At 48.5% G+C, this 144,179-nt stretch overlaps 1 protein-coding gene across 1 annotated transcript; it reads left to right on the top strand.

The window, feature by feature from the left end:
* The first annotated feature begins 49,776 nt into the window (after window positions 1–49,776).
* On the top strand, window positions 49,777–110,691 carry NHERF4 (NHERF family PDZ scaffold protein 4). Its single transcript, XM_069614374.1, has 11 exons — window positions 49,777–49,879; window positions 69,209–69,236; window positions 92,054–92,118; window positions 93,704–93,915; window positions 95,558–95,765; window positions 97,830–97,966; window positions 105,155–105,359; window positions 106,270–106,466; window positions 106,601–106,816; window positions 107,836–108,084; window positions 109,301–110,691. The coding sequence occupies exons 1-11, from the start codon at window positions 49,864–49,866 to the stop codon at window positions 109,319–109,321; spliced, it is 1,554 nt and encodes a 517-aa protein (XP_069470475.1). The 5' UTR covers window positions 49,777–49,863; the 3' UTR covers window positions 109,322–110,691.
* The last annotated feature ends 33,488 nt before the right edge of the window (window positions 110,692–144,179 follow it).

Genomic DNA, 144,179 nt, shown 5'->3' with positions numbered 1-144,179 from the left:
GGCACATGCCTACATGTTTGCCTGCATGGCTCTATTATGCTGTGGTGGGTGTGGTCAAGGCCTAGACTGTTGGGTGCATGGTTGAAGGCCGTAGGCCATGCACCCAACAGCCTAGGCCTTCATCACATCCACCACAACATAATACAGCCATGCAGTTGTGACTCTGCATGCATTTGAAGTTGGTGAGTTTCACACAATGGTTGCAGAGGACATTGTGCACTTGGCAGAAGAGCAGAGGTGAGCTGCTATGCGTACATTAGCATATCGTGTACATCATTGCCCCTGTTGCACAATAGGGAGCCACGTGTCACCATTTGCGTTTGCTATGGTTAGGCCCTTATAAGACCCTTGCTTGAGGAAGTGTTTTAACACATTGTGCCATGAAAGGAAGTCTCAGCATCAGAAAGTTGCAGTGTGGACAATATACACAGCCACTCACATACCGTTCAGCACAAGCAACGCAACGTCATGGAGCCATGCATGTAAAGATGTGGCCAGGGTGAAAGTTGGCAGGCGCAATTGCAGATGGGGAGTGCATTACACATGACATGAGGAGTGAAACTAGGGGCAGTACTCGGGTGTGCTGTGTGTAGTGAGGCCCTATCGGTCAGTGATGGTAGAGCAATGGTCGAAGGGGAGTACAATGAAGACCACTTGAAATGTACGGTGTGTTGTGTATGCTAAGCTCGTAGCCCCTTTGATGAATGGGTGGGCACCTTGCACCGACAAGTATGTGCCCTGGGGTGAAGAAGTTTTCACATTGTTGCCTTCGGTGTATGGTTTGTGATCATTGCAAATGTTAGTTTCATGGTTGTGGGGATTGGTTGCACATCGAATAGTGTTTAGTCCTTGCCTGGACCTGATGGAGTGACGACTCCTCTAGTGTGTCCTGTGGGTGCAGTGGTGAAGTACTGGATGCTTAAAAGTGGCTAGGGGTGAACTGCATGCACTCTAAAACTTGAGGAGAATCATCTCCGGTTCCGGAAGCACCTTAACACTTTCCTCTTTGCTTCTGCCTTCTCTCTTCCTATCCCCTGCTGAATTCCTTGCTGGAACTGAAACTGCACTGGTCACCTGGCTACCCTCTGATCTTGGGCCCAAGTCCCCTCCCCGCTAGTTGCACACCTGCACTGCCTCCCTGGCAAACCTTGCACTTGGGTCTGTATCTGTAACCCTAAAGTCCCCCTACCTGGACTTTGGACAGATGCTGCCTGCACTTACCCTTGCACTTGCCACCAGCTGGCTGCACTTCTTATTGTTTGATCCCATGTTCTGCACTGCCCTTCCCCCTTCCCCTCGCACTTTCCCCACTCCTCTCCCCTGCACTTGCGCAATCTCAATGTCACCTGGCCTAGTAAGATCGTTGTCTGTCTTCCCTTTGTTCTCCCTCCCTTGCCTTGTCGCGCCTTGAAACACTTGTGTATAGGTGCGTTATAAATGCATATCATATCATAACAGCACTAGAGTACCCTCAAAATAGCATACACCAGCCTTTATTACGACTAGGCTACCCTCACACCAACACAAAGCCAGCCTTTCTCACTGAGCTGTGATGCCTTCAACCAGCACAGTGTCCGCTTTTATCACTAAGTTGTGATGCCCCCAACCAGCACAATGTCAGCCTTTATTATTAAGCTGGGATCCCACCCACCAGCACAGTGTCTGCCTTTATCACTAAGGTGTGATGCCCCCAACCACAACAGTGTCAGACTTTATCATTATGGTGTGATGCTCAGAACCAACATAGTATCAGCCTTTATCACTAAGGTTACAGTAACAGCCTATATGCACAAAGACTAGTTCAAACGAAGTTCAAATGTACTAAAGCAGGTGGAACTAGCTTCCCAATTATAGCAGCAAAGCAATGGAACTCCCTCCCACACAACTTAAGAACAGAGGTTTCCTACTGGGCCTTTCGCAAAGCCCTTAAGACATGGCTATTCAATTAGGCTGCTTAAGGGAGTCTGCCTATTTATCAATACTTGCTGATTCTAACTATGCTATGTATGATATCACTCTGTGCCTACGGGTGTAATGTAACTGGTTCTCTCTAGCGCCCTAATGCCTGAGGGTTTGCGCGTGCTATAAAAATGAAAAAATAATAATAATAATAAGGTGTGATGCCCCCAGCCTGCCCAATGCCAGCCATTATCATCTGCAGGTTATCCTTAAACCAGCCAAACACTTGACTTCATCACCAACGGGGGCACTCCAGCTAGCACAATACTAGGCTTGATTATCACCTACAGACACTAACTAATAGAGTAACAGATTTGATACCCAGAAGTACCTGAAAGTAGCACAGTTACACCCAGCCTTGATCAGCAAAATAGTGTCCACAAACCAGCACAGTGCCAGATTTAATTATCAGAGGGTCCTCAAAACAGCAGATTCTGATCCAGCCTTGAGTGCCCTCAAACAAGCACAGTGCCAGGGGATTCCCCAACAATCATGGGCCCTCAAAATCACATATCAGTCTTTATCAACACCAGTAGGCATTCTACCTAGCACAGTCCCAGCAGTCATTAGTACACCCCGGACCCCTCAGCCTAGTACCAGCTTTGATTATCAAATGACTGTAAACAGGCACCGTTTCAGCCTTGTTCATCAACTGATCCTCACACTTGCACAGTTCCAAACTTAATAACCACTAGGTTGCTATCAAACAAATGCAATACAGCCTTTACCTACAGTAGATCCTCAAGCCAGCAGAGTGCTAGCCTTGCTCATCGATCGATCCTCAAATCACCACTTTTTCAAACTTGATAACCACTAGGGGCTATCAAACAAGTGCAATACAACCTTGATGGTAAGTAGGTCCTCAAACCAGGACAGTTTCATGATTTCTCACCACCAGGTAACCCTCAAACCATAATAGTGCTAGCCTGCATTAGGGGTGCTCTAAGAGCCATAATACCAATGTTGCTCATCGCCAAGATAACCAGTGCACTCTAAAACCAGCACAGCGCCATCCTTGATCACCATCAAGGTATCATGAAAGCAGCATATTTCCAGCGTTTATTGCCACAGGGGATGTTCCGACAAGCATAGTACAAGTCTTGATCATCGCCATGAGACATTCTACCTAGCACACTGGCACAGTGACAACCTGGATCACTAGGTGACATGCACCCAACGCTCTACTTAATTGGTCATTCTTCAGCCTCCATTGCCTGCCATACTATCTAGAAATATGCAACTTTTCTGACAGACACAACAGAATAATGTGCAGACAATGATATCCAGTTGAACCAGGCTTTTATTTTTCAAGTTTAATGAAATGTCCTTGGCTGTCTCTGAATTGGAGTGTTAAGTCTTCATGACTTCTTGTGCTGGAGAAGTTTGTACTTTGGAGAACCAGTAAACACAAAATTCTCTCTGGATTCTTCTTCTTCTTGTTTGTGGAGTGTGATTGCTCTGTAGGGAGCATACAGTTGAATCAAAGGAGGCGGCATAGCATTCACCTGCAGAGCCGATCTCACCATCAAAGAAATAGATCATATGATTATGCCATCAGCGGAACTACTCTCATTAAAATTAGGAATCTCCGCCACACGCACTATCACTGTGCAACTAATCTATAGCTCTCCGAGCCCACTAGGAACTTTTGAAGAAGACATAACTGCCCTTCTGAATACTAATGCCAAACCTGGGACACAAATCATCCTATTCTGCGACTTCAACTTAGGCCTCAATGACCCTAAAGATACTAATGCCTCTATCCTAGCTAATATGATTATGGAAGCCGGCCTTACCATCAGGAACAACGGACCCACTCACTCCAAAGGCCGCACCCTGGACTGGGTGGCAGATATCAACTGCACCTCCTTCATAACTGCCACTGAACCGTGCATATGGACTGATCATTACCTGATCTCGCTTACCATTTCGGACTTGACTCAAACTAAGGCAACCAAACTATCAGCACCACCAGCCCTCAACCGCTGTAAAAAAATAACAGTCACAAATCTCCTTCCTCTGATTCTGCCCATCACCAATCATTCCGACCCGATCACCAACCCTAATGGCCTGGTTGACCTGTATAATAACACTCTCAACTCAGCCATAGATGCCATTGCACCTCTGAAACTGAGCAAATCTAAACCTCTTGCCCATTTTAACACGTGGTTTACCCCAAGCCTAAAAGCCCTGCACAAAGAAAAAAGACAAGCAGAAGCCTGCTGGAAAAAAATCCTTCTCCCCAAAATAAAAATCTCCTCACTTCCCTCACCAATAGATACAAGAAGCAAATTATACAGTCAAAAAAAGACCTTCAATGACAGAATTAAAAAAGCAAACTCAAACACTAGGGACATTTCCTCTATTCTCAGAGAATTAGTATCCCCTATCGCACGTGTAGACTCCTGCACCAAAGATAAAGCCTGGTGCACAAATATTCAAAATGCCTTATGCAATAAAATCACCATGCTACAAGACACAATATCAGCCAAAAGAACCTCCCTCCATAACATTGCGCTCTCCACTCAAGAAGCCATTTTACAAGACTTCGCCATCAACCAAATTAAACCATGCAACCAATTCAACTTCAGGTCTATTTCCATTGCAGAAGCCAAGTATATCATCACTTCACTTAAACCTTCTTGTTGCCTTGGCGATACATGCCCAGCCTCCATTATCAAAGAAGCTGCACAAGACCTAGCTCTGTTCGTCACCTCCTTCATCAACTCTTCCTTTAAATTCTGCTCTGTGCCTACCAACCTTAAAGATGCCTGGATACTACCTCTTTAAAAAAAAAAACAACATAGACCCTAGTGTCCCAACAAATTATAGACCCATAAAGATAGTTCCATTTCTCCTACAAATCTTAGACAAAGCTGCCTATCTACAGATTCAATCCTACTTGGAGATTAATAACTTACTAGGCACCAGACAATCTGGATTCAGACCAAGACACAGAACGGCTCTCCTCGATCTCAAAAACCAACTAGATGAGCGTAAAGATAGATAGAGGAGACACCTCCATTCTCTTACTCCTAGAACTGTCAGCCATTTTTAATTTGGTCGACCATAAAGTACTATGCAACCATCTCAAATCGGCTGCCAACTTCTCCACAAAGACCAATGCGTGGATAAACTCCTTCCTGGACAATAGAACTATGAGTCTTTTCGCCCACTTCAGCTGCTGACCCAGTACCCATCACCTGTGGCATTCCTCAGGGGTCCTGTCTCTCTCCTACTTTGTATAATATTTTTACAAAGCCACTCTTTGATATTCTGGACAAACTGGGTGTCTCATACACTAATTATGCAGACGACACCCAGATCCTCATCCCAATCCAGGGAGACTACGACAAAGACGCTAACCTCATAAACAAAATCTATCAAATCATACAAACTTGGATGGCCACTGTAGGGGAGGACTGGTCCAAGAAGACCCCCCTCGCCTGCGCTTTCTCCCCAGGTGAGGGCTATGGCTCTTTTGGGCGTCCCCTCATGCCACCCGGGCCCAGGTGGTGGAGGGTTCACCCACTGGAGACATTGCCCGCACGTATTAATTGCCCACATGTATTCTGTCTGATAAAGATGGTGTGAGCTCAGCGCACTGTAGCGCGGCCCCCACCCTTGGAGGGCTTCAGTCATCCTTGTTGCCGCAGCACCCTGGCAGATCCGCTGCGAGCACGTTCCCACGAATAAGACGGACATGAGCTAGTGTAATACACTAACATTGTAACAGTTCACCTCCCGCAGTGTATCATCGCTCCCAGCATGACCCGGCCAGCAGGCCTAGGCAATGAAAAGAACAGTAAAATAGTCATTGGATGACAGACAATCTTTATATATTAATGTTGAGACTACTTGCAAAGGATGCTTTCTTCCACAAAATCCTTTATAGTACAAAAGCCTGTAAAATGTAGAATTGCAAGAAATCAAGCTTCCATGATATACGCGATGGTGAGCCCACACCATTGCAGTTGGGTGCTAATAATAATGGAACGCACCAGGAATCTATTTGTTACGTGTATTATTGGGAAACTTACACCCCATGGGCTCGCGCCATAACTGAACTAATGCTGCTAGAGTACACGAGAAAACGAAGTGTAACCACACTGTGGAACTCATGTGAAGGATGCGCAAGAAATGCACTTGTCATGTGTGTATGTCTAAGCCCCTTATGTGCCACCACCGTCACGTACAGTGGCGAATCATTTCCTATGTACTCCACCAACCCGACTACTACCTCACTTACTGCAACTGTATATACATATAACTAAATACTGTAGTTGTTAAAACATAGTGTACGAATACGGTGTTCAGACTGGGTATAATCGAGACACATCCAGCAAAGTTGAAATGCATGTTTAAAATGATTTGAATAAGTATTATAGAATGTTCAAATGTTTGATGTTTTTACCTAAATCGGCAACACACGAGGGAGATACCTCTGTGAAATACGTGCAAGGCCATTCCCCCTCCCACCCTGCGAAGGCTGCCAAAGGCATGAGAGCAGAGACCGCGCCGCGCTGCTTTACCTCCCCCAACCAGACTGGAGCCGCTTCAAAGACTTGTAACCCCCTCTGAAGCACCCAAGGCCGCCACCCGCCACCTGCATTATTTACAGCACAGCAGTAAACCTCTGCCTGAACACACGCGCCCCCTTGTAAACCTCACAACCCACCGGACCATCTCAGACTTATGGCCCTGTGCAATCAGGACACCCAACACTTTGACAACACACAGCAGAACATCCATAACAACTTCTAACAAGGCAGAAAGACCTGTACCGCCCGTCCCAGGCCCTGAAGCTTAGCCCCTCGACCTATGGCCCCGGTCAACAGGACACGGGTAACTATGTCCTGACGTATTACCTCCAGACCCCTCACAAGGTGCATTCCTCCTGTGTTGCATTAACCTGTAGTATAACATATTGGAAGATTTACTAAAGAAGATAATATTGAAACGATTGAATGACTGCGGTGTGCATGGCCTAGGGCAAATAAGTCAGGAAAGGACATTCATCTCTGACATTGGCCGCGATGGCACGACAACACCGCCCGGATGAACTCCGCCACCCTGCCAGGCCCAGCCCAACCCACGAGGCTGACCAGTGACGTCTTCCAGCCAAAGCCAACCACATCACAGCAGCACCTATAGTTAGTCGTCGCCACCCAATCCCCTTGAACTTGTGCCCCCTATAGTGTGTAGGTTCTTATGACGTTTTTTGTAAATATATACGCCTGTCTTTGCTATTGTCAGACAGAGCGCTCTCGGAGTTTGCAGAGTTCTTTGCATGCCCTATTCTGATTGATAAACTCCCATTTACGCTCACCCGCACTCTGTCTTGGCCTTATTCCCATTTTGGGAGAGTCCTTCATTGTCTCTCATTGCGGGGAGGATCGTGCTTGTTGGGGACGCTTGCTTTCAGTGGTGACCCCGATAGCGTGATTTGAATCTCTTCCTAACTCATTATAACCGTCCCCTTTTGGCACGAGAATCTCCGGTCGAAAAGGGATACGCACGGTGAGCCGGCTCCGGGAGGCTGCCCGCCAACGGCGACCGGTACACTAAGAAGTGCGCACTCAATAGAGAGAGGGTACGGGATCCCGGTTGAAAAATCCCCTTTGAGTACCGCTCGCCGGAGCCGGGGCTGACTGTTGAGCTGACGGCGACACTGCCTGGACGGACCCAGTTTCGGAGACTATCGGTTCAAGACGGGCACGTGAGTACTGAGTGTGAGCGATTGTAAAGGGAGCGGGGAGAGAAGTGTAGGACAGGGAACGAAAAGGGGGTACGAAGATATACTAGAGATCATTCTAAAATTTCCTTTCTTTTTCTTTGCATATGGCCATTAGGATTACGAGGTGAATAAGAGATAAAAGTGACGGGAACCTAGCTCCGAAAGGGGGTGGAAGGCGGCGCCGCATAGTGCTATATTGACTAGTACTGGGAATATATGACGAAGTGAAATACAAGATAAAAGTGTTCAGCAAAAGGGGGCACTGAGAATATATTAGTGATCGCTATTACTTCTTTCTTTTCTTCTTCTTTAGGGGTAGGGGGAGAATAAAAATCGAGATTAGCACGAACTTGGGAAGAAAGTAAGAGAAAAAGGGTCCTACTAGAAGGGGGAGAGCAGGTTAAAACATATAAATATATGCATATGCGCATCCATCTATCTAAGTAAGACAGACAGGGACAGCCGGCTAGGGAGGAAAGGGAGGGCAGCTTGAATGGTGCATTGAGTGTTACCAAGAGGTGTGTGCACCTCGTATGTGTCAGGGGACGATTTGAGGTTGTGAATGTGCATAACGGTTATAATTGTATAATAGTTAAACGGTCATGGTAAGTGGGATGTGCATGTTTTGACTTCCGGATTGATATTGTCAAAATAAATGATGGGTTGCCCTTGTATGTGCCCCCCCAAGGGAACAGAGTAGACGCTGTGTATAGCTAGTTTTGTATCGCGCAATCAGGGGAAGGGGGGAGAGCCCAAACGAGCCCAACATTGAATGTGAAGTAGCATAAAAAAAATTAAAAAAAAAATAAAATATATATATATTGATACTGCATTTACCTTGTAGTTGCAGACATACAGAGAAACACAAGCACTAGGAGGGCACAGAGATGGGGGCTGAAACACCCTTATCAGATATTTGTAAGAATCTTCCAGGATACGCGGAGCGAATCAAGAAATATCACGACCAATGGGTAACTGAGTTGAAGGGAGAGGGGTTACCCCAGATATGGCCAGAGGGAGGGTCATTTGATAAAAGCGTTCTGGATATGGTGGTCACATGCATTTTCTTGAAGTACAAAGGGAAGCAGCTGCAAAATAGGAGGGAAATATTAGATCTTTGGCGGTTATTTGAAGAGATACCACCGCCTAAAGCACCAGCATCAAATCCTGATCTCCCATCCACTACAGACAATCCACTGATGATACAGAAAGATATCAAAGAAGTGTCAAGTGTAGCGCCACCAGTAGAGGTAATAAGGTTGTACCCGATATTAAAAAAAGCCTGTACCCGCAGAAGGATACAGCGATCCGACGTATGTGCCTCCCCCGACAACCCCTACACCCCACCGGCCCACTGCACCCCCCCATATGAAAGTACAAGGGAGCGAGGACAGGCGAGTACACAAAGGGTGGACATAGAGAAACTCACAGATGATTTACAGTCAAGACTCTCAATAGCAAAAGATGAGCTCTCGAGGATAAAAGACATGTGCGGACAAACAGCACTTAATGAGACTAGATCAGGGCGCACGTCTAGAGCGCCAGGCGAGACAAGAAGACCTGAAGAGGGGTGGAAGAAAGGTGAGATACTGTTCAGAATTGAAGAAGAACCAACACGAATAATTGAAATAGAGACACGTGAGGGAGATACTGACAATGATGAAAGGCCTATGGGGGACAGAGAGGAATTATTATGCGACATAAGGGACGAATTAGAAGAAAGTGACAGGTTGAGCATGGCTATAGGAGGGGGAAGCGAAGGGGGGGATGGCACATGTTCAGTGAGAACACTGGACGATGAGTGGTCGGGACGACTAAGGAACAGAGTGGGAAAAATGGCATCACTAGAAACATCAGCATCCAAATCGGGTCCGGATGCCATAACGAAAGGAAAGCTACAGCTCCCGTTGATACACAGAGGAGGAGGGAGACCTAACTATATCCCATGGGCACAGATGGATAAAGCCAATTTATTAAAGCTATTGCCCCCATTATCAGGAGGGGCAAGTAAGTGGATATACGCCTTTGAAAAACATACTGCTGGGGTACCCCTAGCTATAGGAGATGTGAAAAGTCTGCTCGTATCAGCGGTGGGCGATCAGGCTGAAAGAGTATGGGTTAAAGCCGGTTTCCCGGGAGTAACGTTAGATTGTGACCGCCATGATGGGGCCTCCTTTAACACAGTGCGGGCTAGGGTGTGGGACGCCTTACGCGAAACATTCCCAGATACACCGGACTTACAGTCAGTAATGCAATGTACAATGAATGACGGGGAGGAGGCTATGGATTACATTTTTCGGGTCCAAGAGATGTGGAGAGCGGAGACGGGCACGCCTTGGCATCAATCGACATCTTTATTTTACTTCATTATAAAAAGAGGGCTCCCAAAGGAAGTGCAGAAAGCGCTCGACAAGATAGCAGGTATTGAAGCAAAGGGATGGCCAGAAATTCAGAGCATAATAGTACACCATTGTAAACGAATAAAGGAAAGGGAGAAGGAGGTGGCTCAGAAAAGATTGGCAGACGAAGCGAAGTTAGTACAGACAAAATTGGTGAAGGTCGCAGCAGCAGTAGCTACGCTCCCACACAGCAGGGAGGGAGACGATGAGGAGGAGGGGCTGATAGCAATACAAGGAAGGATAGCAGCTAATTGGGCGGGAGCAGGACAGCGGCAGTGGAATGAGCAAGAGCAAGGTGGAGGTCCGCAGTGGCAAGAGTGGACCCCTCGAGGGGGACGAGGTGGGTACAGGGGCCGAAGAGAAGGCGGAACGGGGTATGGGGGAACGGGAGGAAATGGATGGCAGGGCCTTAGAGGTGCACAAGGAAGTTGCTGGAACTGCGGGCGATGGGGACACTATTCTAGAGAGTGCAGAAGCAGACCCAATAACGGGTTCCAAGAGGTAGAACAATATGGCCATCCCCACCCGGGAAGCCCATATGGCCTCCCAATGGGACAACAACAACTAAGAAACCCAAGCCAAGGTAATGCCGGCCAGCAACAGGGACCCCAGTATAGAACACAGAACCACCCACAAAACAACGACAGTATGCAATATACACCAGGTAACCCTTTCGCGACAGCAGCAAACGGGGCCCCCGCACCAGCACCTTACAACGGCATGTCAGTGGTCTCGGGCAACGTATTTAATGAGGGGGGGACGATGAGACACCCCGCATAGGACAGCCCACAGAGAACACTTGCGTGTCCAGTTCTATCTACCACCTACAGTGCAGCAGAGGAACCATTGGTAGGGGCGCAGATAGGAGACAAGCAGTTTATATTCATGGTTGATTCGGGAGCGGAGAAATCATGTGTCAGAGAGGGCCGGTTCCCGTTATCTAACAGGAAGTTAGAGACGCAGGGGTTCTCTGGGGCTGTAATTGAAGTTCCTTACACAGAAGCTTTGGATGTAACGGTGGGGGGCAAGACTGTGAGGGCACCCTTACTGTATTACGAACAGTCCCCAATAAATTTGTTGGGGAGGGATCTTATGAGTAAACTTAACATGACCATATCATTCACTGAAAGAGGAATAGTGTGTTCTACACCCGGGATATGCCCCTTGCGTGCGATGTTGGTAGTGCAAGCCTACACAACCACACAGGAAATACGAGGGCTGCCACAAAATGAGGAAATGTTTATTGAAGGGCTAAAGACTTTGGCCCTCGTAATTCCAGAGCTAAGAAGCATGGATTGGAGGATTCCAGCAGAGTTCCTCTTTCGCCCCATAGTGTGTCCAAACGCAGCACCAGGATCAGTGGTATCGTTGGATTTGCACGCTGTGCAGGTATCAACGAAAAGGATCGCTGTGATTGGAGTGGACAGGGAAGGATGTGAATGGCGCACAGTGCTGTGTACAAACGCAAACCTCGCCCTACGCGAGGTAACAGATGAGGATCTCTTTTCAGACACAGAAGAGGATGGTGAGATAGTAATGGAAATAGCGATGCCCTGTGACATTTTGATCCAAGCCAGGGAGATCCCCGTCCAATTGATGGCAGTGGTAGGAACACCACCGTCATTTTTTGATGACGACATGAGGCTCGTACCAAACAATTTATGGACAACAGGCCCCCATGATGTAGGGCTGTTGCACGGAGTACAACCTGTAATAATAAAACTAAAGCAAGGAGCAATCTTACCCCGAGTCAAACAGTATCCATTGTCTCGTGAAGCTGAAGAAGGGATAAAAGAAACAATACATGCACTACTAGCACAAGGGATAATAGTGCCTTCAAACTCCCCATGCAACACATGTATTTATCCAATCAAAAAAGCGAAAGGGGGATCTTGGAGGATGATACAGGACTTACGCCCCCTCAATGATGTAATTCAGAAAGAGTTCCCTCTAGTCCCGAACCCTGCATCAATACTATGCAGCATCCCAAAAGCAGCATCACATTTCACAGTAGTGGACTTGAAAAATGCATTTTTCTCAATACCCCTGGCTGAAGAGAGTAGATACCTTACAGCCTTCACGCTGGGGGGTAAGAGATATGAACACTGCAGACTACCACAGGGATACTGTGAGAGCCCGAGCAGATTCAACCGCATATTGCATGAAGAATTGGGAAACCTATCAGTTGAGAGTACGATTATTCAGTATGTAGACGATTTATTAGTGTGTGCACAAGATGAAGCAACATGTAGAAAAGATTCAACAACGCTCCTGACTTTACTGGCCAACAAAGGATACAAGGTAGACAAGGAGAAGCTACAGTACTGCCTGACTGAGGTCCTATATTTGGGACAGCTCATATCAAAAGATGGAAAAAGGATAATTCGCGACAGGGTAGAAGCAATAAGATCAGTAGGAGAACCTACAACAGTGAAAGATATGCAGAAATTCTTGGGAATGTGCAACTATTGCCGAGCATGGATACTAGACTATGCAGCATACACGAGGCCCCTCCTACAAGCACTCAAGGAAGCACAACAGGAGAATGAAAAAATAAAATGGTCAGAAGAAATGAGCATGTCATTTCAATCATTGAAAGAGCTAATTTCAAGCGCTCCAGTACTAGCAAACCCTGATTATGGACGCGAATTTTACCTATTCTCACACTGCAAGGGAACACTCATGACAGCAGTACTGACACAAAAAACATCCTTAGGACACAAGCCATTGGCTTACTATAGTGGTACTTTAGATGCCGTGATGCAGGGCCATTTCGCATGCGAACAATCACTCACTGCAGCCGCATTCGCAATTGAGAAAAGTGCCACAATAGTAATGGGTTGCCCTGTGACATTGTTTGTGGAACATTCATTATTTGCAATACTTGAGAGATCAAAGAGCACACTGACCACACAGCGGGCGACAGCCTACGAGATTATATTGTCCAGCGCCAACATCCATATAGTGAGATGCAAGACAGTGAACCCTGCCACATTCATTACAGAAGCGTGCACAGTACAGGATATGCAGAACCACGATTGCGCAACCTACACAGGAGAAGGAGGGGAGGACACAGTGGTGTGTGAGAACGCTCTAAGCGAGGGAGAAGTGTACTTTGTGGATGGGTCGGCATCAATTGATGTGGACACGGGAGAAAAACACGTTGGCATGGCAGTAGTAAGGTTAGAAGAAGGTGAGTATGAAACACTAGTACAGTACCGCCTCCCATCACATTACTCTGCACAGGCAGCAGAACTGATTGCGCTCATAGAAGCACTACATGCAGCAAAGGGTTGTGCAGTGACAATATACACAGACTCAGCTTACATGACTACGACAGTACATGGAGGTCTAGCAAGATGGGGGCGGAGGGGATTTAGGAGGGCAGACGGAACACCAGTACAGCATGCAGAATTGTTGAAAGAATTAATTGAGGCCCTACAAAACCCTACTGCAGTAGCAATAGTAAAGTGCCAAGCCCATACATCCAACACAGACTTTGTGTCCTTGGGGAACGCGGCAGCGGACGCTGCCGCCAAGGAGGCTTCCTATTTTCAGAAATATGACACAGGTGAGTACATGCTGAAGAACACGAGAACCGAAGAGCCCCCAGAAGGGTACAACATGATGTCCATATCACAAATACTAGAATTACAGGAAGGAGCTAGTGCAGAGGAGAAATTGACATGGACAAAACGGGGGTGCAGCCAGTCGGGAACAGACCTACTGTGGCGACAAAATAACTCAGGGAAAGTGGTAATGCCGCTACAGTTACTAGAAGTTGCATTTCAACAGCTACACTTCCCTGCACATAATACCAAACAGCACATCGCAGCGGAAATACAGGAAGAATGGTTCGTGCCCTGTCTCCAGGAGCATGTGTCTCGATTGGCAATGGAATGCACAACATGCCAAATATACAATTCAGGAATGACATTGCGCACACTCCGGGGAACAATTCCTAAACCCATTGGCCCATTCAAAGAACTGCATATAGATTACGCAGACATGGGGGAAAGGTGTAATGGCGCGCGGTACATGATCGTGGTTGTGTGCCCATTTTCAAGGTGGGTGGAAGCAGGACCCTGTGCGCGACCTGACGCCAAAAGCGCCGCCAAGTTCCTAGTAAGGGAAGTGTTCCCGCGCTGGGGAATTTGTGACGTGATTCGCTCAGACAACGGCACTCATTTTGTGAATGAACTTTTCAGGGAAGTTACTACCTTATTGGGAATAAAACATAAATTGTGTTCGATTTATCATCCCCAAAGTAATGGCGTAGTGGAAAAGATGAACGGACTGTTAAAGGGCAGGCTATCAAAACTATGCTTTTCATTGAAAAAGAATTGGATTTACTGCCTACCCCTTGCGCTATTTGAATTGAGAAATCAGCCAAGCAAAGACCACCATTTATCCCCGCACGAGATCGTGACCGGGAGACGAATGAGTACAGCACACTCTCCACTGCGCGAACACTCAGATGCTCACAGAAGCGCCGCAATATTGGGAGATGAGTTTACAGAATATTTAAGGAAATTGACAAGGGCAGCGCGCGTCATATCAAAACAACTGTCCCCACCTTTCACTAGAGAAGAGGGAAATGTAACAGGATCTGTCATGGAGCCAGAGCAACAGCTACAGCTGATGCCAGGCGACTCAATTTATGTTAGAAGCTTTGTGCGTCGGTGGAATGCACCACGATTCCATGGCCCATACGAGGTAATATTTTGCACGCCCACGGCAGTAAAGTAAAGGGCTTGAGGTACTGGGTGCACTTGACCGACGTACGGAAGGCATACACCAATGTACAAGAGGAGATAGATGAGGAGGCACAGACAACAGCAAACGATGAAACTGAGTAAAGTGTCTAAATATGAACTTGTGTGTGTATGTCAGCACTGGACTAGAGTGGGAGAATAACTGATAAGGATATTTGAAAAAAAAAAAAAAAAGGCAATGTGTGTTTTGTTTTTTATTTTGTTGAATGGTATGAAATTAATGAAATAACAAAATTATGGCCTGTATACACCCTTGTCTGTGAATATCCCCACCCGCTTCCATTCCCTGTCAAATTTATATTGGCACCGATGGTGCCAGCAAAACGTTTACATGCATGTACTTAATGCACTTTTATATCTCAAACAGGAGCTTCCATGGCATCTAACGGGCAGCCTGCTACGGATAGAATTAGTAGAATGAGAGAATTAGTACATGAGAGATGTATAATATTTTTACAAAGCCACTCTTTGATATTCTGGACAAACTGGGTGTCTCATACACTAATTATGCAGACGACACCCAGATCCTCATCCCAATCCAGGGAGACTACGACAAAGACGCTAACCTCATAAACAAAATCTATCAAATCATACAAACTTGGATGGCCACCCACAGTCTATGGGCCTCATTACACGGATGGCAGTGGACCAAGGTGCTATTAGCACCTCGGTCCATGCCGGTAAAATACCGGCACCGCCTTTGTAAAAGGGGAATTACCGCCCTATTCCAAGGTTGGCGGGGCGGTAATTCCCCTTTCCCCCATTGCCCTTCCCCATTCCCATTTTTGCCCCATAGGGCTCTATGGGAATGGGGAAGGCGCTAATTACGCTGCCGCAAATTGCGGTACCATAATTAGCTCCCTGGTCCCTTTGCGGGTTGGTTTTTAACGCCTGCAAAAAGCAGGCGTTAAATTCACCAACCCGCAAAGGGACCTCGTAGTAAGGCGGTAAGGGTTTACCGGTACCGGCTACCGTGTAATGAGGCACTATGTTTGAACGACGAAAAAAAACGAGCTTTTTGGTATTAAAATCAATGTAGCCAAGGAACTTAAAACCTTAGACTTCTATTTAGACTCAGCCCTTAACAAGGAAGTAAATGCCACAGCATCAGCTACAAGTTACACTTGCAAACTAATCTATGCATGTAAACCATTTTTGACCACCGATAGCTGTACCACTATTGCACAGGCTTTAATCCTATCGAAACTAGACTACTGCAACGCACTTTACCTAGGCACTAGCAAACATAACACTAATACACTCCAAACCCTGCAAAACAACACCCTTAGAACAGCCTTAGGCACTCCCAAAGGACAGCACATATCTGGCCAAAGTAGATCTGCCAAATGGTTGGCCATCAATGACGGAATCAAACTTAAAACACTAAACATTACACACAACTGTTTCAATAACAAAGCACCTGCATACCGCACAGAGGAATTCACTAAGCATACATCTGAACGTCCCACCAGAAAGGCTCAAGCCAACAGTATCAGAATTCCCAACTTCAATCTGAAAAGAACTGGAGGCTCAAGTTTCCCAGTACTGGCAGCTCAACTATGGAACTCAATCCCGGATTCCTTAAGAGCCACACCTTCCTTCCACTCCTTCAAAACCAATGTTAAACTCTGGCTACACACCAACGACTGCTGACGCATAACAGTTTGACTGATCTCTACGCACCAATAGACAGGTATTGCACCAACATGCCTATGTTAATTCTCTTCTCTATATACTTCTGCTATTCCTATATGTTGCCTATAACTGCAAATGTAAACCCTATATATATAACCGTGACCTTACTTGTGTTACACATGTACATAGTAATGCTAACCTTCTACTCTGCACACTATTGTTACTCCTATATGTTGCTTTAAGATGTTAATGTAAATATTAACCAAGATGTAACTGTAACCTCAGATGTAAATGTAACCTAAGTTGTAACTGTGACCTAAGACTTCATAAGCAACCGGTTGCCTAACGGCCCTGTGCGCTCTACAAATAAATAAACAATACAACTATAAGTGTCTCTTTACCAGAGGATGAAGACGTTAGGACTCTTATATCCAGTTTGCAACATATGTTAGCAGTATTGGGCAATTTCTAAGACATCCCATGCAGAGTCTCCGTATGCAATATTTCTTATCAGTCATGTCTGTTATTCTATTTGTTAGGAACTTGAACTCTAAATAGTCCTGCCTTACTCGTGTTGTCCTCCTCCTCGTCTCAGTACACAACAGAGGTCTGTATGTGTATGCATTAGAAAAATGAGGATGTGGTTCTCTAGTTGGCTTCAGGTTCCTCATGATGGACTTCAGTGTCTCTCCAGTGGATTCTTGGATTGGGATCTTGCATGCTCTGTTTCAACTCCCTCTGCATTGCACCATTGTCTCAACCCGATTTAGGTTACACGCCAGGAGAAACCTACAGCCTATCTCAGTTTGTACCATCCTTTACTTTTGTTTGGCCGTAGTGGTTCATATCTTTCAACTCATTCCCTATTTTCTGGCCTTTTGGTCACTTCTGGATTCGGTAGGGGTTCTTTCCTCGTCCTGATTGCTCACCGGCTCTGTGGTGGGCAACCAGTTGTCCCTCTGATCTCAATCATTACTTGCATCTTCCATCAATGCTCCTGGCAGCAGAACACTGCACTTCAGATTCCCCCTCCTTTCCTCAATTATGATCCTGCTGCAGCTTCCATTCAGTGCATAGCCTCCCCACCAAAATCGGATTCCGTTCTTCTTCCTCCCTGCATTTTTACAGCCAGTCATGATGCCATGGACTAGATCACCTGACTGTTGTCAGAAAAAAGAGACTTCACAAATCAAATCCTCTGTCCCCCTGAAATGGGAGCAAGGATTTATAATGTTCTTGCCTCATCTTATGCAATCCAATTTGTCAACTTCCCTTGTTGGAATAACATATGGCTATCATTAAAGTATAGAAAGCAGGTCAAGAACTATTTCTGTAAATGCATACCTTTTTTGTTTAGGTGGACTTTTTTGTATGCACTTTAGATGATCCTACTTGGTCCTTGTTCAGTCTGTAAGGTGACAGAAATTCAAGGTTCTCCAGCATTAGATCTTTCATAGATTCACGTTCTGTGAATATTCACAGTCGTCAAGCTGTGAATCCTTGGTAACATAGAGCAGTTTATTTTTAAACTGAAAACTTCATTTACTTTAGTGCTCTATTACAGTAATTTTGGGTCATACTGCCCTTAACCAATGGGAAAAGCTCCCTTAGCTTGATCCCTGGTAGCCATCTTCAGATTGTTTACCACACGTTTCGTGTTGGGGGTCCTCATAAAAATCTCTCTTTGCTATTCGATATTTTTTCATGTTAGACACTGAAAATGTTCCAGTTCGACGACACTTCAAGGAGCCTGTGCTCCTGCGACATCAGAGGTTTTCTTCTCTGGTTGAACACGGTCATCTCGTGAGCGGATTCTCTTCTCTGACTCTTTTACGGCATTGAGGCCTACATCATGGCTGAATGCAACCAGAAGAGTCTCTTCAAGGCCGGTGTCCGCTGTGGGCTTAAGAATGTCTTCATGGAGGATCTCCACGACAACTGCCTTTATGGCTTGCACCCGATACATGTCATACAGGAGTGTGATATCTGCGAAATGTTCTCGAACATGACCTTCCAAAACCACCACCGAAAGTTGGTAGTGTGGCTTGATCATGCTGGGGGGCCTCTGACTTGGCCTCTATCCTTAGTCACGCCTCACTCAGGCAGAGCAGAATGACTTGGCATACCGCCTCTAGTAAGAGGTCCAGCTTGCATGAGGTCACATCTTGAAGTAGCAAGAAAAAGGTCCATACGACATCTCATTCTGGGTCTTCCTTGCAGAAAATAGCATCTTCTTCGTTAATGCCTTTCCAGAGATCATCTTCGAAAAGTAAAAACCCATCGATGTCTCACACCAAGTCGACCATGCCGTCAACGGCTACGACTACAACAACGTCATCGGCCTCAAGATCATAATCAACGACTACAACAATGTTCATGACACTGTCGACGACTGCAAAATTGATCTTGTCAACGATCATTCATAGGCAACCAATAGCTTTGCCCTCAACGACCTTGTTGACGGCTCCGTTGATGAGCTTAATTAAATCTAGCCGTACCGCAACATCATGCCAGCCATCCGCTTTAGCCACAGCGACACAACCAGCTCGCCTTCGTCCACTGGCTCTCCGGGTCACCCCAGAGAAAGTATGGTTGTCTACAGCCCCTCCTCAAAATTTTTTCCAATACAGTGTGGAGCTAGAAGATCCAACGGTAGCCTTTTCGGATGAGGACGATGACGCAGATGTGGAGGAGATCCACTCCAGCCCCAAACTGGACATGCCTCCACCTAAGGGGGTTCCTGCTCAGACTCCTCTACGCAAGGCAGCTCCTATTCAGTCTCCTATGCCTATGGCCATATCACCAGGGTTAAATCCCCCTCCAATCCTGGCATCACCTTGGGAGAACTCCTTGGATATTTTGGTCACTCTGAAATCACTAGTATCAGAACTGCAGTACAGGTTGCCTGACCCTGCTATACCTCAACCTGGTGGAAGAAGCTACCATGCAACACCCCAACCTGATGTAAGTGGTTTACCTGCCCCACTACATCCTACGTGGGAGTACCACCCACTGGTGCCGGCACAATTCACTAACACAGAGTCAGATGACGATGATGTCCCTGACGACCAAGCCTCCATACACACCACGGATATGAGAACAGATGAATTTAATGACATTCATGCAGAGAGTGAACCAGACGAGGTTCCCTTTGAGATTCTCCCCCAGACAAAATAGGCTCTTTCCATGCCTTTACCTCTAGGGCGACAAATATGTTTGGCCTAGTCCCTGATGAACAGAAAAAGGACGGCCTACTGTAAAAGAGTCAGGAACTACATCGGAAGTTGGTTGTGGCCATACACCTACTGAATGGCATCTGGGAAGATGGCTTGCTAACACTGACAAACCTCTCCTCTGCTCCTTCCAAGATGCGATAAAAAGTATAAGGTACCAGATTCGACCCCTACATGCCTCAGGTCACAAATAACCCAGGACTCTGTGGTGCCTGCAGCAGCTTGTAAATGTTCTGCCAACCTCTCTTCTTGTTCAGGGCCTCTGGTCAAAGAAGGGACACGTCTTGATGCGTTTGGGAGGATGGTGATTACTATAGCTGCCACAACCATCAAGGCAGACAATCCCATAGCTATTCTTTCGAGGTACGACTGCTAGCTGTGGTTGAAGATGGCCCCCATTCTGGAGTTCTTCCCAGATGCCTTCACCCTTCTTAGGGAAGGTGAAGCAGCATCTGATCATGTGATCTGTTTCTGTGGACATTGCAGACACTGGTTTCTGGCAGCTAAGGGATGGGACAATACTTAACAGACAAGTTTAGCTCAAGGCTACCAACTTCGGGTCTGAGGTGCAGGCAAAAGTGGTTGAGATGTCTTTCAATGGCAATGATCTCTTCGGCAAAAAGGTGGATGAGACATTGCTATCCATTACGACGGACACAGACACTGCACACTGTAAGAAATGCATGGTGGCAATAGTAAAACAGACACAGGTGGCCACAGTTCAAGGGGGTTTATTGAACTTTTGTAAGGATGTGATAAACGCCTACCTAAATCTACAGACGGGAGCAAGCTGTGACTATGAAATAATAATAATGCAGTCCTAGTGGAGTCTTGTGAAATTAAAAGGGCCTATACTAAAAAAAATGTTTGCCAATCCTTACCACTAAGTTACAAAATAATGTGGGGTAATGTTCATGAAAAAGAAAGTAGTGTTCACAAAATAAAATGTCAGGGTGCTCAGGCCTTTGGCCTTCCTTCCCCATGTTTTCAGCACGGGGCAAGGCGGGTCACTCAAGCAAAGCACACACTCTGGCTTCTGCGCCACAAGGATACAGTTCCATTTTCCCAGTTCAGGACCTCTGTGCCCAAGTCTCTTTCCTTCTCGCAAGTTTCTTGATGCAGAGGGCTTGCTGTACCAGAAACAACACATAAATGTTCTCTTCAATATTCAACTTGGGTGTTCACCCTGGATCACCCTCCGCTGGGCTCAGATCCTTTTCATAAACAAAAAAATGTAATGTTGGATCCCACTAAGCTGGGCTCAGATTTCTTTCAAACAAGGTTCAATTAGTCTCCCTCAGGAGACTTTCGAATGTGCACTGGGCTTAGCTTGACCCATTTCATGACCACTTCAATCTCAATATTTCTCTCACACTCGGCATCAGTTGGATACCTATCAAAGGCTTTCGAATGAACACCCACGTGGGGCTGGACCACTCTGTGTATGGTATCTTTTCTTGGTTTCACAAAGTTCAGTTACAAAGTTCAACTATTTCTTTTGGCTTTCAATTGTATTTGCGTCACTTCCCAAACGCTTCACACACTGTCCTCTTTATACAATGATGCTGCTTGCAACCGTGGTTCAAAATCCAAGCTGGTTTGGTATCAGTCTCTCCGACTCACCAGCTGTGCTTTCTTTTCGGACACTGCTTTGTTGTAGGAGCCAAGGGCAGTACCACAGCAGCAATCGCTGCTCCCTGCCTTAGTTATCAACACGGGTGAGCCCCGGGTACCTCCAACACACTGTTCAGGTTTGATCAGCCTTAGTTCCTGGTCTTCAATTTCTTACTTTCCAAGGTTCTTTATAGGTCAAGGATGCTTCCTTCCTTGCAAATCTCTCTGGTCTTGCTGTCTTTCTCCTTGCATTAAACTGCCATCTTGCAACTGCTGTTTCCTTGAATGTTTTACCTCACTCAGAGTGTGCTTTCGTGCTCCGCTTTTTATCCTTGTGAGGAAGTATGATGGAAGTCAGGTTTGTGTAATGATCCTTAATTGCCCCTGACCTTGCCTGACCATGGTGCAGGGACATGTTGGGTATACAGCTCTGGTGTTAGTCTGTTTTCGCTCACAGGGCAACTGTCAGTCAGACAGTGTTTATGTCGGGAAAGGGGGGGGTTGAGTTCCTACATATCCTACCTGGCAGGATGGGGAAAAGGTGTTACAAGAAAGGGCATACAGTGTCTCACCCTCCGGTTTCTCACTTCCACTCCCCGAAGATCCCTCATAAGGTGATCCTCCCGCAATGATCCACCCCTAGGAACTGGATCCAAAAGCGGTGGCTGTGTCCTGGCCACCTGGATGACAGATCCCCGGGTACTAGCGGGTGAGACACTTTCAGGTTTCTCACAACACTGCCTGGGAAAGTTGCAGCAGAGGTGCCCAACCAGCCCCTGTCTTCATCCTACAAGTCCTTTTCCTATGCTACATCAGATGCCTCTAGGAACAAAATCTCTGTTTACAGAGGTAATCAAAGCAGATGAGGCGCTGCACACACCAAGAGCCAACCGACAAAGCAAACCTGGACTGCCTCGAGTCCAGCTTCCCCACATTTGCACCCCAGTGGAGGGAAGGCTGTCTCAGTTTGTCGACGAGTGCAGAACATCACCGCCGACAAGTAGGAGCTATCTATTCTCCAGCAGGGTCACACAGTGGAGGTTGTCAGATGGTTACCCACCATTCCTCCACGGCCAAAGGCGGAGAAGCAAATGCACCTACGACAGCAAGTGATCCAAGCACTACTATCCAAAGGAGCCATCGAGAAGGTTATACGAAGCCAGCAAGGCCGAGGAGTCTATTTGAGGAATTTCCTGGTAAGGGAAAAGTCAGAGTGTGGAGACCCATACTGGACCTCTGAGTGCTAAAGAAGTTCTTAAAAGCTCAAACTTTCAAGATGGTAACACTGCAGCAGGTGCTGTCTCAGTTACAAGAAGGGGATTTTCTGGAGTCGCTAGATACAGAGGACGCTTCTTTCCACCACATCCCTATCCACTGGATGTACTGACACTACCCACGCTTTGTACTAGCAGGTCACCACTACCAATTTAAGGCCCCACCCTTCGAGCTACGTTCAGCCTGAGGGTTTTCACCAAGTACCTGACTTCTGTAGTGGCACATCTGCACTGAGCGGGTGCACACGTCTAGCCCTATCTAGATGACTGGCTAGTGCAAGCAGAATCATTCTACATTGTGACAAAACACACCACTCTCACCATTCAGTGCCTGAGTCTCTTGGATTCTCTGTAAATTATCGATAATCCTGTGTGACACCATCACAGCAGGCTCTCTGCCTGGGTGTGCGCCATGACACACAATCTTGCAGAGTAACCCCATCGGATGAGAAGGTCCAAGCCCGTCTCGCAAAGGTACAACAACCTTACAACCTTTCTGCTTACCAGCCATGTCTGTGCATCTCCTGAAGTCCCTTCTGGTGGTGTTGCCATCTTGCATCCCCATACTCCTGCACTGCAGGTTCTGCATGCTACCACTGCAAGAGTTCCTCAATGCATGCTGGTGGGAGGTGTCCGGTTCCTGGGAGGACAGGATCTCACTGACACAGCTCTTCAAGAATCCTAAGCAATGTGGTTAGTCTGTTCACACCTGGTTCAAGGCACTCCATTTCGTATACCCCCTCACTAAGTCACTGTCACTATGGATGCCTCATTAGAGGGTTGGGGAGCACATACAGGAAGCCTTCATGCCAGGGGGTTATGGAGGAAAGAGGAAAAAACACTTGCTATAAACATCTGGAGCTCCAAGGAGTTTTTTGGGCTGTCCAGTCATTCCTTCCTTGGCTCTCCGGGCAAGTAGTTCAGATATTTACAGACACCATCACTGCAATGTTTTATGTCCGCAAGCAGGGAGAAACCAAATCTCTCTATCAACGAAGGCTCAAGCCCTGTGGCACTGGGCTCTGAAACACACAATTTTCCTAATTTCCCTGCCCCTACCAGGTGTTCAGAACACCATGACAGATTCCCTCAGCAGGGAGCTCAGCTCCTGCCACGAGTGAGAGTTGCAGGAGTCTCAGTTTCTCTGGCTATTTCACCTCTGGGGTACTCCGGACATTGACATATTTCTCATGTTCCAGAATAAGAGGTGTGCATATTTTTCCGGCAGGTTCCCACATCCAGAGAGCCTGGGGGATGTATTATCACTCCCCTGGGGGGAGAATTTCTGTACACATTCCCGCCCATACCCTTGGTCGCATGAGTGCTAGCCATGGTCAGACAACATCAGTGTTCGCTGATCTTAGTGGTCCCTATGTGGCCAAGACCATTCTGGTACTCCGACCTCCTGTCCTAGCTTCTGCCCCTCCAATGAGACTTCCTCCTCTACCCGGATCTGCTATCCAGAAATGGGGGGCTGTCCTTTGCAACAACCCAGCTTCGCTCAACCCGATGACCTGCTCCTGTGCTCCTACAGTTTGGATCCACCTTATTGACTCAGGGCTGCAGAGACATTTTGGCACAAGTCTGAGCCCCTTCCATGCTCTCCCGCTACAAGGGGTGTACCCTTTTACTGCACAACCAAAGGACATCTTGCCCTACCTACTGTCTCTAGCACAGGCGAGGTTGGCACATTCATCTATCAAGGTGCAGCTTGCAGGGGTGTTTTGGTTTACCCGTGCCTCTTCCACATCTTCTCTTTGGTCCAGCCGGCTTGTCAAGGCGTTCTTCAAGTGTCTCTTTCATTAATTGCCTCCTACCAAGCACCCAACACCGGCGTTGGAACTGAATGTGGTTCTGTAAAGAATTATGCGTCTTCCCTTTGAGTCACCACATAAAGCTTCACTTAAGTTTCTCTCTTGGAAGGCCGCTTTTCTGGTCGTCAGCACAAATGGGTTTGCAAAATCCAATCTTTGTCTTGCAAGACGCCATGCCTTTCCTTCTACAAGTTCAAGGTGGTCCTACACACTAATCCATCCTTTGTGCCCAAGATCCCGTTAGCTTTCCACCGCTATGAACTGCTGATTGTACGTGCTTTAAAGTACTGCATCGCTCACACAAAGTAGTTCTGCAAGACATTTCTACTCTTTGTGGTGTTTGGTCCTTTAGGGGTAGAGAAGGCACTTTGCAAGCATTCCATTGCCAGGTAGATCTCATCCTGCAATTCTTTCTGTCATCAGCTAGCTGGCAGGCATCTCTCGGGCAGACACACGGCTCATTCCACCAGGGCAGTGGCTGCAACGACACCGTTTCTATCTGGGGTTCCTTTGCTAGACATCTGCAGGGCAGCTACTTGGAGGTCTGTCACACTTTTAAGTTTTAACTGCATCAACAGGGATTGTGCGGCTGAGTCCACAGTCAGCCAGGCGGTTCTATGTAACCTGTTGGTGTAAGGTCAGTGTTCCTGTAAGTGTCAGTGTTGCTACGAGGAGCTTGCCTCTGGATAGTTTTGGTTATATGGTTCTGCTTTGTGATCTATTCACAGCATATGAATCTATGAAAGATCCAATGCTGGAGAAGGAATATGTTACTTCCCTGTAACTCCTGTTCTCCAGCATTGGTATCTTTCATAGATTCACATGCTATCCTTCCGCCTAACCCTTAAGCTCTTCTTAGCTTTCTTGGATCATGCTGCCACTTAACGTATGCTTGACAAACCCTGAAGATGGGAGCACATGGTGTAGCTAAGGGAGCCTTTCCTATTGGTTAAGGACAGTATGACTCAAAATTAGTGCAATAGAACACTAAAACGACTGAGGTTTTCAGTTTAAAAATATACTGTTCTGTTACCGAGGGTTCCCCGGCCTGACGGCAGGGAATATTCACAGCATGTGAATCTATGAAAGACACCAATGCTGGAAAACAGGAGTTGCAGGTAAGTAACTTATTCCGTACTATGGCAGGTCAGAAGAAGAACACGGACTTAGGTTTTCTAGCTTACTGTTGTAATTTATTAAATAAAAGGTTAAAACTCCTAACATTCCTTAAACTATGGTTGTTCCCTACCTAACAAAGCTGACTACGGTGCTTGTCATCATCAGTGAGAGTCCCAAACCAAGTTCTAACTATTATCCAAATTAACCTATCCTGACCATACCACTATAAGAACGACTAAGGCACAGGTGAATGACTCCCTTCTCCTGTGAGCAGGTTTCTCACCAAGTTCAGTTCAATAAAGTATTCGTGGGTAGTTCTTAGCAGCTACTTTTATCAAATTATACAGTTCAGATACTGGGTTCTTCAAGGTCTTCACAGTCTCACTCTCTTGTTCTTCTGGTTTGATCCTATTTGGGATTATTCCTTTCCTCCCACAGGATAATTCTGTTCCTTTCTCTTTAATCAAACTTAAGATTTTCTCTTTACTCAGCGTCCACTCTTTATCTTGACTGGGGAGAGTTTGCAGATTCCCATAATGATTCTCTTGTCTTTTGTTCACTCTCAATAATACATCTTGACTGGGACGAGTATGATTGTTCCAGTAATAATTCTCATGCTCAACACTAATTCTTGCCATTTTATCTCGACTGGAACGAGTATGAGCGTTCTGGTAATGATTCTCACCCTCCTCAGGTACTCTTGCCAGTTTATTCCGACTGGAACGAGTATGTGCATTCCAGTAATGATTTTCACCTTTCTCGTAAATTCTTGACACTTCGTCTCAACTGGGTCAAGTATGTGCGTTCCAGTAGTTATCTTCAGTCCCCCTCCCGGGTCTCCCGTTCTTCCTGTTACGTGTATTGCTCAGGGATAACATCACCAGGTTTTCTGGTAGGCTGGGACCCTCTTCCTCGGATGTCAGGTTGGCTTCTCGCTCCTTTGTACTTCCTTCACTCGGCTAGCTACACAATGCCCTTCTGAAAATGGTATCAGTGTTGTTTATGGACTTCCAGGTCCACTGTGATATGGACACGCCACCACTACTCACTCGCTTTGTCTAATGACGCCTTGTATCCACCTCTGTCTCTTGCATCTCATTGCTTCTCGAGTGCCAGGCATTAGAAGCTGCACTCTGGCGTCTTTCCACCATCTTACACTCTGTGTCAAGTTTCTCCCAGCTTCTCTCTCCCAGCTGATTTGAAACTTGCAGATTCTCCTCTCGCCTAGGTCTCTGCCTCCAAGATTTATGACCCTGCTGTGGGACTTCCCCAGCGTAGTGTCAATGGGCCTCATTCCGAGTACGGCGCTAACCAATGGCGCTATTAACGCCTTGGTTGACGCCGTACCCGGACCGGCAGCGCCTTGGTGGATGGCGGAATTACCGCCCCATTCCAAGGTTGGTGGGGCGGTAATTCCCCAATCCCCATTTACCCTTCCCCATTCCCATTTTTGCCCCATAGGGCATAATGGGAGTGGGGAAGGCGTTAATTACGCCACCGTAAATTACGGTGGCGTAATTAACATCAAGGTCCCTTAGCGCCATGGATTTTAACACCTGCTAAAAGCAGGTGTTAAAACCTCCATGGCGCAAAGGGAACTCGGAGTATGGCGGTAAGGGATTACCGCCACCGGTCTCGTTACCGGTGGCCGCTATCCCTTACCGCCATACTCGGAATGAGGCCCAATGTCCTTCTTCTCTGTTTTATTTGCACTCTGTATTCTTCTAATGGTTTTCTTAATCTCAGCACACTATAAATGCCTCTTCATAGGTACAATCAGAGTGGTTGGTTGACAATAACACATTTTAGTTTGTTCTTCATGTTTTCTTCAACTGGCTGTTTTTGAGGACTGTTTAGGGATATGTTGTTTAGGGGGTTCCTCCTGAGAACTGGAGTCCTTGTCCCCAAAGGGGGAGTCTCTGTCGGTGAGGTCCCACTTGCCTCTACACCTACGGAGGGTGTTGCATAGTGGGCTCACCTCCTTAGCCTCACAGGGAAAGGCTTCCTCGTGGGGAGAAGTGACAGAATCCCACAATTTGTCACAGTACCCATGAAATACACATATCATGATTATACCCTTGTGAAGCACTCTTATAGCCAGTTGGATCTGTTGCGTTGTCTATAAAAGAGTTGTTTGCAGTCTATAAAATAAAAAATGTATTAATGATTAAGGGCCCTCCATGAGCACAATTCTTGCCTAAGACAAGGTTTTACGAGGATTTGTTTGGGCCAAATACTTCCCTCTATCCTGATCATACTATTAAGACAAAAGGTCCTTGGTATTTCTCTATGGACATGCTAGACTTAGAGATTTTGATTTAAAAAAAAAGGCTAACCCGTCTACTGCTCCTGGCCCTGACAGGCTTACTAATTCTATGAGCAAGAAGGAGATGGAGGCATGGCTTCCCTTTATATATAAGCTGTTCTCTGAGGTAATGGGAGCAGAGGAGATTCCAGAATCCTGGAGATCAGCCATTATTGTTCCTATTTTTACGAAGTGCTGTTGGACGGATCCATCCAACTACCGTCCGATTGCCCCTGGATGTTTTGGGGAAGCTTTTTGCAGCTGTACTTTTCAAATCTATGAGTAAATGGACGGAAGAGTCTGATAGGATTGACCCACGCCAATTCGGTTTTGTCCAGGGTATTGGAACAGAATTGAATTTGTTCATGTTGAATATTTTGAAAGAGGAGGCTCTTAAAAATCATTAAAAAAATCTACCTAGCGTTTGTAGACCTCCAAAAAGCCTTAGATAGTGTAGATAGAAACCTGCTATGGGCAAAGATGGAGGCATGGAATTGCCTGAATGATCTACTGGCAGCAATTCAGCCTCTAGCCACCGCAACAAGGGTTTATAGTAAGCTCAACGCACGGGGGTTGTTAACTAAATAGATATTCAGTTATAGGGGCTTAATACAGGGCTGTCTATTACTTTTGTTTAATCACTTTTTTTTATCAGATCTGAAGGATAACTGGGACCATATATGAGCTTTTCCCCTGGATGTGAATGGCCAGATGACAGCTAGAGTTGTAACAGATTCTGATAGGCCTACAGAGATCTTTGATTGAGTTGGAGAACTACATGGCAAGTAATGGCTTAGAAATAAATGTGGAAACACCTACTGTCCTGGTTTTATCCTCCAGATGCGGTAGACCGAAACTGTCATTTAAATGGCACTTTTGCTGGAAAGTTTTTAGCCCAGGTTCCATCTGTGCTCTATCTTGGGGACCGAATAAATACTAGTGTAGTTGATAGACCGAGATTAAAAGATTTGAAAATAAAAATGATCTCCCTCCTGCCTCAATCAAGGGTGATTCATAAAAGATATGGCAAATGCTCCATATTGCCACTTTCGACCTTGTATACATCTAAGGTTGTGGCTTCCATGTTTCATGGGCCTTTCTATCCACCTAAGAGAAAATGTGGGCTCTATTTGGAGGATTTTTCTGGAGGAAGGCCTCGGGGCTGCCGAAACATGTTCCGGTGGCAGTGATTAGGTACGAGCTGGGCCTGATATCCATGCGTGCGATGACAATATGGAAGTCACTTTCACTATTTAGAAAATGTACAATGACATCTAAGGTCATTCCTTATCAGATCTTGAATCAGAAACAGGGTAAAAGAGATGAGAAGTTGATAGATCAATGGTTTCGAGAGTGTGAGGGATTACTTGAATTCTTGTAATCTACTAGAGAAACCCTGTGGTTAAACCTGGGGAAAATAAATATAAAGAAACTCTGGGAATATGACTGGATTGTGACTGTGAAAGACAGAGATAGTTATGATTCACAAACACAGCTGAGAAATTAAATAAAGTCCTACGGTAAAGTTGCCAAATATCTGACTCAATTTCCTAGTGCGTGGTAAAGAGACCTATTTATGATGCTATGATTTAATATACTGCCTACTAGGCACATTTTGAAGAGATATGGCATGGTTCCGGGTGCCTTCTGTAGATTTTGTCCCTCTAAAGAGAAGCAAGAAACGCTAAAACACAGTGTTCTGTCTTGCAATGGATTGACAACACTGCATACTCGCCTTATTGGCAATCTTATTCAAGAGAGACGTCCCCTTGAGGTAGAAGCGATAAGGGAGTAGATTCTAGCAGGTGAAACTAATTCCATTATTTTTTGGAGTGATCCAGCTGTTGAAGGCAGCTTTCGTATGGAATCTGCTGGAAAGAGAGTGGCAATGACAGCTGTGATCTGACACATTGTTTGAAGTTGAGAACAATTGGGAGGGACTATCTTTGGCATTTAAAAGGAAAAACAGATTTGTGGTTCAGCAGAATTGTGTGGTGGAATGTAGGATGTTTTTGACTTCTTTTAATGTTTTAAAGGAATGAAAAGTGCTGTGAGTAATTTTTTTTATCAGATAAAGGTTTGTAATAAACCATAAATCTTAATTAAAATAAAAAACATGATTTCAGGATTCTGGCGTCATTCTTACAGCTTGGCCAAATGTGTAGTGTGCGCCTGGGCAAAAACGTTGCAAGCAGGATCATGCCAGCCTTAAGTAAGTAATGCCTTCATAAGTAGGGAGGACAATACTGACATTGCAGCAGCCTTAATCATCTACCAACGTGGCTTATTAGCACCCAGTAGGATGCATCTATTTATTTATTTGCATTTTTGAAGCACTCACACGGCCCGGGGGCATTGTGCCCTAACACGCTTAATACCCATAAGCGCGGACCCGGGGATCGAACCTGTGTTGCTTCATATCATCTTGTTTCCAAGGCGAGCACGTTGCCGCTGAGCTATCCTCCCGTTTGGTTCTGGGGTGAATCTGGTGATAAAAGTCTGCTTTCTGGCAAAGATGAAGGCTGCATTGCTCAGCCCTTGGACACCTTCTTCCCCCTGGCAATTTCACATTTGAAAATCTCCCCAAAATAAAAAACAATAGTACCTGCCGCCTTCATGCAAAAACCAGCCGCAATGCTACTGTCTTCCGCAGGATGCCAGTAACTTAAAAAAAAATGAGATTGTGGAGAAACAACACGTGTGACGCGCACCGATCCTTATTTCCACGAAAATAGCCACCCATAGCAACTCGGGCGTGATGGCCAGGACTGGAGGCCTTGGTTGTTGATGTGGAGGCTGATCAGGTGGTTGTCATCTATAGGCCCCTGTTGCAAGCCCCTGCTATGCTCAGACCGATCAACTTGGGCCAATGGGCCATTACTGGTCTGGTCAGTTCCCTGCAGTAGCTGTTAATGCCTCAATGCCAATCTTGAGTATAGTGGATCTCTAAGCTGGACAAGAAAAAGACTTGACCATCACCAAATGATCCTCCAACTGGAACTATGTGTACATACAGTACAAAGGTAAACAGCGATATCCTTCCCAGGAACTGAGGTGAATAACATTTATAATACAAAAAGTTCTTAACAGGATATACACAAGTTACCACTTGAATGCAACTTTTGAAATTTAAAGGGATATATGCAGTGCATGCAAGTGCTAGGATTTCAAAGAAGCATATCCTCATGAATCGTTCATATATAAATTATTTATAGACAACTTATCTTATTTTTTCAGGTTGCTTTTTAAAAAGGTCACAATACATCAATGTCATTTTTGAAAAACGACTTATTTTTATATTTCAAAGAAAATTGATCTTCATAAAACAGCATCAACATTATGGTGGGTTTAGATTTAAATGGCATGAAAAAGCACTACCACCTGAAATGTGCAAGCAACAGTAACCATTTTAGACTAGTCTCCACAGCACCACCCAGTAGCCATCACTGGAAGTTCACCTACATTTCAATGACAGATGGGTAATTATTTGTGAGTATGCAAATTAGCTAAAATTGCAAGCCTTTGCACGAGGAAACTCTCTTTGTCTATGGGGCAGTGCAATTTTATACATACGATTTTACAACCCAAGATATCTTTCAAGGATTCCGACAACTGCATATATTTATTTCGCGGGTTCATTGTTCAGTTCAGATATGTCAGATTGTCACTTTCTGAATCACCCACTTTATTCTTCAGTCCCAAGAATCAACAAGTGTACAAGCTGTTCTTTCGACCTTCTGCCTGTGAAATGAAAAAGTCATGATAGTCAAAAAACGTGCATTTGGTCACTCGTCATTGTCGCTGTCATTCTCTGGACCATGTATAATCTTGTAGTCCCTTGGAAAGCTGCAGATAAACTGCATGCATATTTCAAACTTATTAGGGATGATCAGTGCAGTGTAGTCTGCTTCCTTGCAGTAGGACTATTGGGACATGTTGAGCACATCCTAGCTAAGTTATGGTGGGTTCAAAGGCCTGGAAAAAAAACCTACACCTGAAATGTGTTAGAAGAATTAGTAGTTTCAACCAAGTCACACACAACACAGGGCCACCCACTTCCAAACACTGTAAATTCCTCTCCAGTTCAGAGCCAGGTGGGATATGCATTGTGAATTTGCAAATTAGCTCACATTTCAAGACTTTTCCCCAGAAAATAATGTGTTGCCTATAGGGCAGTGCTATTGTATACATAACATTTTCAATCCAAGACAGACAGCCCACAAGGTGAACTTCCAGTGATGATGGCTACTGGGTGGGGCTGTGCTGTGTTTGACTTGGCAAATGTCTCTCTCTATGAACAAAATAATATATAAATATATATATATAAATATATAAATATATATATATATATATATATATATATTTATATATATATATATATATATATATATACACACACACACACACACACACACCCTTAGTGTGAAAAAGGAAATTGAACTTGAGGATTAAGAGATTAAGAGAGAAGGTCATTGGGAGACAGAGTTGAGTTCAAAGAAGTACACAAAACTAGAATGGTCGGAGACCAACATACTTTTAGAAGCCAGATTATTTTGCAGTGAAACCGATGTAGGCTCTTCATTTTCTACCATGGTGGCCAAACACTGGAATGCACTACCAAGGGAGATTCGCTCCCTAAAGGACCACCTTAAAATAAAAGAAATCAGTAAAATTAAAAAACTGGCTATTCAAACATGGGCCACTGGTGGGTGTGTGGGACCCAGGTGTACGCCCAGCTGCCTCTCGACTGGGGCGGGGGGCCATATGCTCCCTCATCACATTACACATTCCTGCTGTGGTAGTGCCCTGAGCCAAATTGATGCCCTTTAGTGACCTTCCTGAGATACCGAAGAGAAAGATGCTGGGAGAAGAAAGAGTACCGGAAGGGCAGGCACAAACATTGGGAAGAAACAGGCAAAGCAGCAATTATTGCTCCAGCAAATGTTTGTTTGTTTATTTATTTTTAATGCGCACCAAACCCAGCGGTAACTGGGCGCAGCAGTAAGAAGATGCAAGGTGTACATAGTTACAGATTTGTGCAAATTACATCATAAAGTGTGGCTGCAATTCCATCATGTTTTCAAAGGCATCCACAGTTTTTGCATCCCTCCTGCTTCTATGGGTGCCAGCTACAGCCATTGCCAAGTGGCTGCAGGTGACGCAATGTGAGGTAATGCAACGGGTGAACGCTACTTAAAAAGGGCTCGATGCGGTAAGGGAAGAACTTCGGGCTGTCAGACTGGTGGACTCCAAAACCAATATGTGTTGGATATGATTACTGCAATGGAGGGTGGTGTCTGCCACAAAATAGGCAGTAGCTGCTGCACAATAAAACCAGATAATGATGCAGCTAATGGAACCTTGGCGGAGACCATAGAGGTAATGTGTACACTCCATGAGACTATGATGAGGGAAATGAATGGAGAACGGACAGCTGGTTTGACTCCCTTTTTTCTTGGGACCCCACGTAGTTGGAAAACATTTTTAAATTGACTGTCCCGGCGCTCGTTCTGGTGCTCATCACCTTCTGTGTGGGTTAGCTAATTTTAAAGCACTTCAAGAATAAAGGAGGAGATATATGATGTCCTTGAATATTGACAGGACGGGCGATAAGAAACACAGTAAACACTAAGGTTCAACACAGTTTGGAGCAAATGAGCAAAATACACAGATGAGTATGACTCCTTTTGGGTGGTATGCTCAAATGATGGGCAAGAGTGTGTGAATATAGAGTCTTCCCTGGGGGAGTATGAGGAACAAAGGGGGAGCACAGATAGGGTAACAAGGTTGTGGGTCCTCAAAACAGTAAGTAAGAACTTGACAAGCAAGATGGTGTTGATCGTTATATCGATCGAAGGGAGGAATGCTGTAAAGGTGCAAATTCAGCACTGCCAAGGGGGGGCGCATCTATTAATTGCATGACTGATAGGGGGTGAGGTGTGGAATGGGAGGAGGCACTCCTGGGGGTCAGGACATCATTTACTGCTGCGCTGTGTAATTTATGTGCAGTGTGCGCATGTGCAACTCGAGAAGTATGTGGGGAAGTGTGGGATTATGGGCACCAGGTAGGGCGTGGGGCAAAGCGGCACACAGGGCATAGGGATAAGGGGCAGGGGTATTGGGTAGAAAAGGTAATATAGCACAATAGTGAACAACTTAGCAGCCATTTTGCAGCATAGGCATAAACATGTGTTTATTCACAGCCACAGGCCTTGGGTCCTGGGCAAACATGAATTTCTCGAGTCCTCAGCTACAGCACTGTGCTGGAGAAATGGTGCAAGTTGGCAGTTCCCAAGAGAACGCAGCTGCAGGGGAATGGGACCAGTAGATACTTTCAAGGCCAGCGAGCCAGGCACATGGGCGCTCGCGGGGAAGTTTAGAGAATTAAAAATTAAATTCAGACAAATAAAATTCAAACCATGGTGGGGTAAGCAGTTTCAAATCACCCTTTGGCAGATGGGCGTGGGAACAGGGCTGTGGGGCTAACGGTTGAGCTGAGAGGAATCAATCACTGGGAGAGTTTTGGTGTCCCATAAGTACAACAGTGTTTTGTATCCTTGCTGATGTCTGCGGGGCACCTCATTGGTCGGATGCTGTGCAAATGTCTCCCCTTTGCCAACTCAGGTTGTCTTGTGTGTTCGATGGGAACTGACCAATGGCAGATGAATAAAGTTCCAGTGGTCAGCACAATCACTTAATGCTTTAACACATAATTGTGGCAGGGTGGGGGAAGGTTTGTGATGTTACGATGGGTGGTGTAGGACAATGGGGGCTAGGATGTCATGCGCCAATCACAATTATTCAATGTATGCCTGGATATAGGGGACTGGTGTAGTACAACCAATCAGCTTTTGTAAGGTGTTTTAAGTGTGTCCATGCAAATGATGTTTGTGTATAAAAAACATGTTTGCTGTTGCCCTTTTTTGATTACTTTGGTGTTCCAGTAGTTACTTGCCTTGGAGGACCCCTGATACACCCTCTTAACATGCATGTTCGGAATCTGAGAGGGCTACCTTAAATGTGCTAGTTTATTTTTAACCCTTACTAGGGCCTACTGTCAAATGGTCTTCTTTCAGGAAAATGGTGTTGTGGAATGATGATCAAGGACTACATGGTATGTGTTTGCAATTTCATGGACATGCATAGTTGAGTGACAAAATGGCGAACATGCTAGATAGAGGAGGCCAATCCTACCCGTCGCAAGGGTCCAGTTTAATCCAGTTTGTGCCCCTTCCTTGCTCTTTGCCCTATTTCATCTCCTGGGAAGTCTACCTGTCTTGGCCTCCCACCTGCTGGCACCAGCCTCCCCACCATTCTGCCTTCCTCATACAGCACCCTGTGGGAGTAATGGCGGCCATCTCCAGGCTTTCATCCTGGTCTCACAAGGCAACAATGCATTGTTCAAAACGTCTGTGCCACCTCCTGTCCCATCAATTGGCACAAAGGATGAGATGCATTAGCGTGGGGTGACCAGGTGACACGGTTTTGCTGGGCTTATCCCGGAATTGGCCCTCTGACCCAAGAGTGTTTTTAATTTAAGAAGCCTATCCCAATTTTCAGGAGAGGGCGGGTGATTACATATAGAGGACGGCGTAAATGTTCACATCTCCATGCTCAATGTTCATTTATCAACAATTCAACATAACTTCTAAAGCAAATACATATTATAATGTGATACATTTACATTAACTCTTAGGCCAGATCTCTCTCTCCCATTGTAGGGTGGAACCCCCAAACTTTAAGTTAAAAGCTACATGCATTAACACATATTTTGCCACACAGACTGCTAGGGAAAGGTTTCATAGCAAAGCCTGGAATTACAATCGGAGCAAAAGTTCCTTTATTTTTGACAGGCAAATCAACACAGTTTATATTCAGGGGAATGACAGAAGATGAGGAAAAGGAGAAAGTGGAGCTCGAGGAAGCAGAGGAACCACCCAAAAAGAAAGCCAAGATAACCAGAATTCCAGCCACAATAGAGAAGCAAGCGACACCAGACACTGGGAAAAAGAACCGCACGCAAGGTAAAAAGGAAGCACTCATTAAGGAAATGATGGATAATTTTGCAAACAAATATTTCATGCAACAAGAAACGTTGGTAAATGCAAAATTTGATAGACTAGAGAAAATGGTGACTGATTTACGGGAAAACCAGCTAAAGAGCATAGGGTCTGGGAGGATTGTTGAACAAGGAGTAATTGAGAATGGTGACTTAAGAGCATGGGTGGGGGTCCCAATACCACCCAAAGCGACACAGCACGGCCTACCACCGTAGGAGCCATTATAGCTGCGCCAACAGCGGAAGGCATGGGTACAACACCAGACAACAGCAGCAGTCACTTTGCCACAAACCACCCCCCCCCAAAGGTAAAGTGCGGTGGTGACGACCCTGCAGCTGCTAGAAACTATAAAAGAGCTCGAAAAAGAAACATTTAACAGGTTTAGGAGATCTTTAGCCTAGAATATTGAACAAGTGGCTAAAGAAACAATATGGAAGAAAGGATACATAGAGATGTTCTCCTTGCTCGAAGCCCAACAAAAAGGTTATGATGTTTTCAGTTATCCGAAGAAGATTGAGGAGAAGATATTGGCAAAGAAATCGCAGGTCGAGCACAATTGGGATAATTGGTTCAAGGCTTTTAATATAATGGCGACAGTGATTTAAGAAAAATCCCCGAAGGAAAGAGGGAAGTCATTTGCATATATAGACAAAAACCCGGGAAGTGAGGGAAGTTTTTGGAGGGGAATCATGGCTTGCAAATGACGAGCATCTACGTCTGTGGCCTACGCTATCTCCTGATTCCCAGTCTACGCCTATGCTCCTCGAGCGCATTGGAAGCACTAGAACTAGAAGGCCAGAGTCGCAGCGTGTTCCCCTCGCGCCCCTAGAAGGCCGGCTGCTCATGAGCGAGCAAACCACTGCAACGCTGCAACGTGGGTTGAAGCCCCGCCCACTTTTGAGCTCCGCCCATTCCAGGAAGTGAGGATTCAAAACAGGAGCCCAGCAACCTTTGCGGCGTGAAGCCCGGCCGCGTAAAGGGCGACTGCTGTGACTCCTGCTGTTTGGCTGTGCTGCTTTTGGATTATTCCCTCCTGAACCCAATTACTTTTTCTTCACAGCCTGTTCCCCTCGCGCCCCCTTGCTCTGTGTAAGGCCGGCTGCTCATGAGCGAGCGAACCGCTGCAACGCTGCAACGCGGGTTGAAGCCCCGCCCACTTTTGAGCTCCGCCCATTCCAGGAAGTGAGGATTCAAAACAGGAGCCCAGCAACCCTTGCGGCGTGAAGCCCGGCCGCGTAAAGGGCGACTGCTGTGACTCCTGCTGTTTGGCTGCTTGCTGCTTTTTGGCCGTCTGCCGACTGTAGAGCTCTTCTGAGGAGCTGTGTCATCTCAATTGCACAAGGAGCTAGCGGGTCAAGGAGCAAACAATGACCCTACTGGCCGACGGCCCACTAACCCGGAAAAAATCCTCGCTGCAACGGCGCTCGACAAACCCTTGGCCCAGGATGAAAGCTGTCGCCGGGGCTAAGGTAAGCAAAACAATTGGTTGCGCGCTTATGGCTGCTAATAGCTCACTCATACCAACAAGCCCAATAATAACAGGGGGCACCAGTTCCCTAGCGCCCCCAGCATCGTCGTCTCTCGACGAGCGATGCGTGCCAGCTGATGACTTAAATCCATCTGTGCTGCTTATTGTTACATCGGAAGCTCCTGCAGCCCAGTTGGATAACACCCGCTCACTTGGCACCCCTGCTATCAATCTCAAATGCATTCCAGCTTCAAACGGTGAACTTTCTGTAAGCACGCCTGCCAGCGAAACTGACTTGTTAGCACACCGAGTCGCCAACATGGATCTGCTGAAATCACCCAGCGCTTCAGCCGCCATTTCGGCGCTTCGGTCCGACGCCAAAGCGTTTGTCACATCACGACCGATGAAATCGGTCTCTACGGCTCATGCGCCCCTTCTGAACAGTAAATCTACAAATGTTGTTGATTCTTGGACAGAAAAAGGTCTCCCATCACACTTAGTGACTGATGAAGAACTGCTAAAAATCTCAAATCTAGGAGTGGAAAACCTCCCGACGAATAACTTGAGTTTCAAACAAGCTCTGAATAACAACCGACTATCTATGCCTACCATGGTGTCGACTTGTCCTCTTACTGCCAAAGACACTCTGATACAGGAGAAAACTTCTAGTTGTTTCCCGGCTCAGCCGCGTTGTTTACAGATTGGCTCGGTCAACGCCAAAAATGCATTGAGGCCCCAAGTTAATATTCCATGTTCTCTACTCACAACCAATCCAACTTGCTCTCTAATTGATTTCTCCATATTAAAACCAGCAGGTCGAGCTACTTTAGGAGCAGCACTTGAACGTACTGAACCTGAGAATGATAGTGCTTTGGCCTGCCAAGCACCTGATGTTGGGCAACTCTCTATGTCGAGCATAAATGAATAGTTCATTGATGCCAATCCTTCAAGTACTCCTCAACTCTTAGCACCAAAAGCCAATCCACTCCCCACTCACCTTGATCGGAGCGCGATTGCTCGTGCTAGTCGCCTGCAAAGAGTTGCTGAGCTCAAGGCAAAACGCACTTCCATCATACCTCCCCTGCATGAAAATCCAACGCTGAATGCGAGTACTCCGCACCCTATGCAACCTCAGTATGGCGAAGAAGTTCATCCAATGAATTTTGCAAAAAAATGTTCCACCTTCAATCCGCATTACAATCTGGACAATTTGGCTTGCTCTTCGTCACTCCATGATTTTACACCTCAATCGTTTGGCATTTCATCTGAAGCGCTTTCTCAGATACATAACAATGTGCTAGCCGCCTCTGCTGTTGCCCTAGCACCATTCACAAACATTTTTGAATCACTGATTGGAACAATTAGCGATCAAGGCGCTGCCATCTCCAATTTAATGTCTAAAATTGACAAATTAGAACACTTTTCGAGTTTTCTTCAAGCTCAAATGACAACTAATGCTGAAAATGCTGTGAGATGGCAAGACAGGCTGAGTGATTTAGCTGCATGGCATCACTGTCAAAACGACGCCTTAATGGAGGGCCTCCTGGACTCTGTGAAATGGATGCGAAAAAATACAACCATCCCCGCACGGGGCACCCCGAAGACACGAGACATTTCACTTGGAGCTCCTCATTCTCAACCTACAACAGCATCTGTGACAGCTCCTAATGAACCTTCACAGCCTGGTCCACCACCGAGCCTGTCGGCTCCCTCTCATGATGCTCGAGATCCAAACCAGAATATGCAAGGTCCAGTCCCTCAAGCGAGCAGTTTCGCATTAAATGCAATTCCGCTTATAGGAAGCGCACCAGCTCAAACTTCCAAGTCAGTGAATTCATTCAACATATTCAAAGGTCCAGCAAAAATAATCAACACAACCCTTGAAAGTAAACTGAAAAGGCTATCTGGAAAACAAGCACAGCAATCCAACAAGTCAACAATTCGATCTACTTACCAAGTCAAATCTATCCCACCAAAACAAATACAACAAAAGGTAAAAAAATTCATAAGAAACATAACAACTCTGAAAAAGACAAGCTTGTTCACTCGACCAACTAATACAACTACTGGGAAGAGCATTGCCAGCAATGCTCCATCAAGATCGACAGGTGCCACACTGAGTCCTTCAAAGATCCCGGCAAAACGCCGGCGTATAGCATCCAATGATTCCTCATCTGATAACGGCATTTCTGATTCCTCTGTTGACTTATGCAATTTATCGACTTACTCAGCTAATCCTCAGAATTCCACCATTGTCGCTATTGAAGCACAAGCCGCAAAATCAACTAGGTCTTCAACGACGAGGAATCTAGAGGCAAACAAACCTTTGAGGATACCGCAGGCAAGACCTAACGATCGACAATTTTCTCTCATGATGAAAAGGCCTCCTCAGCTAAAATCGCGTCTGCCTCTAGCTCAGCGAGTCTCTGGACCCGGAAACCTTGAGACTCAAACATGCAAGTGGAAACTCCGGCTCCAAAACATCCACTCAGATGGCAACGAAGTCAATTTAAACAGAGGAAATATCCTAAAATTACTTGCTTGTATTCCACCATTGCGAGCAATCTCAATAGATGATATTAAAATTGTGGAATATATCACCGAAACGTCTTCTGACCAAGTCCTTCTTCACATTTCTTCAGCGGCTGTAAAAAACATGCTACTTCAAGCAAATGAAGATCTTTTGGTCTATGGTTTTGATCTTACTCTCGAGCCACCTGCCCCGAGAATTATTTCATCCTCTAAGACAAATGTTGACCATGAAGTAAGCCATGGAGCCGCCAAGCGAGCGGCCCTGCGTCAGTCCCTAGCTTCATCTCCCGATATTCTAGATGCTGCCACGCATCAGTCATTTGAAAGAAGAGCTAACAACGCATAAAGATTTCCAAACGGACCACGTAAATAGCAATGACCTAACGCCAAACAGCAAGAGCTAATTCTACTGTCATGGAATACGAGAGGATTCACGCATTTATTTAATACATTGCACGAACCTTTGGAGAATGTATTCGTAATATGTTTACAAGAAACGTGGCTACGTGATCCCCCTACACGCGATGGCTTTACCACGCTGATAAATCCAGCTGGCAAGAACCCAAAAGGCCGGCCTTTTGCAGGTCTAATAACTCTCTTGAAAATCTGTAACTGGTGGACATTGGTAGCCTCCACGAACCCAAATCCATTTGTGCAAAGCACCTTGATTAAACTTTTGCAGAGAGCCACTGTTTCTAATCTCTTAATAATAAATGGATATTGGAATCCCGCTATGATCTCATCAACATCTTTCATCCAGTCAGTATTGAATGAAATCGACCACACTTTTCTTAAACATGATAACGTTTCCGTACTCATCTGTGGAGACCTCAACTGCAGTTGGTTTAAATTCGATCTACTTACCAAGTCAAATGTTCGGTTGCCTGATCTTGAAGTCATTCCGTGAGGCCAAACTTGGGCTAAGGATCTCCTGGAACGCAACTGTCAGATGTTAAATGGAACAATTCAAAGCGACTCTCCTGCTAATCCGACGTGGCATAGCATGACTCAAACAAATACTCTTGATTATATTTGGGACTCGACAGATTTTCTTGAAAAAGCTATTTCTCTTAATGTGCAGCCGATGTCATCCAGCGATCATGATATGCTGCGACTTGTTTGGTGCAAAGAGTATTGTAACATGCCAGAAAAATACTCGCACCAACTACAATCAAATGCCGCAGGAAATCGATTGAGAACTAACAAATCTGCTATTGCCCATCTAAGCCACAGTCTAAACGTACTCCAGACAGTAGAGTACACGCCGCTGCTGATGGACCAAACTCAGACAATTTTTAACTCAAGAGTCTTCGGGTCATTGCCAAAACACCTATATAGTTCTGAAATAGCAGCGGCAAAAAAACTATTAAGGAAAGATCTTAGGCAAATCAAAAGAGAGCTGAGTGACCTGCACTGCAAGGCAATGGAAGTCAAGAAGCGGCGGCAATCATATCGAAATTGGCTAAAATCACATCTAATCATCATCGACCAAGGCCGAGCAGAAACAATGCTAAAACTTCTGGTACAGAAAAATACACGTGAAATCTGGGCCATTTTAAATAAAGGCCGCTCGAAATCTACTCCAGCAATTTCAAATGAAATTTCATGCGACAAATGGCGAGAATATTTCGCTCTAATATATGAAAAACCTGTATTCGAAGCTCTCCCGCCGTCCGATATGATAATTTCCACTTGGAACATTACACCTTCCTGTAAAGAGATTGAATTTGCAATCTCCAAGCTGAAAAATTCATGAGCTGCTGGCCCTGACCAAATATCAAATCTTATGCTCAAAAAGCATAGTGTACACTGGGCTAAATTTATCCACGAGTTGTTTTTTCAGATCTCAACTAGCAGGAGGCTTCCCTCTTCTTGGTCCAAGGCATTTGTAGTGCCTATATACAAGAAGGGCTGTCGGGCCGATCCTGCGAACTATCGCCCGATTGCCCTTCTTGACACTATTGGCAAGATCTTTGGATCTTTTTTGCACCAACAGTTGGTAAATTGGGCTCTCTCAACTGGAAAACTTGACTGTCGCCAAACAGGATTTACAAAAAACGTGGGAACCGATGTGAATCTTACAATCTTGTCACTCTTAAAATTGTCAGCATTGGAGGCGAAAAAAAGAATCTTCTTTGCATTTGTCGACCTTCGACAAGCTTTTGACGCCATCAACCGGACCAAACTATGGGCAAAACTACGCTCGTGGCATTGTCCAGATCATCTGTTAGACCCCATCATCGCCCTGCATTCTAATACTTCGATTCAAATCAGAGTCAATTCACAAGGCGACCTTACAGATCCAATAAGAACATTTAAAAGCGTCAAACAAGGTTGTCCACTTGCAGCAGATCTTTTTAAACTGTTCATAGCTTATTTACCGGAGTGGCTAAAGTCTGTCCATTGCTTTCCTCCCAATCTTAACGGTCACTTTGTAAATCACCTGGTCTACGCTGACGATATAGTGTTGGTCGACCAAACACAAATTGGGCTCCAACATCTTCTTTCTCGCCTGCAGGAGTTTCTATCTGCTAATGAGCTGTGTTTAAATGCAGAGAAAACAAAAATCATGTGCATCGGACGTTCCATGTCAAGGAAAGACAAGTCTTTCCAATGGCGCATAGAAAAAAAAGCACTAGATGTCGTCAAGTCAATTCGATATCTAGGTGCAATGGTCAACGACTCGGTTTGTGAAGCTGCCTGGATTGGCGACTTGATGGCTAAATTAAAGATTTTGAGTCTTCAAGCTGTTAAAATCAACATTGACTACGGGAAATTCTCCATCACCCCCGTTATAATGTTTTATCTCCAAAAAGTAATCCCAACAATCACCTTTGGCGGCGAAGCTGCCTTGAATATCAACTACATCATTTGGAGCCGATTGGAAGAAAAGTTTTGGAGACGTGTTTTGAACCTTCCGAATTACATTTCAATGTCAGCCCTGAGATACGAGCTAGCTTTGAACTCAACTTATATGAGAATCGTATGGAAATCTTTATCTACCCTGCGTAAGATGCTACTTGGTTCCTCTATACCGGCATACAACATCTTCAAGCCGGGTAAAGAATCCACCGACAATGTCCTTATTCATGCTTGGAAGCTCAAACTAAATCTAATTATGGTTGAAGCAGGCATATCTGAAGAAGAGCTAATCCAGCGCCCATAACATGCTAAAAAGAAGCGAGCAACATGGGACTGGATCACAACTTATAACAGCCGCTTAGCCCTCAAATCCATCTCGCCCTCTTCCAGAAGTATGGTCAAATTACACTGTCAACCAAAATATCTCACGAATTGTCCATCGCGTCATCATAGGGCACAATTCCTAAGGCTACGATTGAACGCTCTAAACACCAACGAGATACTTTGGATGCGCAAGAACAAAGAAACAGTCAACAATAACTGCCGATTTTGCAAAACAACAGAAGTCGAGTCTTTAAAACATCTAGCAGCCATATGCCCTACGCTGACAGGTCTCCGCGAAGTACATTTAAAGGAATTCAAACCACAATCCTATGTGTCAGAGGATTGGTGGAACTATGCTGTAGCAGGTCATAACATCAAGCTCTCCTGTAACCTAATCAATTTTTTTCGATGAAGTTCTAAAGTTAGTTCCTAACTGAATGTCGGGAGTAATTGAAAGTCACGCCATCACAGCCGATGTAGTAGTTTTATGTGACCGTGTCTCCTAACGGTCCAACTTGTATTGTTAAATCTGACTTTGGCAATTCTACGGAGGAGATGGAAACGAAAATGCACTTATTTTTCTCTGAAATGTAACAAAAACATGATATAACATATCAAGTTGAAGTTTTACAATAAAATAAAAAATAAAAAATATGACGAGCAGTTTAGAAAGGCCATGGCAGTACGCCCAGATATAGAATGGGATGAAGTGCAGAATAGCTTATACATTCAGGAGGTGTTGAAGACCAAAACACCTTGCTGCAGGGAGAAGAGTGCAGTGCATGCCAAAAACACCCAGACAAGCAACAATAAAAGCTCAGAGCCAGAGAATCAGAATAAGAGCAAACAGCCCTTTTGAAAAAAAAAACCCATCGGTGGCTAGGTCAAATACCCGCAGCCAGAATGCAAACAAACCACAAAACACCAACAGGAACAGCATTACATTGTTATTGTTCCTGGGGCAGGGAGTGCAGATATAAACATGCGTGTACCAAAAGTGGGGGGAGCACAGCCGCAACGGATGCACTAGATTACCAAATAAATGGCCCAAAAAAGAGGAGCACTCCAGGTCTCAAAGACAATTTAACAACAGGGGGAACACCCATTAGGGTCATTAAATTGATGCCCTTAATAGCAGCATACCCAGACAAAGAGATAAGTCAGTCTATAAAAAATAGTTTCCTGGAAGGGTTTAACATCCCATTCCAGGGTATGAGGTCCAAAAAGATCAAAAAAAATCTGAAATCTGCAATAGAGAACCCAACAATAGTATGGAATAAAATACAGAAAGAATTAGATCTAGACAGAGTGGGAGGGCCCTGGGAAGAAATACCTTTCATGGAATACATCTGCTCACCTCTGGGCCTGGAACCCAAAAAAGAACCGGGGCAATTTAGGTTGATACATCACTTGTCTTACCCTCAGGGTGATTCAGGGACTGATGGGATACCCGAAACGGAAACAGCGGTGACATACACGCATTTCCATGAGGCAATTAGACTAATCAAAAAATGTAGCAGGGACGCCTTAATGGCAAAATTAGATATTGAGTCAGCTTTTAGATTACTGCCGGTACACCCAAACTCTAAACTCTGGTTAGGTTTCAAGTTTGAAAATAAATTCTACGTAGAATGGGGTGTGCGATATCATGCACATTGTTTGAACACCTTTCTAACTCCACCGAAACGCCCACTGTGCCAGACTTCCGCTTGGGTACCTTTTGGTACTATTAAAAGAATAGCGGTTAGCCCACCGCGCTTCGACTAACTCAGGCAAGCTGAGGGCGTAGGCTCTTCGACATCAGCCTCAAACCGGTATCTTCTAGCGAGGATTCTTTCAAAACACATATTCTTGCTCATAAAAAGTTCAAATCGATATTTCCTTTGTTAAGGCTTTTTCGCATTAGCCTCAAATTGGTATCCTTTAATTAGGAATCTTCGCAAGAATGTATTGTTGTGTATAAAAAGTTTCATTCTACATTTCCTTTGTTAAATTGCACATGATAAAGGTTTAATGATACATTACATATGCAGCAGCCAGGGACTGCCAGTTAATTTAGCTGTACTTTGCATTTTGGAATTAGTGCTCTTCACGCATTGTCTGTTTTTTCACAACAACAATGTCTCTGCTGTTGGTTCCCAACGTTAACATGTTGTAACATACACTGATATATTTTCTGTTGAGTTTTTGCAAGCTGCTCTATTCAGTTTGTTGCTAATTACCTGCGTGGATAGTAAGCCGGCATGTCTATTCCATGATTTCAAGACAATTTCTGCTTTTCTAAAAAATAAAAAATACATCTTTCTTAAACACTTTCTCTACTCTTTATTCTTTATTCCTTGACTTTTTGCATTATTGTGACTTCTAATGTTAATACGCTTAACAGGCATCATAGATTTGTAAAATCACTATTTAAGGCAACATGGAAATACTATAAGTTGCACTTACAATTTCAAATTTCTTAACACACGGGAACACCCCTTTTTGTATAGGTCTCTTTTGCTCCATTTTTGCTCCCGTTGTTTGGAGTGCCTCTTTGTTGTACTACATTGCTTGAACAATTCAGTTCATTTTTTAAATGGGCATTCTTGAAGAAACGACCATAAGCGCAGGTAGTGTACTACCTGGATGATTTCCTGCTGACAGGTCAGCCAGGTACAGGGGAATGCCAGGAGCCACTGCCAGAAATTCTGAACATGGCAGCACAGTGCGGCATACCACAGGCAGAAGAAACATCTACTGATCCAGCCACAAGCCTAGTTTTCCTGGGCATAGAGATAGACACAGAGGCAGGGGTGTGCAGGAACCCACCTGGGAAAGTAGAAGAGTTACTTAGGAAAATCAGAGGACTGAGGGGTAAAGATGAAGGGAGCGTTAAGGAAATACAGTCATTAGCGGGGAGCCTCAATTTTGCAGCCAGAGTGATCCCACAAGGAAAACCACTTTTTCAAGGAGCTTGGAAATGAGGATCAAAGGCTGTAAAAAAAAAACACTTACACATAAGGTTGGGGGTAGGAGTTCAGAAAGATGTGTTGGTATAGGAAGAATTTCTTTCAAAGTTCAAAGGTATGACATTATGGCGCACGGCATTGAACTCGTACAATAAGAGGGGACTTGTGTGTGTAGTTTTAAGGAGGGAATTGGAATGGTGAGTTGGTTAGTGAAGGAAGGGTGGGAGGGTTTTTGGAATGCACTTCAGGATGGTGGCATGATTTAACAGGGTGAAGGAGTCCTCGCTGTCCTTGGTTTTGTGCTTACAATGTTTGCTTGGTGGTGGTTGCTTGGAGGCGTTCCAGTTTCCTTGTCCCTGCATGGTGAGGACTTTAAGTCCTGGGTCAGTGGTTGAAGGGTGAGATGGATGATAAAGTGGTCGGACAAATGGGCGTGGCAGGGATGCTGTGGCGATAGAGAGCTGGTCCAATGGGAACGGCTATTGGCTGAGAGCTGCAAAGCGCAGCCTCCTTCCCTGTGTTCTGTCGCAGGAACACCCTGGGCACCTGGGGTGATATGGAAGTCTCGTGTTTGTTATGGAGGACAATTGAACGAGACCGACCCTATGACGGTTTCTGGCCGTGATTGTTTCGCTTTAATGACCTGCTTATTAAAGGAACCGGCTGGTTTTACTGTGTTAAGTCCTGTCCAAGGCAAGCGAGGATTGGAGTGGCTGTCTAACTTCTTGCGTTTACTATTATTCTAGTATGCCCCTTGTGCTTTTTGGAGTTGAATCTTAACAGCATTAAGAAACAATGGATTTATTTATTTATTTTATATACACAAACATATCTGTGTTGTTATTTCTTTGGCGATTTAAGGATTTGAAGAAACTTAAGTATGACCACTCAACTGAGGTAGGGGACCTGGTGGTACAAAGAAGGGGCTGACGACTACTCTTACGAGGGGCTTAGAACTCTTACGAAGCCGTTCACCACCCGGCCAGATGGGGCGTAAGCCCCCTATCCGCAAGCTAGCACGTCCCTTAAGCAATCCCCTTGGATGACTCACGGCCGGGTCCAGGTATCTCGGCTGGTTATATCGTGTTCAGAATAGGCACGAAGCGCTGCATAAAAACATAAAAAGTTGTTACAATGGCAAGCATTCTTATTTGTATCACTTAAACAGAGAACATGGATGCTGCGTTTGGAGGGGCGGTTGGGGGGAGGTGCAGGGTGGTTACAAGCGAACCCCACCCATCTCTGCTCACTGGGACCCAGCCACGCGTTTTCTGGAAGCTCAGGATGAGTTCTGCGTTTCACGCGCTTTCCGGAAGCTCAGGATGAGTTCTGCGTTTCCTGCAGCCTAGCCCCTGGGTGTCCACGCCGTCTGATCCTCTGCACACGTAAGCCAATTCTGACATGATTTGCCTTGTGTCCGTCCGGTCTCTCGTGATTGGCTTTGCCACTGATGATCTCAGGCTGTCTTTTGCCTGAGATTCGATTTGATTAGAAAGGTGTTATAACCCCAGGTGGGCAGGATCACAGCTCCGGCGCCTTCTTTCTCTCGGTCAGGAAGCTGTACCCCCTTCATAGACTGCCTCCGGGTCTTCGGGTGCCGGCTTCCCCGGAGTATCGGCCTGCCTCCACGTGTGGAGTTTCTCCATGCCCTTACAAGTACCCAAGATGACGGATGCCCAGACATGTGTGTACCGGCTGCTCCCTGGTGTCCATGGTGTAGAGGATGTGCACAAGTAGTGCAGTCAGGGTGCGTGCTGTGTCAACGGGCAGCGCAGGGACTGCCCATGGTGCTGTGGTGTGCAGTCAGGGTGCGTGCTGTGTCAACGGGCAGCGCAGGGACTGCCCATGGTGCTGTGGTGTGCAGTCAGGGTGGCGCAGGGACTGCCCATGGTGCTGTGGTGTGCAGTCAGGGTGCGTGCTGTGTCAACGGGCAGCGCAGGGACTGCCCATGGTGCTGTGGTGTGCAGTCAAGGTGCGTGCTGTGTCAGCGGGCAGTGCAGTCAAGGTGCGTGCTGTGTCAGCGGGCAGCGCAGGGACGGCCCATGGTGCTGTGGTGTGCAGTCAAGGTGCGTGCTGTGTCAGCGGGCAGTGCAGTCAAGGTGCGTGCTGTGTCAGCGGGCAGTGCAGGGACGGCCCATGGTGCTGTAGTGTGCAGTCAGGGTGCGTGCTGTGTCAGCGGGCAGTGCAGGGACTGCCCATGGTGCTGTATTGTGCACTCAGGGTGCGTGCTGTGTTAGCGGGCAGTGCAGGGACGGCCCATGGTGCTGTAGTGTGCACTCAGGGTGCGTGCTGTGTCAGCGGGCAGTGCAAGGACGGCCCATGGTGCTGTAGTGTGCAGTCAGGGTGCGTGCTGTGTCAGCGGGCAGCGCAGGGCGGCCCATGGTGCTGTAGTGTGCAGTCAGGGTGCGTGCTGTGTCAACGGGCAGCGCAGGGACTGCCCATGGTGCTGTGGTGTGCAGTCAGGGTGGCGCAGGGACTGCCCATGGTGCTGTGGTGTGCAGTCAGGGTGCGTGCTGTGTCAACGGGCAGCGCAGGGACTGCCCATGGTGCTGTGGTGTGCAGTCAGGGTGGCGCAGGGACTGCCCATGGTGCTGTGGTGTGCAGTCAGGGTGCGTGCTGTGTCAACGGGCAGCGCAGGGACTGCCCATGGTGCTGTGGTGTGCAGTCAAGGTGCGTGCTGTGTCAGCGGGCAGTGCAGTCAAGGTGCGTGCTGTGTCAGCGGGCAGCGCAGGGACGGCCCATGGTGCTGTGGTGTGCAGTCAAGGTGCGTGCTGTGTCAGCGGGCAGTGCAGTCAAGGTGCGTGCTGTGTCAGCGGGCAGTGCAGGGACGGCCCATGGTGCTGTAGTGTGCACTCAGGGTGCGTGCTGTGTCAGCGGGCAGTGCAAGGACGGCCCATGGTGCTGTAGTGTGCAGTCAGGGTGCGTGCTGTGTCAGCGGGCAGCGCAGGGCGGCACATGGTGCTGTAGTGTGCAGTCAGGGTGCGTGCTATGTCAACGGGCAGTTCAGGAACTGCCCATGGTGCTGTAGTGTGCAGTCAGGGTGCGTGCTGTGTCAACGGGCAGTTCAGGAACTGCCCATGGTGCTGTAGTGTGCAGTCAGGGTGCGTGCTGTGTCAGCGGGCAGCGCAGGGACGGCCCATGGTGCTGTGGTGTGCAGTTAGGGTGCGTGCTGTGTCAACGGGCAGTCCAGGAACTGCCCACAGTGCTGTAGTGTGCAGTCAGGTCGTGCGGAAGCTGTGTGGCATCTGCGGTGTGCAGCAAGGTAGTATGCACGGTGGGCCTGGTTCACAGACGCATTTTATAACGGTGCAATCTCATTGAAACATGCCTGTGAATCAGGCCAATGTGTATACGGGTAGCAGTGTAGTGTGCTGGCATGTCGTGTTTTCAGTGTGTGGTGTGTGCATTACCGGATGCTGCAGGAGGTGTAGTGTGTGTGTAAGTGTGCAGCGAGGTGTACAGAGTTCTTGCACACCGGCCCTGGTGCAGTCAGGAAGTGCAGCGCGTGCAGCAGGACCTCTGAACAGAGTCCAAGTGCCAGGCTCACTGGGTGTCAGACGCGAGGGCAGTGGGGATTGGGGGGGGGGCGGTTTCGGAGGTGTCAGCCTCAGCTTCTTCCTCTGCAGGGGGTGCGTGGGGGTTGCCACACGCACGCATTGATGCGATCTGGAGTGCAGGTGTCAGCCGGCGGCTATATAATGATTAAACATTACTAGTCCCCGGCAGTGTCTTGAGGAGGCGCTGCCAGGAGGCCGCACTTTGAACCCTGCAGGGAGAGGAAGGAAGCCCCGGCACTACAGGAATGAAGGAGCGAGGAGGTAAGCAGCATAGCCCTGGAGAGGCGAGTAACTGGACGCGAGGAAAGGACTGATTCTATAGCGCTGCCTGAGCGCCTGCCCGCCTCTAGGCCCCTTGGTGTTGGTTTATGGGAGAGTTTAGCATGGAGTGGTTTCTTCGGCGTGTTATCTGCTCCGTTCCCGGATGTTGTTGGCTCTCCGTCCCGGTCAGTGAGTCCGTCTCGTCTCCGTCCGGCATGAGCGACCCCCCCTATCTTGGTTCTGGTTATAGGTGTGTTGTCGCTGTCAATCACACAGTGTCGTTATTTCTGGCAGTGCGTCTCTCCTGGCTCGGGCATCGAAGCTTTCTCTGTTTGTAATACTGAGCCTGGCTGTGCTTTTGCTAATGCCCCTGTCTCTGGCGGCCAGCGAGTGTGTTTGCTATCTGCCAGGCAGCACATCGCCCCTGCTACCAGCAGCAGCCACTCCTTCTATGTGGACCTGCCCTGTCTCTGCAGGAAGCCGGCTTTTTCCAGAGAACCCGCACTGTCTCTGACAGTGAAAGTGTTTATTTCTGTATTGCTGTCGGTTCGCCATCTCTGGCACCCAGCGTCTCCCTGGCGCTGGCTGTGCCACTTCCAGTGAACCTGCGTCATCACGGAGCCTGTTTCCGTCTCTGTCAGTGAGTTTGTCTGTCTCTGTTGGGAACCTGGCCCTGTCACTGGCACAATGCCTGTCCCTGTCAGTGAGTCTGTTTTGGTGTCTGACAATCGGTGTGTGTCTGCCCCTGTCGCGGGCCTGGGCCTTTCTCTAACAGTAAGTGTGTCCATAGCAGGGGAGTCTGTGTCTGTCTCTGGCAGCAAGCTGGCCCTTTCTCTGATAGTGAGCCTGACCCCGTCTCTGTCTCGGACATTGTCAATCTGTGTCTGTCTCTGTCATGAAACAAGCGAGTACATTAACCACTAGCTACCCACCTCTAACACACCCAAGGGGAAGGCTACTTATCACAAATTATCCTCGCAGTGGAATTTTCATACAATCCTGTCTACCACCACGGTCAAAAAGTTATCTTAAACATATTTTAATCAATATTTACTCCAAACATAACAGTAAAAACAACATAAAAAGCCACATACAGTGTTCATCATTTACGAAAGCCGTAAAGGACAAGCTGGAGAGAAAACAACACTTCACACTTATGGCTGTAGTTCACATCACAATGTTTACAATCTATCAACATTGGTTATTTAGCGTGATGTTAGTAATAGTGTGACTGAATCACATAACTATTATACACAAATATGGTATAATGGCGTCTACAATCTGATGTGTTTCTGGGGCAAAGGGCAGCACTGTTGCAGTCAAAGGCTCGTCAGTAGTGTCCCAGGACCCGTCTTCAGGACGCAGTGAGTTAAGAGGGCGGTTACACTGTCACCATGACGCATATGTAGCAGTGTAGTCACCTTATGGTGATTTCTTTTGGTATGATGAGTGAGGCGATTGCACTCGTCAATCTTATAATGGCGGCCGACAAGTCCGTCCAAATAGTAACATGTTATTGAAGCTGTGCCCTGCAGCAGTAGTTTTTCACAGCGTGAACTGACACATAAGGACTTGATTCCCTGGTCTGGTTGACAATGCTAGCTGACACTTAAAAATAACAAAAATAGGAGAAAAAAAGCAAGATAGCGTTTGGGACATTCTTTGTCAAACTCCATGATGCATTATGGGACATGTAGTGCCCAAATGATTACATAACCTATGCTCACGATCAACACGCCGTGCGGGAACTTATAATTGAATTGAGGTCCACGCCAAACGCTGTTACTATTTGGATGGACTTGTCGGCCGCCATTACAAGATTGACGAGTGCAATCGCCTCACTCATCACACCAAAAGAAATCACCATAAGGTGACTACACTGCTACATATGCGTCATGGTGACAGTGTAACCGCCCTCTTAACTCACTGCGTCCTGAAGACGGGTCCTGGGACACTACTGACGAGCCTTTGACTGCAACAGTGCTGTCCTTTGCCCCAGAAACACATCAGATTGTAGACGCCATTATACCATATTTGTGTATAATAGTTATGTGATTCAGTCACACTATTACTAACATCACGCTAAATAACCAATGTTAATAGATTGTAAACATTGTGATGTGAACTACAGCCATAAGTGTGAAGTGTTGTTTTCTCTCCATCTTGTCCATTACGGCTTTCGTAAATGATGAACACGGTATATGGCTTTTTATGTTGTTTTTACTGTTATGTTTGGAGTAAATATTGATTAAAATATGTTTAAGATAACTTTTTGACCGTGGTGGTAGACAGAATTGTATGAAAATTCCACTGTGAGGATACTTTCTGATAAGTAGCCTTCCCCTTGGGTGTGTTAGAGGTGGGTAGCTAGTGGTTAATGTACTCGCTTGTTTGATGTCTCCTTCCTCATATACCACAGCCCCCTTTACAAAAAATTGAGGAATCTTGTGTGCTCACAACATTTGTTTACCTGTCTCTGTCATGAGCCTGGATCTATATGGTAGTAGCGTGTGCATAGCAGCAAGCCAGTTTCTGTTTCTAGCAGGAAGCTTGCCCTTTCCTTGGCAGTGAGGGTCTCCCCGTCTCTGACATTACCCCTTTCAGTAAACATGTCCTGTCACTGTCAGTGAGTCTGTTTTTGTCTCTCGCCTCCTCTGTCGTGACCCGTGTGAGCCTGGCCTCTCTCTGGCAGTAGGCCTTTACCTACCAGTGAGCCTTGTTTTTGTCTGTGTGGTGCGCCTGGCCCTGTTACTGGCAGTGCGCCTAACCCTGTCTCTGGCTGCCACGGGAGGTCTTTCGTGTCCAGGTTCATGACAGATCTGTTATTGAGAGCTGGGTTACTGCTCTGTGCCAGATAACATTGTGTACTTTGTGGGTTAATAATGAAGACTGCTGCAGACGCCACGGGGCAGTTAATAAACACCGGCACCTGGTCCTGAGTCCAGAGACAGGAGCTGCCATCAATCCATGTGTCTCACGAGCCTGGCTCACACTGCGTGGCCACGTGACACAAGCTAGCCTACTCTGCCCACGAGCCCCAAGCTCCCCCACCACGTGACACAAGCTAGCCCACGCTGCCCATGAGCCCCAAGCTCCCCCGCCATGTGACACAAGCCAGGCCATGCTGCCCATGAGCCCCAAGCTCCCCCGCTGCCACGTGATGCAAGCTAGCCCATGCTGCTCATCAGCCCAAGCTCCCCTGCTGTGATGTGACACAAGCTAGCCCATGTTGCCCATCAGCTCAAAGTTCCCCCGCCGCCACGTGACACAAGTTAGCCCATGCTGCCCATCAGCCTAAGCTCCCCCACCACGTGACGCAAGCTAACCCACGCTGCCCATCAGCCCCCAAGCTCCCCCGCCGCCACGTGACACAAGCTAGCCCACGCTGCCCATGAGCCCCAAGCTCCACCGCTGCCACGTGATACAAGTTAGCCCATGCTGCTCATCAGCCCCAAGCTCCCCTGCCGTGATGTGACACAAGCTAGCCCATGTTGCCCATCGGCCCCAAGTTCCCCCGCCGCCACGTGACACAAGCTAGCCCATGCTGCACATCAGCCCAAGCTCCCTCGCCACATGACACAAGCTAGCCCACGCTGCCCATCAGCCCCAAGCTCCCCTGCCGCCACATTACACAAGCTAGCCCACGCTGCCCATCAGCCCCAAGCTCCCCCGCCACCACGTGACACAAGCTAGCCCATGCTGCCCATCAGCCCCAAGTGCCCCCAATGCCACGTGACACAAGCGAGCCCACGCTGCCCATCAGCCCAAGCTCCCCGCCACGTGACACAATCTAGCCCACACTGCCCACCAGCCCCAAGCTCCCCCACCATGCGACACAAGCTAGCCCACACTGCCCATCAACCCCAAGCTCCCCTGCCACGTGACACAAGCTAGCCCACGCTTCCCATGAGCCCCAAGCTCCCCCGCCACGCGATACAAGCTAGCCCATGCTGCCCATCAGCCTCAAGCTCCCCCGCCACGTGACACAAACTAGCCCACGGTGCCCATGAGCCCCAAGCTCCCCCGCTGCCACGTGACACAAGCTAGCCCATGCTGCCCATCAGCCCCAAGCTCCCCCGCCGTGCGATATAAGCTAGCCCACACTGCCCATCAGCCTCAAGCTCCCCCAGCACGTGACACAAGCTAGCCCCCGCTGCCCATCAACCCCAAGGTCCCCGCCACATGACACAAGCTATCCCACGCTGCCCATCAGCCCCAAGCTCCCCGGCTGCCACGTGACACAAGCTAGCCCACGCTGCCCATCAACCCAACTCCCCGCCATGTGACACAAGCTAGCCCATGCTGCCCATCAGCCCTAAGCTCCTATGCCAAGTGACACAAGCTAGCCCACGCTGCCCATCAGCCCCAAGCTCCCTCGCCATGTGACAGAAGCAAGCTCATGCTGCCCATCAGGCCCACGCTCCCCCGCTGCCACGTGACACAAGCTAGCCCACGCTGCCCATCAGCTGCAAACTCTTCACTGCCACATGACACAAGCTAGCCCACGCTGCCCATCAGCCCCAAGCTCCCATGCCACATGACACAAGCTAGCCCCAAGCTCCCTCGCTGCCACGTGACACAAGCTAGCCCACGCTGCCCATCAGCCACAAGCTCCCATGCTATGTTACACAAGCTAGCCCATGCTTCCCATCATCCCCAAGCTCCCCCATCACGTAACACAAGAAAGCCCATGCTGCCCCTCAGCCCAAGCTCCCCCGCTGCCACGTGACACAAGCTAGCACACGCTGCCCATCAGCCGCAAGCTCCCACGCCAGATGACACAAGCTAGCCCACGCTGCCTATCAGCCCCTAGCTCCCCGACCACATGACACAAGCTAGCCCATGCTGCCCATGAGCCCCAAGCACCCCTGCTGCCACATGACACAAGCTAGCCCACGCTACCCATGAGCCCCAAGCTCCCCCGCCATGTGACTCACGAGCCTGGCTCACACTGCGTGGCCACGTGACACAAGCTAGCCCACGCTGCCCATGAGCCCCAAGCTCCCCCGCCATGTGACACAAGCCAGGCCACGCTGCCCATGAGCCCCAAGCTCCCCCGCTGCCACGTGATGCAAGCTAGCCCATGCTGCTCATCAGCCCAAGCTCCCCTGCTGTGATGTGACACAAGCTAGCCCATGTTGCCCATCAGCTCAAAGTTCCCCCGCCGCCACGTGACACAAGTTAGCCCATGCTGCCCATCAGCCTAAGCTCCCCCACCACGTGACGCAAGCTAACCCACGCTGCCCATCAGCCCCCAAGCTCCCCCGCCGCCACGTGACACAAGCTAGCCCATGCTGGCCATCAGCCCAAGCTCCCCCGCCACGTGACACAAGCTAGCCCACGCTGCCCATCAGCTCCAAGCTTCTCCGCCATGTGACACAATCTAGCCCACGCTGCCCATGAGCCCCAAGCTCCACCGCTGCCACGTGATACAAGTTAGCCCATGCTGCTCATCAGCCCCAAGCTCCCCTGCCGTGATGTGACACAAGCTAGCCCATGTTGCCCATCGGCCCCAAGTTCCCCCGCCGCCACGTGACACAAGCTAGCCCATGCTGCACATCAGCCCAAGCTCCCTCGCCACATGACACAAGCTAGCCCACGCTGCCCATCAGCCCCAAGCTCCCCTGCCGCCACATTACACAAGCTAGCCCATGCTGCCCATCAGCCCCAAGCTCCCCCGCCACCACGTGACACAAGCTAGCCCATGCTGCCCATCAGCCCCAAGTGCCCCCAATGCCACGTGACACAAGCGAGCCCACGCTGCCCATCAGCCCAAGCTCCCCGCCACGTGACACAATCTAGCCCACACTGCCCACCAGCCCCAAGCTCCCCCACCATGCGACACAAGCTAGCCCACGCTGCCCATCAACCCCAAGCTCCCCTGCCACGTGACACAAGCTAGCCCACGCTTCCCATGAGCCCCAAGCTCCCCCGCCACGCGATACAAGCTAGCCCATGCTGCCCATCAGCCTCAAGCTCCCCCGCCACGTGACACAAACTAGCCCACGGTGCCCATGAGCCCCAAGCTCCCCCGCTGCCACGTGACACAAGCTAGCCCATGCTGCCCATCAGCCCCAAGCTCCCCCGCCGTGCGATATAAGCTAGCCCACGCTGCCCATCAGCCTCAAGCTCCCCCAGCACGTGACACAAGCTAGCCCCCGCTGCCCATCAACCCCAAGGTCCCCGCCACATGACACAAGCTATCCCACGCTGCCCATCAGCCCCAAGCTCCCCGGCTGCCACGTGACACAAGCTAGCCCACGCTGCCCATCAACCCAACTCCCCGCCATGTGACACAAGCTAGCCCATGCTGCCCATCAGCCCTAAGCTCCTATGCCAAGTGACACAAGCTAGCCCACGCTGCCCATCAGCCCCAAGCTCCCTCGCCATGTGACAGAAGCAAGCTCATGCTGCCCATCAGGCCCACGCTCCCCCGCTGCCACGTGACACAAGCTAGCCCACGCTGCCCATCAGCTGCAAACTCTTCACTGCCACATGACACAAGCTAGCCCACGCTGCCCATCAGCCCCAAGCTCCCATGCCACATGACACAAGCTAGCCCCAAGCTCCCTCGCTGCCACGTGACACAAGCTAGCCCACGCTGCCCATCAGCCACAAGCTCCCATGCTATGTTACACAAGCCAGCCCATGCTTCCCATCATCCCCAAGCTCCCCCATCACGTAACACAAGAAAGCCCATGCTGCCCCTCAGCCCAAGCTCCCCCGCTGCCACGTGACACAAGCTAGCACACGCTGCCCATCAGCCGCAAGCTCCCACGCCAGATGACACAAGCTAGCCCACGCTGCCTATCAGCCCCTAGCTCCCCGACCACATGACACAAGCTAGCCCATGCTGCCCATGAGCCCCAAGCACCCCTGCTGCCACATGACACAAGCTAGCCCACGCTACCCATGAGCCCCAAGCTCCTCACCACGTGGCATAAGCTAGCCAGTGCTGCCCATCAGCTCTAAGCTCCCCCGCCATGTGAGACAAGCTAGCCCACGCTGCCCATGAGCCCCAAGCTCCCCCACTGCCACGTGACACATGCTAGCCCATACTGCCCATCAGCCCCAAGCTCCCCGCCATGTGACACAAGCTAGCTCATGCTGCCCATCAGCCCCAAGCTCCCCGCCACATGACTCAAGCGAGCCCACCCTGCCCATCAGCCCCCAGCTCCCATGCCAGGTGACACAAGCTAACCCACGCTGCCCATCAGCCGCAAGCTCCCTACTGCCACGTGACATAAGCTAGCCCATGCTGCCCATCAGCCCCAAGCTCCCATGCCACAAGCCAGCCCACGCTGCCCATCAGCCCCAAGCTCCCTCACTGCCACCTGACACAAGGTAGCCCACGCTGCCCATCAGCCCCAAGCTCCCACGCCATGTGACACAAGCTAGCCCATGCTGCCCATCATTCCCAAGCTCTCCACCACGTAACACAAGCAAGCCCATGCTACCCCTTAGCCCAAGCACCCCGCCACGTGACACAAGATAGCCCATGCTGCCCCTCAGCCCAAGCTCCCCCGCTGCCACGTGACACAAGCTAGCACACGCTGCCCATCAGCCCCAAGCTCTCACGCCAGATGACACAAGCTAGCTCACGCTGGCCATCAGACCCAAGCTCCCCCGCCACATGACACAAGCTAGCCCACACTGCCCATCAGCCACAAGCTTCCATGCCATGTGACACAAGCTAGCCCATGCTGCCCATCAGCTCCTGCGCTGCCACGTGACACAAGCTAGCCCACGCTGCCTATCAGCCCCAAGCTCCCCCACCACGTGACACGAGCTAGCCCACGCTGCCCATCAGCCCCAAGCTCCTCCACCACGTGACACAAGCTAGCCCACACTGCCCATCAGCCCAAGCTCCCCACCACGTGACACAAGCTAGCCCAAGCTGGCCATCAGCCCCAAGCTCCCCCACTGCACGTGACACAAGGTAGCCTACGCTGCCCATCAGCCGCAAGCTCCACCGCTGCCACGTGACACAAGCTTGCCCATGCTGCCCATCAGCCCAAGCTCCCCCATCACGTGACACAAGCTAGCCCACGCTGCCCATCAGCCCCAAGCTCCCCGCCATGTGACACAAGCTAGCCCACGCTGCCCATCAGCCCTAAACTCCCATGCCACGTGACACAAGCTAGCCCACACTGCCCATCAGCCCCAAGCTCCCCCGCTGCCATGTGACACATGCTAGCCCACGCTGCCCATCAGCCCCAAGCTCCCCTGCCATGTGACACAAGCAAGCTCATGCTGCCCATCAGGCCCAAGCTCCCCCGCTGCCACGTGACACAAGCTAGCCCACACTGCCCATCAGCCGCAAACTCCCCACTGCCACATGACACAAGCTAGCCCACGCTGCCCATCAGCCCCAAGCTCCCATGCCACATGACACAAGCTAGCCCACGCTGCCCATCAGCCCCAAGCTCCCTCGCTGCCACGTGACACCAGCTAGCACACGCTGCCCGTCAGCCGCAAGCTCCCACGCCAGATGACACAAGCTAGCCCACGCTGCCTGTCAGCCCCTAGCTCCCCCACCACGTAACACAAGCAAACCCATGCTGCCCCTCAGCCCAAGCTCCCCCGCTGCCACGTGACACAAGCTAGCACACGCTGCCCATCAGCCCCAAGCTCCCATGCCACATGACACAAGCTAGCCCACGCTGCCCATCAGCCCCAAGCTCCCTCGCTGCCACGTGACACCAGCTAGCACACGCTGCCCGTCAGCCGCAAGCTCCCACGCCAGATGACACAAGCTAGCCCACGCTGCCTGTCAGCCCCTAGCTCCCCCACCACGTAACACAAGCAAACCCATGCTGCCCCTCAGCCCAAGCTCCCCCGCTGCCACGTGACACAAGCTAGCACACGCTGCCCATCAGCCGCAAACTCCCACGCCAGATGACACAAGCTAGCCCACGCTGCCTATCAGCCCCTAGCTCCCCCACCACATGACACAAGCTAGCCCATGCTGCCCATGAGCCCCAAGCTCCCCTGCTGCCACATGACACAAGCTAGCCCACGCTACCCATGAGCCTCAAGCTCCTCACCACGTGGCACAAGCTAGCCAGTGCTGCCCATCAGCCCTAAGCTCCCCGGCCATGTGAGACAAGCTAGCCTAAGCTGCCTATGAGCCCCAAGCTCCCCCACTGCCACGTGACACATGCTAGCTCATGCTGCCCATCAGCCCCAAGCTCCCCGCCACATGACTCAAGCTAGCCAATGCAGCACCATCAGCCCAAGCTCCCCGTCACGTGACACAAGCGAGCCCACCCTGCCCATCAGCCCCCAGCTCCCATGCCAGGTGACACAAGCTAACCCACGCTGCCCATCAGCCGCAAGTTCCCCCACTGCCACGTGACATAAACTAGCCCATGCTGCCCATCAGCCCCAAGCTCCCATGCCACAAGCCAGCCCATGCTGCCCATCAGCCCCAAGCTCCCTCACTGCCACCAGACACAAGGTAGCCCACGCTGCCCATCAGCCCCAAGTTCCCACGCCATGTGACACAAGCTAGCCCACGCTGCCCATCATCCCCAAGCTCCCCCACCACGTAACACAAGCAAGCCCATGCTGCCCCTTAGCCCAAGCTCCCCCACCACATGACACAAGCTAGCCCATGCTGCCCCTCAGCCCAAGCTCCCCCGCTGCCATGTGACACAAGCTAGCACACGCTGCCCATCAGCCCCAAGCTCCCACGCCAGATGACACAAGCTAGCCCACGCTGGCCATCACACCCAAGCTCCCCCGCCACATGACACAAGCTAGCCCACACTGCCAATCAGCCCCAAGCTTCCATGCCATGTGACACAAGCTAGCCCATGCTGCCCATCAGCTCCCGCGCTGCCACGTGACACAAGCTAACTCACGCTGCCCATCAGCCCCAAGCTCCCCCACCACGTGACACGAGCTAGCCCACGCTGCCCATCAGCCCCAAGCTCCTCCACCACATGACTCAAGTTAGCCCACACTGCCCATCAACCCGAGCTACCCACCACGTGACACAAGCTAGCCCAAGCTGGCCATCAGCCCCAAGCTCCCCCGCTGCACGTGACACAAGCTAGCCTACGCTGCCCATCAGCCGCAAGCTCCACCGCCGCCACGTGACACAAGCTTGCCCATGCTGCCCATCAGCCCAAGCTCCCCCACCACGTGACACAAGCTAGCCCACGCTGCCCATCAGCCCCAAGCTCCCTGCCACGTGCCACAAGCTAGCCCATGCTTCCCATCAGCCCCAAGCTCCCCTGCCACCATGTGACACAAGCTAGCCCACACTGCCCATCAGCCCAAGCTCCCCCACCACGTGACACAAGCTAGCCCACGCTGCCCATCAGCTCCAAGCTCCCATGCCACGTGACAAAAGCTAGCCCACACTGCCCATCAGCCCCAAGCTCCCTCGCTGCCACGTGACACAAGCTAGCCCACGCTGCCCATCAGCCCCAAGCTCCCACGCCATGTGACACAAGCTAGCCCACGCTGCCCATCATCCCCAAGCTCCCCCACCACATGACACAAGCAAGGCCATGCTGCCTCTCAGCCCAAGCTCCCCCGCTGCCACGTGACACAAGCTAGCACACGCTGCCCATCAGCCCCAAGCTCCCACGCCACATGACACAAGCTAGCCCACACTGCCTATCAGCCCCAAGCTCCCCCGTCACGTGACACAAGCTAGCCCATGCTGCCCATGAGCCCCAAGCTCCCCCGCTGCCACGTGACAAAAGCTAGCCCATGCTACCCATGAGCCTCAAGCTCCTCGCCACGTGGCACAAGCTAGCCAGTGCTGCCCATCAGCTCCCCCACCATGTGAGACAAGCTAGCCCACGCTGCCCATGAGCCCCAAGCTCCCCCGCTACCACGTGACACAGGCTAGCCCATACTGCCCATCAGTCCCAAGCTCCCCTGCCATGTGACACAAGCTCGCCCACGCTGCCCATCAGCCCCAAGCTCCCCCGCCACGTGACTCAAGCTAGCCCACACTGCCCATGAGCCCCAAGCTCCCTCGCTGCCATGTGACACAAGCTAGCCCACGCTGCCCATCAGCCCCAAGCTCCCCCGCCACATGACTCAAGCAAGCCCATGCTGCCCATGAGCCCCAAGCTCCACTGCCATGTGACACAAGCTAGCCTACGCTGCCCATGACCCCCGAGCTCCACCCCCACATGACATGAGCTAGCCCACGCTGCCTATGAGCCCCAAGCTCATCCGCCACGTGACACGAGCTAGGCCACGCTGCCCATCAGCCCCAAGCTCCCCAGCCTCGTGACAAAAGCTAGCCCACGCTTCCCATCAGCCCCAAGCTCACCCGCTGCACGTGACACAAGCTAGCCTACACTGCCCATCAGCCGCAAGCTCCACTGCCGCCACGTGACACAAGCTTGTCCATGCTGCCCATCAGCCCAAGCTCCCCCACCACGTGACACAAGCTAGCCCACTCTGCCCATCAGCCCCAAGCTCCCTGCCACGTGACACAAGCTAGCCCATGCTTCCCATCAGCCCCAAGCTCCCCTGCCACCACGTGACTCAAGCTAGCCCACACTGCCCATCAGCCTAAGCTCCCCCGCCACGTGACACAAGCTAGCCCACGCTGCCCATCAGCCCCAAGCTCCCATGCCACGTGACACGAGCTAGCCCACGCTGCCCATCAGCCCCAAGCTCCTCGACCACGTGACACAAGCTAGCCCACACTGCCCATCAGCCCAAGCTCCCCACCACGTGACACAAGCTAGCCCAAGCTGGCCATCAGCCCCAAGCTCCCCCACTGCACGTTACACAAGCTAGCCTACGCTGCCCATCAGCCGCAAGCTCCACCGCCGCCACGTGACACAAGCTTGCCCACGCTGCCCATCAGCCCCAAGCTCCTCGACCACGTGACACAAGCTAGCCCACACTGCCCATCAGCCCCAAGCTCCCCCACTGCACGTTACACAAGCTAGCCTACGCTGCCCATCAGCCGCAAGCTCCACCGCCGCCACGTGACACAAGCTTGCCCATGCTGCCCATCAGCCCAAGCTCCCCCATCACATGACACAAGCTAGCCCACGCTGCCCATCAGCCCCAAGCTCCCCGCCACGTGACACAAGCTAGCCCACGCTGCCCATCAGCCCTAAACTCCCATGCCACGTGACACAAGCCAGCCCACACTGCCCATCAGCCCCAAGCTCCCCCGCTGCCATGTGACACATGCTAGCCCACGCTGCCCATCAGCCCCAAGCTCCCCCGCCATGTGACACAAGCATGCTCATGCTGCCCATCAGGCCCAAGCTCCCCCGCTGCCACGTGACACAAGCTAGCCCACGCTGTCCATCAGCCGCAAACTCCCCACTGCCATGTGACACAAGCTAGCCTACGCTGCCCATGACCCCCGAGCTCCACCCCCACGTGACATGAGCTAGCCCACGCTGCCTATGAGCCCCAAGCTCATCCGCCACGTGACACGAGCTAGGCCACGCTGCCCATCAGCCCCAAGCTCCCCAGCCTCGTGACAAAAGCTAGCCCACGCTTCCCATCAGCCCCAAGCTCGCCCGCCATGCGACATAAGCTAGCCCATGCTGCCCATGAGCCACAAGCCCCCCACCACATGACACAAGCTAGCCCACACTGCCCATCAGCCCAAGCTCCCCCGCTGCACGTGACACAAGCTAGCCTACACTGCCCATCAGCCGCAAGCTCCACTGCCGCCACGTGACACAAGCTTGCCCATGCTGCCCATCAGCCCAAGCTCCCCCACCACGTGACACAAGCTAGCCCACGCTGCCCATCAGCACCAAGCTCCCTGCCACGTGACACAAGCTAGCCCATGCTTCCCATCAGCCCCAAGCTCCCCTGCCACCACGTGACACAAGCTAGCCCACACTGCCCATCAGCCTAAGCTCCCCCGCCACGTGACACAAGCTAGCCCACGCTGCCCATCAGCCCCAAGCTCCCATGCCACGTGACACAAGCTAGCCCACACTGCCCATCAGCCCAAGCTCCCCACCACGTGACACAAGCTAGCCCAAGCTGGCCATCAGCCCCAAGCTCCCCCACTGCACTTTACACAAGCTAGCCTATGCTGCCCATCAGCCGCAAGCTCCACCGCCGCCACGTGACACAAGCTTGCCCATGCTGCCCATCAGCCCAAGCTCCCCCATCACATGACACAAGCTAGCCCACGCTGCCCATCAGCCCCAAGCTCCCCGCCACGTGACACAAGCTAGCCCACGTTGCCCATCAGCCCTAAACTCCCATGCCACGTGACACAAGCTAGCCCACACTGCCCATCAGCCCCAAGCTCCCCCGCTGCCATGTGACACATGCTAGCCCACGCTGCCCATCAGCCCCAAGCTCCCCCGCCATGTGACACAAGCAAGCTCATGCTGCCCATCAGGCCCAAGCTCCCCCGCTGCCACGTGACACAAGCTAGCCCACGCTGTCCATCAGCCGCAAACTCCCCACTGCCATGTGACACAAGCTAGCCCACGCTTCCCATCATCCCCAAGCTCCCCCACCACGTAACACAAGCAAACCCATGCTGCCCCTCAGCCCAAGCTCCCCCGCTGCCACGTGACACAAGCTAGCACACGCTGCCCATCAGCCGCAAGCTCCCACGCCAGATGACACAAGCTAGCCCACGCTGCCTATCAGCCCCTAGCTCCCCCACCACATGACACAAGCTAGCCCATGCTGCCCATGAGCCCCAAGCTCCCCTGCTGCCACATGACACAAGCTAGCCCACACTACCCATGAGCCCCAAGCTCCACACCACGTGGCACAAGCTAGCCAGTGCTGCCCATCAGCTCTAAGCTCCCCCGCCATGTGAGACAAGCTAGCCTAAGCTGCCCATGAGCCCCAAGCTCCCCCACTGCCACGTGACACATGCTAGCTCATGCTGCCCATCAGCCCCAAGCTCCCCGCCACATGAGTCAAGCTAGCCAATGCAGCACCATCAGCCCAAGCTCCCCGTCACGTGACACAAGCGAGCCCACCCTTCCCATCAGCCCCCAGCTCCCATGCCAGGTGACACAAGCTAACCCATGCTGCCCATCAGCCGCAAGTTCCCCCACTGCCACGTGACATAAGCTAGCCCATGCTGCCCATCAGCCCCAAGCTCCCATGCCACAAGCCAGCCCATGCTGCCCATCAGCCCCAAGCTCCCTCACTGCCACCAGACACAAGGTAGCCCACGCTGCCCATCAGCCCCAAGCTCCCACGCCAGATGACACAAGCTAGCCCACGCTGCCTATCAGCCCCTAGCTCCCCCACCACATGACACAAGCTAGCCCATGCTGCCCATGAGCCCCAAGCTCCCCTGCTGCCACATGACACAAGCTAGCCCACACTACCCATGAGCCCCAAGCTCCACACCACGTGGCACAAGCTAGCCAGTGCTGCCCATCAGCTCTAAGCTCCCCCGCCATGTGAGACAAGCTAGCCTAAGCTGCCCATGAGCCCCAAGCTCCCCCACTGCCACGTGACACATGCTAGCTCATGCTGCCCATCAGCCCCAAGCTCCCCGCCACATGAGTCAAGCTAGCCAATGCAGCACCATCAGCCCAAGCTCCCCGTCACGTGACACAAGCGAGCCCACCATGCCCATCAGCCCCCAGCTCCCATGCCAGGTGACACAAGCTAACCCATGCTGCCCATCAGCCGCAAGTTCCCCCACTGCCACGTGACATAAGCTAGCCCATGCTGCCCATCAGCCCCAAGCTCCCATGCCACAAGCCAGCCCATGCTGCCCATCAGCCCCAAGCTCCCTCACTGCCACCAGACACAAGGTAGCCCACGCTGCCCATCAGCCCCAAGTTCCCACGCCATGTGACACAAGCTAGCCCACGCTGCCCATCATCCCCAAGCTCCCCCACCACGTAACACAAGCAAGCCCATGCTGCCCCTTAGCCCAAGCTCCCCCGCCACATGACACAAGCTAGCCCATGCTGCCCCTCAGCCCAAGCTCCCCCGCTGCCACGTGACACAAGCTAGCACACGCTGCCCATCAGCCCCAAGCTCCCACACCAGATGACACAAGCTAGCCCACGCTGGCCATCAGACCCAAGCTCCCCGCCACATGACACAAGCTAGCCCACACTGCCAATCAGCCCCAAGCTTCCATGCCATGTGACACAAGCTAGCCCATGCTGCCCATTAGCTCCCGCGCTGCCACGTGACACAAGCTAACCCACGCTGCCCATCAGCCCCAAGCTCCCCCACCACGTGACACGAGCTAGCCCACGCTGCCCATCAGCCCCAAGCTCCTCCACCACGTGACTCAAGCTAGCCCACACTGCCCATCAGCCCAAGCTACCCACCACGTGACACAAGCTAGCCCAAGCTGGCCATCATCCCCAAGCTCCCCCGCTGCACGTGACACAAACTAGCCTACGCTGCCCATCAGCCGCAAGCTCCACCGCCACCACGTGACACAAGCTTGCCCATGCTGCCCATCAGCCCAAGCTCCCCCACCACGTGACACAAGCTAGCCCACCCTGCCCATCAGCCCCAAGCTCCCTGCCACGTGCCACATGCTAGCCCATGCTTCCCATCAGCCCCAAGCTCCCCTGCCACCACGTGACACAAGCTACCCCAACACTGCCTATCAGCCCAAGCTCCCCCGCCACGTGACATAAGCTAGCCCACGCTGCCCATCAGCTCCAAGCTCCCTCGCTGCCACGTGACACAAGTTAGCCCATGCTGCCCATCAGCCCCAAGCTCCCACACCATGTGACACAAGCTAGCCCACGCTGCCCATCATCCCCAAGCTCCCCCACCACATGACACAAGCAAGGCCATGCTGCCTCTCAGCCCAAGCTCCCCCGCTGCCACGTGACACAAGCTAGCACACGCTGCCCATCAGCCCCAAGCTCCCATGCCACATGACACAAGCTAGCCCACACTGCCGATCAGCCCCAAGCTCCCCTGTCACGTGACACAAGCTAGCCCATGCTGCCCATGAGCCCAAGCTCCCTCGCTGCCATGTGACACAAGCTAGCCCACGCTGCCCATCAGCCCCAAGCTCCCCCGCCACATGACACAAGCAAGCCCATGCTGCCCATGAGCCCCAAGCTCCACTGCCATGTGACACAAGCTAGCCTACGCTGCCCATGACCCCCGAGCTCCACCCCCACGTGACATGAGCTAGCCCACGCTGCCTATGAGCCCCAAGCTCATCCGCCACGTGACACGAGCTAGGCCACGCTGCCCATCATCCCCAAGCTCCCCAGCCTCGTGACAAAAGCTAGCCCACGCTTCCCCTGAGGCCCAACGCTCACCTGCCATGCGACATAAGCTAGCCCATGCTGCCCATCAGCCCCAAGCTCCCCCACCACGTGACACAAGGTAGCCCACGCTGCCCATGAGCCACAAGCCCCCCACCACATGACACAAGCTAGCCCACACTGCCCATCAGCCAAGCTCCCCCGCTGCACGTGACACAAGCTAGCCTACACTCCCCATCAGCCGCAAGCTCCACTGCCGCCACGTGACACAAGCTTGCCCATGCTGCCCATCAGCCCAAGCTCCCCCACCACGTGACACAAGCTAGCCCACGCTGCCCATCAGCCCCAAGCTCCCTGACACGTGACACAAGCTAGCCCATGCTTCCCATCAGCCCCAAGCTCCCCTGCCACCACGTGACACAAGCTAGCCCACACTGCCCATCAGCCTAAGCTCCCCCGCCACGTGACACAAGCTAGCCCACGCTGCCCATCAGCCCCAAGCTCCCATGCCACGTGACAAAAGCTAGCCCATGCTGCCCATCAGCCCAAGCTCCCATGCCACGTGACACAAGCTAGCCCATGCTGCCCATCAGCCCCAAGCTCCCCGCCACGTGACACAAGCTAGCCCACGCTGCCCATCAGCCCCAAGCTCCCCTGCCACGTGACAAAAGCTAACCCATGCTGCCCATGAGCCCCAAGCTCCGCTGCCACATGACAGAAGCTAGCCCACGCTGCCCATGAGCACCAAGCTCCCCCGCCACATGACACAAGCTAGCCCACGCTGCCCATAAGCCCCAAGCTCTCCTGCCATTGTGACACAAGCTAGCCCACGCTGCCCATCAGCCTCAGACTCCCCCGACATGTGACACAAGCTAGCACCTGCTGCCCATCAGCCCCAAGCTCCCCCTAGGCCATGTGACATAAGCTAGCCCCCGCTACCCATGAGCCCCAAGATCCTCGCCACGTGACACAAGCAAGCCTATGCTGCCCATCAGCTCCAAACTCCCCGCCACGTGAGACAAGCTAGCCCACGCTGCCCATGAGCCCCAAGCTCCCCCGCTGCCACGTGACACAAGCTAGCCCACACTGCCCATCAGCCCCAAGCTCCCCCGCCATGTGACACCAGCTAGCCCATGCTGTCCATCAGCCCCAAGCTCCCCCACCACGTTACTCAAGCTAGCCCACACTGCCCATGAGCCCCAACCTCCCCCGCTGCCACGTGACACAAGCTAGCCCATGCTGCCCATGAGCACCAAGCTCCACCGCCACATGAAACGAGCTAGCCCACGCTGCCTATGAGCCCCCCGCTCATACACCACGTGACACGAGCTAGCCCATGCTGCCCCTCACCCCCAAGCTCCCCAGCCACATGACACAAGCTAGCCCACGCTGCCCATGAGCCCCAAGCCCCCCGCCACGTGACTCAAGCTAGCCCACACTGCCCATCAGCCCAAGCTCCCCTGCCACGTGACACACGCTAGCCCACGCTGCCCATCAGCCCCAAGCCCAAGCTCCCATGCCACGTGACACAAGCTAGCCCATACTGCCCATCAGCCCCAAGCTCCCCCGCTGCCACGTGACACAAGCTAGCCCATGCTGCCCATCAGCCCCAAGCCCAAGCTCCCATGCCATATGACACAAGCTAGCCCATGCTGCCCATCAGCCCCAAGCTCCCCCGCTGCCACGTGACACAAGATAGCCCACGCTGCCCACCAGCCCCAAACTCCACCATGTGACACAAGCTAGCCCACGCTGCCCATCAGCCCCAAGCTTCCCCGCCACGTGACACAAGCTAGCCCACGTTGCCCATCAGCCCCAAGTTCCGCTGCCACGTGATACAAGCTAGCCCACGCTGCCCATCAGCCCCAAGCTTCGCCGCCACGTGACACAAGCTAGCCCACGTTGCCCATCAGCCCCAAGTTCCCCCGCCACGTGATACAAGCTAGCCCATGCTGCCCCTCAGCCCAAGCTCCCCCGCTGCCACGTGACACAAGATAGCCCACGCTGCCCATCAGCCCCAACCTCCCCCGCTGCCACGTGACACAAGATAGCCCACGCTGCTCATCAGCACCAAGCTCCACCATGTGACACAAGCTAGCCCACGCTGCCCATCAGCCCCAAGCTTCCCCGCCACGTGACACAAGCTAGCCCACGTTGCCCATCAGCCCCAAGTTCCCCTGCCACGTGATACAAGCTAGCCCACGCTGCCCATCAGCCCCAAGCTTCCCCGCCACGTGACACAAGCTAGCCCACGTTGCCCATCAGCCCCAAGCTCCCCAGCCACATGACACAAGCTAGCCCATGCTGCCCATCAGCCTCAAGCTTCCCCGCCACGTGACACAAGCTAGCCCACGTTCCCCATCAGCCCCAAGTTCCCCCGCCACGTGATACAAGCTAGCCTACGCTGCACATCAGCCCCAAGCTTCCCTGCCACGTGACACAAGCTAGCCCATGCTGCCCATCAGCCCCAAGCTTCCCCGCCACGTGACACAAGCTAGCCCATGCTGCCCATCAGCCCCAAGCTCCTCCCACGCGGTTCTTGGGCCCCATGATCTTCATGTGTGCTGCCAGCTCCTCACATAGTCTAACCGAGGGCTCTTCACCCCCTCCCTGTGCCCAAGCGCCCCATACTGCGCATGCACAGGGTCCGTTTATAGGTTCCCTGGTCCGCTCAGGCGAGTGAACGGGGGCGACGTGGCGGCGAGTGCCTCTGTCCACAGATTCAGCTGCCAGCCCTAGGCACCCATGTGACTGTCTCGGCCTCATCCCCAGCGCCGTTCAAGGGGCACCAGTAAAATAGCTCATCGAGTTTAGCGCTTGCTTCAGTGATGTGTATGAAATCTGCTATTGCCGGGTTGCATCGCAGCAGTGCAGGCTTAGATCTTTATGTTTCTGACGTCATTAAGTTGTGTACTACCGGGATAACGTTAGTAACACTGATCATTACAGACCTTAGAAGCGGTGGGTCTCTACCGTGAAGCGCTATATAAACATGGGATACTATATATGGCATCAATTTGTGACTGAGCATGCATGGCCTATTTCCCAGTGAGCCTAGTCTAGGGGGTCCGTCGCGCGTGAGGCATTCCCAGTATCAGGTCGGGGAACTCTGACCCTTTGTTTCTCTCTTATTTTACAGGGTTAAACGAGGACATGGAGTTACCTGAGTGAGTGTTTCCCCATTCCCCTCGCAGGGGCTTCCATTGAAGTGGGATGCGGGTATGCTAATGGTTGTTATGAGGGCTTGGGGGCCAACTGTATAGTGCCAACTAATTGATCCATTTCCATGCCCCCCGTTATCAATGTATATCAACTAATGTACAATAGGTGCTTGGGGAATTACAACTGACAATGGGTAAAAACCTGTAATCTGCAGGTAATTGTTGGGAATTTTTTCCCGTGCCATATAAAAAAATACACAGTCACTTGCAGACTAGCAGTTTTAAAACGTAAACTGTGCCATAAACATGAATTATTTACTCAATTTGTGGGATTTGACTAATTATTGTGAAGCATGAATTTCAACCAATGGGAAGCCTAGACCTGTTTATATGTAATACACAATACTCTTTGTGGAATGTTCTCAGCCTTCTGTGTGTGGGAGAGATCATCTAGTCTCCCCCTCTCTCTTACTCTCCCTCGCCCCTCTCTTGCTATGTCTCTCTCTCTTTCTCTCTCCTACTCTCCCTCGCCCTATCTGTCTCTCTCTGTCTCTCTCTGTCTCTCTCTTACTCTCCCTTGCCCCTCTCTGTCTCTGTCTCTATTTCCCTCTTACTCTCCCTCGCCCCTCTCTGTCTCTATTTCCCTCTTACTCTCCCTTGCCCCTCTCTGTCTCTGTTTCCCTCTTACTCTCCCTTGCCCCTCTCTGTCTCACTCTCTATTTCCCTCTTACTCTCCCTTGCCCCTCTCTGTCTCTGTCTCTATTTCCCTCTTACTCTCCCTTGCCTCTCTCTGTCTCTGTCTCTATTTCCCTCTTACTCTCCCTTGCCCCTCTCTGGCTTTGTTCCTCCCTCTCTCTTTCCCTCCTACTCTCCCTCGCCCTATCTGTCTCTCTCTCTCCTACTCTCCCTCGCCCTTTCTGTCTCTCTCTGTCTCTCTCTGTCTCTCTATCTCTCTTACTCTCCCTTGCCCCTCTCTGTCTCTATTTCCCTCTTACTCTCCCTCGCCCCTCTCTGTCTCTGTCTCTATTTCCCTCTTACTCTCCCTTGCCCCTCTCTGTCTCTATTTCCCTCTTACTCTCCCTTGCCCCTCTCTGTCTCTATTTCCCTTTTACTCTCCCTTGCCCCTCTCTGTCTCTGTCTCTATTTCCCTCTTACTCTCCCTCGCCCCTCTCTGTCTCTGTCTCTATTTCCCTCTTACTCTCCCTTGCCCCTCTCTGTCTCTATTTCCCTCTTACTCTCCCTTGCCCCTCTCTGTCTCTGTCTCTATTTCCCTCTTACTCTCCCTCGCCCCTCTCTGGCTATGTCCCTCTCTCTTTCTCTCTCCTACTCTCTCTCGCCCTATCTGTCTCTCTCTCCTACTCTCCCTCGCCCTATCTGTCTCTCTCTGTCTCTCTGTCTCTCTCGCTCTTACTCTCCCTTGCCCCTCTCTGTCTCTGTCTCTATTTCCCTCTTACTCTCCCTCGCCCCTCTCTGTCTCTGTCTCTATTTCCCTCTTACTCTCCCTTGCCCCTCTCTGTCTCTGTCTCTATTTTCCTCTTACTCTCCCTTGCCCCTCTCTGTCTCTGTCTCTATTTCCTTCTTACTCTCCCTTGCCCCTCTCTGTCTCTGTCTCTATTTCCCTCTTACTCTCCCTCGCCCCTCTCTGGCTATGTCCCTCTCTCTTTCTCTCTCCTACTCTCCCTCGCCCCATCTGTCTCTCTCTGTCTCTCTCTCTCTCTCTCTCTTACTCTCCCTTGCCCCTCTCTGTCTCTGTCTCTATTTCCCTCTTACTCTCCCTCGCCCCTCTCTGTCTCTGTCTCTATTTCCCTCTTACTCTCCCTTGCCTCTCTCTGTCTCTTTCTCTATTTCCCTCTTACTCTCCCTTGCCCCTCTCTGGCTATGTCCCTCTCTCTTTCTCTCCTACTCTCCCTCGCCCTATCTGTCTCTCTCTCTCCTACTCTCCCTCGCCCTATCTGTCTCTCTCTGTCTCTCTCTGTCTCTCTATCTCTCTTACTCTACCTTGCCCCTCTCTGTCTCTATTTCCCTCTTACTCTCCCTCGCCCCTCTCTGTCTCTGTCTCTATTTCCCTCTTACTCTCCCTTGCCCCTCTCTGTCTCTATTTCCCTCTTACTCTCCCTTGGCCCTCTCTGTCTCTGTCTCTATTTCCCTTTTACTCTCCCTTGCCCCTCTCTGTCTCTATTTCCCTCTTACTCTCCCTCGCCCCTCTCTGTCTCTGTCTCTATTTCCCTCTTACTCTCCCTTGCCCCTCTCTGTCTCTATTTCCCTCTTACTCTCCCTTGCCCCTCTCTGTCTCTGTCTCTATTTCCCTCTTACTTTCCCTTGCCCCTCTCTGTCTCTGTCTCTATTTCCCTCTTACTCTCCCTCGCCCCTCTCTGGCTATGTCCCTCTCTCTTTCTCTCTCCTACTCTCTCTCGCCCTATCTGTCTCTCTCTCCTACTCTGTCTGTCTCTGTCTCTATTTCTCTCTTACTCTCCCTTGCCCCTCTCTGTCTCTATTTCCCTCTTACTCTCCCTTGCCCATCTCTGTCTCTATTTCCCTCTTACTCTCCCTTGCCCCTCTCTGTCTCTGTCTCTATTTCCCTCTTACTCTCCCTTGCCCCTCTCTGTCTCTGTCTCTATTTCCCTCTTACTCTCCCTCGCCCCTCTCTGGCTATGTCCCTCTCTCTTTCTCTCTCCTACTCTCCCTCGCCCTGTCTGTCTGTCTGTCTGTCTGTCTCTCTCTCTCTCTCTCTCTCTCTCTCTCTCTCTCTCTCTCTCTTACTCTCCCTTGCCCCTCTCTGTCTCTGTCTCTATTTCCCTCTTACTCTCCCTCGCCCCTCTCTGTCTCTGTCTCTATTTCCCTCTTACTCTCCCTTGCCCCTCTCTGTCTCTATTTCCCTCTTACCCTCCCTTGCCCCTCTCTGTCTCTGTCTCTATTTCCCTCTTACTCTCCCTTGCCCCTCTCTGTCTCTGTCTCTATTTCCCTCTTATTCTCCCTTGCCCCTCTCTGGCTATGTCCCTCTCTCTTTCTCTCTCCTACTCTCCCTCGCCCTATCTGTCACTCTCTCTTACTCTCCCTTGCCCCTCTCTGTCTCTGTCTCTCTGTCTCTCTCTCTCTCTCTCTTCCTCTCCTCGCCCCACTCACTGTTGCTCTGTCTCTGTCTCTCTTTCTATTACTCTCCCTCGCCCTATCTGTCTCTATCTCCCTTACTCTCCCTTGCCCCTCACTGGCTATGTCCCTCTCTCTTTCTCTCTCCTACTCTCCCTCACCCTATCTGTCGCTCTCTGTCTCTCTCTCTCTTACTCTCCCTTGCCCCTCTCTGTCTCTGTCTCTATTTCCCTCTTACTCTCCATTCATTACCCCTCTCTGTCTCTCTCTCTCTGTCTCTGTCTCTCTCTCTTACTCTCCCTTGCCCCTCTCTGTCTCTGTCTCTCTGTCTCTCTCTCTCTCTTACTCTCCCTCGCCCCTCTCTCTGTCTCTCTTTCTCTCTTTCTATTACTCTCCCTCGCCCCTCTATCTCGCTCTGTCTCACTTACTCTCCCTTGCCTCTCTCTGTCTCTCTGTCTCTCTCTCTCTCTTACTATCCCTGGCCCCTCTCTGTCTGTCTGTTTCTCTGTCTCTGTCTCTCTCTTACTCCCCCTTGCCCGTCTCTGTCTCTGTCTCTATGTCCCTCTTACTCTCCATTGCCCCTCTCTGTCTCTCTCTCTCTGTCTCTGTCTCTCTCTCTTACTCTCCCTTGCCCCTCTCTGTCTCTGTCTCTCTGTCTCTCTCTCTCTCTCTCTCTCTCTCTCACTCTCCCTCGCCCCTCTCTCTGTCTCTCTTTCTCTCTTTCTATTACTCTCCCTCGCCCCTCTATCTCTCTCTCGTCTCCCCTACTCTCCCTTGCCTCTCTCTGTCTCTGTCTCTCTCTCTGTCTCTCTCTCTCTCTCTCTTACTTTCCCTGGCCCCTCTCTGTCTGTCTGCTTCTCTGCTCTCTCTCTTACTCTACCTCGCCCCTCTCTCTCTCCCTCGCCCCTCTCTGTCTCTCTCTCTCACGCATACTCTCCCTCGCTCCTCTCTCTTTCTCTCTTTCTATTACTCTCCCTCGCCCCTCTATCTCTCTCTGTCTCCCTTACTCTCCCTTGCCCCCCTCTCTCTCTCCCTCTCCCGTCTCTGTCTCTCTCTCATATTCTCCCTCGCCCCTCTCTCTCTCCCTCGCCCCTCTCTGTCTCTCTCTCTCTCTCTCGCATACTCTCCCTCTCTGTCTGTCTGTTTCTCTGTCTCTCTCTCTCTCTTACTCTACCTCGCCCCTCTCTATTTATTAAAGGACGGTGATCGCTGCCCCATACTTAAGATAAAACCAATGTGTATTGACTTTTCCGTAAATTCAGTATCTAATAACGTTTGACTTGGTGGACAGAGTTGGCTGAACATTTTGCAAGAAAAATATATCGCATCAAAAATGGAGTTCAAAAGTTAACAAGGGTTAAAGGGCAGTTTTCAGCCTTGCGTTCATTTTTCCATAGAGAAATTGGTGCTTCAATTGAACACCCACAGCTCGAAAACTGCTGGATACATTTGCACCAAATAAGAAACAATTTAACAAAAAACGTTGAAGAATTCCTTTTCTGGTTCGGTGTAAATACATCCAGTAATTTAAAATAAATTATCCATAGATGGGGGGTGCACCAGTCCCAACTATTCGTGTTAGGTAAGATTTTCATATTTGTGATTAATCTTCTTGACCTGTGTCAATCCCTGAACCTTTTGTTTGGACTTGGTGATTATTTTCCCTTGTGCCTAGGTGAAGGGGAATCTTTTTCCCCTCTCACCTAGCTCGTTTTTTAATGTTTTTATGGGTGACCTTTTTATGTCTCTCCATAGGGTATGGTTGGAGTTATAGTTTCCTATAACTTTTGGGCTTAGGCTGGGTTACCCCTTTGGGCTTCCCTGTTAATTTCTCTTGAATGTGCTTGGCTGAACTACTGTTCCCAAGGGGTAAAGAGGGATTTTCATCCCCTTTACATTGTATATAGTGACCCAGCACACCCCACCTTATGTGGAGGGCTGAGGTGATACAATTTGCTTACCTATAGCATTTTTGTTACAATTGCAAGTTTACTTGAATGGCTGGTGGCAATGGTTTTACCTTAGTGACTTTTTAGTCTTAATACTCGCAGGCTGTTAATTCAGCCCCGGTAATGCACAGAAGGGCCACCATTCTGCTAGAATGGCGGGTTCCTTAATTTTCACCATTTATAGGTATCCATGTTTTTTCTGAGATCTTCCCCTGCCATTCTAGGTGAGAACAACCTCAGTTAAAGTTTTGTCTTTGGGGGGATTCCTGTGTATTCCCTGCCTAAACTCCAGAGTGTCTGAGATGGTAGGAAGTGAGGGAGGAGTCTAAACTCTGAAGCCCTTTGGATTTCACCTTGTCTGAAAGGAACCAAGTCCCAGTGGAAGGAGGTAGGGGGGGGGACTGGCTGTCCTAATTGGACAGCCAGACCACCCCTTTCTGTGAACTGCAGGGAGAGATTTCAGAAGTTGCACTGTAGTTCCTGATAAATACTCTGAATCTGGCAGCAGCTGACAACTCGACCACTGGAGCTGAAACCAAAGAGTAAGATCAATACAGGACGTCTGTAGCGATTTCCAGCGACCGGAGAGCCTGCTGTGTAACCAGAGCCTGATGTAATTCTTCCTTCCAATGGACCTGGTGGTCCCGAATGAACCGACAACTACCCAGAGGCTGATGAGATCCCCTAGTCTCAAGAAGATCTGCATTGTGAGTCATCCCATGATATGCTGTGACCTTGCTGGGCTGCTAACCGCTAATACTCTGGGACCTCAAGCCTGAGTGCGGTGCACGGTCCTCAGAATTCCGAATCCATCTGAAACTTTGGTGGACTCCTGCTGGATCTCCAGAGACATGATTAAAATCCTTGAAGTCCCCTCACCAGAGTGCAGGACCAGATTAGTGAAGGTGATCCGACCAGCAATATTCATTCTTCATCTGGCTGCCAAATCCACAGAGATGTGAAAAGTCCATGAAGAATCAATCCTTTGCTGGAATCCTCCTCTGATGACTGCTGCTGCAGGTTCCCATCCAGTGTCCAGTTCTCTTGTCACCAGACCAAGAATCCAGGGACTGGGTCCTGTGCGGCTGCATCCTGAAGGCACCCACTCCGAAGCACTTCTTTGCTCCTACGGTACTGTGAGGGCTTAGGTAATACTTACCTCAAGTCTGGTGTGCATCCAGTGATGCTGAGTGGGTGATTCGTGTGGTTGGGAGTTTGCCCATACCACCTGCCCAGACCCCCTTCTAAAAAGTAGTACATGTTGGTACTGTTTCATCATTGCTTAATTGAATAAGTGTAAACGCTTAGCAATAGGATTTACATGCCATGAATAATATTGTGTCATTGGGATTTGCTTGCCCTGGTCTGCTTTATACATATCTAAAACAGTCATAGGGTTATACCTACCTTTAAGTATCTGGAGTCGGCTTTAAAAAGTATATAGGTCTTATTCCCCAGGATTAGCTGCAGCTCATCTAAACTTGTAACCCTGGGTTCTGCTTCCCTGAATTGCTTTGGTGCTATTCTAAAATAGTTTCATAAAGTTCTTACCTTAGAAACTGTATTAAAGTATACTGGGTATAACTACCTATTAGACAGCAGATAGTTATGTACCAATAGGTCAATCACTTACCTTGAAATAGTGTGTCTTTCTTAAAGTGTAATAGGGTTTTGCTTTCCCTGATTTGCTTAATGCATTCTAAAATAGTTATTGAGTGCTCATACTTATCATTGAGTAGCTTGAGGCCCCTCCAGAAAGTATACGAGTTGTTTACTAACTCTGAACTCTGTTCTAAAAAGTGATGTTGCAAGGTGTATACTTGTAACAGTGTTACTGCATGACTGACCTGGTCAACTATCCTTGAAATACTGATTGTATTCTAAAAGAATATCTAACCAGGTCTTATTCCCCAAGAATAGTATATTACTATCCTGAATGTATGACCTTAGGTTTGACTCACATCGACTTGCCTCTTGCTACTCTAACAAAGGTTATATCTTGGTTTGGATACCATAGTTATTGAGTTGGTTTTTATGATTGTGTATATATGACGTTATAGTACGTACCCAAGAATTATCTTGGTCTACTTTTATTTATTTTTTTAACTTTATTTTTTACAATAGATAGTGCCTCATTACAAGTCCGGCGGGTTGCTGCCGGACTTGCAATATTTACCTGCGCCTGGCTTGCTGGTAACACCGGGGGATTACAACCCCAGTGTTCCGGAAAGCCAGGCACCGGTAAATTGTAAATCCCCATTTCCATTTTGAGAATGGGGACCATGGAAGCAATGGCAGCGTTAATAACGGTGCTGATACTTCCAAGGAACACTGCTGACGGGTGCCATTCCATCCACCAGGTCTGACCCGGACGGGTAGGACAGCACCCGCCCACAGACTCATACTGTGCCGGTCCGGTAACAACAGTGCCAGTAGACTTACCAGGACCGTTGTTACCGGACCGGCACAGTCGTAATGAAGGCCATAGTGTTTTAGTGTTTCCTTGGACCATATGTATGCTACAATTTCTTTGTACCAAGCTACAGCCCTCTCTCCCTCCTAAGATAAGACTGATTGCTCTGTCCATGCTAACCCCATCCTCAGGTGGTACAGCCTTATACTAAGGGTGAAGCTTATGTACTGCCTCACATATGTTTTTCTTCGAAGTCTGGTAGGGCATTAGAAAAACTGTGCTAAAAATCTGCACCAAACTAAACAGAAAAAAAACCTATTGAGCAAAAGAAAAAGGGCCAGCTCTCCAACAGACTCCAGCCCACCAGACATATACAAGACTATCCTCACCCAGAAAACAACTGCGGAATACTTCCTCAACCTCTTCAACCACTCGCTAGCAACATCAACTGTACCACAAGCCTTCAAATCAGCATACATCAAGCCACTCCTTAAAGACCCATAGAGAAACACTGAAGACCTAACCAACTACCGACTGATCTCAACCATCCCATACCCGGCGAAACTGCTAGAAAGCTATGTTTACGAACAAGTCCTGGAACATGTAGAAAACAATCGGATACTAGACCAGGCACAAGCCGGCTTCAGAACCATGAGAGGAACAGAAACAGCATTGTTATAGCATGATCCAAAAACCAACACAGGCTCCAAGGTCAAATCTATCAGCAGCCTTCGACACAGTCCACCTTGAAACACTCATCAAAAGACCTGAAGATTAAGGAATCAGCAACATAGCGTTACTATGACTAAAATCCTTCATCACAGAACAAATGAAAACAACTTGGCTAACACCTTTCAACCAATCCCCCTGCACAACAACCTGCAGAGTCCCACAAGGCCCACCCCTCTCATCACTACTATTGAACATCTACATGAACCCTCATCAACCTCATCAAAAGACACAGCGTCACCTGCCAGAATTACACAGATGACCCACAGATCCTCTACAGAATCAATGCTAGCGAAGAAGAAAAACGAACCCTTACCAAGGTTCTCACAGAAATAAACCATTGAATGAGTACCAGCAGCCTCAAACTCGACCCTGACAAAACAAAATCATGATCGCGCCAAATGATCAGTTGAACCATCACCACATTCCGGGGCCTACTGCATTGGGAAACCCACCAGAATCATCCACCAAAGTGGTCAGAAATATTGGAATATTAATGGACAAGGACCTAACACTCAAACCGCAAGTCAACGCAGTAGTAATGAAATGCGTTTTCGACCTACACACAATCAAGCGATACTTCCCTTCTTCACCTTCCCACATAGAACACTTGCCGTCCTTTCTCTCGTCATGTCAAGAATAAACTACACCAAGATTATCTATCTCGAAATGCGAGAATACCTTATCAAAAATCTGCAACAAATACAGAACTAATCAGCAAGACCACGCCTCAGACTAACTAAGAGAGAAAACATCACACCAGCACTGAGAACACTACATTAGCTACCGGTCAAAGAACACATTTTCTTCAAAATGCTGTGCATAACACACAGAGCAATCCACGGCCAAGCAGCAGAATCCATACAGAGAAACATTTCCATCTACAAACCAAAACGAACCTTAAGGTCCAGGACCGACATTCACCTCAAACCTAAACCATACTGAAAGCATACATTTGGGGGAACCACATTCTCCTGAATAGCAGAAAGACTTTGGAAGTCGCTCCCAAAGGCAATATGAACAACAGAAGATCACCTAAAGTTCAAAACATTGTAAAAAACATGGCTCTTCAACTCACTGAGCTAAATCGGAAACATAATTGAAGGGAAACTGTCAGCACATCACTATAGAAACACCGAAAACAACGTAAACCTGATTAGCCAGAACAGGACCACCCAAAGAAATAAAGCATTCTACTGCAAATCACCACAGAATAATATTATCTAGACAGACCATAACTCTCTAATACTCTTCAGACTCATCTTCAAACACTGAATAAATCACACACGTATCGCTGCCGCAGAAGAAAAACAAAACAACACTGCCCACTACAGATACTCCACAACACCCAATAGGAAACTAAACCAATTGCACACAAACCACCCCATATATACTCATGCATCAAACACCACATACCCTCTACCAACAAAAAATACACCAGCACACAGTGACAGTTTTTTATCGAACTGAAGCTAGTGACAGCACATCAAAGCTCTCTTGCGCTTTTCCCTCTCTATCCCACTAGCTAAGCCCTCCCAACAACCCTTCTTTGTAAAATCCACCAGAGCTCCTGGAGACCGCGAAAATGGCAGCGGTGCACAGGATAAATCACAATAACATAACATATATATCAGATGGTGCATTGCAGCACTGAGGATTTTTGTAGATGAAAAGCACATTTTTTGGCCGAATGGAGCAATTCACATGGGAGGCCAAAAAAGAAAAGGGCTCGAAATTATATCTGGAGGAGGGAAAGAGGTGGCTTCTTTTAAAAAAAATTTTTTTTTAATTGTTTTATGGGTTAATTTAACCTTTTAACAATTTAAACAAACTTTCTAATTTTATAAAATAGGAATCATCATTTTTACAATCAGCATACATTTTTCGTTAAAATACATAATATGAAATAGCTATTATAAATCATTCAAGAACCTAAAATCGCAATTCTGCATTAAAATATAACATTCTACCGTGTATTACAAACACATATAATCACAATTCTAAACACTATTTTATCGATTAGCAAATAAAAACCATATTCAATCAATTTCATTTAATTAATAAAAGCAGTTCCTAGTATCTACTAAAATTCCATTCTCATAAATTCAATATCATATTTGTAATTCGTTCCCAAATGTGGCATAGCACAACATTTAAAATAGTACTTTGTCCAGAGTACATATGGCTCCACATTAGCCCTGTTTGGTAGTCATCAATAGGGTATTTTACATTTGAGAAAGACAAATCTTGTAATTTAATGCATTTTGTAAAAAGGTGTCTAGATGTCTCAATCTCCTCACCACACAATCTACACAGCCTATCCTCATAATTCATGTTCATCCACGCCCCAATACAGGATAATGTGGGTAGTAGCCCCAACCTCAACAGAAGGATACATCTTCTCGCCTTATGATTAACATGTTTTGTTAGATATGAACATGGTGTGTCTGGCTGGAATCCCTGTTTAACATAACACTTATATTTCCTTAGTTTCCCTAGCTTTATGATATGATATGATATTTTATTTGTATCGCGCTCATACACAAGTGTTTCAGAGCGCGACGAGGCAAGGGAGGGGAACAAGGGAGGACAAAACAGCGACCTTACTAGGCCCAGTGACATTGAGAACGTGCAAGTGCAGGGGAGAGGGGAGGGGGAACGTGCAAGGGAGAGGGGAGAGGTGGAAAGTTCTGAGCAAGGGATAAAAACAAAAACAAATGGTATTGCAGCCAGCAAGGTGGCAAGTGCAAGGTTTAAAGCACAGACAAGGGGTATCTATATAATTGCAAGTAAGGGGACTGTAGGGTTAGAGATACAAACACAAGTGCAGGAGTTCCCAGGGGCAGTGCAGGTGTGTGGCTAGGTGTGCAGGGACCTGGGCCTGAAATCAGAGGGTAATTAGGTGCACAGTGCCAGAGCAGACAGAACAGCAGCAGGGGAGAGGAAGAGCGAAGGCAGAAGCAAAGAAGAAGGTCTTGAGGTGCTTCCGGAACCGGAGATGGTTCTCCTCAAGTTTCAGAGATGTGAGGAGAAAAGGAGAGTGTTTAGTCGAAGATGACACAGAGGTTCTTAGCCTCACAGGTGGGTTCAGGAGGAGGGCCAAGGGAGACAGGCCAGAGAGTGACAGGAAAGGTGGGTGCAGGTGTGCCGATGAGGAGACTCTCAGTCTTACTGGCATTAAGGCAGAGATAATTGGCGGCACACCACTCCAGGATAGCAGACAGACATAGATGAGAGAAGGCGAAGAGGTGGCATCCGTATAACACTGAAAATTGGAGCAGAGAGCGGCCATGCAGTGGGCAGGGGGTGACAGTAATTGGTTGAACAGCCAGAGAGAGAGAGGTTAGACCACTGAGGAACAGCATAGGTAGAGAGTGAGAAAGATGAAAGGAAGGACCCAAGTTGAACCTGGGTGGGTCAATCAGAGAGGAAAGAGGTCAGCCAGGCCAGGGCCTGATCAGTGATACCCAAGTTATCACGGAGACGGTTGAGCAGGATGGCATGGTTGACAGTGTCAAAGGCAGAAGACAGATTGAGTAGGATGAGGACAGAAGGGATGTTAGAGTCAAGGTTGGAGAGCAGGTCTTCACGGATGATCAGGAGAGCAGTTTCCGTGCCTCTGGCAGCTCTAAAGCCAGACTGATGGTCATGGAGACAGCCAACAGAATCGCTGTCAAGATTAATCTGGGAGATGGCCAGCTTTTCCAGAAGTTTGCCCAGGAAAGGAGTGATGGACATCGGGCGATAGTTAGCCGGGCATGAGAGGCTGGCTGTGGGTTCTTTGAGAAGAGTGTACACAAGAGAGTGCTTCAGAGGGGAAGGGAAGGTTCCAGGGGAGACGTAGAGGTTGCAGAAGTCGACCAGAGCAGGAGTAAGGGTGTCAATGTGGTCATTGATGGTCTAGCATCTCTATTCCACACATTCACACATTTTTGTAACCTTTTTTCAATTTCTGAAATAGGCAACTCATTCTTGAATTCATAACCCATTTCTTCAAAGAATGCATTCACTTCCACCACCTATTTTCTCAGGGCATTACCCCCATCACAATTTTGTAGCATCTCTTTAAAATGTGTAAGTACAGATTCACTGTAGACATTACCACTTATCAGCCTAATAAGAAATATCCCCTTAGATATCTTACATTGTGTGGTTAGGGAGATAGTTCCCAATTCAAAGTTTATAGCTTCCATAGAGGCACTTTGAGATAATCCCAGAACTCTTCTCCATAGTTTCCCTTCAATTTTCTTAATCCATTCAGTTTCCTTTATTGTATATATTTCCAAGGCAAAGCAAATACTAGGGATCAAACACGTTTTGTAGAGTTTCAAGAACCCTTCTATTGACTACCCGCTTTTGCTTTTAATGAAATTCAAAAAAAGTAATAAATCTTCTTTCTAATTTAAATGATACGTATCTCTCAATTTGCTTTATCTTCATTGAGTCTAAGATCTGCAAGCCCAAGTATAAATAGGATCGCACAATTTCGATATTCTTCTTCCCCATCTTCCAATTCCATGCAGGCTTTTTCCTTTTCCCTGGTTGGATTGCCATAATTTTTGTTTTATGATGATTTATTATCTGACTATTTTTTCCTTGAGAACTCGCTTAATGCGTCCATACTTCGCTGTAAGTTAGTAAGATATCATCAGCGTAACCCAGCCAGGCAATTTTTTGCTTATTTATTTTACGGCGGGAAGTTATGGCAGAGATCCAAACGTGGACCCATATCAGAGACATACAAATGATATAAGGTTGGTGCTAGTGGGCAACCCTGCTTTAGGCCGAAGTTGGTATCTATTTCCTCACTCAAAAGACCCTATTTGTCCAGCCTAATTTGAACTTTAGTGTTTGTATAAAATTCTTTAAGAAAATAGAGAATCATCGCGCCCATGTTTAGCTTGACTAGCTTCAACCACAAGTTGCGATCAACCGTATCAAAGGCTCCTCTGAAATCTATGAAACATATAAACAGTCCACCATTTTTCTTCCTGACAGTCTCGCATCAAGTAAGTCATGGACCACAGATTAGATAACACCCCCATGTCTTTCCTGAATCCACTCTGTTGATTTGAGAGGAGATTGTTACTTTGTATTCACTTTTGCGTTTCTGATAACAATAATCCTGCAAATATGTTTGCACAGACATCCGTCAACCCCTTTTTGAATATAGGGTTTAATACCGACTTTCCAGCTAACTGGTATAATTCCAGTTAGGACAATATTTGTGTAAATATGTCCCTGCGTAAATGTCCAATATCACAGATCTTTTTTGTAAACAAAGTTGGGTATCCCATGTGGACCAAGTGCACTTGAAAGTTTTAGGTTAATGATTATTTTTTTCAACATAATTTTCCCAAAAGCTACTCCTCTCAGTGAATTTTCGGTAAGTCACATGGATGTCGAATAATGCGTCCCTAACATAAAGTGGCTGAATATATGAGTTCCACTCATGCTCAGTTATCCAGTTTATTTCCCTTTTCCCTCCACTCTTGTTAGTAGTGTGTTCTTTATATTTCGCCCAAAGACGTCGACAATGCGATCCTCTAAGAAAACCCTGCATGATAAACCAATTTTTAGCAAATCACATGAGGATTGAAGTGGAGATGGTGAAAGAGGACCACATGGGCAGTTGAAGAGTTTGGGGAGGGCTGGAGAACCAAATATGAGGCATATCTATTTCGTCTTACTACTGAAATGCAGTGAAATTCCTGCGTGAATCATGGGAAGGTTGTAAAATGTACAACAAAAAAAATCATTATAGGAACCGGCAGGTGAAAGGGGATAATAGGAGAGAGCCGGGGAGGTTTCAAACAGTGGAAGGGTTGTGGTGGGACCAAGATAGGAGAAGCTGCATTACTGTGGCAATGACTCCCTTGTTAATACAAGGCGGCCAGAAGGTGACTTTGGTATGTTTCCATGGGAATTGTTAGGCCACTGATATGAAACCAGGGAGCGGGGGGATTTGACTATGGTCAGTGACCCATGCTTCGTTTGTTGTATTGGAACTATATGGACAGTGGGCGGCGGAGTCTGGGTATTTAATAGTGAGAGTGATATGGGCTATAGCTGTATGCCAGTGGGTGGCTCCTCTTTTTGATTAATTAATACATCCTGGACAGTGGCCACGGCAAAAAGCCAGGGCCAGCGGGTTCTGGTTATTTATTAGTGAGGGGATTATGGGTAATGGCTGTAGGCCGTGGCCACTGTCCACGGTCAAATAACATTGCCAGTAGGCTACCACCCATCATTTTCCCATATGATTAAAATGTGTGCAGAGGCCACATTTAAAGGTTCTGGCATGGCTGGTGGAATGCGGATAGTAATTAGGCAGAGGGATGTGGGCTCCCACTGGCCATGGACCCAGCCTGTTTTATTGATTTGGTGAAATGTTGGAGAACACATAGCATAACTATACCTTTAAAATCAAGTGAAAACACTTTAGTTAAGACACAGTTAATGTGAGCCTTCATTCAGCGTCCCCCACCCCCTATTAGTCAGCCGTTGAGCACATGCATGAGATCACAGCACATATCAACAATGACAACACAAATTACATCATATTGGGACATCTACGATGATCGTCACTTTCCACATGCACCACATTTCTTGGGTTTTGGTGCAATGAATCAGATCATCTTGTAATTATAGCAGCTAGACAAAGTAAAAAGACAAAGTATCAATTCATGTAGAAATTGTGAGGAATTGTGGAATTCTGTCACTTCTCTCACGGGGAGCATTAATCTGTGAGGCTAGGGAGGGGAGCCGGCTATGCAACATTCCCCCTATGGGTGGCGGTAAGCGAGGCCTCACAGGGAGAGACTCCCCCCTTGGGGATGAGGACTCCCTTTCCGATGAGGAATTCCCTTTTCACTATCCTCAAATACCCAGTCGAACCCTATCACTTGACAGACAACCAGACTCCTCTTACATATAATATTGTAATGTAATTACAGAAGGTAAGTACCTGCCTGGGACTGTGAAGAGTAGGAACACAGGAGTGATAAAGAATATCTGTCTGTTAATCACTGAGACTAAGAAACCTAAAGTAGTCATTAAGAGTATAGACTATCCTAAGAAACTGGAAAATCCCCAGCGTTGCGTAATAAAACTGGGAGGAACAAGAGAACATCAGAACGAGACTTGGGAGTTACAAACCAGCTGGAGAATGGACATTGGTCACTATGGGGAAACGCTGCTATGCCTGGCTACAGGCAGCGTGCAAGAGGAAGTGCACGAAGTGGGAGACCTACTGGGGGAAGTCTGACCCACGGCTGTTAGTCCCAGCAGGGACATGCAAGAAGGGGTGAGGAGAAGCCCCAACACAAAGGTGCTTAAGGTAAAGCACACCAAAGCCGGACACAAGAAGGTCTGTCTGTCAGCGGAAGAAGCCGAGAGGAAGGAGAGAGAACTACGTAGTGGCCTGGGAGGACCGAGAGACACCAACCCTCTTCTCGTCGATACCACAAACCAACACGGAGGTGTGTCCAACAAAGTGGAGTGGGCGGACAGTAGAGCCGTCCTGACCGAAGAGAGCCAAATGCTGACCCAGTGACAGAGTGCCAGTACAACATAGGCAACGTGGAGAGTGAGCCTACTCATCCCAGTGGGGAACAAATCATTAAAAAGATCAATACTCACTCCAGTGAATGGCAAAGCCATAAGAAGAATGAAAATCATTCAGCGACTCATCATACTCGTCCCAGTGAATGTCAAAACCCTAGGAAGATCAAGAGTCAAATAGGGACTCAGCCTGCTCATTGGGGAGATAAATAACAATAGGAAAAAGAGTTGTTCTGAGAATATACTTGTTCATCCCAAAGGAGAAGTAAGTGCTGTGAAGAACAACACAGATTCCAAGGCTCAGTATAACCATGATATGGGAAGGCCGAAGACCATTCATAATCATATGGGTTATTGGGTGCAGCACACAGATCTCATGGGAAGAACCAGTGACCCAGAGAAGAAAATAACAGAGAGACACAGGGTGAAAGTGCCTTCAAGGATCAAGGAAAACCAAGGGAGGAATTTGACGAAACAAGGAAACCAATACAAAAGGGCATGGAAAAGCCCCTTAAAAGAGCGGAATGACCTGGTGCGAGAGATAGCGAAAGGCTATCGGTATATCCTGCATTGAGGAGGACTTTGATGAAAAGCAACCCAGGAGAAGGGAGTCATTCCCCTGGTCTTTAGTTGTGTAGCATTAGTGGTGGGGTCAACATAGGGTAGCTTTGGACGGAGGACAGAGTTTTGTTGTGGACTTCACCATTGATGACAAGCACCCTAGTTTGGTAGGTGGGGAAACCCGTAGAGCTAGGCATTTTCTTTATGATGTTGCCAATAAACCTTTTGAGAATGGCACATATTACTCTGTCTTCTCGTTCTGACCTACCACAAAATTCATTTACAGGACTGTGATAAGGTAAAGGCAATGAGGCTGCATTAGGTGACGGTGAAGGCCTTGATGCCAAAATGATCTAAAGTTTTATATCTCTACCTAAAAAGAGGAATGATATAGAAAGGTAAGAATATGAATGGCATCGCTTATGAGTGTATGGACCTTAACGTTGTTATTCCCACTCTTTGTAGACATTACTTTGTGTTACATTAACCCTAGCTCTTGAAAAAAAAGTGTATATGTATGTTGACCTCTTTTAGTCCCGAGGGTCCCAAGTGCCCCCTTCTCTCTCTCTATCTCTCAGCCTCTTTCTCTCTCTCTTCCACCCACCATCTGCCTCTCTGCCTCTGCTCTCTCTCGTGTTCTCTCTCTAACCCTCCTGCTCCCTCTCTGTCTTGTTCTATCCCTCCCCTTGCTCACTCCTCCTCTTGTCCTCACTTTAAAGAAGCCTACAAATACCCCCTTCTCTCGCAGACCTCTCTCTTACTCCCTCACTCTTATGATCTTCCTCCCACTCTGCTCTCTGTCCTCTCAGTCTGTTCTTTCTCTCCCCCTTCCTCATGCTCTTGCGCCCTCTGCAAGTCCATTCTTTATGTGTCTCTAGTCTAGTGTTGAGGCCTCACCCTCCACCTCCCATTCATGCATGTCTCTCACTGTGGCTGTTTTCTCTGTGTGTGATATTGAAAGTCCTAAACTGTACCTCTGGTGAGAGATCGAAAGACTGGTCCATTGACGTTTCATGAATGAGACTTGATCTGTGGCCTTATCTGGGATGCAACTTGGGGAGGTGTATCCAAGAGGCTCTATGCCTCTCACAATCAGGGAACCCCAAAGGCACCCGGCTTCTGGAACTAGTCACCTTGCACAGTTAGCTGCGTGTGCTCCTGTTGTTGATGGTAGTTCATGGTTTGTGCATAGCTGTAATGGGGCACAGCATTCTGTGTACCCCGCAGATGTGTAAGAAATCCTGCACCAAGATCAATACCACCCTTTGTTCCTGTGAGAGTGAACATGACCCGGATGTTGCCATATATGGTCAAGGCTTCTGATTGCCTCAGAAGAGCAACGGAGGCAGAGCCAGGGCCAGATCTGCATGGATTCTCTAATGGCGTCTGGATTCCTGGCTGGAATCCACCGCTGAGTGAATGGCCCTCATTCCAACCCAGGTGGTAAATTCCCTACTTTACCACCATGGTGTAAACTCTGTTTACACCATGGTGGATGGCAGATTTACCGCCCCATTCCAAGGTGAGTGGGGCGGTAAATCCCCAATCCCCATTTAGCCTTCCCCATTCCCATTTTTGCCCCATAGGGCATAATGGGAGTGGGGAAGGCGCTAATTACGGCACCGTAAATTACGGTGCCGTAATTAGCGCCAAGGACGCTTAGCGCCTTGGTACTTAACACCTGCTAAAAGCAGGCGTTAAGGTGGAAATCATGCGTTGGAATGAGGGCCAATGTCTGAGAAGGTACCTGGGACAGTTTGAATGGTGCAATCCCCAGAGATTGGGTGACTGTCATACATTTGAAGGATGCACCCTTCTTCATGTGAGTTGAATGTCCACTCAACTCCGGAAATCCCTACTTAACCAGACACTCAACATTCGTTCTCTGTCGAACTATGGAAGTTGTACACAGTAACGAATCTCCGTCAGAAGACAAAGCTGAACCGAAGAGCGCCGAAGAGCGCTCAGCCACAGCTCTGCCTGACTGCATCTTGCAAATAGCTTTCAGACACAAATTCTCTGCCCGTGCCCGCGGACTCTGGACATCTCGAGAGATCACAAGGAGCTGAAGAACCGGTGCTCACTTCCCATGTGCTGGTAGGAACAGCTGGGTCACGTTCCTCAAGCGCTGATCACAGCAAAATCCTGGCTGCTAATCCCTGTATGGGCACTCCATCAAGAAGGGCATGGGGGCGCACTGGATTATCAAAGCAGTAGCACCAGAACAAAAAGCAACGTGCAAGCAAAGAACCATGAATAGGCCTGATCCAGCCATTGGTACTGCAACATCTGCCTTTGGGCAAGCTGACCTCAGCAGTTCATTTCTTCTGACTCAGCACCTTCTCCAGTGGCCCTTCCACGGAACAGCTTACCTGCGGGTCTTCTTCATCACACACCGAATCATTGCAGCGCCATCAGAGACCAATAACTGCCACCATTAACTCTTGCTTTTGGCAGGACGAGAACTGTTGATGACGAAGTGTCCGCAAAATCAGAAGGTCTTCATTCTCAAGGATCCACTGCATCTGAATCCCTCCTTAGCGGCTTTGAGAGAATTCAGAGCCAGTACTGTATGTTACATTTGAAAAAAAAGAAAAGTAACATTGGGACTGTACCATTGCGCCATTGTGGGTACCACAACAGCAGGACCAGTATCTTATTCATCCAATCAGAAACTGCTTCATCTCTTCCTTTGATTTGAATGGGAGACTAACCTTTGGTTTAGAGCAGGGGTTTGCAACTTTTGGCTCTCCAGATGTTTTAAACCACAACTCTCATCAGCCCTAGCCAACATAGTCAATAGGGAGGGATCATGGGAGTCATAGTCCAAAACATCTGGAGAGCCGCAGGCTGCAGACACTGGGATTAGAGGCTATGGTTCCATAGTGCCCCCGGGATACTACCATCTGTACTCTGTGCTCGAAGGAACCATTTGACTTTGGACATGTGTCATGACACTTAACTCTGAAAAGATTCTTTCTAAACAGGCTCATTTCAAGTTTGGGGGTGTGGTAAACAATGGTGGAAGGTCATAACTACTTTTTATATAATATGCAAATTATTTAAATACCTTCACAGAGGTTTAACAGGCTCATTTCAAGTTTAGGGGTGTGGTAAACCATGGTGGATTGTCATAACTACTTTTTTTATAATCTGCACATTATTTGCATACCTTGATAGAGGTTTAAAGGGCTAATTTCTAGTTTGGAGGTGTGGTAAACAATGGTGGAGGTCATAGCTACTTTTGTTATAATCTGCACATTATTTACATACCTTCACATAGGTTTAACGGCTCATTTCAAGTTTGGGGGTGTGGTAAACAATTGTGGAAGGTCATGACTGCTTTTTTTTATAATCTGTACATTATTTGCATACCTTCACAGAGGTCTAAAGGGCTCATTTCACTTTTGAGGGTGTGGTAAACAATGGTGGAAGGTGATAACTACTATTTTTTATAATCTGCACATTATTTACATAGCTACAACAGAGGTTTAACGGGCTCATTTCAAGTTTGGGGGTGTTGTAAACAATGGTGGAAGGGCATAACTACTTTTTTATAATTTACTCATTATTAACTACTTTTTTATAATCTACTCATTATTTGTGTACCTTAACAGAGGTTTAAATGGTTCATTTCTAGTTTGGGGGTGTGGTACACAATGTTGCAAGGTCATACCTTCTCATGAATCAAAGGGGCTCATTTCAAGGTTGGGGGTGTTGTAAACAATGGTGGAAGGTCATAACTACTTTTTTATAATCTGCACATTATTTACATACCTTCACAGAGCTTTAACATGCTCATTCCAAGTTTGGGGTGTGGTAAACAAGGGTGGACATTCATAACTACATTTTTATAATCTGCACATTATTTACGTACCTTCACAGAGGTCTAACAGGCTCATTTCAAGTTTGGGGGTGTGGTAAACAATGGTGGATGGTTAAAACTAATTTTTTTAATCTGCATATTATTTACATACCTTCACAGAGGTTTAATGGGCTCATTTCAAGTTTGGGGGTGTGGTAAACAATGGTGGAAGGTCATAGCTACTTTTTTATAATCTGCACATTATTTACATATTTTCACAGAGGTTTAATGGGCTCATTTGAAGTTTGGGGGTGTGGTAAACAATTGTGGAAGGTAATAGCTACTTTTTTGTAATCTGCACATTATTTACATACCTTCATATAGGTTTAACAGTCTCATTTCAAGTTTGGGGGTGTGGTAAACAATGGTGGATGGTCATAACTACATTTGTATAATCTGCACACGATTTGTGTATCTTGACAGAGGTCTAAAGGGCTCATTTCACTTTTGGGGGTGTGGTAAACAATGGTGGGAGGTCATAACTACTTTTTTATAATCTTCACATTATTTACATACCTTCACATAGGTTTAATGGGCTCATTTCAAGTTTGGGGGTGTGGTAAACAATGGTTGAGTTCATAGCTACTATTTTATAATCTGCACATTATTTACATACCTTCACATAGGTTTAACGGCTCATTTCAAGTTTGGGTGTGTGGTAAACAATGGTGGACGGTTATAACTACTTTTTTTTTTTAAATAATCTGCACATTATGTATGTACCTTCACAGATGTTTAATGGGCTCATTTCAAGTTTGGGGGTGTGGTAAACAATGATGGAAGGTCATAACTACTTTTTCATAATCTGTATATGATTTGCCTACCTTGACAGAGGTCTAAAGGGCTCATTTCACCTTTGAGGTTGTAGTAAACAATGGTGGAAGGTGATAACTACTTTTTTATAATCTGCACATTATTTACATACCTACAACAGAGGTTTAAGAGGCTCATTTCAAGTTTGGGGGTGTGGCAAACAATGGTAGAAGGTCATAGCTACTTTTGTAATAATCTGTACATGATTTGCATACCTTGACAGAGGTTTAACATGCTCATTCCAAGTTTGGGTGTGTGGTAAATAATGGTGGAGGGTCATAACTACTTTTTTATAATCTGCACATGATGTGCATACCTTGACTGAGGTTTAAAGGGCGCATTTCAAGTTTGGGGTTGTGGTAAACAATGGTGGAAGGTCATGACTACTTTTTTATAATCTGCACATTATTTACATACCTTCACAGAGGTTCAACAGGCTCATTCCAAGTGTGGGGGTGTGGAAAACAATAGTGGATGCTCATAACTACTTTTTTTTATAATTGTTGGGATGACAACCGCTTGTTAAGTGTGGGTGCTGGCTGGATATGTGGGTCCAATATTAGCAATTCCGCTATTTGTTAATTTCTAGTAATAGTCCAGTCTTTGGGTTTATATGCATGGTGTTTTATTGGTGTACACTACCAACAAGATCAATGTGGCAAATTAAGCCAGAAGTGGTGAAAACAAAAAGCCAATTGGGCCAGAAGTGGTGAAAGCAAAAAGCTGACGCGCGTTCCAACCAAAGTCTTTATCAAGGCAGAGGTGAAGTGGCAGCAGAATCGTAATAGAGCTAGCAGCTGGTCCTCACAAGTTAGGGTGCCAGGTGGAGGCTTAGTGGCCTGATCTGGCGCTTGGATCGGCGACGTGTTTCAGTCGTGGTCCTTTTTTTAATATTCTGCACATTATTTACGTACGTTCACATAAATTAAAAGGTCTAATTTCAAATTTGGGGGTGTGGTAAACAATGGTGGAAGGTCATAACTACTTTTTTTTATATTCTGCACATTATTTACATACCTTCACGTAAGTTAAAAGGGCTAATTTCAAGTTTGGGGTGTGGTAAACAATGGTGGAAGTTTCATTACTATATATATTTTTGGCAGTACCGGAATTGCCATCATTTTACCACAATGTGCCCTTAAGTTGAGGATTTTACCACAGGTGAATTTTACCTTCTATAGTAATTCCTCCAAAATCTCCATGTGTCCTTTGGACCCCATGAATGGTGACTAACAGCGCCACAATGAAACTCATAATATGGAGGTAATTACGCCGGAATGGGCGGCAGCATTAGTAATCCAGTTTGGAAGTCATTCCTTTGGAAATGCTGCAAAAACCTGGAATGAGGGTCCAAAGTGTTATTTTGTTGACATAACTGTGTGGACCTTCTCTTATTTCGTCGTATACTGCATCCTAAAACCGCCCTGTCCTACACCTAAGTGTTGGCCATAGCTGTTCAGTCATCACTACCAATGTGTGAGCAATGCAAAGCCTTTAGGAGATCCTTTAGGAGATCCTGTAGACTAGATGTGGGTCAATTACTTTTACACCATGAACACCGGGCTGTCGGGATCTTTCCTGGCATTGTTGGGCAGTCTAGTGTTGATGTCGCATATGCCTCTGCTTGATTTCTTGCTTTCTTGCTTGTGACTCGCTGCATGGAACGGGACATGTTGGTAAGTGTGTCACTCTCTGTTTCTCCTTGTTCTCTTGACTTTACCTCGGCCTCCGGAGCTTTTGATGTCTATATCAGGGTGGGCAAGAAGAGTGGGGGGTGGATGCTCTGCCTACATTTTCTTGTGCAACGTTTTTATGAGGAAAATTGGGGACTGTTTCATTTCAGGAAATTTCAATTCGACCCAAAGCAAGGCATCGACAACCCGGCCCTGTCACTGGCAGATGACATAGGTGAGTGCACGCTATGCTTCCCAGAGTCTAGGGGGTCATTTCGGAGGGTGTGGCCTGGGGAGGCTGTGCCTTTGGGTGATGTAATGAGGGGGAGAGACCCAGCTGGGCATCCAGGCAATATTATCTAGCCAATCCCACACGAAAGGCACCTGTGCTCGAGGATGGATGGCAAGTCGCAAAGTAGGTCATGGCAGTAGAAACGTCTATGAAGCCTGGGGGGTAATGTGGGAAAGCTGCCTTTGGATGCAACACTTTGAATTAATCATAACCACTGGGAATACCTCCAGGCTGCTTTCCATTCCACCATCGTTAGTTCATCTGGGTTCTCCCAAAGGGGGGGGGGGGCAGCCCTATGCTATTCACTCTTAATCTGGGGATGCTTGTGATCCAATGCAGAGGAATCTAATGCCCATCTTGTGTAGCGCCTTTCCTTTCTGCCATGTCTTTGTAATCCCTTTGCATGAATCTGTAAGAAAGAGGGCGAGGCTTGTTAGGGGAATACCAGGAAAGGCAAATGATAAAACCTCTGCAGTTGATGGTTGCAGGTTGGAATGACATGGGTCCTGAGTGCCGTTCATCAGCGTTGCCAGCGACTGCCCGTGATCTGCTCCTGCTGCTTCATAGCTCATTCACAAAGGCTAGAAACGGAGAGGCTGCCCGCTTGCGCAAGCCCTTGAGAAGTGCATTTGCAAGGGAGCATGGCAAAGATTCCCCTGGCATCCCAAGATGAGTTCTAGGTTTAGCTTTCAACTGCAAGTCTTTGAGAATCAGACCCGCTGAGTCTAAAAGGGTGCTTTGCAGACTTTATAGAGTGTCAGGACCACAAAGTGATTTCACTAGAGCTGGTAAGGGTTCCTGACTGATACACATTGTGGCTCTACACAATATGCTCTCCAGGCTTTACTGGTGCAGTCTGATAGCTGAGTATGCCTCAAGCTTCACAATGGCTTCCTGGCTTGTATACAATATGGCAAATACAAAATATGCTGCCCATTTCTGAAGGGTGCGATGTGCACAGCTATCTCAGTGGGGGATATTTTGATAATGCAAATTGCAGGTAAAGGCCCACCAATGTTTGCACTTTCGTGCTGGGCTGTGGGGGTGTTCTCCTGCATGCATTTTTCAGCTTTTGCAGGGCAGAGTGCGAAGGTAAAGAGCATTCGTTTTTATTTTACCCTCCACTTTGCAAGTGCAGATCAGACGGGACCACTCCCCTTGAGACAGGATCAGCACTGCTTTGGATATGGCTAGTCCTCTTATGTAAGGCTGCAGACCAAAAAAGGGAGGAGTGGAAGCATGGGCGTAATTTTAGGGGGGGGAGCAGGGGTGTTTGTCCCCCCAACTTTCATGGCACACCATTTTGTCCCCCTTCATTTGGCTGGGGCACCTTTTCTTCAGATGTCATGTCCCCCTCAACATTTTGAGCAGTTACTCCACTGAGTAAGGTGCCCAGAGGTATGCCAACTGCTATGATTAATTCACAGCCTTCCATCCATCACCTTTTGCTGTCTTTTGAGGTTGCTTGTTGGCAAAAGTTCCATACCTGCATTGTGTGTACAAACACTGGTCACATTTGTACCCACAGAGTCCGGGGAAGCCTTCGAGCCCCGCTTCTGCTCATTGACCAAGCCTGATGGGGGGACTTTTGGGTTCTTCCTCCGCCATGAGTTTGGCAGCGCCGGACATGTCATACGACAGGTGGAAGTGGGAGGCCCTGCTTACCACTGCGGGCTACGAGATGGGGACCGACTCCTGGAGGTGAATGGCGAGTATGTGGACGACATGAACCCTTTGAGGGTAAGAAGCGAGTTCTCTCTTTTGGGGTCACTAGCACCAAACTGGGGGTGCTGCGGGGGGGGGGGTGGTTGCTTCCATGGCATGCATGTCCCCTCCACTTCACTCTTTGTGCAGAGGAGGATTGGACACTCGGAAGCGGTGAAGTTAGCCACAGCGACCTTGATCCTGCCTTTCAGGATCTTGAATGAATTTGGACATTTGGGCCCCATTCTCAAATAGGAGCGCAAATGAAAGGAGTGCTGTCCTTTCTCCTACAGGGTGTCCTTTCTCCTACAGTGTATCCTTTCTCCTACAGGGTGTCCTTTCCTCAGGGTATCCTTTCTCCTACAGGGTATCCTTTCTCCTACAGGGTGTCCTTTCTCCTACAGGGTGTCCTTTCCACAGGGTATCCTTTCTCCTACAGGGTGTCCTTTCTCCTACAGGGTGTCCTTGCTCCTACAGGGTGTCCTTTCGCCTACAGGGTATCCTTTCTCCTACAGGGTGTCCTTTCTCCAACAGGCTATCCTTTCTCCTACAGGGTGTCCTTTCCACAGGGTATCCTTTCTCCTACAGGGTGTCCTTTCTCCTACAGGGTGTCCTTTCTCCTACAGGGTGTCCTTGCTCCTACAGGGTGTCCTTTCGCCTACAGAGTGTCCTTTCTCCTACAGGGTGTCCTTTCTCCAACAGGCTATCCTTTCTCCTACATGGTGTCCTTTCTTCAGGGTATCCTTTTTACTATAGTGGCATCCTTTCTCCATGGGTATACTTTCTCGAGGGTTATCCTTTCTCCAGGGGTATACTTTCTCGAGGGGTGTCCTTTCTCCAGGGGTATACTTTCTCGAGGGGTGTCCTTTCTCCTACAAGATATCCTTTCTCCTATAGGGGTATCCTTTCTCCAGGGCTATCCTTTCTCCTACAGGGGTGTCCTTTCTTCAGGGCTATCATTTCTCCTACAGGGATGTCCTTTCTCCTACAGGGGTGTCCTTTCTCCAGAGCTGTCCTTTCTCCTACAGAGATGTCCTTTGTTTCTGCAGGGGTGTTCTTTCTCCAGGGCTATCGTTTCGCCTACAGGAATGGCCTTTCTTCTACAAGGGTATCGTTTTACAGCGATAACCTTTCTCCTGCAGTGGTATCCTTTCTCCTACATGGGTATCCTTTCTCCAGGGGTATCCTTTCTCCAGGGGTGTCCTTTCTCTCAATTCAGTGTTTCGCAACCATTTTTGGCTGTGACAATGAAATACATTTTGGGGGCATGGGGGATTGTATATATTTTTCTTGCTCTATTTTAAGCAAATGTTTTCTTCTTTTGTTATAAACGTATGCAGAGATGTTTTCTTTTGACCTTTAGTATATGCACATGTAGGCCATTTCGTTCAGTTTCCCCTGATCTATTGTGACTTATGTATTGTTTCTCTCTGTGGTGCCAGTGAGCTGGTTTAGCATGGCCTGCTGTCTGTCTGCCTTACTCGTTGTGCATACTGTGAAACGTAGCGTTGGTCCAGCCTTCTGTCCGGGAGTCCGGCATCATGATGCGAGAACGCACAGAGGCCTGCAGTCTCCAGCCCACAATCCCACGCTGTGGCGTTGGGCTTCCTATCCACGAGCCACTGTGTCCAGGATCCTTTGCCTTGGTTTGGGGACTCACAGTCTCTCCTTGCTGCAGGTGGTGCAGAAGATCAAGGGTGCTGGGAAGCAGATCTCCCTGGCGGTGCTGGACCAGAGGTCCTACCTGGAGGCCAGGGCGCGCCACCTGAACACAGCCATGTTACTTCCGGGTCATGGCCAGACCAGCGAGGCTGGGGCTAAGCCGCGGCTGTGCTATGTCCGCCGTGTCGAGGGTGGCTTTGGATTCAGCCTTTCAGCGTCTGAAGGTAAGACATGTCAGTCTAGATCCTCCTACATATATCCCAGCATGCATTGGTGAATGCTGCAGCGGCCAAATGGTTATATTAAACATCAGAAGTGCGGGCTTCCGCCAGCAGTGCTGAAAGACTCCAGCAGTGTGAGCAGTAATTCCCTCAGTCCTTTAAGACCCCCGCAGTGACACCATTCCCCAGCAGTGTCTTGTCAGCGCTGTATGGCCGCAGCAGTGTGAGCTTCCTCCAGCAGTACTGAAAGACTCCAGCAGTGTGAGCAGTAAGTCCCTCTCACTAACATCATTCCCCAGCAGTGGCTTGTCAGCGCTGTATAACCGCAGCAGTGTGAGCTTCCTTCAGCAGTACTGAAAGACTCCAGCAGTGTAAGCAGTAATTCCCTCTCAGTCCTTTAAGACCCCCGCAGGGACATCATTCCACAGCAGTGTCTTGTCAGTGCTCTATGGCCGCAGCAGTGTGAGCTTCCTCCAGCAGTACTGAAAGACTCCAGCAGTGTTAGGTTCCCTCGGTCCTTTAAGACCCCCGCAGTGACATCAATCCCCAGCAGTGTCTTGTCAGCGCTATATGGACGTAGCAGTGTGAGCTTCCTTCAGCAGTATTGAAAGACTCCAGCAGTGTGAGCAGTAATTCCCTCAGTCCTTTAAGACCCCCACAGTGACATCATTCCCCAGCAGTGTCTTGTCAGTGCTGTATGACCGCAGCAGTGTGAGCTTCCTCCAGCAGTACTGAAAGACTCCAGCAGTGTGAGCAGTAAGTCCCTCTCAGTAACATCATTCCCCATCAGTGTCTTGTCAGGGCTGTATGACCGCAGCAGTGTGAGCTTCCTTCAGCAGTACTAAGACTCCAGCAGATCCTTTAAGACCCCCACAGTGACATCATTCCCCAGCAGTGTCTTGTCAGGGCTGTATGACCGCAGAAGTGTGAGCTTCCTTCAGCAGTACTAAGACTCCAGCAGATCCTTTAAGACCTCCACGTTGACATCATTCCCAGCAGTGTCTTGTCAGGGCTGTTTGACTGGAGCAGGGTGAACTTCCACCCAGCGGTGTCCTGTCAGTGCTATAAGAATCTCGCAGTCTGAATTTCCCTGGCAGTGAGGGTCCTGTGAGGATCATAGGACTCCAGCGAAGAGAGATTGCTGCCAATATTGTCCTGTCAGAAGACGGTTGGGTGCCCCCCTCCCCGCCCCCAATGTGCTCCCCTGAGAAAATCCCCAAAAGGAATAAATACATTTGGAATCCTGTGAAGAACCCGAGAATAATCCTTTATTGTTCTGAACCCACAGCTGCAAACAGCTTCAATGCCATGAAACCAACGGACCACACTTACTTACACTGTTCTCGAACTGGAGCATCTCTGGGATGCCCACGTGTGAGCACATCTCTGGGAAGATCATGTGCACGTGTGAGCGTCTCAGAGACGCTCCAGGCATCTCCAGATTTATAGGAGCGGCCGGAGAAAATCAGAAATGCGCACGGGCATCTCTGATTTGCTCCAGTGTGCAACTTTGAGAATCAGGCCCAGTGCTCATTCACATTCCATCACCCGAAAAAGGTTAATGCACAGCCCATCTTATACAGGCCCATAATACACTATTTTGAATGCTAATCTTTAATCTGTATCACCACCTCTGCTATTATAAATTGCCTATATTGGGCTATGTTCCGCCTGATTTCACAATGCATTGTCGGTGGAGGCTGCCTTTGCGCTTTGAAGTCATACCAATGGCAGACAAGCGCTTTGCAAATGCTACATACACGAGCATGCTACGCCGTAGCAGTGTGCGCCTGCTCAGCAGTGATACTATTGTTTTGGGCCGATGTGGTGGCTGCAGGGAGATGGTAGCCCTTTGCATTTTTTGTAAGACCTGTTCTCTTTTTTATGCATTCGTGGTGTTGTTTGGCTATATCATACGTTGCCTGCATTTATCGCCTGTTTGTTTCCCGAACCCTGGTTTTATCTCTCGTTTCCTGGTGGCTTTGCATGTTGCCTTGCTTAATTGCCTGTGGCCGGAAGTCATCGCTTGCTGCCTGGTTTCATCTCTTATTCCTGTTTTGCTTCAAGATGAAAAGTCTCCCTTCCATCTGACGGTGAATGTTGGCGGGCCAGCAGAAGCCGCGGGCCTTCCCTCTGGGTCCAGACTACTGGAGCTAAACGGGGCCGGCATATGCCACCTCACCAAGACACAAGTTAACAAAAAGGTACCGCCATGGGGGGATACATGCTGCGTGTCATGGACATGTCCGCTTCGGTAAGGAAGTGCCAGCCCCCAAGTAAGGCCTCTGAAGTGTAAGGCCTGTAAGGGGGATTCGCACCAGCCGAATGGGACACCATGGTGTCTATCAAATTGGCAGTATTGGCTTGGGCAAAGACAGCCCTGTGCCAGGCTTTCTAGGACACAAAACTAACCCTACCAGCCTGTTTGAGCGTCACACGCTTGCTCAGAACGTTCCAACTGTCCAGTACCCCAGTTGGGAATCTGCACAATTTCACAGTAAACGCGTTGGACATTATACCCATCTCCCAGAAAGCCATTCGAAAACACTCCAGAATTCCAATTCGAACCAGTAGGAGAATCCATTAATTTCCCAAAATCCCAGTCTGCTTGTAGACCCCAACCAGCCATGAACAGCAAAGTGCTGCAACTCTTGATCGGTGGCTGGAGGCTATGAAGTCCGGTTCAAGGACTGTCTAGGAAGGGGGTGGCCAAGATGGGAGGCGAGAAGGCAGCAATGTTTTCGTATTTTCCTCTAGATCAGTGCCCCCAGGATCCTACATTTTGTAAAAATGTTTTGTGTTATAGCCAAATTACTTTTCATAAATACAATACAAAAAATACAAAACAAAAACAAACTGTACCAAGAAAAACCCAAGAAACTGATCAATGCTACATCTTTAGAAAAAAGGGAAGAAACAGAAAACATAGAAGACTACAATACACCAACACAAGTTAATTCTCTCAAATTTGAACATTTGACTGAATTCATCGATTAAAAAATGAAACATTTTTTAAATAGTTTCCCCCCCAACAATTTAATAAAACCTAAAACCTTAAGAAATCTCAGTACTTCCAATACCACACTCAATTCGTGCCCCGATGTTAATCTTTCCCAAAAAGGGGCAGATGTCAGCCATTCCTCAGACTGAGCACAGCAAGAGAAGTGTTTTATACCGAGGATTCGGACTGTATTACATTCCACTAGGCTGTGCTTCATGGTTTGAACTTGGTGAGAATTACACAGATAACTCCTTAGGGATATATGGTCCCCTCGCCTTCTTACTCAAATCTCCCTTATCTCCCCGATTTTGCACCAGAGTTTCCAGAGTCCACTATGCTGCTGAAAGAGCCTATCATTGAAGCATGTCACACACAGAGAATAGAATATGAGGGAGGGTACCTGGTTAATGCCTTGCTCTGCCCAGGCGGGTACACTAATATCAAACAATGCAAGTGAGCCAGGTCATTGGGTTCTGCCTGCTGAAAAACGAACAGCTCAATCCTGGGTCTGTCACCGCATGTTTTGGTAGACACAGAATTATCACAAAATCTGTAAACTGCAGTTCGAATTTATTTTGAGCGCAGTAAGTGTCAAGAATACACTTGAATTTTTAGGAACATAGGACATTCGACATTTAAGACATACAGAGTATATTACCTGGGTTGAATAATTCAAATGGTCAATATTTGAAAAACCAAATTCTTGTGTTTGAACAGTCTCTAAAGGTTCCTTGGGAAGGAAGCTAGAGAGTTTAGTGGAGTCATAATCAGATACATAGCCCATTCGGTGTGTGCACAATCAAGGGTTGAACAACAACATATATAACATGTCAACACAACAGTGTTTTGGCCATTTTGTGATGAGCTAGGTGAGCTCTAATGGTGTAGGCCTTCATCAGGACAAGAGTTTCTTGGGAGAGGAGTATCCTATGTGGTCGGGACCAAGAAGCACAATGGCTTGAGGCGTGGAAGTGTCCAAGTACACTTCAGGAAGATGGAGCCTTCATCTTAAACAAAGCGGTCATTCCTATATGGTCTGTAACAAGTAGTCAACAGATCGTGGTAAGGGTGTAAGGAGCTGTCCAAAATTGGAATCCTTGCTTCAGTGGGAGCAAGGAACCGCGGTGTAAGACCTGTGAGATTCTTAAGAATCCGTTCCGCCGGCAGGTCCCACACCGCTCTTCCTTGCTCTCAAACTTCTATCTGCCCGCAAACCATCTGGCTCGCCGCTGGACCCTTGCCCAGCCACAACCCTCAAAGAAATTTTCGCATCAACCTGCGCAGGAGAACACGCAAGATCCATCATAAATGCCTCCCTTTCCTCTGGTATCTTTCCCAACGCATTCAAAACGGTTCATGTCAAACCTCTAATTAAAAAACCTTCCCTGGACCCTCTCGAGCCCAAAAACTCCGCCCCATCTCAAACACCAGGTTCCTTGCCAAACTCATTGACCGAACCTCCTACTCCCAACTAAATGCCTTTGTCGAAGCCAACTATCTCATAGACCCCGCCCAATCAGGTTTCAGAGCCCAGCACGGTAATGAAACCACCCTAACCTCAATATCCGCCACCTTTGACACAATCAATCACTCAATGCTACTAGACCGCCTCAACTCCCTAGGGATTTGTGGAACTGCTCTTAAATGGATAGCTTCATTCCTCAAAGACAGGTACCAAATAACAATACTCTCCACCTATACCTCCCAAGCCCGACCAGTCGACACGGGAGTCCCACAAGGAGCATGCCTATCTGCCCTCCTGTTCAATCTCTACTTGATCACCCTCCCACCAATAATTCGTTCGCACAACATCCTGTGTTACAACTACACCGACGACACTCAACTAATTCTAAAACTACTGAACTCAAAACCCAACTCCCGACCTGACCTGGCCTCCTGCCTCCATGACATAGAACTCTGGATGACCCAAAGCCACCTCCTGTTAAACCCCTCCAAAACAGAAATCATGGTATGTGGCAACTCTGAACTTCTTCCGCACCCACTACCCTGACCATCTGCCATGGGCAACTCACCGACCCCCTCCAACTCAGTGAAAAATCTTGGATACACCCTCAACTCAGATCTAAACCTCAGGCGCCAAGTCAACAACGTCTCAAAGTCCTGCCACTACCACCTTAAAACCCTTAGGCACATCTTCCCATACCTCTCCATTCCGAACAGACTCTCCGCGGTCCAATCATTCGTTATATCAAGACTGGACTACGCAAACCCCCTATACCTCGGAGTCCTTGCGTACCAACTGAATAAACTCTAAAGGGCACAAAAGGCGGCAGCCAAATTGCTACTTGCGCTCGGCCCAAGAGACCACATCTCCCCAGCCCTTAAAACGCTGCACTGGCTTCCAGTAGCCCGAAGGGTGACTTTCAAAACCTTATGCATCTCCCATCGAGCACTGCATAAAACAGGACCTCAATACCTTCAAGACAAGCTAAAACCCTATCACCCCCCACACACCCTAAGATCAAGCTCAGCCAGCCTTCTAGTGATACCGAAGACAAACTCAGGTTAGGCGGATCATCATTTTCAGCCTTGGCCCCCACACTATGGAACTCACTCCCACCCCACATCCGCCTGAGGATTTAACGTCTTTTCGCAAACTGCTGAAAATCTGGCTCTTCCCCTAAAACCATCCCGTACCAAACTAACCCAAACAGACTAACAGCATCTCAATAACACCAATCCAACAAACTACCTGATACGAGAAATTGACAGCTAATAACCCCTAATATAAACTACAATGACAACCAGAATTAAATGAGTAAAGTAGATCAAAGCAGTGAAATGGTTAATAAGAGTAAATCATACGCAAACAGTAAAGAGATTTAAACTCCTGAAATGGACATAATGCATGTGGAGTGAACGAAGTGAATGGCGTGGATGAAATAGTTAGAATGGATGAAGCGTGTGGAACAGATGAATGCGCTGAGTTGAAGAATGCATGAGTACAGATGGCTATATAGTTCAAATGAATGTGTAAATCGCATGAGAATGTAGATCGGATGAGTGTATAGAATGGATGAACATGTTTGATCAGATGAGTGTGTAAAGCGGCTGGGTGTGTAGAGCGGACGAGCATGTAGAGCGGATGAGTACGTAAATACAGAGAAGCAAGTAGAACGCAGGAGTGTGTAAATACAGAGAAGCGAGTAGAACGCAGGAGTGCGTAAAACGGATGAGTGTGTAAAACAGATAAGTATGCAGAGCGGATGAGTATATAGAGCGCATGAGTGTGGTTAGCGGATGAATACGGAAGTGCAGAGAGTGTGTAGATTGCTGGAGCAGATGAACGTGCAGACCTGGCAAATGTATAGAGCGGAAGAGTGTATAGAGCGGATGAGTGTATGGAGCGGATGAGTGTATAGTGCGGATGAGTGTATAGCGTGGATGAGTGTGTAGAGCGGATGAGGGTTTAGAGCGGATGAGTGTACAGAGCGGATGAGTGTATAGAGCGGATGAAGGTATAGAACAGATGAGTGTAGAGATGAATATATAGAACAGGATATTGCTGTTGAATGTGTGGAAAGCACAAGTGCATAAAGCAGATGAGTGCATGGAGCGGATGAGCGCGGGGAGCGGATGAGCGCGGGAAGCGGATGGGCGCGGGGAGCGGATGAACGTGGGGAGCGGATGAACGCGGGGAGCAGATGCATAGATGCATAGAGCGGATGAGTGCGGGGAGTGGGTGAGTGCAGGGAGCGGGTGAGCGTGGGGAGCGGGTGAGCATGGGGAGTGGATGAGCGCGGGGAGCGGATGCATAGATGCATAGAGCGGATTAGTGCAGGGAGCGGGTGAGTGTGGGGAGCGGGTGAGTGTGGGAGCAGGTGAGCGTGGGGAGCAGATGAGTGCGGGGAGCGCATAAGTATGGGGAGCGCATGAGTATAAGGAGTGGATGAGTGTGGGGAGCGGATGAGTGTGGAGAGTGGATGAGTGTGGAGAGCGGATGAGTGTGGAGAGCGGATGAGTGTGGAGAGTGGAGGAGTGTGGAGAGCGGATGAGTGTGGAGAGCAGATGAGTGTGGAGAGTGGATGAGGGTGGAGAGTGGATGAGGGTGGAGAGTGGATGAGGGTGGAGAGCTGTTTAGTTCAAAGAGCGGGTGAGTGCGGGGAGCGGGTGATTGCATAGGGTGGGTGAATGCATAGGGCAGATGAAGGTGTAGTGCAAGCGAGGGGTTAAAGTGGACAAACACCTAGAGTGGATAAGTTACACAGACCGGGTGAGTGCGTAGAATGGATAAGCATGTAGAACGGATGAGTGCGGAATGCATGCAGAGTGCGAGGAACGGATAGATGAGCGGAGCGGGATGGATGAGCTGAGCGGAAGAATGTGTAGAGTGGAGGACTGCATAGAACAGACTAGTGGGTAGGGCCGGCAAATATATAGAACAGACGAGTGCATATGAGCGAATGAGTGCATATGAAAAAAGGGGTACATAGAGGGGATGAGTGCGTAGAAGGGATGAGTGCGTAGAGGGGACGAGTGCGTAGAGGGGACGAGTGCGTAGAGGGGACGAGTGAGCAGAGGGAATGAGCGCACAGAGGGGATGAGCATGCAGAGGGGATGAGTGCGCAGAGAGGATGAGTGCGCAGAGGGGATGAGTTCGCAGAGGGGATGAGCACGCAGAGGGGATGGGTGCGCAGTGGAGATGGGTGCGTAGAGGGGATGAGTGCGTAGAGGGGATGAGTGCGTAGAGGGGATGAGTGCGTAGAGGGGATGAGTGCATAGAGGGGGTGAATGCATAGTACGGGTGAGGGCATAAAGTGGATGAGTGCCTGGAGCGAAGGAGTGCCTGGAGTGAACGGACGTGCTGCGTAGAGCGGATGAGTACGTAGAGCTGCTGAATGCGTAGAGCATGGTGCAGACAGGAATGCGTGCGTGGGGCTGACAGGAGTCCGTGCGTGGGCCAGACTGGAGCGCATGGGCGGACTGGAGCACGCAGGGCCGACTGGAATGCATGACTGCATGCAGCGGACCGGAATGTGGGGAATAGACTGGGGTGCATGGAGTGGATAGGAGTACATGGAACCGACTAGAGCGCATAGATTTGCATGACGTACATAGTATGGTCTGGAATGCAGAGAACGTTTGAAAGACCATATAACCCATCATATCACGCCACCACGCATACTCTCTCCTTTACACCATCACTCAACTAGAACACAGAGATACTATGACACCATTCGATATAACTGTTCTCATACCAACATCCGCCGCATTCCCCACATCATTCTAAGTAAACACTGCTGGTTACACACCCCCCAGCCAGGCGTTCTCCTCAGGCCTAACACAGCCACATCCGGTCTGGATAAATCCTGCCAGAACGAAAACATATTCCTGATCTGTCAACCACCACACCTACCGCTAAGAAGCAGCTATTATACGAGTACCGCACCAGCTGCACACATACCCAGTGCGCACACGCACCTTTGACTCTCTCTACTGATCTAAACTTCGGTTCCCAAGGGTGTTCAACCTACCAGCGCCTTCAGACCATACCAATGGTATATAAGACGCTATATAAAAGCAAAATAACATAACATAACATAACCCTTACCACGATCTGTTGACTACTTGCTACAGACCATATAGGAATGACTGCGTTTGTTTAAGATGAAGGTTCCATCTTCCTGAAGTGTACTTGGACACTTCCACACCTCAAGCCATTGTGCTTCTTGGACCCAACCACATAGGATACTCCTCTCCCAAGAAACTCTTGTCCTGATGAAGGCCTACACCATTAGAGCTCACCTAGCTCATCACAAAATGGCCAAAACACTATTGTGTTGACATGTTATATATGTTGTTGTTCAACCCTTGATTGTGCACACACCGAATGGGCTATGTATCTGATTATGACTCCACTAAACTCTCTAGCTTCCTTCCCAAGGAACCTTTAGAGACTGTTCAAACACAAGAATTTGGTTTTTCAAATATTGACCATTTGAATTATTCAACCTAGGTACTATACTCTGTATGTCTTAAATGTCGAATGTCCTATGTTCCTAAAAATTCAAGTGTATTCTTGACACTTACTGCATTCAAAATAAATTCGAACTGCAGTATACAGATTTTGTGATAATTCTGTGTCTACCGAAACCTGTGGTGACAGACCCAGGCAGGTCCCCATGACCTTGCTCACTTGCATTGTTTGACACACAGAGATCGGCCATTACATTGTAAAGGAATCGTCACAAACAAGTACATTAAATTCCATAGACGGTCAAAATACTGATGCAATGACCACTTGAGATTGAAACCTAGGACCTTCCCATCACAAACAGGTCTCTGCAGTGAGGGCTCAAACTTTGGAGTTTTTATTTATGGGTCGTTTTGCACCCTCTGATACGCTCTGCTCTTTTGTCGCCTCTCCCAGTTGAAGCAGGCTGGCCCAGCGGTGGCCCTCCTGGTGATGGAGCCTAACTTGGAGCAGTTCTACTGCCGGAGAGGGATAAAGGTCACGGCGGCTATGGCAGATCCATCCACTGTACCCTTCAAGGCCCGGAAGTTGCACCTCGTGAAGGGGCCTGATGGCTATGGGTTTCTCCTGAGGCAAGAGAAACACGCGAGCAAGGCTGAAGGTACGGTCAACGTGTGAGACGCAGCAGAATGGTTGATGGGATGGAAGTCATCCCAAATAATTTGGTGGGTGATAGGTGGAATTGGGTATTAGTGGGTGATGATTTATGTGTTAAGAGACTATTACTTGTTGGAATCCCAAGTGTTATTGGAATGGATGGTTTGTGGAATTCCAGTTATGTCAACGCAGTATAACGGCTTGCAAGATTCTTTGCCAAGAAGCCCTAAAACCTTTTCGTTGGCTTGTAGCCAATGGGGCTCACGACTCGTTTATTGTGGTAAAGCTGAACTAATCAACATTGGGCCAGGCTATAGGGCCATGTACATATTTCCAGGCATGGCCAAGCTCTCCCATACCCGGGCAGGGCTGTGGCAATGTCACTCACATGATGCTCATTACGGTAATGGGAATTTTGGTCACAGCAGATTCCATCGAAGTAGAATTAATTGAATTTCTTTCATCAGATTTTGCCCCAAATATATGTGGGGCGGGTTAGAGTAATAATTAATGTAGGTGTTTTAGGGGAGGGGATTGCGGGGATCTCCCCCCTCATATATTTGCCGCAAAAATGAACCTGTAAAAATTCAATGAAATCCTTTTGGACAAATCACATAGAACCCTCATTACAGATGACCCTTGGGGTTTCTGATTGATGCCAACGTCTTGGAAGGGGACCGATCTGATGATTACCACTTAAATGATAGGGCGTCCTTCTGGCAAAGGCTGGCTCCTCAGTAGACCTCTTCAAATGGTCACATCTATGGTAAATGCAGGGGTGTTGCAAAGAAAATGTGATAGTCTCTATAAGGAATTTTGTGTGAGTCATAACCTGCCTTTGATTGCAGGGCTGAAAATGGAGGAGCCCGTGGCTGTCATAACTCACCCATCATACTCTTGTGTCCTTTACATAGGTCAGTTCCTGAGAGAGGTGGAAGCCGGGCTCCCAGCGCAGAAAGCCGGCATGAAAGACGGGGACAGGCTGCTGGCCGTCAATGGGAAGGTAGTGGAAGGACTGACGCATGAAGACGTTGTCTACCTCATCTGCATGAGTGGGAGCATGGTCACCCTGCTGGTCATCGATTATTTGGGAGACCAATTTTACAGCATTGTGAGTTCAATATCTGAGCATTGTGTAGGAAGTAGATTGTTGACACAGCATGGTCTTTCTTCTCACTATTGAGAGTGCAGGAGATGATGGGCCTCAGCCAGTTACTGAAACGGTTACATTTTCTGTCCACACAGGTTGGACTGTCTCCCCTGCTTTTCTACGAGGATGAGCATCTGACGTCTCCAGGCCTTCATCCTCATGATGACAGTCTCCAGCCAGCAACGGGCAGCAGTGACCGAAATGTGAAGATCCAACCCAGACCTCGGCTCTGCCATCTCCGCAAAGAGTCGTCCGGTTATGGATTTCACCTTGGGAACATCACTGATGAGGACGAGATCTTCGTTGCGCAGGTGAGTGTCAGCCAGGATCTCGTAGCTGTAACTGCCACACACCCTCCACCAATGATCGCAGGCTTTGTGTCAGTCTACTATGTCTTCCCACCGAGAAGCCCACAAACAAATCCTAATTATACAACAATCTCCAACCTGAGGCGTCATACTGATCCTTTTGAGAAGCCCAGTGAAGCGTTTCTACTCTCCATCAATCCCAGTTCTGTTGCCACAGATTATATAGCCCCTTTCTGGAGAAGGTTCCAGGTTTGGAATTCCCGACTGTATTGTTCTAAAACATCTTCCATGTCGATTGCACTCTTCAAAGGCCCAGGCTCAGCTCTCCTGACAGTACCACCAGGGGATGCAGACCATCATGTTAACACTCCCCCACAATCCTAATGAGAAAGCCCTGGCGTATATCACACAGCAGACTGTTAACATCCAACCCACAAGGTCTTAGGCATCTAAGCGCTGTCCAGTAAAGAGTGTTGAAACCATGTATTGTAGTGCCATTCCAGCTCTAAAATATGCTGCTTTGAAAATTGTTATGCTCTTTTAAACCGAAATTCAATTAGCAGGGTTCTGCTTTAAGGTGTCCTCTCACATCTGCATCCCTGATCTATAATTTCTCTATTTGATGGTCTCCCTTTTCTCACTTTCTTTCTAATGTGTCAAATGACTGTACATGCCGGGTTCTTTTCAGTGTAAACGATACCACTCAAGGGATGTCCTTTTCAGGAACAGTCAATTTGTTACTCCTGCCTAAAAAAGGGAGTATTTTAGCGGATTATTTTCAGTTGTTTCACTAAAAGGTGTAAAGGCCTGTAGGATTAACACAGCACCAATTCTATATTTGCACATAGTGTTCTCACTCAGGTAGGCCGAGCTACCTCCACTTCTATGAACTGTTTGGGATTTATCGGCAAATTGATAACCCAGTCTCTCCAGAAGCGGCAGTGCTTCTAGCTTTGACCTCTCACACCTCAGACCAGGTCTTACCCATGTTACCTCTGACTGGGCCCACTGCTTTCTTCCAGGTAGTTCCAGAAAGTCCAGCTCAACGGGCAGGGTTGAAGGTGGGAGACCTGCTTATTGAGATAAACGGCACCAACGTGGAGAAGCGCAGCTACAAGGATGTTATTCGCTGGTTGAAGGAGGACAGCGGAGGGCAGTTGACGCTACTGGTGGTGGACCGGGAAGGGTACACGCACTACAGGGATAGGGGCCTTACCATTTGTGCAGGAATGGCTGAGACTGCTGGGCAGAAAGCTGCAGATGACACAGAGGTGAGCACAAGTGGGGCTTCTCCAGGGTCTAAGTGGACTGTAAGAGATGCCTAGGAAATTACCAATATTTACCAAAGCCAAAGCATCCCAAACCTTCCATGCAAGCTGAGGCCCAACTAAGCTGAAACACATGTATGGGGTTGCTGTTGGTACTCTTGTTCAGAGAATAGCCTAGCATTTTGGTGCTGGGCTGCCCAGTATGTGGGACCAGACTGATATACAAATAGATATTTCTCCTCTGTGAAAGGTACAGTGAGCTAAAATGTGGTTGCCGACCCTCCTGAGTGGGCACCTTCCCACAGAACAGGCTATTTGGCTGTGTTAATTCTCATTAGGGGGGCTCCCAGACCTTTTTGTGATGTCCGGACTAGCCCTTGAAGAGCACATGTTTTGAAAACCTGGGTTCCTCATTCGGCCTATCTCAGACATTAAGGGTCACTTGCCCCCAGCACATAACTGTGGCATTGTCAGATGGCGGGAATAATAGTCACCTACCCCAACTGTGGGTGCTGTGCCATTATAATAAGGCAGCCTGAATGTCTCCCACTCTTCATTTCCAAATACTATAGCATTTAAGGATGAGGAAGGGGTTAGAGCAGTGGTAAGAGGTTCACCTCACCCTCAACTTGTACTGCGCAAGTGTCACGTGGGAGGAGGACGCCTGCCACTTGACCACATTTTGAACGGCCTCTTCCATTAACATGATGGGGCACGACTACCCCCTTCCTCCTACCGCATGACCGTGCTTTAACAGATGGGGAGTCGTATGTGCCATGTGCTCCACTTGTATGGACTGTACCATTAGATGATGTAGAGGAAATGACTGTCACTAGCCCCCTGTTGGTAAGGCTTGCACCGTCATATGTAGGATTTGTGGTTTGATGGGATTAGGGCATGAGTGACACCTGCCACCAGCTGCATGAACTGAACCATTATAGGGCGGGGATAATGAGTGAACTGTGCCCTCCATCTGCAGGGACGTACCATTATACCAGGGGGTGGAAGAGACCTCACCTGCTTATACTGTGCCATTCTTGAGTAAAGGATGCCTTACCCATTTCATTTGCAGGAAATGCACAATTGTTGGGGAAGGAGTGAAGAGCAAGCATAACCAAGTTCTCAAGTCTTTTTCAACTGACTAAACTATACCCTTCTGTGTGTGGTATATATGTCATATGTTTGTGTACAGCCTAACACTCTTGTGCTTCCTTTGCAGCTGCATGGACGCGAGGAGTAGCTGTAGAGGATACAGCTTTCACCGACACTTCCAACTATTCGACTGAAGACCAGCATTGCAGCTCCAAAAGACCCAAGGATAATGGGCCGGTCAACGCTGCCTTAAATCTGAATTTTTACCAGTGGACATGGATGGTTACTTGCACTTTAAACTTTTGATTTTCATCACTTTGGGGTTTTCTGGGAAATCGTAAACAGCTATGGGTTGCCATGGGGCCAACAAATGTACTCTGGTGTTCTCAGAAACGGGCGTGGTGGGCCTGAGAGAGCCCAATGGGCATTTATGACGGTACCACATTGTGGTGGCACCTTCAGCTCCTGTTGAAATGGGAGTCTTATTGGTTTTAAGATTTTGCCACACTGGGATAGACCATGACCAAGTGCCTTTTGGTATGAGAGGTCTAGGGAGGGTTTAGCAAGGTGAAGATGGTACAACACTGAGATAGAGTTTGGCCAATGGCCTCTTGGTATGAGGTCTATGTCTCAACATGGCACCATCTTCACCGTAGACCCTTTGACGTCACTCAAAAGTCTACGGTGAAGATGGTGCCATGTTGAGACATAGTATGGCCAAGTGCCTCTTGCTGTGAAGACTAAGGGAGAGGTCAAAGGGTCTACAGTGAAGACTGTACTATGTTGAGATAGAGTAGATTAAATGATGTGTTGAGTCAAGAGGTGTAGCGGATCCTTTGAGGTTATGAAAGCACTACATTCTCTCAAGGTATAGCCAAGGATCTCTTGGGATTTGAGCTTTGGTGTGGGAGGGCACATCTGCCACATTCTGATTCAATGTGCCCAATGAGCGTTGATGGGACGTAAGGGAATCCCAACTGGACATATGCATAGCCTCTCCCAGGATCTAGCTCAATAGGTTCGGGGAGTGAAGTGGAGGCAGGGTTCATTCTTATAGAGGAAGCCCAAGCACCTTTGATGAGAGCAGTTTGGGAGGAGCCAAGTGGGGAGAAGTTGGTGCCACATTCACAAATGAAATGCTTGGTGAGCCCAGTGAGGGTTTATATGATGCGGCCAGCGTGAGAGATATGGGGGCATCCAGTGCCTGTATGGCCATTGCCCCGATTCTGATGGTGCCTCACCAGAGCTGGAATTACTTCAGGCCAGGAACCCTCAATAAACGTCACTCTGCCCATGGCAATGTCCAGTCATCCTGCAGGATGGAGCACCACTGGCTCGTTATCTTGGCGTCCATTGATGCAGTGGTCAATTTACGTTTCTTGAAGGCAGTTACAAATTAGAACATGCTATTGAGATGACACTTCCTCCTTCCCAGGTCCAGCTTCCCATAACTTGCAAAATGATCATACCCTGAATGTACACGTATCAGAAAACAAAAATTAAATCACATAACACCTCCTCACTGTAAGGGTGTTTTAATGAGTTGGTTCCTTGGGTTGACAGAAGGGGTTTTGTCTCCTGCTTCCTTCTGGGGTTGCATGAGGGGGCCCATCTTTGAGTATCTTGGCCACAGACTTTGCTCTGGAAACCTAGGGCCCCTTTTTGTTCTATCATCCTAGATTTGCCTTGGATGTTCTGTGTCTGCAAGGTACATTGCTATGGCCTGGGTGAGCCATAGCATCTTCCTTTGGTCCTGGGGAGTGATAGGGGTTTGGTTTGAGCTGGGGAGTCCTAATTTCTATGATTCCAAGCCAGTACCTTTGACCTGGGAGAGACCTAGCATCATAATGTGGCAAGCAAGTAATAATGGATGGTGTGAGGGGGATTCTAGCTCTGTACCTTGATTTGCAGAATTCCTAGCATCTAGCCTTGGTCTGGGGAGTCACAGCTTCTTGCTTTGGCCTGGGAGTCATAACGGATGGTTTGGGTGGCATATAGCTCCTTACCTTGATCTGCAGAATTCCTAGCATCTAGCCTTGGTCTTGGGAGCCTCAGCTTCTTGCTTTGGCCTGGGAGTCAGAACTGATGGTTTGGGTGGCTTCTAGCTGCTTACCTTGATTTGCAGAATTACTAGCATCTAGCCTTGATCTGCAGAGTCACATATTCTTGCTTTGGCCTGGGAGTCATAACGGATGGCTTGGGGGAGCATATAGCTCCTTACCTCGATCTGCAAAATTCCTAGCATCTAGCCTTGGTCTGAGGAGCTGCAGCTTCTTGCTTTGGCCTGGCAACCATAACGAATTGCTTGGGGGGTTTCTAGCCCCTTGGCTTGATCTGCAGAAATCCTAGCATCTAGCCTTGGTCTGGGGAGTCGCAGATTCTTGCTTTGGCCTGGGAGTCATAACAGATGGTTTGCTGGAGGGACAGGGGTTTGGGGGGGAAGGTGGCAGGGGGGTTCTAGCTCCTTACCATGATCTGCAGAATTCCTAGCATCTAGCCTTGGTCTGGGGAGTGCATTCTTCTTGCTTTGGCCTGGGAGGCATAAAGGATGGCTTAGGGGATTCTTGCTCCTTACCTTGATCTGCAGAATTCATAGCATCTAGCCTTGGTCTGTGGAGCCGCAGCTTCTTGCTTTGGCCTGGGAGTCATAACGGATGGCTCGAGGGGCTTCTAGCTCCTTACCTTGTTCTGCAGAATTACTAGCATCTAGCCTTGGTCTGGGGAGTAGCATCTTCTTGCTTTGGCCTGGGAGACATGAAGGACGGCTTAGAGGATTCTTGCTCCTTACCTTGATCTGCAGAATTCCTAGCATCTAGCCTTGGTCTGGGGAGTCGCAGCTTCTTGCTTTGGCCTGGCAACCATAACGGATGGTTTGGGGAGCATCTAGCTCCTTACCTTCATTGGCAGAATTCATAACATGAAGCCTTTTTCTGAGGAGTCGCATCTTATTGCTTTGGCCTGGGAGTCATAACGGATGGCTTGGGGGGCTTATTGATTTGCAGAATTCCTAGCACCTAGCCTTGGTCTGGGGAGTGTGAGAAACCAGAAGGTGTCTCACTCACTAGTCCCCGGGGATCTGTCATCCAGGTGGCCAGGACACGCCCATCGCTTTTGGATCCAGTTCCTGGGGGTGGACCAGTGTGGGAGGATCACCTGGGTGAGAGGTCTTTGGGGAGTCGGAGTGGGACACCAGATGGTGAGACGCCGTATCCCCTTTCCTGTAACATCTTTACCTCATCCGATCAGGTAGGATATTTACGAACTAAACCCCCTCCCCCTTTTACAACACAAACCCTTTCTCACGGACAGCCCGCTATGAGAGAAAATGGACTAACACCCGAGCAGTATACCTGACATGTGCCAAAAAATGATCAGGCAGGGTCAGGCAATTACTATCACACGCACCTGACTTCCATTACACTTCCCCACATGGATAAAAGGAAGAGCATGAGAGCACACTCTGAGCGAGGCAAAGAACACAAGGAAACAGCAGTTCCAAGATGGCAGTTTAACAAGAGGAAAAAGACGGCGAAACAGAAGGGGATTGCAAGGAGGGAAGTTCCCTTGACCTTTTCGACCAGGAACCGTTACTTTCATGAAACCTCAAGAATAGAAAAAGTAAAACCAGTAAACCCAGCTGAAGAATCCTGTGTCAGAGGTACCTGGTGCTCTCCCGTGTCGATAATCAAGGTGGGGCGAATCGCCAGCTGCCGTGGTACTGTCCTTGTCTCTAACATCAAAGCAGCATCAGTGAAATCAACACAGCCGGTGAGTTGGTCAGACAGATATAGGACCGGTCTGTGTTGAAGCTAAGGTTGCAAGAGGCAACATTATATGGCGAGTGCTGAAACAAACATTGTTTGAAACGCGTGTGATAACCAACGCGAGTGAAGTTGAATGACAGAGGAGTGATTGAACTTTGAAACCAGGATACAATACCTTTGACAGAGTGGTCCGGCATGGTGTGTGTGCTCAATCAAAGGTCTCTGTAAGGTATCCAGCTGAGATTTAACAAAAGTGAAAGAGTGGCAAATGATTGTGAATCGAAGTGGGCCTGCGACGGTTCAACCAAAATCCTGTGCACAGTCGAAAGTCTTCGATGTTGATAAAGAAAGTTTATGACAAAGTAGATAAAGTTGGTCTGAGCCCGGCAGAAGGAGATAAATTGAAAGCTTTAGGTTAAAGCAACTGTGTGGAATTGGTCCGAGCCGGCGGAGGGAGACTAATTGAAGATTTGATGTCGAAGTGAATCTGAGCCCGGCAGGGGGTGGGGGTCCACGGTGAACAGTGAATCATCAGAGAAATTGGATACATGAAAATCCTAAGAAAATTGTTTAAAGTAGGGTCTGAGCCCGGTAGAGGGAGAGCCGAGGTGGATAGTAAAACACCTAAGGAAATTGTCTATATGTGAAATACAAAAGGAAAGTAACTTTATTGTTTGTTGCATCAGGCCCTCTGAAAGAAGAGACTTAGAAAGGCAAAGAGACTTTGGCACAGAAGGCCATGATGTTGAGGTTTTGAACTGAACCCTTGTGCTACAGAAGCCAGAGACTGTGCTAAACTCATGTGTGCTGAATTGTTCCGTGCTTAAAATGTGGGCAAGGGAAGCCTACGACTTGAATATCCAGACATATGATTTCTTGAACACTTTTTTCTTTAACATAACATTGTTTTCTACAATATTTGTATTTAGCGGTAAGGATTGGCAATAGGTTTATTAGTATAGGCCCTTTTATTTTGACTCCCATCTTTTATTTTTGCTCCCATCTTTAGATTTAGGATTAGATAGGCGTTTTACAAACCCAAGTGAAGTCCAATAAACACCCTTGCACTGTGGTCATTTGTGTCTGTCTTACTGTTGATACCATGCCTTCCAAACTTTGATCTGCAGAATTCCTAGCATCTAGCCCTGTTCTGGGGTGTCGCATCTCATTGGCATGGCCTGGGAGTCATAACGATGGCTTGGGGGCTTCTAGTTCCTTACCTAGATATGCATAATTTCTAATGTTGGTGAGAAAACCAGGTATACCAGAGGTCTGGGGATTATACTCCTGAGGGCCCAACAACCCCCTCCCCAGAATAACAGAGGACTCAGGCAAGGGAAAGTCAAACTGTCATTTATTACAAAAAAATGACAGGGATCATGCAAGACAATCACAATTCTCCAGTACTTCTCTGCTCCCCAAGAGGCGCTCCACATTTTTAACCTCAAATGGCGTCATATCCTGGACCCTCTCCCAAAAACCCATCTATCCACTGATTGGGTGCTAAGAGTGGTATCACCTATGGCTATCCCATAGAGAGGTTATTCTACTGGCCCTTGCATGTCAGGTGGCTGCCCCGTCCCCAAGATTCTATCTATTACATTGTTGCGGGGTCATAGACCTACCATTAGCCCTTGCCCTCTGCCATCCACCCCTGGATTTCTGTCTCTTGATTGGTCACATCTGGTCTCCCCAGGCCTGGGATCCAGTTCAGTTCTCAGCCCTCTGTGCACCTCTTCAAGGTGATGTGAAATGACTATGTGTCACAATTGTATCTGGTAGTGGACCACCTTTGCCTATGAGAGTGCGCTCTCTGTTGCAACATTTGTTTCACTTCTCACATGGGTTTCTGAGAACGGCTCATCTTCCCACCACGGGTGAATGCCCATTGTCTAGTTTGGCTGCATCACGTGGTTGTGGACCACAAAATTGAGCTCTTTGGGGCTGCATTTCTGAGGATTTATTCAGTTTTCCTGCAGCTGGCCCCTTGTCGTTTGGAGCGTGGAATGTGCTTAGTTTATCTCTGACCTGGCTGTGAGCTTCGCCTCCCTGCTTCGTGCAGCCTGAGCTTGTTTCTCTTTTCTGGTGTCTGTAGCTGAGACCTTCTGTAATTTTCTTTAGATTTATAATGTGATTTCTTCATGCTCATGTTATGATGTGTTTCCTATAAGTTAGCCGTACGTGGTCCTACTAGGCTCCACATATACTCCTGTAGTCCCATAGGGTTAGTTGCCATGAGCATCTGCAAGCTTTCTCAGGATCTCTTGTCGCCTTGCGTTTAGCGTTACTGCATTGGGCTAATGAGAAAAATAATAAAAGCTTTAACAGTATGTATATGTATCTGTCCTCTATCTACAGAACTGTGTAAGCATGTTCTTCCTGTATAGGAGTGTGGTTTTGTGTGATGCTGTGCAGGGCTGTGTAATGCTCACCTGGTATCCACGGAGACGTCACTCAGCCTGTTCTGACCTCTTACGACCTCAAACCCTTCCCTGGAGTCTACTCGACTGGAGACTGGGCCTGAAACACGGGATTGGTAGAGTTAAACTCCCTATTGTCTCTGTGTGCTTGAACCCCTTCTTCCCCGGGTCCAACCCTTCCCTTTGATCCACAGCTCACCTTGTTTTCTTGGAAAGTGTGCTCTCCGTCCTGCTTTTCAGCGCAGGGGCGCGTTGATTGATGCAGGCTCGTTGCTGCCTAGTTACTTCACTGGCAAGAGTCCGACAGGTAAGTATAATGAGTCTTTTGAACAGTTCTCTAACTTCGTTCCTTTCCTTCCTTAGATGATGGCCGGCGTCCGGGGATGGCGACGTGCTGCTGAGATGAGTAGCGCTGAAGGTGAGTGAGAGCGCGATGCGCGATGCGACCCTTTCGTATTTGTATTGAACTGAGTTCTTTTTCTGTGTCTTTTAGGTGCAGCAACGTTTTCAGCGTGGATGCCGGTAATGAAGAAGAAATGCAGAGAGTAAGCGCGGAATACGGCGCCTCTAGAAGTTTCCACACTAACCTGGAGTGTCTTTTCCCTCTTGCAGATGGATGAGAAGTTCCAGAGACAGAGTTCCCCCAGAGCAGCTGGGATTCAGGTAAGCATTTGAAGCTCGTACAATCTTTAAAAATAAGCAAAGATTTGCTGAATGCTTAGTAATGCCTTTTTTCTGTTCTTTTACCTTTTCCTTAGGAAGCGGAGTGCCGGGATGGGAATGACACTGCCGAAGATGCCCGCAGAACAGAAGAAGCGATGAATGATGGGCAGAAGTGCCGCAAGGTAAGGCTGTTCCTAACGGTGTTCTTGTTCTTGCAGGAGCTGTGCGCAGAAGAAAGATGCAGGCCTACTGGAGACCGACCCGAACACGGTGAGTATCACGCTGCAGGTGCAGAAAACACAAAGCATGTTTCTCAGCCTGGGTGTGGTTTAAATAGTCTCTGGGTATCCCAGGTGTTTCTGGGCTGAACCACACCCAAAAGAATAGACTGCACCTGCAGTTCTGGGAACCGAAATATGTGGGGGCATCCATCTTGTCCCCATCAATGCACTACAAGTCCAATCCCCAATGTTAACCTATGGGAGTGAGTGAGTCTGGTGCCACAAGCGCCAAGTCTGACTCCAAGTAGGTCTTTGGAGGGATGGAGAGGCCCTTGAGGGCTATGTAGGTGATCATGGCCTGCCTCCAGCCTGACATCTTAAAGGGCTGGGGACATGAGGGGCAGGAATCATGACAGGCTGCGAGTGTGCTTCATGACTAACGCTGCTATGTCGTGGTGTCACCAGTGACGTCGGTTCACTGTTTTCTTGGCATTTAATCGATGCAGTCCATTATAGTGTTCGGATCCATGATCTCTGTTTGCTCCCCTGGATCCGGAAGGATATGCACTGGATAAGGTTGGAATGACTGTCTGAGGGGATACCTCTCTGCATGTGTGCCAGTCAGTGGTTCACTTGGGGATTGTCCAAAAAATGAGTGACTTTGAGCGTTCTTGACTTTTCGGCCTGTCATGTTCATGGGGGTGAGGAGGGGCATTCCTGGGACCCTCTCTTCAGTCTCCCCTCTGGTCAACCTGTCGACCACTCCTCCATACCTTGTCACCTTCGCTCTTGGTGGCCATATTTTAGTCACTCCTCTGAGATGTCCATAGTCATTAACATGATCGTCAAAACAACATGTCATATAACTGCATTCTCCTTCCGGGTTGCACCATACCCATTTCCTTCCGTACATCTTGTTGTCGAATGGGTTATCGAACATTACCATCTCAGTTGGGAACATTGGACATTCCGCTATTCTTGTTCTCAGGATATCTCTTTCTTCCACTATCTTGTCCTTTCCTTCTCCCCTGTTCACCTCCATTATCACCTTCATCCCTATCGATTTCTCAGTAGTTTTGAGGCATTGGGTAATGCAGATCTTTATCACACACTGTCCCATTAGTACTAATATTAGTGCCCCGAAGAATACTTTCAGTCTGTCCGCCAGCCACGACAGCATCCATGACCATAGGTACACTCTCCAGCTTTGATCTTTTCCGTTCCCTTTGGCTTCTTCTTCCATTTTGGCATGCATCTTTCAACAGTTGTGTCACTGCTTCCGTCAGTGTCCCATTCTCTCAATAATTGACAGGTACAAATGTGCAACAGGAACTCCCAATGCTGCGTAAACTCCTCCTTCCATTGCTGTGAGGAGGTCTAGAACATATCTTTTCTGGAGAACCTTACTGCTCGGAGCTCTTCTTTTATTGCATTGAAACCGGTTACTGTAGCGTTTGTCAGCATCAGCTCCCATCTGGTTATTTGCAGCCATTTTGCATTTGTGTATGTCTAAACTGCTAGAACCACGGACGCAAAAACATTTCTGTGTGTTGAATAACCTATGTTCAGGTGGTACATCATCTAGGGTTGCTTCTGATTCTGATGAGAAATAGTTTCCCCTCTTTACTCTACTCACTTCCACGAACCGTTTCTTTCCTCCTTTTTCTTCTACTCCCACTGACCTCTTCTTCTCGTGTTAGTATCCATCTTCGGGACGTCATCTATCTTTAGGTCCTTTTGGGGCACTGCCAGTGATGGCATATTTATGCCCACAACGAGCAAACTCCTCCCCAGTTGGGTGGTAGCTTCTCATATGCCTTGGACCCACACCCCCACTAGTGGTCCTGCAGTACTGCTGTGCTGACCTTCATTTCTGTATGCTTTTCTGTGTACTGACATTCTATGTTATCTCCAACCTTTACTACAACTTCCTTCTGGTAACATAATGCTGGTTTCTTCAGAGGTATTATGGGCTTCGGCCAAGCTTCATGGTCTACCCAGGTGAGCAATTTGTCACTTGCATCCCATTGTTTCAGGCACATGTCAGTTTCTCCTTATACTGTGTTCACTGGTGATTGTAGTAGGGTGTGTGCTTTGCTTCCTACTACCCCATCTTTCCATCCTTCTTCTGTGTATACTTGGCCATACACAAGCCTCTGTGGTCTTTCCCAACATCCTGGTTCTCTCCTATTTCTTTCACCTCCCTCCTTGGGGCAGGGGAGTTTCTTCAGTGTTCTTGTTTTCATCTCGCCTTTCTGCAGGCCATCAGTTATGTATTGTATAGCTTGGTCTAACTGCCAGTAATTGTTCATCATGTCAAGAGTCTTCACGTAGCCGTCTTCATACGGGAATGTTGTTTGAGACATCCATCTCAATGTTGCTGTTTTCCCTTGGGATCTTCCTCGGGCCGTTACCATGGTTAGGTACATGAGGCATTGTGCTCTTGCTGCTGGTATTTCAGTTGCTATGAACGTTCTGGAGGGACTCATGGCATAGGGGATAAGGGAGCAGACATAACAGCTCTACCAGTGGTTTCCTTGCCTACTTTGGTCATTTGTTTATACAACCTGTTATTAGACACTCAAACGGTGTAAGTGAGATATAGGTCCAACCCGCCCCCATGTCTGCATCAGCACTGCGCTTACCTCTCCTTAACAGGGTTGCAGTGCTCCCCTGGTCAACTGACATGATCGTTCCACCTGCTGGGGTTGGGGTAATGTTAGTAGAGGATACACCGGTTTCACTAGACACAAGAGATATTCAACAAAAGATAAATGCAAGGACCCCACTTGGGAATAAAAGGCATGACAAAATAAGCATATTTTTAATTATTTCTCCCATTTACCTGTGCTGCTGGATCCTTGTGCAGCTTGAAGATATCAGTTGCCCGCCTGAAATGCGCAAAAACTTTGCGTTAATAGATGTGGTGCATTAGTTTTAAGCCCCGGGGTTCATGTAGTCAGTCATTGCAAAGATAAATAGCTGTTTCCGCACAGTTCTAATTCTAGGATCTCTGAGTACTGTGGGGACAGATGGGTTTCCTAGTTCGAGTTGTGGGTAAGCTTGGGCCAAATATGCTATGAAAACGTGGTAGTACACACAAGGAGGACATGCTCAGAATCTGTTGGACCTTCTAATGAAGTAAACAAATTGGCCTTGGAAAGTATAATTTTGTGAATCATTGGGCAGCATGAACAATTATGCAATAAAACAGTCGCATTTTCACGAAGAATGTATGTAGAGAGAAAAATAACAGCCTATCCTCACTTTGGATGTGTAGGAAGTCCTTGCCCTAACTCTGCTGCATGTGAGCGAGTAACCATTGGGTGTCCTCCGCAGTGCTGGTTCCAAATGATCTCCTTGCTCTTCATGCTGACAATCATTGCCCTGTCAATCTTGTTGCCAGGTGAGGCCACAGCTTTGTAGGACTTGATTTCGTTTATGTGATTCCAAACTGTTTCCCCCTCAAGCCTCATTGCTCTCTCAGTCACTGCTTCTGCAATATGGAGACCAGTAAATCTGGGTGCGTCCCAACGCCGGTTGAAAATGCAGAGAAGAACACTGTCCCCAGGGAATACAGGCAGCTGCTTAAGTAAGGCATCTGCGTTGTTGGCACTGTCGGTTCCCCGGTTGGATTTACGGCCTCCCTGGTGTCGCTGTATTTGGCGAGAGATAAAAGAGGCACCTGCAATCAAGGAATAGAGCATTCGCAGTACCCTGTGCATCTTTGATTGCCCTAGTGGGAGGAGCCAGGGGAAGTTGCATTTGCTGCCCTGTCACCACCTCGTGCCAGGTGAAATGGTGGTCGGATACGGGCTTATTGCGCAATGCAAACAGGGCCACAGGCAGACAATGTAGCCAATTCCTATTGGTACTCTTTTCGGTTTTCGCTATGGATTCCTTCAAGAGGCAACAGAGGTGTTCACACACCCAGTTTGCTTGTGGGTGATAAGCACATGAGAATTTGTGTTGGATGCCCAGCAACATTGTGATGTGTTGGAACATCTAGTTGACGAAGTGTGGGCCATTGTCAGACTGCAGGACCTCACACAAGCCCCATTGTGGGAACACTTCCCAGACCAGATATTTCGCTGCTCTGAGGGCACCAGGGTGAGAGCAGGGTCCCTCCTGAATCCACAGAGAGAATGGGCATACAACCACTATCATGTAGCGATACCCTTGGCAGACTTGGATCATGTCCATATAGTTGAAGTGGAGGTGTTGAAATGGACCAACTGGACGAGGTAGATCTCCTCTCACAACTCTCAATGTACGTCCTGCAAATCAAACAGTTACTCATGAATTCAGCCACGTGTTCGGCCAAGTTAGAACAGACCCATTTATCTCTAATATGGGTGGCAAGCACCTCCTTTCCTGTATGTGTTGGATAATGTAGCTGTGTCAGTGCTGTGTGTTACAATGCGAGTTGCATAATCACTTTCCCTCTATTTTTCTGCCACCATAGGGCATCTATTGGAGATACTGTACATCCCCTTCTATCCACAGGTCCTCCTCCTCCTTGGGTGCAGCTACCTGCAGCTCCATACTTTCTGCCTCAACGCGAGTTTGGCGGTAACCCTTAAATGCGATGGTAACGCTATTACCGCCATATTTAAGGGTCCGCCAAATCACGGGTTTGGCTGGATTTAATACCAGCTCTGAACTGGGGGTAAATCCACCGTGAATTTGATGATTTATGGCGCTGTTACCATGGGCCCAATGGGGAATTACCATTCTCCTAAACCCGTGATCTGGCGGTAATACCGCCGGGATACCACCCAACTCGTGATGAGGCCCTTTGTGTTGCTGTCAGTTGCTGAATGTACTCTGGATGTCACATAGGCTGAATCTGATTACATCATCACCTCCCTTTTTCTGCTGCGCTCCAATGCCAACATTATGGCCACTAGTTCTGCAGCATGTGCTGGATAATTTGACGGCAATCGTGCACAGACCACTACCTTGCTGGTTCCATCCTCCCTTAGGCTCACCACTGCTGTCCCTGTATGTCTGACCCCATCTGCCAGGTCAATTGTGGAAGACCAGTCAATATAGAGCGCGTCTCCCCCCTCAAGTGCATCCTCCTGTACCTTGCGAGTGTCACTGAATTCTTGTAAGTTTGCTGTGCAGTCATGTTTGTAGTCACCTTCTTGTAAGACGTCGGTGAGAAAGGTAGCCGGATTTACAAGTATGCACCTCACTATCTTGAGAGCTGAATTTGATAGGAACACCTCGTACCCTGATGATGTGTTGTCAGTGTGCTCTTTGGTCTCTCCAGTATTGCAAAGAGTCCATGATCCACATACAGAGTGGTGCTGCACCCCATGGTAATACTCGTTGACTTGTCTACTGCAAATGTGGCTGCAGCCAAAGCTTGTTCGCATTGACAATGTGCTCTCATTACTGGAGCTACCTTCCCACTGTAGTATGCTAGTGGCTTGTGCCCCAAGCTTGTATTCTGGGTCCATACTGCTGTCATCACTACCCCATTAGAGTGTGAGAACAAAAATAATTCCTTTTTATAGTCTGGGATCCCTAACACTGGAGCTGTGCAGATCGCTTCCTTCAGCTCATTGAATGCCTTAGTCATTTCTGTTGTCCATCGTATGATCTAGCCCCCTTTCTGTGCTTCCTTCAGTGCACTCAGTAGAGGCCTGGTGTATGTGCCCTGTAATAATTGCATAACACCAAGAACTGCTGCATCTCTCTAACTGTTGTGGGTTTTGCTGTCCTGCGTATTGCCTCCACCCTCTCTGATGTCACCTGTCGGCCATTTTGGGAGATAATCTGTCCAATGTATAGCACTTCTTTCCGACAGTACTGTTTTTTGGCCTTGTATCCCTTGTCAGCCAACACTGTCAGCATGTGCACGGAGTCATTACTACACTGTTCTTCAGTCATGCTGCAGATCAATATGTCATCTATGTACTGTATGACTGTGCTCTCCATCTGTACGTTGCCTAGGTCCAACTGGAGGACCCTATTGAATATGGAGGGTGATTCACAGTGCTCTTGAGGAAGTCTTGTATGTTTTCACTACTTATTTCTATATAGAAAAGAAGTCAAGTCTTGTGGGTCTGGGTGTAGTGGTATAGAGAAGAAATAATTCTTCAAGTCTATGACTGTGAAACAACAGCTTCTGCTGGAATGCTGCACAAAATTGATGCTGGATTCGCAACTAAAGCATATTCTGCTTTTACACTATGATTAAGAGGGTGCAAGTGAAGTATAAAATGCCATGACCCCCATGTTGCTTTCCTGACTGGGTACACAGCCGTGCAGCATGGTGATTCCGATGGCACTAGGATGCCTTCCTTTACTAATGCTGCAATTGTCTCATAGATGCCCTCGTCTTCCTCCCTTGAGAGTAGATATTGTTTGACTCTGGGCTAAATTGCTCCTGGCTTCAACCTGATCTTGAACTAAGAAAAGTGTCTAAATTTAAAAACACTCATGTCCCCTGCACACCATTGAAGCTGAAATGAATCAGTCAATAAACTGTTTTCAATTTTTGCAAATATATAATTTGATATTCAATAAAGCAGTACAAGTAAAAACATAAATGCATTTGATCCAACAATTAAATATGCGTCAACAATAATTAATTTCATGTATGGCCATCATAAAAAACAAAAGGAAAAACGGCAATGTTCTTATGTTGAGATGAGATTTCCAGCTCTACGTGTTTCGGGGAGAACCCCCTTCTTCAGGAGCAACAAAAAAATCTGCAATTGCATATATACACACATCATTAATCACCTCATAATGTAGGAAACTCTCAATTTCATTGAACAAATCAATACTACCAATCTCATTAGACCGGTTACAATTCGCTAACTTTATTTTGCACATCATTATTTGAAATTCTCATCAAGCATGGTGCATCATCATTTTTCAACTGGTGTGCCTCCAAAGAATAAACTGAAAGAGAAATAAGCTAAGAGGTAAGTGTACTAATTTACCTTTGAGTTCCGGTGTACCCAACATAATGTGGAGGCACATATGCACTTCTCAAATATCGGTGCAGGTATATGCACAATGGATCAATTCCATGATTTTCTCAAAAGTCCACTTCTCAACCCAATCTAAAGGTATTCCAATGAAAAATAGAGGATGAAGTATGTTAATGGAGTCTTCTAAGTCACCTCAAGGAGGGGTAAAGCCATAACCAAAGACCAAATGCTTACCAAACTCTTGGATATTGGACGTACAATTTCCAAACAAAACGTAATTGAAAAACCGACCCGTTCGTGGGACCCACAGGGTATACCAAGTTACAATGTCATGGGCCAAAGGCCTGAAAGAAGAACCTAAAAAGACCATAAAGCCGTGTTTAGAATAAGAACATAGTTTCTAACTAATCCGTCACCCAAGTGTCACAATACACAACAGCCTTTTACCTCAGGGGTTTGTCATGACAACAGTTTCTCAAACTACTTCATCTAGTCCATTGACATCTATTAATCAAGGCTCCATAGATGTATGACTCCCATCCATATGTAAATTGTTAGGTCACTTGAAACCCCTTAAATTATTAGCTGTAAAATTCGAGAAAGCAGTAAACAAAGAAATGCCTGTTACCATTAGCTGCTGTCACTGTGTTAAATAGCACTCCTACACTGCAAAATATATCTCATGTACTTACAATGTACAGTATGAACCGTTTCCTCCGGTAAAATCCTTGCAACTGGTGCTCCCTCCGCCACCCAAACCGACTTTGCGTACTGTCAGTGTCTGTATAGCGTGTTTAAATTGGATCCAGGAACCTGATCTTCACCACTCCCATCCCCTACAGAAGTCCCACATCATAGGGACTAGTAGTCCATAAGATGCTGAGTAGCTTGGCCAGATCCTCCTCGAGGAAGTTTGGTGGTGCCTTCAGCGCCTTCACAACGAAAAGACTGGGAGGATAGTTCAGGGGCAATGTGCGCGCCTTGGAAGCAAGAAGACACAGAGCACCACATGTCCGATCCCCGGGTTTGTGTTTAGAAACCTCTGGATATTAAGCACATTATAAATAACCTATCACATCATATCATAAGCCACAGTCAGTCAGGCGCTCTCATATTGTTCCCCTTGCAGAGTTACAATGGGTTGCAGAAGGGTAAAACAAGTAAATGTCCTTTCTTTATAGTCCTTAAGCGCATGTGTTAAAGTTGAGAGTGGAGTTTCAAACAAAAGAGTCCGGAAATTTCGTTAGTGCAAAAAGATGAAAATTTAATATCCAACAGTGAGGAAGGCCAGATGTTGCCTCATCAAAGGGAGAGCTCTAAAGCCAATGCATTTTCGAATCAAAACTCCTTAATCAGGGCAGAGCCCTACAGAATGTTACAACAAACAAATCCAACATGTTTTGCAAATTCAACACAGTTAGCACATAGCCATACATGTATATGATGTTACCAGAACAAACTCAAATGTAATCAAAAATAAAGTCCATACAGCATTGTTGATGTACAGGGATGTGAAAAAGCAGGAAACAAAAACAGGATGTAATGCCAAATTAGAGTATAGAAATGCTATGTTACAGGAGTAGTTACAAAAAACAAGAAATTAATGGGTACCTTTGTGATATGACCAGACGGTCCGGTCCAAAAATCTCTCAAACGAGAGACAAATGTGTGATAAACACCCGATTCCACATGCTAAAATAAATAAAAGTGAGATCAGGACCTAGGCTTCTATGAAATGCACACATCTGTGTGCACAGGACAAGTTATGATGAAGAGTTGAAGTTACACGCAACGTGTGCGAAGCAGCCGCTTACCTGCTGTTAACAGAGCTGATCACAGTCTGTGGAGAACGCGCACAAGCATATGCCTCCAGGAGATTTATGTCATTGTCATGGAGAATTATAAGACGCTGAGGCGCGGTCCACCAAAGGGTGGATCCACGCCTATGGCGCCTCGCATCCCAATCCCTCGAGGGGTGGAGAGATCAGGACGCATCAGTCATTCCTGTGTTTGTTACAGTTTGAGTTAAAAGTCAATGCAGTATGCTCACAAATATTCATCTCACTGTGATTACAATGTTGCTCCTTAAAACTGGAGCCCAATTTGGAAATGGAGAGCGTCACACCCGTGGGTGTGGCTCCGTCTTCATTACAGGGCGTCCCGGCCTCTCCATGGAAACGGGGAGGTCGGTTACTGTTACCGAAAAACTAGTAAATGTACAACAGCAAAAGCACATCAATAAACTGATCTGTGCTTTTTCATAATACCATTCCAGTGGCATGGAGAAGAAAGCATTCTTCAACTCTATGACCGTGAAACAGGCAGCTTCCGCTGGAATGCTGCACAAAATTGTCACTGGATTTGGAACTAAAGGATACTCTGCTTCCACACTATGATTAAGAGGGCACAGGTCAAGTATAAAACACCACAACCCCCCCTGTTGCTTTCCTGATGGGGTACACAGCCATGTTGTATGGAGATTCACATGGCACTAGGATGCTTTGCTTCACTAATGCTGCAATTGTCTCATAGTTGCCATCATCCGCCTCCATTGAGAGTGGGTAAAATCGCTCCTGGATTCAACTTGATCTTCACTGCTCCCACCCCCTACAGAAGCCCCACATCATAGGGACTAGTGGTAGATAAGATGCCGAGTACCTTGGCCAGATTCTCCTTGAGAAAGGTCGTGGTGCCTTCAGCACCTTCACCATTCTCTGCCATACCTCTCTCAATGTATCTTCACCCAATATTTGACGCTCATTTCGAACACCATGTCATGGTCTGATCTGTTGTCCCTGAATAGTTCTTCATCTGTCACTGTGGTTAACCTGTATCCTTCAGCTACAGCGATCACTGCTTGCCATGGTCATCCTGTGTTATCTGTCCCATGCACTGCTATCCACTCGTCTCCCACAATCACTGCCTCTAATTCTAGTGCCACTATCGTCCCTTCCCCTTCATCCAATGGTATCTCTGGTCTGAACAAGTACTCATTTGGAATGTGCCGCATCTTGCCTTGGATCCCTGGGAGTCATTCTATTGCAATCACAGTCCCATATTGGAATAGCTCCTCATCCACTGACACCCCACTGTGCACTCTTTGTCCACAGCAGGCTTGAATGATTTCCTGTACATTGAGAAAATGTATCCCTGGTGTGGAGCATACTATCCCCTTGTCCGTGAATGAAATCATCATGTTAAGCATGCTCATAATGTCTCTCCCCAGTCGGTTTACAGGTGTCTGTGGAGAGTAAAGTAGGGGCATGGATAGATCATGTTCCCCGACAGAAAGTGAAATATTGTCTGTGAAAGGAACCACTTCCCTAGCCCCAGAAAATCTTTGAATATTCATGTCATCACTTGACAACCTATATCTCCCTTCCCGTATGCAGGATTTAGTCACCCCTGTATCTATAAGAAAGGAAGGTTTTATCACCTATGGTCACCCCTATGCGCGGTTCCTCTGCAGGGGTGGGTGTAATCGACAGGATAGAACACATTATGTCCGTCTGTGGACTGTCTTATTGAGGGTATAAGTACATCCCATTCCCTGAGAATGGACTCTTCCCTACCATGGTGACCCCTCCCATGTTCCTAATGGGGGCTGCTGCTATGGAGTCTGTGTGTGCCACTCTCCCGTCGCGTGTATGCTATTCTGTATCTGTGGCACCTGCTGTGCCACAGACCATGCTGTGTGTCACCTTGAGTCTGGGGCATCTGTAGTGATTGCAAATAATGCAGTAAAGGTGCTTGCATCTGTGGTGTCTGTGTCATGGGCTAGTGTGGCTATGTGTATGCGCTCTATGCCGGTCCTTGTTGTTGCGCTTGGTGTGTAATACTCGTCTTGTTCCCCTTGGTATGCTGGCTGTATTGCTTCTCCCCATTCTGTTGCACCCCCTGCTTCTGCACACTCCCGAAATGTGCCTAACTGCCCGCACACCCAGCTCTGTGGTGGCTCCCTACACTGTCCTTGGAAACCCCCATAAAACTCCCCTGGGCCCCGCTGCACCTGCTTCCTGTATCCTTGAAACCCCCCCAGAAATCCCCCTTAGTTGTGATATATATGTGGCCCATACCCACATCCTCTAGGTGGCCCCCCTCTTCCTTGAAACCCGTGCTGCACATTCCCCCACCCTATGAATCCTCCTCGCGTGGGCAGCGGTGCGTATTGGGGCTGGGGTGTCCCCTGTCCTCCCGTGCTTGTCAGTACTGCCCCTTCCACAGCATATTTAGGCTACTTCCTCAGCACTAAATTTGCTTCCTCTTGCTTTCTCTCCTCACGCTTTTTGATCATCCATGTCATCCTTAGCGGTCCCTGTATTCCACCCCCCCTTCCCATGCCACGCTTCTCTCTGTGCTGTCCCCGGAGACATGTGTTTAGATCACCCTCTTTTCTCATCCCCACTTTCCCTGCATCCTCTTCTGAGTCGGTTTCCATATCACTACAAAAATAGTCCACAAAGCTCAGTCTCCTAGAGGTTGCGTCTTCCCCAGGCTTCCCTCTAGAGTCGATCAAGTCTATGTCACCCCTATCACCATAGGAACCCAGACCCGCTCCTCCTTCCTATTGCGCTCTCTCATAAGCTGCTCTATCTGCCACTTCCTCTGCTCCCTGTTCACCAACACCTGCTTTGCCTTCTCATTTGCTTGCCTTCATCTCTCAATCTCTCCTTGCTCCTTCCTCTCCCTCTCCCTCTCCTGCTGCTCCTGCTCTTTTTCTTCCTCCTTTTGCCTTTCTCTGCACTCTCTCTCTCATCTCTCTTCTGTTTCCCTCTCACTTCCGTCTACTTGCTACATTATTTGTGCCCAGTCCTCGCTTCACTGCTCCCCTTAAAGCCTTCCATTTCCTTGGTTGCCCCTGCTTCCTCTTCCATTGTCTTCCCATCTAGCTTTAGGAGAATCTGTCCTCCCACCCGCTCATTTGCGGCTATTCCCTCTAGTCCCTCCTTTTTGCCCTTCGGCACCTCACTGCTCATTCCCTTCTTGCTGATTCTTTGCCCGATCCCTTTCTGCCCAACCTCCTTGGTATATGGTGGTGGTTGAAATACTGGGTTTGAATACCCCTCAGCTGCTTTTAACTCCCGTAGTGGATAAAACCCTTGTTCATCACCTGTGTCCTCAGCGTTTTTGCTCGCAGGAGAGGGTGGGGGAGCGGAGGATGGGGTCACTGGCCCCGGTGCCTCCGGTTGGTTCAGCATCCATTGATGCCTCACTACTTCCCCCTCGCCCTCCTGAAACATCCGCCACAGCTCTAATATTGCCATGCGGTTGGCTAACTTCTTCCCCTTAAAAGTGTCCGGTAAGTGTGTCAGTAGTGATCGCTGCACCTTCTTAGAGCAACTTGCACATTGTGGGCATGTGTTAGTCAATTTACCCTCAGTGCTTTTTGTCCATTCCATGCTATATTTACAAACCTTGTCCTTATAGGGCAGAAGGGTCTTACATAAGTGCTGTATGTCACCCCCACACTTCCCCTGATACATTGTGTTTATTCTTACTTTAACTCAAGTCGAGGTTTTCGACAATCCGCTGTTAGGGAAAAAACACAATTCAGTGGCAATTCTTTCAATTTTCTTTGAGCCCCTCTGGCCCCACAACAACCTGTCAGGCGTGCTCCATGCACCGGCCTTCCACAGTTCTCTGCCTCCTCAGACCCACCCACCAATCATGCGCATGTGCCTTCCACGCACTGCCACTGGACAACCTCCTCTGTCAATCTAAGGGGTCTGAACACCGTGTCCACAACACCCCGTGCTTCCCAAGTCCTGTGCAAAGCCCTAATGGATGATGTCACCAGCTTACTGAACAAGGTAATGCTAACGATCACTTTCAGGATACACAATGCTAAGGTCTCACTTACATGAAAATGTATAAAGAAAACCCCACATAAGCCCACAGCTGTCTTACTGCCTCCTATCAGGAAATACCAATATTATCTTGTGTTCCATCTGTACCTACAGCGTCGCTTTGTAGATTAAATGCCTTCGCGAGACCTAACCAGACGAATCACCTTCTGCAATCTATGCCAGCTCCATTTGCTAAACCTTACGGGTATACCATCATCTATGAACCAAGCTAAAACGCCCAACCCACAGGAAATACAATATTCACATAATTTCTGTCATCCGGGCCCTCGAGTCAATAGTCTAGGTTGTTCACCAGAACCTTTTACCTAGAAACAGAATGTTCCCTAGCCACGAAAATGACATCTACCTCTGCGCCTGTCCCTACTCTGCTTGACAATACTCAACACTACTAGACAATACTTGACAATACTCAAGAGTACTCGATTCTACCCTCTCACCCCCCATTACTTTCCCATTCTCCTCAATTGCCATGTGGCTGAGTCAATACTTACACTCTGTGATCTGCTGACGATGCTTGGCTGCAGCGTCCCCCAAAGCTGCCACGCCACCTGTCTGGTCTGCTGGACCCCTCACAGACAGTGGGCAAGATATTTCCCAGGCTGACTCTTGACGGCCTTTGCACAGGGCACGCTTTCCGCATCGTCTAGAAACGCGCAAGGTGTTCTGCAGTCCTCCCAGCACTGCAGAGGGTGAGTAAGCTGTGTGCCGGACTGGCATAGCCCAACCCACTCCTCTGCTACCATCTTGTTGGTGAGAAAAGATTACACTCCTGAGGGCTCAACAGCCCTCTCCCCAGAATAACAGAGGACTCGGCCAAGGACAAGTCCAACCATTGTTTATTACAAAAAGGCTGACAGGAATCATACAAGACAATCACAATTCTCCAGTACTTCTCCACTCCCCAAGATGTGCTCCACAGTTTTGACCTCAAATGGCATCATAACCTGGGCCCTCCCCCCAACTGATTGGGTGCTGAGACTGGTATCACCTAAGGCTACTCCATATAGAGGTTATTCTACTGGCCCTCGCATGTCAGATGGTTAACCTACCCCTTCCCCAAGATACTATCTATAACATTGTTGCAGGATTGTAGACTTACTATAGACCATTGCCCTCTGCCATCCACCCCTGGATTTCTGTCTCTTGATTGTTCAGATCTGGTCTCCCCAGGCCTGGGACCCAGTTCGGTTCTCAGCCCTCTGTGCACCTCTTCAATGTGATGTGAATCGACTATGTGTCCCAATTGTCTCGGGTAGTGGACCACCTTTGCCTATGAGAGTGTGTTCCACGTTGCAACATTTATTTCACTTTTCGTCTGGGTTGCTGAGAACGGTTCGTCTTCCCACCACGGGTGACTGTCCATTGTCTAGTTGAGCTGCATCACATGGTTGTGGACCACAAGATTTAACTCTTTGGGTCTGCATTTATGAGGATTTAGTCAGTTTTCCTGCAGCTGGCCCCTTGTCTTTTGGAGCTTGGAATGCACTTAGTTTATCTCTGACCTTGGCTGTGAGGTATACAATGTTTAAAATTCTGATCTAAATATGACTGTACATATGTTTTTTAGAAACTTGATCTGCCCCTGATGAAGAGTGTTAAATCACTCGAAACGCGTTGGGCCCTCCACAGCTTCAACATCACGAATAAAATGAAGATTAGTTCTTGTGAACTTATTTGATTGAAAGTCTTTGAACAATTATTTTTGTGAATCTAGTAAAATCAATTTCCTTTGTAATTAACATGTGAAATACTGTGTAAATGATCAACTAATTACTGGTCTGGTCTTCCAGACATTAGAAAGTGTGCAGGGGATGTGAGTTCCCAAGTTGGGAACTTAGCTGTTTTTCTCCTTGGCTGTGAGCTCAGCCTTCCTGTTTCATGCAGCCTGCACCTGTAATTTTCCTTAGACTTATAATGTGATTTCTTCATGCTCATGTTATGCTGTGTTTCCTATAAGTTAGTCGCAAGTGGTCCTATCAGGCTCCATATATACTCCTGTAGTCCCATAGGATTAGTTGCTACAAGCTTGTTTAGCATCTCTTGACGCCTTGCGTTTAGCATTACTGTATTTCGATAATGAGAAAAATAATAAAAGCTCTGACAGTATGTATATGTATCTGTCCTTTTAACTACAGAACTGTGTAAACATGCTCTTTGTTTGTACGAATGTGTGTTTGTGTGATGCTGTGCAGGGCTGCAAGTGTGCTTCATGACTAACGCTGCTACGTCGTGATGTCACTAGTGACGTCAGCTCAGTGTTTTCTTGGCATTTAATCAATGCAGTATATTATAGTGTTGTGTCCCCTGGATCCGGAAGCATATGTAGTGGATATGGTTGAAACGACTGTCTGAGGGCATACCTCTCTGCACACGTGCCAGCAATTTTGAGCATTCTTGACTCTTCGGCCTGTCATGTTCATGGGGGTGAAGAGGGCAAAACCTGGACACTCTCTTCACTAACATCTTGCCTTGGTCTGGAGAGGCACATCTTCTTGATTTGGCCTGGGAGTCATAACGGATGGCTGGGGTGCTTCTTGCTCTTTCCCATGACCTGTAGAATTCCTAGCACCTAGCCTTGGACTGGGGAGTCACATACTCTTGCTTTGGCCTGGGAGACATATCGGAGGGCTTGGGGGGCTTCTAGCTTCTTAACTTGGCCTGCAGAATTCCTAGGATCTAGCCTGGGCCTGGGGAGTCTCATGTTTTTGCTTTGGCCCGGGAGTCATAACGGATGGATTGGGGGACTTCCAGCTCCGTACCTTGTTCTGCAGAATTCCTAGCATCTAGCCTTCATCTGGGGAGTTGTATCACCTTGCTTTGTCCTGTGAGTCATGACAGATGGCTTGAGGGGCTTCTAACTCCTTAGCTTGATCTGCAGAATACCTAGAATATAGCCTTCATCTGGGGAGTTGCATCTTCTTGCTGTGGCCTGGGAGTCATAACGGATGGCTTGGGGGGCTTCTATGTCACGCTCACCTGATTCCCACGGAGGCGCAGGTCTGGCTTCGAGTGCTGATGCTTCTTCAATGGTGAAGCGCAGGACTCTGAAGATGGACAGGAATTCCCCTGTGCATGAAAAGGGAGTATTACCTTAGGGTCTGGAAGGATGAGTTCTCCATCCTGCTTCTGATGCAGGGGCGCGTTGAAACCCAGTTACTTCACTGGATTGAGGTTTGATGGGAGTTCAAAATAAGCTTGACTATTCAGGTAAGGCGCTGTAAGAGTTCTGTTGCAAGTTCAAAAGTTCAAGCTTAATAATAATGTTCATCGTCTTATTGCAGCAAGCGCTAATGCTTATGTCTTTTTCCACTTAGGGGCCGGGGTTCGAAATGCCGGAGATATGGCGCCGACCCGAAGTGAAACGTGCAGTTCCAGTAAATGACAGGTAAGTTCTGGATGAGTGTTCAGGTAATGTCTTTGCATTCTCTCATTCAATGTCTTTGTCTTTTTTCACCATAGGGGCCGGGGTCCGGAATGCCAGGAAGCGGCAGGACCCGAAATGAAATGGGAATGACCCAACAGGTAAGTCTTAGAAGGAAACTGAGCTTTTCCTATTCCCTTCCTTCTCTCACCTTGTTTTCTTGTCTTTTTCTCTCTAGGCTCTGGGAAGTGGGTGCGGATCCGGATGATCGCTGCTGAAGATGGAGGCGCCCAGGAAAGGTGAGTGAAATGCAGCGCTGCAGCGATCAAAGCGAAATGCTTTTAAAATGATGTCTTCCCTTTCAGGATAGTCGATTTGATGTCTCCGTGATGCAGCTTTAGCAGATAAGGTCTTCTTTCTCTCCAATTCTCTCTTATCTCCCTTTGCAGGTGACCCAGGATGCTGACAGGCGTGGCTGAAGTCCAGATGCAGGAGCTGACACGGTGAGCGTCCAGCTGTGAGGAGCAGAACAACGCAAAGCGTGAGTTGCTGATCGGGCGTGGTTTAAATAGCTTTGGGAGAAGTTCCAGGTATGTATCCTTCCCCGATCACACCCAGGTGGAAAGTAGTCCCACAGGTAAAGTAGTTCCATTCAGGCCTCAAGAGGGCCTGGATGTAGCAGCATGGTCTGCCTCAGGTAAGTGCACATTAAAACACTTGAACACATGTCTAGCAGAGCCTGGCGCAAAGGGCCCCAGCTTGGGCCTGCTGGCACTTCCCTGGGGGGAATGATGCCTGCCTCTGGGGTTGCTGGGTCGGACCTGGCTCCTTGGAGGTAGGCATCATGACAGTACCCCCCCCTCAAGGCCCCTCCCAAGGTTGTTCCCTCCGGGGGTTTTGGCTTGTTTGGAAATCTCCGGTGGAACCTTTGTATTAATCGAGATGCGTGAACATGGTTACTAGGCTCCCACGATCTCTCCTGAGATCCATATCCCTTCCAGTCAACAAGATAGAAGAGTTTTGACCTTAACACCTTGGAGTCTAAAATGTCTTTAACTTCGAATTCCAATTCCCCTTCAATTTGAACTGGGTCTGGAGGCTTGGACAGTCGGGTCCCTGGTTGTACTGGCTTCAAAAGTGATGCATGAAAAACTGGATGAATACGCATGTTGGACGGTAAATCCAGTTTAAAGGCCACGGGATTGATTATAGCCTTGATGGGATAAGGTCCTATGAATCTGGGATTGAAGGTTCGCGGGCCCTTGAGGGGTACATGTTTCGTTGCTAGCCATACCTGGTCTCCTACTTGGTAAGGAGGAGTTTTACTTCGGTGCAAATCAGCGTTTTCTTTATACTTTTTCTTGGCTTGCTGTAAATGAGTTGCAGCTTCTTTGAAGGCTCGGGTTATTGTGGAATGCAGATGATTTACTGCGGGCATTTCCAGGGTCAGAGGTGGATCTAGGTCAGAGGTCCGAGGATGGTGACCATACAAAGTATAAACAGGAGTTTGTCCGGTTCCAGAATGCACTGAATTGTTGTATGCATATTCTGCGATCCAAAGGATGTCCTTCCAATTTAACTCGGATTGGTGTAACATGCACCGAAGATATTGCTCGAGAGTCTGATTGGTTCTCTCGGTTTGTCCGTCGGTCTGGGGGTGGTGGCTGGTGGATAACCGCACATCTATTTGTGCTAGTTGGCAACACTTCTTCCAAAAATGGGAGATAAATTGACTTCCACGATCTAAGACTAATATGGAAGGGAAACCATGTATGCAAACTATATTCTCCAGAAATTCCTTGGCCAAGGTGGAAGCTGAAGGCAAACCTTTTAAAGGGATAAAGTGGGCCATTTTGGAGAATAGATCCACAATTACAAGGATAGTGTTGTAACCAGCACAAGGAGGCAGGTCAGTTATAAAGTCCATTGACAAGGTGTGCCATGGTGCCAGTGGAATATCCAAGGGTTGAAGTAGGCCGGCTGGCCTTTTCTTTTGACCCTTGTTTTGGGTGCAAATTCCGCAAGACAAAACAAAAAACTATGTCTTTTCTCCAAGTAGGCCACCAGAAGTGGTGTTTGATTTTTTCCTCCGTTTTAGCGATACCAGGGTGTCCTTCCATTAATGATTCATGATGACGGGCAATAACAAGTACTTGCAATTCTTTACTTGGCAGAAACAACTGCTCCTGGATGTAGGGTAAATCATCCTTAACGGTGTAATGAGGACCCTTTTGACTCCAATCCAGTAAGGCTGAAGAGACTAGAAGTTGTTTTACTTGCGTTTGGATGTCCTCAATAGTTTGCAATGAAGTTAGGCCTAAGATTCTTTGTTCAGGTATGATTGGCACAGGTTCTAAACTCGAATTGGGTTCTTCCATGCCAATCCGGGATAAGGCGTCCGCTTTACCATTCTTGCAGCCAGGGCGATAGGTAATTACAAAATCAAATTCCGCAAAGAATAGAGCCCATCGGAGTTGTCATGAAGTTTGAGCTTTGGCCGTCTTTAAATACTGTAAATTTCTGTGGTCCGTAATTACGGTGATGGTGTGTCTTGCCCCGAGAAGGTAGTGATGCCAAGCCTTGAAAGCAGATTTAATAGCCAGTAACTCTTTGTCGGTAATTGCATAGTTGATTTCAGGAGGAGAAAATTTCCTGGACCAAAAGGCCACAGGGTGTAGTTGGTTAGTTTCTGGGTCTCTTTGCGACAGGACAGCTCCCATGGCAGAACTGGATGCGTCGGTTTCCACAATGTAAGGGAGATCTGGGTGTGGGTGCTTCAATACAGGTGCAGAGGTGAATTTGGTTTTCAGGTCCTGAAAGGCTTGTTCGGCCTCAAGAGTCCATTCAAAGCGTTTGTTTTTCTTTAGGAGAGCTGTGATGGGTTGGACTGTTCGGGAAAATTCCGGGATGAATCTTTGATAGAAATTGGCAAAGCCGAGCATGCTCTGAACTCCCTTCACCGAGCTAGGAGATGGCCATTTGAGGATGGCGTCCACCTTTCGGGAGTCCATTCGGACTCCTTGAGGTGTCAGGATGAATCCGAGAAACTCAACTTCTGTGGTATGAAAAACACATTTTTCGAGCTTTGCAAATAGTCTGTGCTGGCGCAATCTCTCAAGAACTGCCCTAACATGTTTTCTGTGATCAGATTCTGAAGAAGAGTACACCAGGATGTCGTCAATATAAACAATGACACAGACATGGATAAGTTCCCAAAGAACATCATTCATAAAGTTCTGAAAGGCGGCAGGTGCATTGCACAACCCGAAGGGCATCACCTGATATTCGAAGAGCCCAAATTTGGTGCGGAATGCAGTCTTCCATTCGTCGCCTTCTTTTATACGCACCAGGTGATAAGCTCCTCGGAGATCTAACTTGGTGTACACACAAGCGTCTTTCACCTGGTCGATAAGCTCAGGGATCAGGGGCAGAGGATAACGATTCTTAATCGTTATTTGATTTAGGGCGCGATAGTCTATACATGTTCTAAGGTCGCCCTCTTTTTTCGGCACGAAGAACAGAGCTGAGGAGACAGGAGACTTGGACGGGCGAATAAAACCATTGACTAGGTACTGATCTAAATACTGACGCAAATGCAGGTTCTCAGGTTCCGTAAGAGCATAAATCCTACTACAAGGTAGTTGAGCATTGGGTACCAGATCGATTTAGCAATCATAAGACCGATGGGGAGGTAACGTGTTAGCCTGTTCCTTCTGAAAAACGTCTTGGAATTCTTGGTATTCTGGCGGTAGCTGTACAGGGGTGGAAGTTGCTGAGGCTAGACCCATAGCTGGATTTCTTGGATAACAAGTTGGTTCACAATCAGGAAAACTTATCTTCTTTGCTCGCCAGTCAATTCTGGGATTATGTGTTTCTAACCAAGGAATTCCAAGAATTACTTGAAATTGTGGGGCCTTGATCACATCAAACACGATTGCTTCGCGATGTCCATCCTGACCCACCAGTGTCACTTCAACAGTGGAATGCGTTACAGGCCCTGAGGCTATTTCGGTTCCATCTACTGTAGTAATGACATCTTGGGTTACTTTCGGGCTGAGAGGGAGCTTAATCCTGGAAGCCAATTCACGGTCTATGTAATTTCCAATAGCTCCACTGTCAATGTACGCTTTTATAGCATACAACTGCTGAGGCTGTTTTGGGTCCACAAGCACCATTGGCATGACAAAATGCGAGGTCAAAGAGTTTGATTTCAAGCTCGGCAAGCGGACCCCTACGCTTGTCGGGCTAGGTCGTTTCCGAATCAGGTGTCAATAAATCGTTATCAGTGGCTCCAACCACCTTCTTAGGTGGTTTAACTGGACAATTTCGAAGAAAGTGACCGGAAGTCCCGCAATACAGACAAAGTTGCATTTGCCGCCTTCTCTCTCGTTCCTTCTGTGTTAATGGTCCTTTAACACCGCCGATTTGAATAGGTTCGGATACGTCGGTACTCTTGGAGTTAGCGTGGGTTTTGATCGGTACTCGGGTTTCGTACCGATCTGCTTTTCTATTTTGAAGTCTGTGATCAAGTTCAACCACCAAGTCTATGTAGTCTGCGCAAACCTGGGGTAGATTTACTATCTGAGCTAGAACATCCTTAAGCTCTCCACGCAGGCCTCAATGAAACAATGTGATCCTTTTGTTTTCTGGCCATCCAGTTTCCACAAACAGTCTATTAAAGGTGGCAATGTAGGACAGGAGATCCTGATTACCTTGTCGTAAGGATAGCAGTTCGTTATCAAGGGCCTGTCCTTGAGAGTGTCGAGCAAACAATCTTTCCATGCTGGCCTGGAAGCCCTGAAAATCCTGGAGAATGGGATCATCCTGATTTACCAATGGAATAGACCAATCGGCAGCACTGCCACTGAGGTAAGATAGTATAAAGGCTACCTTGGTCTGGTCGTTAGGGAAAGCCCCGGGTCTGCATAGAAAGTGTAAACGACATTGGTTCATAAAGACGGCATATTTCTTGGGATCCCCCGCAAAATGTTCAGGCGGGGCCAAAGGCATGTGTCCAGGTAGATTGATTTTTACCGGGTTATTCAAACCCATTGATGTGGAAGTACCTCAGGAATTAGGTAAAGGAGTGTGCCCTGCCTGGACCTGCAATAACCTTTTGGCCAGGTCATCTGTTCTTTCCTTGGATAGGATCAGTTCTCTTTTGAGAGCGTTAGTCTCCTGGAGGGCTGAGTGCACTTCTGCCCGTAATTCCCCCAAAAGCTCAGCCAGCTGGTCAGTCTCGGAAGTCTCCATAGTGCCCGGATGGGAAATTGTGGGTAGGCTTTGCGTTCTGTCACGCTCACCTGATTCCCACGGAGGCGCAGGTCTGGCTTCGAGTGCTGATGCTTCTTCAATGGTGAAGCGCAGGACTCTGAAGATGGACAGGAATTCCCCTGTGCGTGAAAAGGGAGTATTACCTTAGGGTCTGGAAGGATGAGTTCTCCATCCTGCTTCTGATGCAGGGGCGCGTTGAAACCCAGTTACTTCACTGGATTGAGGTTTGATGGGAGTTCAAAATAAGCTTGACTATTCAGGTAAGGCGCTGTAAGAGTTCTGTTGCAAGTTCAAAAGTTCAAGCTTAATAATAATGTTCATTGTCTTATTGCAGCAAGCGCTAATGCTTATGGCTTTTTCCCCTTAGGGGCCGGGGTTCAGAATGCCGGAGATATGGCGCCGACCCGAAGTGAAACGTGCAGTTCCAGTAAATGACAGGTAAGTTCTGGATGAGCGTTCAGGTAATGTCTTTGCATTCGCTCATTCAATGTCTTTGTCTTTTTTCCCCATAGGGGCCGGGGTCCGGAATTCCAGGAAGCGGCAGGACCCGAAATGAAATGGGAATGACCCAACAGGTAAGTCTTAGAAGGAAACTGAGCTTTTCCTATTCCCTTCCTTCTCTCACCTTGTTTTCTTGTCTTTTTCTCTCTAGGCTCTGGGAAGTGGGTGCGGATCCGGATGATCGCTGCTGAAGATGGAGGCGCCCAGGAAAGGTGAGTGAAATGCAGCGCTGCAGCGATCGAAGCGAAATGCTTTTAAAATGATGTCTTCCCTTTCAGGATAGTCGGTGTGATGTCTCCGTGATGCAGCTTTAGCAGGTAAGGTCTTCTTTCTCTCCAATTCTCTCTTATCTCCCTTTGCAGGTGACCCAGGATGCTGACAGGCGTGGCTGAAGTCCAGATGCAGGAGCTGACACGGTGAGCGTCCAGCTGCGAGGAGCAGAACAACGCGAAGCGTGAGTTGCTGATCGGGCGTGGTTTAAATAGCTTTGGAAGAAGTTCCAGGTATGTATCCTTCCCCGATCACACCCAGGTGGAAAGTAGTCCCACAGGTAAAGTAGTTCCATTCAGGCCTCAAGAGGGCCTGGATGTAGCAGCATGGTCTGCCTCAGGTAAGTGCACATTAAAACACTTGAACACATGTCTAGCTTTATGAGCCTGGCGCCTAAGGCGCCAGGACAGGGGTCCAACATGAGCCTGGCGCCTAAGGCGCCAGGACTGTGTCCAAAGGGCCCCAGCTTGGGCCCGCTGGCACTTCCCTGGGGGGAATGATGCCTGCCTCTGGGGTTGCTGGGTCGGGCCTGGCTCCTTGGAGGTAGGCATGACATTCTAGCTCCGGTTGCATGTGATAATAACGCCGCGAAAATATCGCCATACAAAAATTTCGCCATATTTTTGCGGCAATATTATCACATGGTACCTGCGGGGGACACCCCTGCAAACCCCATATATATTTAAAGGGAGCGGGGGACACCCCCGCAACCCCCCCACCCATTTAGTCCAAAAATTTTCGCCACCAAAAATATCGCCTATGGTCGTTCCCGATGACCAAATGTACGGCGATATTTTTGGTGGCGAAAATATTACTTCATACCCTAGCTCCTTATCTTGATGTGCAGAATACCTAGAATATAGCCTTCATCTGGGGAGTTGCATCTTCTTGCTGTGGCCTGGGAGTCATAACGGATGGCGTGGGGTGCTTTTAGCTCCTTACCTTGATCTGCAGAATTCCTAGCATCTAGCCTTGGTCTGGGGAGTCGCAGCTTCTTGCTTTGGCCTGGGAGTCATAACGGATGGCGTGGGGTGCTTTTAGCTCCTTACCTTGATCTGCAGAATTCCTAGTGAAGAGGGAAAAGGGGACGATCCCTTCCCTCAATTCTCATCCCGGCCATGGCCTAGGACGTCACGACCCAAGCACCTACTGCAAGAGGAATTTGACCCACTCACAGCCACCCCAGATGTCAAGATCCACTGTGGCCACGTCCCACACGGCCAGGGAAGCTGCCCGTCAATCAAACCACATGCCGGAGCCTCAGGTGAAGCTGATACCGACCGTATGGATCAAATCGACTAGACAGCAACCACAAAATACTGCCATTGTTAGAGATGCCATGACGACATAGCCAGCGGACACAAACACACGTGCCACCAAGCACATTGGTCACACACACACCCATCCACACAAAGAACATACTCAGTGCTATGACGTAGAGGACCACTCACACTCGCACTCACACAGGCATCATTGCTTTTCCACACAGGCTAACTACAGCACCGCAGAAACGCAAGACGCCAGAAGAGCTTGTGTATGCTTGCAGACGCTTCCTCGCCACTAAAACCATGAAGATGTAACCCTGTATATGGCCTAATGCATATGAGTCTCTGACGTCCCTCGCGACCCCCATAACATGGGCTATGTACCGCCACCCATAAACCAGGCCGAGGTAGGCCGCAAAGCCAGAGTCCCCAGGCTGGCGCAGCTCAGACAAAGCTGCAAGGTGCTGATCACACAGAACGAGCCCCGACAAGAGCCCACAGCCAAGGCCGCAATATTGAAATCTACATGCCGCGCTCCCCGTGCAAGGTTACACCTGCCACTGCTAAATGCTCCCAGAGCCGAAATACAAATCAAATGCTCATAATTCTGCTCCAGCCATGGCCTCACAACACGTGACCAGGCCGACCTGATACGATGCCAATTCCATGGACCAGAGAAGCGCTGGGGTCTCACGTCTGGGACACAGACTGCAACAATGAAGTGACAAATTGGACATTCGACAGCGATGGGAAAGACACGCACACGAGCTAATAGTCAGATCTGTCCATTGTCTGCCACTGACACATAGTCATACTTTGTTGCCAGCACCAGGTACACCGCAAGCTGGGAACAACAATGGTCCCAGGCTTGGGGGCTCACGGGTGAACCAATCAGAATACAAGGGGCCCACCACTGATGCCATTATAGTTTAGCCAATCACTAATTGTCCCCTTGTAACAATTCTCTTGTAGCAATTATAAGGGACGGCCCAAGCGTACCACCTGACCCTTCCTCCACCACAAAAAATCTTTCCTATATGTATCTATACTGACCCCACCACTCGGGGAGCCAACCCGAGGTGGCATTAGGTTTGGGGCTAGTTCTTCCAGGTGACGCACGTAGCCGCATCATAAAGCTAGAAAAAGGGCCTGTGAGCCCACTATGATCGAGAGGTCTCCCAGATGCCCGTGCCCTGAGAGCTTGTCCCTGCCTGTTTTATGTAATAAACAGCAGTAACTCATTGCTCTTGTGTGTGCCTCATACTCCTTTGGGATGTGGGAGGAGTTGGGGCCTCCCCAACCCCGGAGGTCCGCGGACAGCCCTGCCAGCCCCCCGGGAAATTACCCAACACTAGCATCTAGCTTTCATCTGGGGAGTCGCGCTGTCTTGATTTGTCCTGGGAGTCATAATGGATGGCTTGAGGGGCTTTCTGCTCCTTATCTTGATTTGCACGCAGGATTTGTAGCGTCTAGCCTTGGTCTGGGGATTGGCATGTTCTTGCTTTGGCCTGGGAGTCATATCAGGTGGCTTGGGCGGCCTCAAGCTACATACATTGATCTGCAGCATTTCTAGCATCTAGGCTTGGTCTGGGGAGTGGCATCTTCTTGCTTTGGCCTGGGAGTCATATCAGGTGGCTTGGGCGGCCTCAAGCTACATACATTGATCTGCAGCATTTCTAGCATCTAGGCTTGGTCTGGGGAGTGGCATCTTCTTGCTTTGGCCTGGGAGTCATAACACATGAATTCGGTGATTCTAGCTCCTTACCTTGATCTGCAGAATTCTAATATCTAGCCTTGTTCTGGGGAGGTGCATCTTCTTGATTTGGCCTGAGAGTCATAACGGAGGGCTTGGGGGGCCTCTAACTCCTTACCTTGATCTTCAGAATTCAGCCTTGGTCTGGGGAGACGCATCGCCTTGCTTTGTCCTGGGAGTCATATCGGATGGCTTAGGGGCTTCCAGCTCCCTACCTCAATCTGCAGAATTCGTAGCATCTAGCCTTGGTGTGGGGAGTCACAGCATCTTTCTTTGACTTAGAAGTCGTAACGGATGGCTTGGGGGCCTCTAGCTCCTTACCTTGATCTGCAGAATTCAGCCTTGGTCTGGGGAGATGCATCTTCTTGCTTCAGCCTGGGAGTCATAACAGATGGCTTGGTGGGCTTTTCATTCCTTACCTTGATCTGCAGAATTCCTAGCATCTAGCCTTGGTCTGGGGAGTCACAGCATCTTTCTTTGACCTGGGAGTCGTAACAGATGGCTTGGAGGCCAAGGTGGGGATTTGGGGGGGGGGGGTTCTAGCTCCTTACCTTGATCTGCAGAATACCTAGAATCTAGCCTTTGTCTGGGGAGATGCATATTCTTGCTGTGGCCTGGGAGTGTCATGATTCCTGCCCCTCATGTCCCCATCCTTCCAAGATGTCAGGCTGGAGCCAGGCCACGATCACTTACATGGCCCTCAAGGGCCTCTCCATCCCTCCAAAGACCCACTTGGAGTCAGACTTGGCGCTTTTGGCACCAGACTCACTCACTCCCATAGGAAAACATTGGGTATTGGACTTGTAGTGCATTGATGGGGACAAGATGGATGCCCCCACATATTTCGGTTCCCAGAACTGCATGTGCGGTCTAGTCTTTTGGGTGTGGTTCAGCCCAGAGGCACTTGGGATACCCAGAGACTATTTAAGCCACACCCAGGCTGAGAAACATGTTTTGCGTTTTCTGCACCTGCAGCGTGACACTCACCGTGTTCGGATCGGTCTCCAGTAGGCCTGCATCTTTCTTCTGCGCTCATCTCCTGCAAGAACAAGAACACTGTTAGGAACCGCCTTACCTTGTGGCGCTTCTGCCCATCAGTCATCGCTCCTTCTGTTCTGCGGGCATCTTCGGCGGTGTCATTCCCACCCCGGCACGCCGCTTCCTAAGGAAAAGGGATAAGAACAGAAAAAAGGCATTAGTAAGCATTCTGCAAATCTTCGCTTATTTTTAAATACCGTACAAGCTTCAAACGCTTACCTGAATCCCAGCCGCTCTGGGGGAACTCTGTCTCTGGAACTTCTCATCCATCTGCAAGAGGGAAAAGAAACTCCAGGTTAGCGTGGAAACAACTAGAGGCGCCGCATACCGCGCTTACCCACCGCATTTGTTCTTCATAACCGGCATCCACGCTGGAAACATCGCGGCGCCTAAAAGACACAGAAAAAGAACTCAGTTCAATGCAAATACAAAAGGGGTGCATCGCGCTCTCACTCACCTTCAGCGCTACTCATCTCAGCAGCACGCCACCATCCCCGGACGCCGGCCATCATCTAAGGAAGGAAAGGAACGAAGTTAGAGAACTGTTCAAAAGACTCATTATACTTACCTGTCGGACTCTTGCCAATGAAGTAACTAGGCAGCAACGAGCCCGCATCAATCAACGCGCCCCTGCACAGAAGGCAGGACGGAGAGCACACTATCCAAGAAAAAAAGGTGAGCGGTGGATCAAAGGGAAGGGTTGGACCCCGGGGAAGAAGGAGTTCAAGCACACAGAGACAATAGGGAGTTAAACTCTACCAATCCTGTGTTTCAGGCCCAGTCTCCAGTCGAATAGCCTCCAGGGAAGGGTTCAAGGTCGTAAGAGGTCAGAACAGGCTGAATGACGTCCCCGTGGATACCAGCTGAGCGTTACAGGGAGTCATAGCAGATGGGTTGGGAGGCATCTTAATCCTTACCTTGATCTACAGAATTCCTAGCATCTAGCCTTGGTCTGGGGAGTCGCAGCTTCTTGCTTTGTCCTGGGAGTCATAACGGAGGGCTTGAGGGGCTTCTAGCTCCTAAACTTGATCTGCACAATTCCTAGCATCTAACCTGGGGACTCACATCTTTTTGCTTTATCATGGGAGTCATAACTGATGGCTTGGGCGGCTTCTAGCTCCTAACCTTGATCTACAGAATACCTAGAATCTAGCCTTGGTCTGAGGAGTGGCATCTTCTTGCCTGGGAGTCATAACAGATGGCTTCCGGGCTTCTAGCTCCTTATGTTACACATTGCCGCAAGTGGTCTCTATGGGCACGGACCCGCTTGTGCGGCGCTTTGATTCCTAACACCTCCAAGTTGGAAGCTTGTGATTCTCCCCGACCGGCTGGTAGCAGTCTAGTTGTTGCACGTTCCTTTGACGTGTGGCCGACCGATCACATGATCCTTTATCCGGAAACGAAGCGGCCAGTGCTTTGCGTCCCTTCTGCCTTTGACGCTCCGCGAGTTCGCTTCTGAATCCTCCTCTCTCTCCATGCTATCATTTCCCTCTGTGCTTGCGGTTCCGACTTACCCTGTGTTTACTTTCCCTCTTCAGATCCTTCCCTCAGATTTCGCTAGTTTCGTTCTCAGTCAGCTTTGCGGATCAATCTCATTTGTTTCCCGTTCTGGCCAGTCTCCCATCTGAGTAAGTTCCCATCCTCTAGGGTTCCCTT

Source organism: Ambystoma mexicanum, chromosome 9, assembly GCF_040938575.1.
Source record: "Ambystoma mexicanum isolate Mex_15411 chromosome 9, UKY_AmexF1_1, whole genome shotgun sequence".
In the NCBI taxonomy this organism is placed as follows: domain Eukaryota; kingdom Metazoa; phylum Chordata; class Amphibia; order Caudata; family Ambystomatidae; genus Ambystoma; species Ambystoma mexicanum.
The sequence above is the reverse complement of the archived record's forward strand: the minus strand, read 5'-3'. Positions and strand labels throughout refer to the sequence as shown.

Excerpts from the sequence above, each read along its gene's own strand:
- NHERF4 (XM_069614374.1), top strand. Across the intron at positions 69,237-92,053 it reads GAGGACATGGAGTTACCTGA|GAAATTTCAATTCGACCCAA; the intron begins GTGAGTGTTTCC and ends GTTTCATTTCAG. Across the intron at positions 108,085-109,300 it reads AAGCTGCAGATGACACAGAG|CTGCATGGACGCGAGGAGTA; the intron begins GTGAGCACAAGT and ends CTTCCTTTGCAG.